This window comes from Mus caroli, unplaced genomic scaffold (genome assembly GCF_978045245.1).
Source record: "Mus caroli unplaced genomic scaffold, Mus_caroli_1 scaffold_6, whole genome shotgun sequence".
Taxonomy (NCBI): domain Eukaryota; kingdom Metazoa; phylum Chordata; class Mammalia; order Rodentia; family Muridae; genus Mus; species Mus caroli.
This window is the reverse complement of record NW_028227261.1, coordinates 120,672,969-120,817,147: the sequence shown is the minus strand read 5'-3', so window position 1 is coordinate 120,817,147 and position 144,179 is coordinate 120,672,969.

The window sequence follows — 144,179 nt, the reverse complement described above, 5'->3', positions numbered from 1 at the left end:
TCACAGTCACACCCAAGCCTGGTTCCCAGTCAGGTAGTAGCTCAGCAGTGTGGAACTAAAACGGAATGCAGCTGAACCCATCTGAACTCTTTCCATGTAGGGAGCTTTGGGGATTCAGGGGCCCCTCGCTGTGATCACTATGGTAATCGGACTCGCAGCCCGGGTTCAGCAGACTCTGGGGAAGCGTGGAGACACCAGATATCACAAAGGCAGAAACATTTTCTCATTCTAAAGCGCACGGGGGAAATCTGGCCCTGTCTGATGCCGAGATTACTGCCGTCGATGGAGTGTATAAGAGTTAGTCGGATTTCGATTTTGAAACTCCTCATTTGAAACTTGCTTATCGTTGTACCCACTGATTTTCATTACAGGCCTGTTAGGCTTGTCAACGGGTGGCCACAGCCCACAGCTGACTTCCTCGGTTATCAGACTCTTCCAGCCCCCAAATGCCGCTTTCCCCTGTGCCCCACGTGTCGAGCCAGAGAGGGAGAGAGGGGCTCTTTGGCTCACACAGCCCCTGACTCAGGAAGCCACAGTTGGGCAGTGCTCCCTGCTGTCTGACCTGCCACCCTTGGATACTGTCAGCTCAGCTACAAGCAGCTAAAAAAAAAATCCATCTGCGGAGGGGAGGGATAGGAGCAGCAGAGGGGGATGCAGTGAGGGAAGACTCATTCCAGCGGGAATTCGGTCATCTCTGTCTGTAGCCCACTGCAAAGATCGGGTTGAATCTTAAGGCACATGGCCTAGGCAGATCCACTGTTGACGTATCAGACAAATAAATGGCTAAGGCCAAATCACGCCATTAAAGTGTGTTCTGTGAAAATACTCAGATCTAAAAGGAAAATGAAGGAAAATCTCATTAGCATTTGGTGTGCTGAGAACAGCCTGGTCCTCAAGTTCTGAAAGGTGGCTTCCCAATTTTGTCTCAGCAGTTCCTTAAGATGCTCAAGCTACAAGCCATGGTTCGTGGTTCGTGGTTCGTGGTTCGTGGACAGTTGCGCCTCCTGCCTTGTGATACACATTGCGAGGCTTTATGGGGGAGGCAGAGGCGTTGAGAGGCAGTAAGTTCAATGGTGTGTCAGGGAAGAGGTTTATTAAGGCAAGGGGTGGTCACTCAGCTGAAGGACAGTTTCATCCGGGAGAGGCAAAGTAAGAGAGTAAGAGCATCCTAAGATGTCTAATAGGAGCAATACAAATCGCTCATCCAGCTGAGGAGCGCAGCTTGGTGGTGAGGTAAGCTGGGAGATAGGAGAGGTTCCATCCACAGTTCTCTCTGTTTAGGACTGCTTACTCTGAGGGCCCGGGGTCTCTAATGCACTCAGTTCCCCATCTGACATTCAGAGCCCCAGGCTACACAGGTCTTCTTTGAATCGGAAGTTGTGTTTTAGTTGTTTTGGGGGTCAAGTGATTCGTACACAATCACAACAAAAGAAAGAGATATTTCAGAGTAACTGAAAGTGGAAACTTTTAACATCATGTGCACAAAAGAATGTGAGCTAGTGAATTGTTAATTATCTTGAGAGCTCCCGGGAACTAAACCACCAACCAAAGAATAGACATGGTAGGACCCATGGCTCCAGCTGCATATGTAGCAGAGGACTGCCTTATCTGGCATCAATGAGAGGGGAGGTCTTTGGTCCTGTGAAGCCTCGATGCCCCAGAATAGGGCAATGCTAGGGAGGTAAGGCAGGAGTGGGTGGGTAGGTAGGGGAGCACTCTCATAGAAGCAGGGGGGAAGAGGGATGGGATAGGGGGTTTGTAGAGGGAAAACTTGGAAAGGGGATAACATTTGAAATGTAAGTAAATGAAATAACTAATAAAAAAAGATAATAATCTATAAAAGATATATCATAGTGTATATACAGCTGTATGAGATATATTATTGTTTGTCAATTAAAAATAAAAAAGTAAAAAGGCATATTGCATAGACCAGACTCTATATGCCTAAAATAGGCATATGAATAACCTAACCTTACCACCCTTATCTTGCCTCTGCTTCACCCAGCAGAGACAAAGGTGGTCTTTCGGTACAATTGTTTCTGACGATATCAAAAATGTCTTGTTTTATAAGTCCTGATTCATTGTTAGGGGGTTCTTTCTATCATACACTGGTCCTATCTTTATTTGGGTCATCCTGAAATAAAACAAATATATATGTTAAAGGCTTCACTTTCAATAATTCTGAACCATCTCATTCTTTTGTTGTGATTGTCTATGAATCACCTTACATATATATATGTATATATGTATATGTATATATGTATATATACATATATATAATTTTTTTCAGTATTTTTATTGTTAAATTCATCTGTTTGAATTTATTTTAAAATTCAGTCAGATTTTTTTATTATTTTTATTAATTTGAGCTTTAATCACTGACATTTTTCGAAACTGAGTTCCTGTTCTTACTCAAGTCATCTTGTTTCATGATTTGTATTCCTGCTACCTGGAGATAGTTTTAAATTTTTTGCTCTTCAGAAAAACTTCTAAAATCACAACAAAAAATTAACAACAATCCTTTATAACAATGGGGGCAGCAGCAGCAGCAGCATTTGATGTGGTAAGACCCATCCCGATAACAGGGAGTAACGTGTCTTGGCATCGCAGGTTAAATGAAGGGCCCAAACCAAAATGAGCATTCATACCTCTTTGCTGCCCAGCTGCAGATGTTATAAGCAGCCACTTCATTCTCCATGACACTTCTGTCATGATGCGCCATCAAACTGTGAGCTTCCCCAGCTGCCCGGGTAAAGTCTTTCCTTTCAGTAGTGAGACAGGTAATTAATAGAACCTTTTCCCATAGAATCTCCACAGTTAGACACATTGTACAATGCTCAGTGAGCCTCCCAAGTGTGCCTTTCTTTTCATTGATCTCACTCTGCCTTGCACTTCATGTTCCTGCACTCCGGTCTGGTTTGACTTTATTGTTTATTCGGTGTCTGTTTTGCTCTGCGCGTCTGGTGAATTCTCAGGAGTACTTGCCATCCAGGTTCGGACTTCATCTGTTGCCTACAGTACCTGGCGGTTTTCTGCACTCACTCCTCCATCCGTTTTCTCTGCCTAAGCCTGTTCAGTGGTGTTGGTTCCTGGACCCAGCTTGGTGAGTCTCCACTTCAATGCTCCTTTCAGAGAAGGCTGCACCTACTCCAGGGTCTGCTCTTGGGAGGGCAAACTTGCTGCATTAAGAAGCTTTTATTCTTTTCCGAAATGGAGTCCTATCAGATTTGTTCAATAGCATCTGAGTTGCTCTGTAGCAACTCTAAAATATTATTAGCAGAAACTGTTGAAATGAAGTCAAGTAAATGAAAAGAATTTACTTCTATGTAATCTTTTCATTTTTTGTACATGCTTCAGAGACAAAACTTACTGTAACACTTTGTAATGGCTTTTTTGGGATCTCTTTTCTTCTTTCTTGCAATCTAATGTGAGCGTCCCAGGAAGGTTTCTTAGTAACGTCCATAATTCTGTTTCATCTGCAATATACCTGCTCAGCTCACAGATGGTCCAACTTGACTTTTTCATGATTGAGATGAAATTTCTCTTAGGTCCCACTATAGTATCTGAGAAAGTATCACAGACTCAAATTGCTATCTTAGGTGGTGACTGCAAGAGTTTCGTTTCTTTCCTCCTTTTTATAGTGGCAGCTTTATGACATAAGTTGATGTTAGTCATCTTACTTACCTCATACTGCCTCCATTGCTTTTCCAAGGGAAGACTTTGTCTCAATTCCACAACAAATTGTTGTGCTGTTTAGAAATTACACTTATTTGACACTGTCAAAATCCTAAGCTAACACTGTGGTCAACTTGAGATAATTACAAAGCACCCACAAACACTGTTCTTCATAGAATCCACAAAAACTGTCATAGCAATACTGAGTAGATTCAAAGAAAGGAGAGATACTATATGGCACCCAAGAAAGACTTTAGGGGAAGAACGGAGAAACAAGAGATTCTAGACATCAAAGGGTCCTCAAAGATTATTCAACTCAACCTCTTACTTTATAGATGACATGGAGGCTGAGAAAGTCATATATATGACCTGTGTGTACATGACCTGTGTGTGTATATGACTTGTGTATATACCTCGCCTGTGTCACATACAATCTGTAAATGTGCATGAACTATGCACGTACATGAAAGTTATACTTTGAGCAGAAGGGAAACTAAACAGATATAGGAAGCCACCTGGTTTTAGGCAAATCATATCTTTCTTCTGGAAATGTTTTCCTAAAAGATTCTTTTAAAGAATTCTTTTTGAGTAGACTTCAGGTTCACCATCCTGGTAAGATCTATAAAGCTACCAATCTGTCCCATGGGCACAGATATATCTATGTCATTCAGTGTCCTTCTATGGGATTTTAAATTTTGACAGAAGGAAAGGCAGAAGAGCCTCTTTGTTGGTGAAGTTGGGAATTTGTTGGTGAAGTTGAGAAGAGCTGAACTGCACAATGTCTTAGAAATTGAATGGATGGAGAAGGAGGGGTGTGTATGGATGGAAATTCCTGGCAAAGAGGTTAAGCCAAGATTCCAAGGTCCCACTGCTTGCAACACCTTAGTAGGTCAAGGATGCCCAAGGCAAAAGGTGCTAAGAGCTCACAGGACAGGTTCCCTAAACTGCAACCTTGTGGTATCTCAACAGGAAGAGCTCTGGGGGAGTGATGGGCCTGTGATCAGGAGGGGGCCTCTGCAACACCATTCACACTGCTCCTGGTGCACACTGTTCCCACTGTGGTAAACTAGACGGTACAGATACCGTGCATTTCTCTTCTAAGTCTTAATCATGAATTTCCTCCTGAAGTTAAAAAGGTGCACTGACTCATCCAGAGAGGATATAAAGCAGAAAGAACATGTTAGCTGTAATTAAGTTTAAAAAGTTGCCTCAGTATCTTCACACCTTTGCTGCTTCAAGTGTTTCTGAATTCTGGGGAGCCTGTGCCAGCTCTGCGCCGTGCCTCTCTTCTGAGCACAGCCTTCCTGGAAGCTTCATCTCGGTGCTATTTCCGTTTCTTATCTGGAGATACCTCAGCTTACCAGGCACACTTCCTCCTGCCTTATTTGATTGCATCGTACCTGTATTTTACCGCACACGTTCACCACATCCAATTTAGTAGACTTGTGTGGACTTTCTGTTAAGAAGAGAAGAAATTGCTGATCCATGAAAGCCAATCGGAATGGTATCCTGTTGTTAGACTCCAAGGGCATGAAAGCTCATCTCAGCTTAGCTGTCAAGACTCAGATAGTTTTAAACAAATTATTCAGCAGGGAGCCCTGGTCACGAGCCACAGGATGGATGGCAAGGCTTGAGAGGCACAGTATGTGAGACCCTTGTCATTCCTGTCCAGTCGCAGACCCACTTGTGTGATGGCTGCCTTAGGGTGGGGATGTTAGTCAGAAATCCATTTTCCCTTTCTGTCGAATAATGACAATGAAACTATCTAGCCTGGCTTCTACGGATTTTAGGAGAATGACTGAGAACAGAGTTCTGAAATGTGAGTTATTTTAGCATGGATAATGGAAGGGAACCAGGAAGTCATTATAAGCTTCCCATGGGCCATCAAGGGCTTTCTCACTGATGCCAGTCACTGGGAAATGATCAGCCTTGTGAGAGCTGCCTGTGTCTTCTCTTCAAGCTGATTCCTGGTGACTTTTTATCCCTCTTCTTTTTTCCTTCCAATTTTCTTTGTTTCTGTGTCTTTGTTCTATGGCCTTCCTTTTAGCCACTTTGCACTACTGTCTTATTACACCCTCTATTACACAAATAGAAAAACAGAACAACAAAGCAAACAAACCAGATCAGGCTAGATATTTAAAAGAACAAGAAAAATAGCATTAATGTCCCAAGCCAGTGACATAGCCTAACTGACAGTTATTAAGTGTTTGCTCAGAATCGTGGCTACACTTAGACCATAAATACTGAGTGGGTATGCTTGCTCATACATTAGACTCTCAGAGTGACAGACTGAAGCATGCCTGGAGAAGAGTGGGTGAATCTACAGTCTGCTGGGCAAGAGAGGTACCAAATTCAGACTGAGAATGCTCTGCTGATTAGCAAGCCTTTGTCCTTTCATTTTAAAGTAATAAGGCTTTTCTCCAGTAAATCAAATCCAGAACAGCTCCTAGTATATGCTGTTAATATACTATATAACATAGCATATTCAGCTAATGGCTGAATGATATTTTCTTATTAAACCAAAGAATAAAGAGACAAATCTCCATCCTTACAGGTCTAGGTCTTGAAAGCCTGTTTGGATTGAGAACAACTTTTGCCTGCAAAGCACCACCCCGTTCCATTTTCTGCCATCTTCATTACCCCAGATTAGCTCCAGCCTCATGGTTTGGAAGCCATCCTTACCTAGTTCAATTAAATAGCCAAACAAATAGGTCAGCTTTACCTGGCCTAGCTCTGGTGATCCAGCTCCTGAATGGGCCCAATCGAAGCCAGGCCAGGTTTCATATCAGATACAACCAAAGAAAGAAGCCCGCATGCCCAAGTCACAACACAAAACAATAGGAAGGGTCAAAACAGCATGTTTCCCATCAAATCTACTAGTCCAATGGACATGTTCTCTAATAAGAATTACCTAGATGAACCCCAGGACACAGATTTTAAAGAAATATTATCAACTTTATCAAAGAATTCAAAGTGTTTAAAGAAGACACAAACCAACATTTTATTGAACTTCAAGAGGATAACAGTACATGCTTGAATGATGGCCAAGAAAATACAAATATACAGTGGAACAATCAGGATCGGAAACTAGAATTCAGTAAAGAGACAGAAATATTAAGGAAGACATACACAAAAATGAAGTCGGAATTTGAAACCTCAATAACCTAAACAAACTGCTCAGGGGAGAGCTTTACAAAGAGAAAGGATCAGGTACAGCATAGATGTCTTAGTTGGGGTTTCTATTTCTGTGGCAAAACAGCATAACCTAAAGCAATCTGAGGAGGAAAGGGTAGAGTTTAGCTTACAATTTTCAGGTCACACTCCATCATTGAGGCAAGTCAGGCAGGAACCCAGAGGCAGGAACCCAGAGGCAAGAACCCAGAGGCAGAAACTGAACTAGAGGCCACAGAGGAATGATGCTTGCCTGCTCATCATGCTTTCTTATAGCACACAAGACCGCCAGCCCTGGAAAGGGGGGCCGACATCCCACAGTGAGCTATCATCAATCAAGAAAATGCACGACAGGCTTGGGCACAGGCCAGTCTGGTGGGAGCATCTTCTCAGTTAAGACTCTCTCTTTCAGCTTATGTCCACTTACCACAAGACTAGACAGCACAATTGATTTCTTGTCAAATAGATATTCAAACACATTACTGTTAATCGTAACCTTTCTTCTCTTTCATCCCTAAGACCTCTTCATGTTAATATTGATATCACGATATAAAACATTCCAATTTTTAAAAGCCCTTCAGTCTTTAAAAATTGAAACACTTTAAAAGTCTAGTTTCTTTAAATGTGAAAGCCTCTTTAAAATACAAAGTCTCACTAAAAAAAATAAAGTCTCTTTAAAACTCCAAATCCGGGCAGTAGAGGCACACGCCTTTAATCCTAGCACTTGGGAGGCAGAGGCAGGCAGATTTCTGAGTTTGAGGCCAGCCTGGTCTACAAAGTGAGTTCCAGGACAGCTAGGGCTACACAGAGAAACCCTGTCTCGGCAAACAAACAAACAAACAAACAAACAACACCTCCAAATCCTTTCTCAAATCCCCAAATTTCTCTAAGAGATGATCAAAGTCATAGCTGTGAGTAACATCCAACTTCTCACTGGAGACTCTAAAAGCCAGAAGGGCCTCTCTAAGAGACCACAGATGCCAGCATAGACTACTATACTCAGCAAAACTATCAATCAAAATCAGTAGAAAAAGAAAATCATTTTATGATAAAGATAAATGTGAGCAGTTTCTGTCTGCTAACCCAGAACTACATAAGGCATTAGAAGGAAAACTTCAGTCTGAAGAGATCATCTCCACCCAAGAGGAATATAGAATGTCAGAACAGTTAGTCGAATGAATGGAAAAAAATCATACCACCAAAAGAGTAACAGGAATTAATCAACAGTGATCATTCATGACTCTTTTTTTTAAATTTTTAATATTTTTATTACATATTTTCCTCAATTACATTTCCAATGCTATCCCAAAAGTCCCCCATAGCGCTCCCCACTTCCCTACCCACCCATTCCCATTCTTTTGGCCCTGGCATTCCCCTATATTGGGGCATATAAAGTTTGCAAGTCCAATGGGCCTCTCTTTCCAGTGATGGCCAACTAGGCCATCTTTCGATACATATGCAGCTAGAGACAAGAGCTCTGGGGTACTGGTTAGTACATCATGTTGTTCCAACAATAGGGTTGCAGATCCCTTTAGCTCCTTGGGTACTTTCTCTAGCTTCTCCATTGGGAGCCCTGTGATACATCCAATAGCTGACTGTGAGCATCCACTCCTGTGTTTGCTAGGCCCCGGCATCGTCTCACAAGAGACAGCTATATTTGGGTCCTTTCAGCAAAATCTTGCTAGTGTATGCAATGGTGTCAGCGTTTAGAAGCTGCTTATGGGATGGATCCCTGGATACGGCAGTCTCTAAATGGTCCATCCTTTCATCACAGCTTCGAACTTTGTCTCTGTAACTCCTTCCCTGGGTGTTTTGTTCCCAATTCTAAGAAGGGGCACAGTGTCCACACTTTGGTCTTCATTCTTCTTGAGTTTCATGCGTTTAGCAAATTGTATCTTATATCTTGGCATTCATGACTCTTAATGTTAATAATATCAATTCCCTAATAAAAAGACTTAGACTCACAGATTAGATTAGAAAACAGGATTGATGTTTCTGTTGTATCCAAGAAACATGCCTCACCATAAATAGACATCACCTTAGGATAAAAGGATGGAAAAAGTATTCAAAGTAAATGGGACCAAGAAATAAGCAGGTGTATAGCTATTTTAATATCTGACAAAATGGACTTCAGATGAAAACTGTCATAAGAGATAAGGAAGAATACTACAAACTCATTACAAAGGAAAAAAAGATCGACTAAAAAAGATATAATTCTAACATTTATGTACCAAACACATTGGCACCCAAGCTCATAAAGAAATTACTACTACAGCTAAAAGTTACTTATTGACCTTAACATAGTGATGGTATTAGGTGGCTTCAGTACTCCACTCTTACCAATAGAGAGGTTATCCAGAAAAAAACTAAATGGGGGAAACACCGGAGTTCAATAACATCATAAATCAAATGGACCTAACAGACATCTATAGACTATTTCACCCAAACATTAACAAATATACTTTCTTCTCAGAAGTTCATGGAACATTTTCCAAAATTGACCACTTATTAGGACACAAATCAAGATACAAAAATATAGAGATAACACTCTGCATCCTATCTGATAACTATGGGCTAAATCTGAACATCAGCAACTACAGAAATGGCAGCATGTGTCTGAAATCCTGGAGTCTGAGCAACTCACTACTGAATGGTAATCGGGTCAAGAAAGATCAATAAGCAAATTAAAACCATTTTTGGGTAGGCTAAAAATAAAAACACAACATACTCAAACATATGGCACACAATAAAGGCATGTCCAAGAGGCTAATTCATAGCACTAAATACGTATATAAAAACAATGGAGAAATCTCATATTAATGGCAGACACTTTCCACATACTTAATGTACACTCTAGAAAAACAAAAATAAGTAATATTCAAAAAGTGTAGAGAGGAAGCAATAATCAAACTCAGGGATAAAATTAATGAAATAGGAACAAAAATACAAAGAATCAATGAAAGAGTTAGTTTTTTGAGAAAATCAAGAAGATTGACAAACCTTCATCTAAATTAACCAAAATGCACACAGAGAAGATACAAGTTAATCAAATTATAGATGAAATGAGAGAGAGTACAACAGATACCAAGAAAATTCTGACAACAGTATAGGACATACTTTAAAATCTATATTCCGAGCTACCCAGGACCCCCTGCCACAGGATTTTGAGACCGCTGGTGAGTGGAACACAGCTTCTGCTCCAGTCCAATCACGCGGGACCTGAGACTGCTTTGGTTGGGGAGGCAGAAATCCGGCCTCAGTAGGGCCACAAGCCTCTCCGGTCAGAAAAGCGCCAGGGTAGCTAGGGCGCAGGGTCGGCTGACACTCGCCAGCTACCCACAACACCCGCCACAGGATCTTAAGACTTCTAGTGAGTGGAACACAGCTTCTGCTCCAATCCAATTGTGCGCAGGACCTGAGACTGCATTAGTTAGGGAAGCAGAAAACCAGCCTGAGTAGGACCACAGACCTCTTCCGGCCGGACCAGCACCGGGGTAGCTAGAGCGCAGGGTCGGCTGACACCCGCCAGCTACCCACGACCCCCGCCACAGGATTTTGAGAAGGCTGGTGAGTGGAACACAGCTTCTGCTCCAATCTTTAAACAGTGACAACGACAACAACTAACCCCAGAGATTACCAGATGGCGAAAGGTAAACGTAATAATCTTACTAACAGAAACCAAGACCACTCACCATCATCAGAACCCAGCACTCCCACTTCGCCCAGTCCAGGGCACCCCAACACACCGGAAAAGCTAGACACGGATCTAAAAGCATATCTCATGATGATGGTAGAGGACTTCAAGAAGGACTTTAATAACACACTTAAAGAAATACAAAGGAACACTGGTAAACAGGTAGAAGACAGTAAAGAGGAAGCACAAAAATCCCTTAAAGAATTGCAGGAGAACACTGCTAAAGAGTTACAAATCCTTAAAGAAAAACACGATAACATAATCAAACGGGTAGAAGTCCTTACAGAAAAACAGGAAAACACATCCAAACAGATGATGGAATTGAACAAAACCATACTAGACCTAAAAAGGGAAGTAGACACAATAAAGAAAACCCAAAATGAGGCAACACTGGAGATAGAAACCCTAGGAAAGAAATCTGGAACCATAGATACAAGGATCAGCAACAGAATACAAGAGATGGAAGAGAGAATCTCAGGTGCAGAAGATTCCATAGAGAACATCGGCACAACAATCAAGGAAAATGTAAAATGCAAAAAGATCCTAACTCAAAACATCCAAGAAATACAGGACACGATGAGAAGACCAAACCTACGGATAATAGGAGTGGATGAGAATGAAGAGTTTCAACTCAAAGGACCAGCAAACATCTTCAACAAAATTATAGAAGAAAACTTCCCAAATCTAAAGAAAGAGATGCCCATGAACATACAAGAAGCCTACAGAACTCCAAATAGACTGGACCAGAAAAGAAATACCTCCCAACACATAATAATCAGAACAATAAATGCTCTAAATAAAGATAGAATACTAAAAGCAGTAAGAGAAAAAGACCAAGTAACATATAAAGGCAAGCCTATCAGAATTACACCAGATTTTCACCAGAGACTATGAAAGCCAGAAGATCCTGGACGGATGTTATACAGACACTAAAAGAACACAAACTCCAGCCCAGGCTACTATACCCAGCCAAACTCTCAATTAACATAGATGGAGAAAACAAAGTATTCCACGACAAAACCAAATTCACACATTATCTCTCCATGAATCCAGCCCTTCAAAGGATAATAACAGAAAAAAACCAATACAAGGACAGGAACCACAGCCTAGAAAAAACAAGAAGGTAATCCCTCAACAAACCTAAAAGAAGACAGCCACAAGAACAGAATGCCAACTTTAACAACAAAAATAACAGGAAACAACAATTACTTTTCCTTAATATCTCTTAATATCAATGGACTCAACTCCCCGATAAAAAGACATAGACTAACAAACTGGCTACACAAACAAGACCCAACATTTTGCTGCTTACAGGAAACTCATCTCAGAGAAAAAGATAGACACTACCTCAGAATGAAAGGCTGGAAAACAATTTTCCAAGCAAATGGTATGAAGAAACAAACTGGAGTAGCCATTCTAATATCTGATAAGATTGACTTCCAACCCAAAGTCATTAAAAAAGACAGGGAGGGACACTTCATACTCATCAAAGGTAAAATCCTCCAAGAGGAACTATCAATCCTGAATATCTATGCTCCAAATACAAAGGCAGCCACATTCATTAAAGAAACTTTAGTAAATCTCAAAGCACACATTGCACCTCATACAATAATAGTGGGAGACTTTAACACACCACTTTCACCAATGGACAGATCGTGGAAACAGAAACTAAACAGGGACACAGTGAAACTAACAGAAGTTATGAATCAAATGGATCTGGCAGATATCTACAGAACATTCTATCCTAAAACAAAAGGATATACCTTCTTCTCAGCACCTCATGGTACCTTCTGCAAAATTGACCACATAATTGGTCACAAAACAGGCCTCAACAGATACAAAAATATTGAAATTGTCCCATGCATCCTATCAGATCACCATGGACTAAGGCTGATCTTCCATAACAAAATAAATAATAGAAAGCCAACCTTCACGTGGAAACTGAACAACACTCTTCTCAATGATACCTTGGTCAAGGAAGGAATAAAGAAAGAAATTAAGGACTTTTTAGAGTTCAATGAAAATGAAGCCACAACATACCCAAACTTATGGGACACAATGAAAGCATTTCTAAGAGGAAAACTCATAGCTCTGAGTGCCTCCAAAAGGAAACTAGAGAGAGCACACATTAGCAGCTTGACAACATACCTAAAAGCACTAGAACAAAAGGAAGCAAATTCACCCAAGAGGAGTAGAAGGCAGGAAATAATCAAACTCAGGGGCGAAATCAACCAAGTGGAAACAAGAAGAACTATTCAAAGAATCAACCAATCAAGGAGCTGGTTCTTTGAGAAAATCAACAAGATAGATAAACCCTTAGCCAGACTCACTAGAGGGCACAGGGAAAGCATCCTAATTAACAAAATCAGAAATGAAAAAGGAGACATAACAACAGATCCTGAAGACATCCAAAACACCATCAGATCCTTCTACCAAAGGCTATACTCAACAAAACTGGAGAACCTGGATGAAATGGAGAAGTTCCTAGACAGATACCAGGTACCAAAGTTGAATCAAGATCAGGTTAATGATCTAAACAGCCCTATATCCCCCAAAGAAATAGAAGCAGTCATTAATAGTCTCCCAACTAAAAAAAGCCCAGGACCAGATGGGTTTAGTGCAGAGTTCTATCAGACCTTCAAAGAAGATCTAATCCCAGTTCTTCACAAACTATTCCACAAAATAGAAACAGAAGGTACTCTACCCAACTCATTCTATGAAGCCACAATTACTCTGATACCTAAACCACAAAAAGACCCAACAAAGATAGAAAACTTCAGACCAATATCCCTTATGAATATTGATGCAAAAATCCTCAATAAAGTTCTTGCTAACCGAATCCAAGAACACATCAAAACAATCATCCATCCTGACCAAGTAGGTTTCATCCCAGGGATGCAGGGATGGTTCAATATACGGAAATCCATCAACGTAATCCAGTATATAAACAAACTCAAAGACAAAAACCACATGGTCATCTCGTTAGATGTGGAAAAAGCATTTGACAAGATCCAACACCCATTCATGTTAAAGTCTTGGAAACTTCTCAGCACCTCATGGTACCTTCTCCAAAATTGACCACATAATTGGTCACAAAACAGGCCTCAACAGATACAAAAATATTGAAATTGTCCCATGCATCCTATCAGATCACCATGGACTAAGGCTGATCTTCCATAACAAAATAAATAATAGAAAGCCAACCTTCACGTGGAAACTGAACAACACTCTTCTCAATGATACCTTGGTCAAGGAAGGAATAAAGAAAGAAATTAAGGACTTTTTAGAGTTCAATGAAAATGAAGCCACAACATACCCAAACTTATGGGACGCAATGAAAGCATTTCTAAGAGGAAAACTCATAGCTCTGAGTGCCTCCAAAAGGAAACTAGAGAGAGCACACATTAGCAGCTTGACAACATACCTAAAAGCACTAGAACAAAAGGAAGCAAATTCACCCAAGAGGGGTAGAAGGCAGGAAATAATCAAACTCAGGGGCGAAATCAACCAAGTGGAAACAAGAAGAACTATTCAAAGAATCAACCAATCAAGGAGCTGGTTCTTTGAGAAAATCATCAAGATAGATAAACCCTTAGCCAGACTCACTAGAGGGCACAGGGAAAGCATCCTAATTAACAAAATCAGAAATGAAAAAGGAGACATAACAACAGATCCTGAAGACATCCAAAACACCATCAGATCCTTCTACCAAAGGCTATACTCAACAAAACTGGAGAACCTGGATGAAATGGAGAAGTTCCTAGACAGATACCAGGTACCAAAGTTGAATCAAGATCAGGTTAATGATCTAAACAGCCCTATATCCCCCAAAGAAATAGAAGCAGTCATTAATAGTCTCCCAACTAAAAAAAGCCCAGGACCAGATGGGTTTAGTGCAGAGTTCTATCAGACCTTCAAAGAAGATCTAATCCCAGTTCTTCACAAACTATTCCACAAAATAGAAACAGAAGGTACTCTACCCAACTCATTCTATGAAGCCACAATTACTCTGATACCTAAACCACAAAAAGACCCAACAAAGATAGAAAACTTCAGACCAATATCCCTTATGAATATTGATGCAAAAATCCTCAATAAAGTTCTTGCTAACCGAATCCAAGAACACATCAAAACAATCATCCATCCTAACCAAGTAGGTTTCATCCCAGGGATGCAGGGATGGTTCAATATACGGAAATCCATCAACATAATCCAGTATATAAACAAACTCAAAGACAAAAACCACATGGTCATCTCGTTAGATGTGGAAAAAGCATTTGACAAGATCCAACACCCATTCATGATAAAAGTCTTGGAAAGATCAGGAATTCAAGGCCCATACCTAAACATGATAAAAGCAATCTACAGCAAACCAGTAGCCAACATCAAAGTAAATGGTCAGAAGCTTGAAGCAATCCCTCTAAAATCAGGGACTAGACAAGGCTGTCCACTTTCTCCATACCTATTCAACATTGTACTTGAAGTCCTAGCCAGAGCAATTCGACAACAAAAGGAGATCAAAGTGATACAAATTGGAAAAGATGAAGTCAAAATATCACTTTTTGCAGATGATATGATAGTATATATAAGTGACCCTAAAAATTCCACCAGAGAACTCCTAAGCCTGATAAACAGCTTCGGTGAAGTAGCTGGATATAAAATTAACTCAAACAAATCAATGGCCTTTCTCTACACAAAGAATAAACAGGCTGAGAAAGAAATTAGGGAAACAACACCCTTCTCAATAGTCACAAATAATATAAAATATCTTGGCGTGACTCTAACTAAGGAAGTGAAAGATCTGTATAATAAAAATTTCAAGTCTCTGAAGAAAGAAATTATAGAAGATCTCAGAAGATGGAAAGATCTCCCATGCTCATGGATTGGCAGGATCAACATTGTAAAAATGGCTATCTTGCCAAAAGCAATCTACAGATTCAATGCAATCCCCATCAAAATTCCAACTCAATTCTTCAACGAATTAGAAAGTGCAATCTGCAAATTCATCTGGAATAACAAAAAACCTAGGATAGCAAAAACTCTTCTCAAGGATAAAAGAACCTCTGGTGGAATCACCATGCCGGACCTAAAGCTTTACTACAGAGCAATTGTGATAAAAACTGCATGGTACTGGTATAGTGACAGACAAATAGACCAATGGAATAGAATTGAAGACCCAGAAATGAACCCAGACACCTATGGTCACTTGATCTTCGACAAGGGAGCTAAAAACATCCAGTGGAAGAAAGACAGCATTTTCAACAAATGGTGCTGGCACAACTGGTTGTTAACATGTAGAAGAATGCGAATCGATCCATTCCTATCTCCTTGTACTAAGGTCACGTCTAAGTGGATCAAGGAACTTTACATAAAACCAGAGACACTGAAACTTATAGAGAAGAAAGTGGGGAAAAGCCTTGAAGATATGGGCACAGGGGAAAAATTCTTGAATAGAACAGTAATGGCTTGTGCTGTAAGATCGAGAATTGACAAGTGGGACCTCATGAAACTGCAAAGCTTCTGTAAGGCTAAAGACACCATCAATAAGACAAAAAAACCACCAACAGATTGGGAAAGGATCTTCACCTATCCTAAATCAGATAAGGGACTAATATCCAATATATATAAAGAACTCAAGAAGGTGGACTCCAGAAAGTCAAATAACCCCATTAAAAAATGGGGCTCAGAACTGAACAAAGAATTCTCACCTGAGGAATACCGAATGGCAGAGAAGCACCTGAAAAAATGTTCAACATCCTTAATCATCAGGGAAATGCAAATCAAAACAACCCTGAGATTCCACCTCACACCAGTCAGAATGGCTAAGATCAAAAATTCAGGTGACAGCAAATGCTGGCGAGGATGTGGAGAAAGAGGAACACTCCTCCATTGTTGGTGGGATTGCAAGCTTGTACAACCACTCTGGAAATCAGTCTGGCGGTTCCTCAGAAAATTGGACATAGTACTACCGGAGGATCCAGCAATACCTCTCCTGGGCATATATTCAGAAGATGTCCCAACCGGTAAAAAGGACACATGTTCCACTATGTTCATAGCAGCCCTATTTATAATAGCCAGAAGCTGGAAAGAACCCAGATGTCCCTCAACAGAGGAATGGATACAGAAATTATGGTACATTTACACAATGGAGTACTACTCAGCTATTAAAAAGAATGAATTTATGAAATTCCTAGCCAAATGGATGGACCTGGAGGGCATCATCTTGAGTGAAGTAACACAATCACAAAAGAACTCACACAATATGTATTCACTGATAAGTGGATATTAGCCCAAAACTTAGGATACCCAAGATATAAGATACAATTTGCTAAACGCATGAAACTCAAGAAGAATGAAGACCAAAGTGTGGACACTGTGGCCCTTCTTAGAATTGGGAACAAAACACCCAGGGAAGGAGTTACAGAGACAAAGTTCGTAGCTGTGATGACAGGATGAACCATTTAGAGACTGCCGTATCCAGGGATCCTTCCCATAAGCAGCTTCTAAACGCTGACAGCATTGTATACACTAGCAAGATTTTGCTGAAAGGACCCAAATATAGCTGTCTCTTGTGAGACGATGCCGGGGCCTAGCAAACACAGGAGTGGATGTTCACAGTCAGCTATTGGATGTATCACAGGGCTCCCAATGGAGAAGCTAGAGAAAGTACCCAAGGAGCTAAAGGGATCTGCAACCCTATTGTCGGAACAACATGATGTACTAACCAGAACCCCGGAGCTCTTGTCTCTAGCTGCATATGTATCGAAAGATGGCCTAGTCGGCCATCATTGGAAAGAGAGGCCCATTGGACTCGCAAACTTTATATGCCCCAATATAGGGGAATGCCAGGGCCAAAAGAATGGGAATGGGTGGGTAGGGAAGTGGGGGGCGCTATGGGGGACTTTTGTGATAGCATTGGAAATGTAACTGAGGAAAATATGTAATAAAAATATTAAAAATTAAAAAAAAATCTATATTCCACCAAACTGGGAACCTAGTGGAAATAGATGCATTTCTTAAATCAAGATGAAATAAATAATTTCACTAACCCTAGTGAAACAAAGCAAGAATTAATATCCCTCCCCTAAAAAATCCAGGGCCAAATGGACTCACTGGAGAATTCTACCAGACTGTCAAAGAATTAACACCAATACTCCTCAAAATATCCTGCAAAATAGATATCAAAGAAATGTTTCCCACAATTTTTTATATGAAACTCATTTTACCCTGATACTAAAACCCCACAAAGTCTCCATTCTTTCCCTTAAAAGCCCAGAAAATTACAAAGCTATATCCTTTATAAATATAGATGCAAAAATCTCAGTAATTGTATTACAAACCAAACTGAAGAACATGTGATCAAGTTGGTTTCATCTCAGAGATGCAGGGATGGTTTGACATGTTTAAGTCAATAAATACAACTTGCCACATAAAAAGACTGAAAGAGGGCTGAAGAGATGGCGAGTAACAGCACTGACTACTCTTCCAAAGGTCCTGAGTTCAAATCCCAGCAACCACATGGTGGCTCACAACTACCTGTAATGAGATCTGATGCCCTCTTCTGGTGTTTCTGAAGACAGCTACAGTGTACTTATGTATAATAATAAATCTTTAAGAAAAAAAAAAGACTGAAAGACAAAACCATCTCAGATTTCAAGTTGTATTACAGAGCTATAATAATAACGACAGAGTGATATTGTCATACAAACAGGTATGTTGATCAATAGAATTGAATAGAAGACCCAGAAATGACATCCAATTTTTTGATAAGAAAGCCAGAAATACACCTTGGAGAAAAGACAGTATCTCCAACAAATGGTTCTGGTCAAACTGGATGGCTGAATGTAGAAAAAATATAAACAGACTTATATTTATCATTCTGCACAAATTTCAGCTCCAGCTGGATCAAGGGCCTTAACACCAGGCCAGAGACACTGACTGTGACAGAAGAGAAAATGGGAATAGTCTTGAAGTCATCGACACAAGAAAAGACTTTCTGAACATAACACTGATAATGCAGGCACTATGACCAACAACTAATAAACGGGACTTCATGAAACTGCAAAGCTTCTGCACAGCTAGAGAAATAATCAACCAGATAAAGAGGCAGTCTACAGAACAAAAGGCTATACACCTGACAGAAGTTTAATATTTAGACTCTACAAACAAAACAAAAGCAAAAAGACAAATGACTGAAGGAAGTGGAGGAGAAGCAAGTGGAAGAGGAGGAGGAAGAGGTAGAGGAGGAGGAGGAGGGAGAAGAGGAGGAGGAGGAGGTAGGGGAGGAGGAGGAGGAGGAGGAGGAGGAGGAGGAGGAAGAGAATGGCTAAGAAATATTTAAAAGAATGTTTATCATCTATAGCAATTATGGAAATGCAAATTAAAAAGAGATTTCATCTTACTCCAGTTACAATGTCAAAGATCCACGGAACAACTAACAATAATGTTGAAGGGGTGGTAAGGAAAAGGAAACTTCATTCACTGTTGGAGGGATTGCAAACTGGTACAGCCACTATGGAAATCAGTGTGGAGAATTCTTAAAAAGTTCAAAATAAATCTACCATATTATCTGGCCATTCCACTTCTTGTCATACGCCCGAGGGACTCAACACCCTACTCCACAAACGCTTGCTCATTTTCATCCTATTCACACTAGCTAGGAAATAGAAACAACATAAACATCTTATAGTGGATGAAGGGATAATGGAAACATGGCATACATACCTGATGGAATCCCACTAGGTAGTAAGAAAAACAAAACCATGAGCTTTTCAGAAAATGGATGGAAGTAGAGAATTACATTGAGGTTGGCTACCCAGCCCCAGAAAGATAAATGCTGTCTGTTCTTTCTTATCATAACTCCTAGCTCTGAATCTTCAAAAGTGAGTACATAGCCTATGGTAACTTTTGAAACTAGGAAGGCGAAACGAGATCATCGCTAGGATCGGGGATAGATAGCGAACAGTAGAAACAGAGATAGGAGTGCAAGTGATCCGATCCAGGAGATGGCAAAAGGGGGGAATCTTTAAAAATTTTATTCTTCTCTCATATATTATATCCTGATGGCAATTTCACCTCCCTCCTCTCCTCCAAGTCCCTCCCAGGCCTCCCAGTGATATCAACCACACATGGCATATCAAGTTACAGTAAAAGTAGGCACCTCTCCTCATGTGAGGCAACCCACTAGGAGGGGAAAGGATTCCAAAAACCTCTGGCAAAAGAATCTGAGAGTCCCTGCTCCCACTGTCAGGAGTCCCAGAAAGCACCACACCACACAACATGTACGCAGAGGGCCTAGGTGAGACCTGAGTAGCTTCCACAATAGGATGATATCTATTTATGTTCCCTTCCCAGGGAGATTCAGCTGTCCCCGCCCCCTTGAACCTTCCTTGTTACTTAGCCTTTCTGGGTCTGTGGATTGTACCATGGTTATCAGGAGGGCGATGTTTAGTGAGGGGCAGGAAGGCAAATGAAGAAGAAGGTGGGAGGAAGGTAAAGGGAATTAGGGCACAATTATTACTGGGGAAATGGGAAAGAAGTGGCTCCTGAGGGAAGGGGAGTGACATAAACAAGGACAAAGGAAGGGAGTATAAAATAACAATACAAATGGCTGAAAACACTGCAATGAATCAATCTTCACTATTTACCTAAACACACACACACACACACACACACACACATACACACACACACAATTTATTATGTAAACATGCATGTATAGTTTTACTAAACTTCTCACCTGGGCTCTTTTCAAGAACCAAACACCATCTAACATAAGCCCCAGTACTAATTATGAGAAGCAGGGCTATCCAAGAGACTCTTAACACATACAGCCTGTTGCTGTTACAGTTTATTACCTCGGAGAGGTGCATGGTAGGTCCCTATTTCTAAACCACCATGTACTCCAGAAACAAGTCCCAGAAACATCTTAGCTAGTGTTGACATGAATGTCCCCTCTCTAAGGACTAGCTTTCATTATACAAGAAGTCCCCATGCAACCTTTCAGAGGAGGTAGGCAACTAACATTAGTCCTGCCCAGCTATGACACTTATGAACCACATTCAGGACCAGCATGGCATGATAATCCTGCAAGTGCAGTTATGGTACACATACTTTGGTAGCAACCAACTGTTCTGTAATTGGACTTAAGATTTATTCAACAGGACAGGAGCCATGCCTGGCACTAGAAACTGCTAGTGAAATCCTAGCTGGAGGAGAATCTACAACTACTAATTTATTAAGCCAGAGCATCCTTAAACATAATCTATGAACATTTGTCCTTATGTCTACAGGTACAATGTATCTGGAAATAGAAAGGGGTAGCCAGTGATAACAGAGAAGAAAGACAACTGGAGGACCTTATACCTGATAATGTCAAACTTACAGTATACCACCACACCTTTAATACTAGCCCTTGGGAGGCAAAGTCAGGAAGATCTCTGTGAGTTCCAGTGCAGCCTGGGCTACATATTGAGTTCCAGGACAGCCAGGGCTACACAGTAAGACTCTGTTTCAAATCAAAAGCAAGGAAACAAACAAAATAGCTGAATACTCCAACAATGAAAACAAAACCCACTTGCAATAGAATCAGAGTAATTAAAGTAATATCCTCCTTAAAAAGGAGAGTTAAAGCCGGGCAGTGGTGGCGCACGTCTTTAATCCCAGCCCTTGGGAGGCAGAGGCAGGTGGATTTCTGAGTTCTAGGACAGCCTGGTCTACAAAGTGAGTTCCAGGACATCCAGGGGAACACAGAGAAACCCTGTCTCAAAAAAAAAAAAAAAAAAAAAAAAAAGGGAGAGTTAAGTAGGACACTCCTACGTGCGCGCAAGCACACACACACACACACACACACACACACACACACACACACACACCCATAAATATATCCTCACAAATGTGCTTTCATGATTTGGTCAAGGAAAAAAAAATGACCTTTTAAGTGAATAGTTCTATATTCACAGTCGGGTTAAAAATACTAAACATCGGCCCATATTCACAGCATAGACTAAAGTTAATTGTGAATGGGCTGTTGACTAAAGTGTAAGAAGTACAACAATGAAGACTTCTGAGGTAGACTGGGATAGGTAGGGATGATTTAGATAGGGCACACAAGCTACCAAATACAAAGAGAATAAAAGGTAGAGTTAACTTCTCATGTGTAAAAAGCAGCAACAGAAAAATAAAAAGCCATGCATAGAACATCTCCAAAATATAACTGAAGTGTCAACCATATACAGAATCTATTTTAAAATTCCAAAAGCAAATAAGGGGTGCACAAGTCAGTAGAAACACAGCCAAACTGAACCAAATCAAAGGAGAACTCCCAAACAACCTCCTCTGAGCAGGTTCTTTATAACAAGGGCATTTAGCCTATAAGGCAATGAGTGGAACTGACTGCAGTACCACACACAGCTGCCTGGTGAATAAAAAGGAAGATGAAGACCGTATCCTGTGCTAAGAAGGATGGACAGCCCTTCCATGTGCATAGTTGAAAGGAGTAGACTCTGACACAGTGCTCTGCAAACTATTCACTAAGGTTGACATGGGCATATTCTGTGACTCCTAGGGTATGACATGAGGGACAGTACTGAAACACATGCATAACATTAGTTGTAATACCCCCACATTGGGATTCAAATGACCTTTAATGGTAGAAAGGATGGAAAATAGCGGTATGTCAATTCAGTGGAATTCTGTACCATGTGAAGTGAATCACCACCGCTTTATCCACATAACTGAGACATTCCATAAGCAGACTCTGGGATGTTTATGAAACGCACAGAGGGATTGTGCTAGGTATAAAAGATGTTCTAAAGTTCAAACATGAGTAGAATGAGGGCTTACAATGCATATCACTGGGAGGGTGCTTGCCTCGTCTGTGACAGGCTCTGGGTTTGATCCTCATCGTCACAAACACATAAAACCAAAATATGTAAAATGAATCAATTGTGGTGGAAGCTGGAAGAGGGGTACCGCAAGAGATATTATGGCTGGGAGTGGGTGTGAGGGTGGAGACTTTTGGAAGGCTTTGCACACATTTGTGTGCCTTTTCTATTTCTTAACTTAGGGTGAGTTCATGGGACATTCATTCTGAAATGCTTTGAGTTGTGCACTTATAAATGTTTTACAATTCCACATGCATGCTTCTAGGGTTTGACAAAATCTTCAAATATTCTGTCTAAGCAGTTTTCTGTATGATTTGTGGGTTCTATAATTGATGATAAAAAGAAGAAGAAGAAGAGGAAGAGGAAGAAGAAGAAGAAGAGGAAGAAGAAGAAGAAGAAGAAGAAGAAGAAGAAGAAGAAGAAGAAGAAGAAGAAGAAGAAGAAGAAGAAGAAAGAAAGAAAGAAAGAAAGAAAGAAAGAAAGAAAGAAAGAAAGAAAGAAAGAAAGAAAGAAAGAAAGAAAAAAAGAAAGAAAGAAAGAAAGAAAGAAAGGAAGGAAGGAAGGAAGGAAGGAAGGAAGGAAGGAAGGAAGGAAGGAAGAAAGGAAGAAAGAGTGTTTTGATTTTATATGCTGTCCAGTGACATTTCAAAGTCTGATAGAGCCTTACAGTTCATTTCATCTGCATTTTTTCCTCTTACCTAAAAAGTTATATATATTAAAAAAAAAATAAACCCAACTACCATACACTATGAAATTTCGATATCTTCAGAAGTTTATTCATGGTGAACCTAAAAGACACTCAAATGCATACATATATCTTTCTTAAAAAGTCTATAATGACATATTCTACTTTGATTATTTACATACTCCCATGCAATTGGATGATATATTTGATTGTTTACTCAAAAGATATAGATGTATTGTGATAAGGGCATGAAATGGCATTTTCTTATTGAGTGCATGTGTATTCTAGTTTATTTTGTTTGTATTTTAAAAATAGAGGACATCAACCTTCCATAAACATAGGTAACATGGACGTAGCCCTCTGCACAGGAACACCAGTATCTTCCTTCATTTAAGGAGCAAATTCTTGAGCCCCTTCTACTTGTACTGTGATGCTTAATCTTGTTAGTCTGACTGAGTTAAGCATACTGAGGAGATTTACAAAGATCTGATGCAACAGATGACTTATTTTCTTGACAGACTCATCGAGGACATCACGATTGGCAGTAGTAGGTCTTCTTGGAGGAGTTGGGTCATTGGGGCATGTCCTTGAGGAACACATCTTGTTCTGAGCCCTTCCTTTGCTCCCTTGCTCCTTGACTTATATCTCTTGAGAGGTGAATAGCTTGATCCTTCCCCACATTCCTGCTTCAACAACATTCTGCACATGGTCCAGAAACAATGGACTATGAAAAACCTTTGGAGGCCATGAGTCAAAATTATTCCCCCTTTTATCATAGCAATGATAGACGTACTGAAAAAGAAAGTCTGTAGTTGGTGATCTCCTAGAGCCTCCAGGAATTTCTGATGGATGTGGAAGCTTGAAAACCACTGAAGAACAGCAGTGCTGTGGCAGAGAAAAAGAATAGCTTCGGAGTTAGTCCAGTTAAAACTGTGCAAGAATAGAAAGATTCTTCAAATGTAATTGATAATATTGATAATATTGTTGTAGTAGTGGTTATAGTAGTCACAACAGTGGCACTTTTATAATCAGCTTTTGTTAAATATTTCATAAATAAGAATTAGAAATACAGACTTTCACCAAATAAGGAAGAGAATTACCATTAAGCCACATGAAATACTTTTGTATACTTCATTTGCTTAGATTTATTTTATATTCACAGGAAGCATTTCCTGTTGGTGAGGTAGCATGTTCCAAATAGAGTTGAGCTGATGAAGGGCAGAAGGCGCTTCCAGAGACTGGGGGGGGGGGGGATACTACTGGGGACAAAAAGCAAATGCAGCTCTTTGAGGACTGTTGTTGATCTGTCATCAGAAACATTTTTATACCTACCTTTGTGTCCCCTTGCAATATTTCAGTAGAGATACAGACTACAGAGTGGGCAAACCTCCCCACTGTCTGCTGCGAACTACTCTTTTTCTGGCAGAATCCTCTGCCCGACCTGGAAACAAAGTCCAGAGGAAGTGCCGGCTCTCCCTCTCTTCTGTTTACAACAACTGCATCCAAGTGCAGTGTCCCCACCATACTATAGAGTGCGTGCTGGCACAGGTGAGGGGCAGAAGGAAGGCTCGGAGCATTGTGGAGGTGATAACAGGAGGTGTCCTGTCATCTGTTTCTGTGGTAATGAGGCAGCATGGAAGCTACTTATATCACAAATGACTTAATTTGGAAGTCCCATGAATAGGCCATGTAACGCTGACTAGGTGTCAGGCTGCTAACAAGCAGCTTTAGACAACAGGATTCCCATTGTCCTCTCTACCCTTGCACAAAGGTTGGAAAAATATCCTTTAGCTGCTGTAGATAGGTTAATGCCAGGGACATTCTTTCCACCCTCAGCCCCTTGCTGCTTTTTCTTTTTCCACTCTCTCTAGCAACTAGGCTTTTACTACCACTGTGGAAATGAGGGGAAAAATTAGCCTCCTGCAGTTTCTGCCTAAGAGATAAAGACAAGCTAATTTCCAGAGACTTTTCACTTGAGAGCGAGTATATAAGGTAGCGAGCACTCAATACACTTTGTTTTATACATTTAATTCATCACATTGCTATGTTTACACACAAGTTAATTCATGGTACTGTGCAAATTAATGAGCTTGTCAAAAAAAACGAAAGCTTTCAAATTAGTCTGGGAGGTACCCATTACTCTTTGAATTAAGGAGCCAGTCACAGAACAATTCAGAACACCTTTTATTTTTTCATCACAATCAGAGGCTACAAGACCTACATTGCATGTAATCCCCATTTGTGGGACATGGAAACCCAATCATTTGCAGGTAAGTGTGACTTACATTACTAGAAGTTCACCTTCTAAGCGTACTGTTGCATTGGTTAACTTTGATATTCAATTGTTTCAGAAGCTTAGAAAGGGCACAAAAGCAGACTTTTTTTTTTGTTTTGTTTTGTTTTTAAATGGGTAGTTGGATGCATGTTGTTACGTACATGGTCATATTTGCACTCAAAAACGATGCATTCCAAGTGGTATAAGGTAAGAGGGTGGCCATTGTAGATAGATCTCCTAAGTGTTGGTCTAAGTAAATGGGAGTTCCAAGAATAGCTGAGTAGATGGGCAGAGCTGGTCATGGTGGCTGACACTTGTAACTCTAACACTCCTGATGCTGAAGCCAGTGAGATGGGAGGGGAGTCAAGTCAGTCAGGCTGCATGGGTCAGCATGAGTCAGGCTTCACCATGGGCAAGCATTTTGGCTTCTCCAGAGAACATACATCCATTGTATGTTTTAGGTAGCTATTCATTTTATCTATATTTGTGTAAATATAACAGTAGTAGAAGGCCGTGCCTATGCTAACACATGGATCCAGACACCAGTCAGCGACTTACATCATATGTGAAAGGTGACACAGTCCCTCCAGGAAACGTCTGAAGCTGTGTTTGGGCACTTCCAGTTGTCCCACTGACTAAAGGATGACAGGTATCACGTAACGCCTAGAATCTGACGATGTTAAGAATTTAGCAATTCAGCTGGGCGTTGGTGACGAACACCTTTAATCCCAGTACTTGGGAGACAGAGGCAGGGGAATTTCTGAGTTCCAGGCCAGCCTGGTCTACAGAGTGAGTTCCAGGACAGCCAGGGCTACACAGAGAAACCCTGTCTCAAAAAACCAAAAAAAAAAAAAAAAAAAAAAGGAATTTAGCAATGCACCTGATACTTCTATGGAAACAAGAATTGTGATACTCAAAGTATACAAGTTATGTCTCTGAGAAAGCAGGTATTTGGGGCTATTCCCACTTGGGTGTTCATGTCTCTAACATTCATTAGTCTGATGAGCTGGAGGAATTTGTAAGCCCCATTTGTTGCTTCTAAACACAGGATCTCTGGTTTTTCTTCTGACTCCTAAAATCATTATCCAACTGCCCACTGCACATCTCCATCTGGATAGCCCACAGAACTTGATTCGACATGTCCACAGTCAAGCTCATTCTCCTCATTTTCAAGCCTTCTTATTAATCTTTGTGTTAGTGAGTGGCACCATCGTGGCAAAGTAAGCCACGCCCCCCCCCCCCCGGGCTAATTCTATGAACATTCTTCTCAGGCTTATTCATCAGTCAGAAAACCCAGTCCTTTGGGAACTTTCAATTTTGTTACTATTTTCTTTGATCCCTTTCCCACTGCCTTGGCTTACTACATTTGACCTCTCACCTGGCCTATTCTAGTAGTTTTCTGATTGGTTCTCCTATCTCACTATACTAGGATTGATTGCAAGTGAAATAACACTCAAACAGACACATGTAATGTAGAAGTTTAAGAACAGTTCAGTCTGGGATGGGCATGGCACATCCTCTGACTGTCTCCTTTTCTGGCAGGCCCTCTCAATGAATAGGGTAATGGTAGTTTAGTTCTAGGCTTAGAGAAAATTCCTATTTTCAGCTAAAAGAGAGTCTATTCTTTAACTGCTTCAAAAATCTCTGGGTAGGCTCTGTTTGTCTATTTACCGTACCCTCTGCCTAAGTGAGTCAGGTCAAGGTGTTCTGACGTAGACATTGTCAGCTGGGAAGGGTTTATTAACAGAATGGAGAAAGTGGATTTGGAAATCCAATTCCATAAAATATTTCTAACACAAGCTCTGCCCATGGACCATGCCACCCTTAGGTAAGCCTTCTCCCTTTCTAATACCTTAAAGTGTAAACAGCATAGGTAGCTCTCTCAACAGTGTCTGCTTCTCACCTTCCTTTGTTTCCACACTGAACTCCAAGGCTCATCTCAGAGTATCCACGAGCTAGCCCTGTCTTGATTGGCTTTCTTTTCTTTCTGGAGGGTCAACTTCTTAAGGCCAGGGACAGACACTTTGTGTTCTTAAATACACAGTTGGTACAAAGGAATATTTGTTGAATGGCTGAATCAAAAAAAAAACCCACAATAAAAGTTAAATGTTTATTAAAGACATGATAGAGAGGACAGATCCAGGCTGGTGATATTCAGAAATTTAAACTACATGGACAAAGAGTCAGAGGAGAACAGTCACTTTGCATGAGGCATATGATTATTATAGTAGTATTCACAGGCTGCTCTGTTAATTCGTTAAGTGATGGTTATTTTAAGGGATAAATCTGACACCATTCTAACTGTTCTTTGAGTTTCTCTTCATTTAGCTGTGGTGGCCTGAGAACATTTCCAGGGCTGAGCTTCCATTTGTTATTAACCAAGTCTGGGCAGTGAGTGGTCACTGGGAAACTGCGAGCATGGAAAGCTCTGCTTCCTGAATCTAAAATGCCCCAGAGTGTGAGGTTGAGACGGAAGCAACCACTAAGCACGCAGGCTAATGGCCAAGGTCATTTTCCCAGGGAGGCTGCAGTGCAGCTGTGTCCAGTGCCCTGGGCAGGACTTGAAAGAGTGCTGGTGCCTCCCTATCGCCAGTGTCTGGGAGTAGGAGCCCCTCCTCCACACTAAGGGTCCGCTTTGAACAAGGTCCAAAGACAGCTCCTCTTGAAGAGTGAATGCTAAACAATTCCACCTTTTCCTCTAGGGGATTATTCAAAGGACATTTTTCGTTAGGACTTTTCTAAGAATTTAAGAAGAGCTAAATTTGCTTTCGATCAGCATGACGGAAGCTGTAGATAACGGGGATTGAGGTTGGATCACTCTATCAGTTTTTGTCCTGAATTGACTGTCTCTAGAGTTCAAATTCTCCTGGAAAATGCCAAGCCTCAGTTTCACTGTGCTGAGCTAAGAATGGAACTTGGGTTTCTTAATTCCTCAGCCAGAACTCCATCTATTAGAACACTGTGCCTCTCAATTGTGTCTTAAATTAGGCATACAAATGAATTCACTCACACTCTCTCTGCCTACCAAGTTCCTGAGAGGAACTTCTCAGCACTTGGTGACACAGTTGGGAAGACTTTCCCCAGTCTCCCTGGTTAAACTTTTCACAGGCTTGGGTCAGAGAAGCTCAGATGGGAAAGCTGAGCTCCGTGAATCTCACAAGCTCTGCAGTCACAACCACATCCCCTCCCCCAGTCACCAGTCAGCCTGCAACAAAGGAAGTGCACCAGGGGCCTTGCTTCATCTGTTATCCCTGTGCAAGCTGCAGAGATTTATACAGGGAGAAAAGAAACTTGGATGAAGCCATGCATGGAGGCTCGGGGCTTGCCATACCCTTCCTGAGTGAGGCTTTAATGATTGCAGCAAATTCCCTGCACTGTTCTGACCTGGTTGCCTAAGGGAGCTTAGAGCAAAGTGCCTTCAGTTTATGATGAGTCTACCTTTGTTTGTTTGTTTGTTTGTTTGTTTGTTTATTCATTCCATTTTGGCCATTTGAAGCTTGCTGGAGAATTGGGGGGAGGGGCACACCACACAACAAATCCAAAAGGAGAATATAAATATATCATTTGGAATCTTGCATAATATCAGCCAATGGCAACAGCAGGTTTTTGACAGGCCTGCGAACTTCCCCAAAACAACATCCTGCCAGCCTGGCTGTGATTCAGGCATGAGTCAATGCTGTGAGATGGGGTGGCTGCCAGCCGCTTCCCCAGCCGAAAAATGGCCTCTCCTCCAGGCCCTGGTAGTCTATTAACATTTAGAATCTTGCCTGGATGGACTTGTGATTAACAGCACGCTCATCCCCCTAAGGTAGCAAATAATCTGGGGACTCTTCTTTCATCATCGGGATAGTATTAGGACAAAGAAAGAAAAATGTCTTCTCCCAACACAGCTTTGATGAGAAGGGAGCAGTAGTAGTTTGCACAGCTGATACTGTTATTAGAGAGTGGAGAGAAGATCCCCCCACCCCCTGGAGTCTTGTTATAATGAGGCCCAAGTACACTATCACCTTTTTGCAATCCAAGCAAGTAATGGAGCCCGCTGAACTGGGAGGGGATGTCATCTGGGTCATTAGAGTCCAAAATGCTGTGGAAATAATTCCCCACTGTTATTAGAAGGCGGCCAGCTAGAGAGACTTTTCTAGAGACCTCCACTTTGAAAAGAGGGGCGTTTTTCTGTACACAGGAAGCAACAACCCCAAACCTTCTGCTCATACCCAATCTTCCACCTTATTGGACCTTCAGTGATACTTTTGATCCTTTGAGCCAAGATATCCCAGTCTATCACTATTGTATTCTGTAGACTGACTCAAAGAACAGCTACAAGACTTAAATCTTTCTCCAGTAACTGTGCAGTCAGTCAGGAGTGAGACATAAAGAGGAGAAAAAAAACAAAAAACAAAAAAACGAGAGTTCCTTCCTTCTCATATCTTTGCTCCAGGGCCAGGAGTGATCTATGCAGCCAGAAAAAGGGACCAGCTCCGAGCGCTGCTGCCATTTAACTCTTTGACTAGCTAGTCAATTGTGCTACTCCAAGAGCACATGTGATCTCATCCCTTCAGAATAGAAAATAGAGAATAACTTCATATATCCTCAGTTTGAGAATCCAGAGCAGGTGCTTCCAATGTCGGTCCAACCTTTCGACTTTGTGACACCATGTGGTCATCTACAGAGCTCATGCCCAAGAGAGTTACCACACAATGTTTTGTGATTTTTGTCTTGGGCAGCATTCACAGAGCTGCAAATTAGATGCGCTGTATTACTCTGTAGCCTTTGTTTTTTTGTTTTTTGTTTTTTGTTTTTGTTTTTGTTTTTTTTAGTGATCCATTTATGCTTATATTCCTGTTCATGTATATACAATCCAAGTCGGGAAAACAAGACACAGCAAGGCTGATTAGCTGGACCCGTCTTTCAATCCGAGGATGGATCATTCACACATAGCCTAGAAGGCTCTGGGCATCTGGTGGAGAATTTCATACAGAAAGAACATTTCAAAGCATGATTCTTGCACCTAATTTATTTTTCAACAGCTTCTCTTAGCTTATGCCTGGAATGCCACTTTTTTTTAATGGGAACACTTGTCCTTGTAGGAAAGAAATGACTGAGGCTTTTTTTTTAAAGTTCTAGAAAAAGTGGTGATCTTGCACCTTGCATGTTGGAAGAAGGGACCTCAAGGCTCTGCAGGGGACACTGTGACGGCCATCAGCGTGCTTTCTCATAGGAAGCTACTTTTCTGCTAGAGATACCCACACCTCCAGTGCCAGCCAGAGTGTGGGTGTGAATGGGCTTTCTCACAAATCCTGGCCCTAGTTGATTATTTTGAAAATTTAGCCTTGGCTGTTTACTCAAATTTCAGACACGATATTTTTCAAAACCAAACTGGGACTCTGTAAGATCTTCCCTTCCCTTCTCAAAAACACACACACACACACAAAACCAACAACAAAAAAACGTGAACGCCACTTTTTACTGTAGGAGTCAGCCTTCTTGTCCCTAGTGATAAGCCACTGAGATGACAAAATCTGAGGTGATGGTGGTGACGCCCAGCAGTGCTTCCCAGCCCGGGTGGGGCATGGGTCGTTACTCGAAGGACACTTATTTACAGTCTGACTCTATCATTTTCAACCTTCTGCCTTGCAGCTGCCGCCTCCTCTACAGCTTCTCATGGCCGCAGATCCCTGCTTATCATCCGTTTCCACTCTGGCTTTGTCTTTGTGTGTGTGTGTGTGTGTGTGTGTGTGTGTGTGTGTGTGTGTGTGTAAGCCTGGCTCTGAGTAGTTTCTGCAGCATGTAGGACATTGTCTTGGATAAGCTGCCTGCCCTGCCTCGGTCATTCTGAGTCGTCTTTGTCTCATTTCTTTTTTGATGGCCTAATTTCACACATATTCTGACTAAAGATTCTTTTCAAACTAAGCAGCCAATGTGGGTGTGTGATTGTTCCATCCGGCTGCTGGATTATTATTATTATTTTAAATGTATTCATTGCAAGGAATTATCACATAAACTCCCATTGAAAACCATTGCCCCCGGGGAAGTATTTGAGCATTTGGGTAATTTCCTGAAATCTGCCCCCCCCCCGACTCTTCAAATGGATGTAGCCTTCTCTGAGCAATCCATAAACAATATTGATTGCACAAAAGCACAAAACTGTCGATCTTGATGCTAACCCCTCGTCTCCTGCTGCACACCCTAATCTCTAAAAGCAACCTTGGGCCCTAAAGAGCCCACTGTTTGTGTTCACTTTTACTAAGACACCCCAATTTTCTTAGTGTCTACATTGTGTCAGTTTGGGATGAAAAGCTGGAGAATTATCCTACCTATGAAAACATTCCTCTTGCTCCCTCGCACACAGCAGAGACATGCAGTAACCACACACTCTAGCAGAGAACACAGTCTTCCACTGCTCTGCCTGATTTGATGACCAAATACACTGTGTTAATAAGTGAAATTATTTGGGAACCTGCTTCACCGCCTAAAATCTGTGTAGGGCAAAAACATCTTTAAGACCCTATTCTCTTTTTTGTTTATGGTCTTATCCATAAACAAAATAATTCTGAGTAAATAATTCTGCCTTGTAACCTTGACAGCCTTCGAGGTTAGTTGACAGCAAAAGAAACTTGCTGCTAATTTAACGGAGTCCATTTTTACAAGGCTTCTACCAAATAATCTGGCATTTCTGGGCTTTTCCCTCTTGAACACTGTATTTCCCAACAGATGCAGGCATTTCCAAAAGCTGCAGCCATACAACGGCGTGCTTTGCATCTTGCTAATATATTTGGAATGCAAGGGTCAAAGTTGTTACCCAAAGTTCATTTTCAAAAGCTATGTTTATGCAATCCTTTGGGGCCTTCTGCCTTATAAACCACACTTGAGCCCCCTCTCACAGTGGTGGATCACTTTAAGTAATTGCGCATTAATGGACAGCAATAAAGAGTCTGTAGTTTAGCCCCGAGACTGGCTGGTGTCCAGGAAGGACCCTTAGTTTTGGGTAGACGAAGGGTGTTACACCAGGCTGGTAATGGAATCTTGGATCAAGAACAACTTAGGACGACTCACACATTTTATTAATTTTTAAGTGTAAATTTCCTTGAAGTCTTAGTGTAAAGCCCAGTGTCCTGACCTACGAAAGTGTGAGGAGAAGGGCCTGACCCTAACGCTCTTCCACGCTGCATCTTCTAGCTTTTCATTTCCTTTGAGTTTCACATGAGGGACTGTGGGAAGCTAAAAATATACATCTGACTACTGGAGGGTTTTATAGCAATACACAATAAACCTTACCTGGACAGCCGGCGGAACAAGGCTGTATAGCAAATTCATTTAGAAAGAGAATCAAATGCCCAAGTAGCCATGTGGGGTTTTAGTGTGGCTGACGAGGAGGGAGCAGTGTGGAATGAACACTTGGAAGATATTCTCAGGCCTCCTGTCCATCATGGCTCATCTTTATGTACACGCCAGACCAGTGGACTTTACTATGATATTGTGGTCACATGTGAAATGGTTTGTCTTAGATGCTTTTTAGTTGATGTGATAAATACCATGACCCACAGCAACTTGGGGTGGAAAGGGTTTATTTCAGCTTACAGCTCTCAGTTATCATCCCATCACTGAGAGAAGACAGGCAGGAACTCAAGGCAGACACCTGGAGTCAGGACCTGAAGCTCCTTATGCCTAGCTTAGCCCACTGTTTTAACAACTCAGAACCACCTGCCTGGGAATGATGCTGCCCACATGATCCGGGGCATGTAGGAATGATCTTACATTGATTATTAATCAAAAAATGCCCCCCCAAGCATTTCCATGGGCTACATGTTCTCAATTGAGGTTTTCTATTCCCAAATGATTCTAACTTGTGTCATGTTGACAAAAAATTAACTAGAACCCATCTGTCCACTGCTAGATGCTAACTTCAGCAGGCAAAAATCCCCCTCCGTTCACTTTTCCTACCTCTGAATTCTGATTTTTTGACTCCTGCATATGAAATGACTTCATTACAAGATTATACTGAAGAAGAAAACACAAAGTTATACTTCTAGAAAATCCCTAAATGGGAAAAATAACTATACTGGAAGAAAATACATCATTTTGTGTATTTGTGTATATTGAGGGTCAGGGTGAGTATTTTGAACCTTATTCTTTTTTAACTAGTTTCCATTTTTAAAAACCATAAACACTTACTATGTTATAAGTAGAATGTGATTTTGTCATGTCGCATACTGTCTATACAATGTAGCTTGAAACACAGCAAAGCTAAATTAAGAAGATGGACTCATTACTTAGAATTTATAATTACTATTTATAGGCTTTTTGATCCCCTTGAAAATACAGTGAGTTAATCATAAAAAGGAAGCAAGGCTTCCTGAGGACTGTTAGGAATGGTCTCAGTAGCTGCTCTTAATAAAGCCATTCCACAGTGGGCTCGGTAGGCACTGCCGTTGCTTTTCTCTGACAAAATATGTGGAGCTGTATCTTTGGCAAAATCCTCACTGCACTTCACAGCAAAGAAGCATCTCAGTGAGTGACCTGGGACTCTCTGATGGGCACACCCACCGGTACCAGTGAGTGGTGACTGGGTGATACCAGCAGGAGGGACGAGAAAGGCGTGGGAGAATAGGGACCCGGATTCTGGCTCTGTTATCTTTTTGGAAAGAGGAAGCTGCCTGTGCAGCCTGCGTGGGATCTCAGAGGCCAGCACACTCCTGGTTTAAGATGCAATGTACTTTGCGGGCTCTGCTCAGCGTTGCGATGCCAGGGAGCATTTCCCACAGGGACCCACTTCTTAGAATATCCCGTCTATTAGCATCAAGCTCATAATGGAATACACATTAGACTAGAGATGTATGTGTATGCATATGTCTCTGTCTATCATGTCAGTTAACATTTATGTCACCTGATGAAATATTATTTTCCATTACCACATAAGGAATCTGACCTTGGAGATGTCTCAAGTTGGTGAAAGCATGCCTTATTCTAATTCTAGGAAAATAAATCTATTCTCCAAGTCCAGGGGATGGCTTCCAAATCACAGATGCATTTATTAGGAAACCACCAGGGTCTGGGAAGCACTTCTACCCTTATACTGATGAGTTGTGCTCCCTGCTCTGCAGGAAGAATGCGCTAGCTTTGTCTTCTTGGTGGCCAGAGTACACTGTTGTCACCATTTTCTGTTAGTTCTGCCTGTTCCTTGCCATGCCTGCCTGCTCTTCATCACCCCTTCATTTCCTGTCACATTTCCTGGGGTTGGATCAGGGACTCCTTCAGTCCCTTCAATGTACTCAAAGGGGTGGGAATAATGTTACTGATGGCCAACCCATGGCCATCACGGGTAGAAGCACATGGGCCAATACTCCCCTATTATCTTTCTACTGAATAATTCTAGGCAGTGGTCTCAATGGATCTGCAGAAAGTCCTTACTGGGGCTGTATATTTAGGGTGAAATAACATTACTTTTTAAAAAAGTAGTATACATTTATGCTAAAAAAATTGAAGAGAAAAACATAAAGTTCAAAATCCAAAGAGTTAGCTCAGTAGTGAGTCTTAGATTAAATTTGTCTTTTCTGCTTCACTTCGCAGTTACTTAGTTGGTTCATAGTTAAATATGTCTCTCTAAAGACCTTCAAATCAATAAGGTCACTTACTTGAAATTACTAGGTTGAGAAATTTCCTTCCAAACACAGCCTAAGACCAGTTCTTACTGTTCATGCTGGAATCAATAGTCTCAAACTTCTCCTCCGATACACCAACTCATTTTGATTTTTTTCATCGATGTCTAACCACCCTTCTTCTCCCTCCATTCCTTAACAAACGAGCCACATCACCAATTCTTCTCGGCCTGATGACTGCAGTGGCTTCAGCAGTGATCTCCCTGTCTTCTCTCTTACTCCCTTCTGAGCTATACCCACACAGTTCTATTCCCTAACACAGAAGCTTCTGCTAAAACCCCTTCTGCTTGCTGGAGAGGCCAGCCCAGTCAGGTTCTGCTTTGACTCTTTCTCCCATGTCTTAAATTGCTTGTTCTATTTGGCCACATTGTCTTCCTTGTTTTTCAAACAAAGAAGAAATGACCCTGGGTTGAGTCTTTGCACACCATTTTATCTGCATTAGGCGCTCTTGGTCATATATTCTCTCCAACCCTTCAGATCACTATTTGAGTGAAGCACATTAATAGGTGTTGACCAATTGGGCTGGCTAGTTTTGTGTCAACTTGACACAAGTTGGAGTTATCTGAAAGGAGGGGCCCTCAACTAAGAAAATGCCCCCACAGGATCCAGTTGTAGGGCTGTGATGGATAGTTGGATAGTCAACTTGACACAAGCGGAAGTTATTTGAGAGGAAGGAATCTCAACTGTGAACATTGCTCCATAAGATCTGTCTGTAGGTAGGCTTGTAGAGCATTTTCATAATTAGTGATTGATGGCGGAGGGCCCAGCCCATTGTGGGTCATGGTACAACCCCTTAGCTGATGGTTCTGGGTGCTATAAGAAAGCAGGTTAAGCAAGCCATGAAGAGCAAACCAGTTAGCAGGACTCCTCCATGGCCTCTGCATCAGTTCCTGTCCCCAGGAACTGTTTGAGTGCCTGTTCCAACTTCCTTCAATGATATGGAAGGAAGTGATGCCCTTCAAGTGATGTGGAAATGTGAGGCAAATAAATCCTTTCCTCCCCAAGTTGCTTTGGTTGTGGTATCTCATCACAATTACACTAACCCTATTTTGTTCCTAGCTCAGTCAACTGGGCAGAGCTTGCTTGGCTTGCGTACATATCCAGCACATATTTGGGTGAGTATGAAATGCATGTGTGAGCTTTGTTTGTTTGTTCTATTCCACTCATACAGATGCCAAAGTGTCAGAGAGACTGAGGGACTCTACTAAGTTCACATCAACCGTGAGTGGCAGAATTATGTCTCAAACTAGTTTTCCTAATTTTCATAACACTGATATGAAAAACTGAAAATAGTCTTTGTAATTAGAAACTCACATTTAAATTATATTTATGTATACAAAACCTCTGTGGGAAAAGCTACTAATGGGTATAGTCAAATGCACAAATGCAAGCACACAAGCTCCTTTTTCATCTCTGTAAGAAAGCTCCAGAAGTTTCCACAGCTGTTCCCCAGGACATGGCAGCCTATGAACCTGGTATCATCTCCAGGGTGTAAAAACCTGACTTCATCTCCATGACGTGGAAGCTTGCAATTGTCTCATTTCTAGACACAGAGGCGTATGTACCCCATTTTATTTTCATTCCCAGCGTCTTTAGTTTTTTTTTTTTTTTTCAGCTTGTTTCCCTCCCTTTGAAAAATCTTATTTAATGAATTTTGCAAGGTCTTCAAGTCCTCTTTTGGATAAAAATTAAGAAATGGAAACCACGTTGTGGAATTATCCAACTACTGAGGGCCAGCAGAGAACAGTAGAAGAACCAGGCAGGCAGTGCCTGATGAGGCCCAGTGGGCTCTGCTAACACAGCTCTTCATGGTGCTGATGGAAACACTCAGTTTAAGGAATTCAGACTTATAGGGTGCTATATAAGAGTTTAGCAGTGGAAAGATGGGATGGCATTGGGATCTGGGAAGGGCCTGAGATTTTATATCTAGCAATCTGCTAGGGAGAAGCATGGACTTCCTGGGTGTGAAGGCTAGAACAGTTTATTGTGGGGAGCGGGTGTGGCAGCAGTCCCAAAGGCACCAGGGACTGCAGCTAAGTCTTATGACTTGCACCTGACTTCCTCATACATCTGAATATAAGCCATAAACATCGTGAGAGCTGCGCAGGTGTACCAGGTTACTGGTGAAGCCATTTTGGTGGAGATATGCCCCTGCTGCCCTGATTAGCTGAAGCTGCGTGCCTGGTGAGGTGGCGTGGCCTGCTGTGCGTGGATGAGAACTGATAGTATATAAGAGTGAGAGGCCCAGGGCTCGGGGTTTTTCACCTACACAGTCAATGTGCAGCCCAATAAACGTGTGCAGAAGGATCCTATTGTGGTGTCTTTCTTGCTGGTGAGTCAGGCGTCCCACAAATGGTGCCGAAACCCGGGAAGTAACATCTTCAGGCATGAGCGAAGACGCCCTGTTACAGGGAGGATTCAGAACTGCATCACGGGGAAGGAGCGGTTAATAAAGTGTTCCCACAACACAGACTGTTGAGAAGGATTCAACTGCGTGGATTCAGAACTCTTCAGCTGGGGAACAGTGGTACCGGTAAGTAAAAAGAAATTAATGTGAGTCTCTGAGAGGTATGCTTTCTTACGCAGTAGGTCCAGTAATTGTCGCTTGCCTTGATAAGGGTAGCATCTTTTGCAGGAGCACCAGGGAAGCATATCAGAAACAGAGAGAAATGAAAAAGAAGGCATGCACAGAAATATAAGTAAAATAAATATAAGAAGAGAAAAATGAAAATAAGCCATTTCAGGGGACAGAAGGAAAACGGGAGACGTCCTGTTTCCTCTCTGGCTCCTATGGAGATATTCTTAGCTCTGGTTAGGATACCTGGGTCCCTTTGAGACACCAAGTTCTATTCCCTGCCTGTCTATTATCTGTTTTTGGTGCACCAAATTATCCATATGTCTGTCAATTCGTGTTTGTTTTTGTTTTGTTGTTTTAGAGGCAAATATAAAGTTGCCAGGAAGCAGGCACAAAGTAATGATAAGGTTCCTGATTTTTGGACAAGTTAAGGTTCATGGTTTTGGAACAAGTTAAGGTTCACGGTTTTGGGACAAGTTGCACCAAGCACCATGGGGAATTGAGGTTTGCAGAGGAACAGAGGGTTTTACCAAAAGGGGTTTTGCTAGTCTGGAAGTTAGTGAGAAATTGCATAGAAGATAGAGAAAGATGTGGCACAGAACTCCAGAGAGGTAATGAGGTGCTGAATCAGGTAAGAGAGGTGCGCTCTCAATTGGTTTGGGAGAGAGGGTCTGTTTGTGTTTCCCCAGGATCACCGACAACAGTTGTGGGTCCCAGAACGGCTGACCAGAACAATTCAAAACAAGCAGAGCTATGAGGACGTGGATGTTCCTGTGGCTGGGAATGCTCCCGCTAGTGAGAACTGAAGAGCTACATTGGGGCTGTGTTCCTGAAACCCATGTCATTGACGCATTCAAGTGTTTGCTCAATTCTTTACATCTAATGCTTCGCTACAATTGCCTTTTTTCTATGCTGCTTCAGCTAAAGGGATTGTATTTTCAGATGATTCAAAATATTTCACAGATGAGTGATTGTGTTCAGCTGTATCTATTAAAACTAATGTTACCTGGATTCGAGGGGTGTGGCCTGCCAGTATATCCAAGGGCAATGGCACTATACCCTCTCAACCTAGATGGGCCCCTCTTTCCTTTTTGTAGGAGTGTTCCTGATTCCCTTCCACCTTGGGCAGTGCCCCTTATATGTATGGTTGTTATGTGGGGTGAATTGTAGTTGCACTGATCTTTCCCCCCTAAGCATGGTGGCGGGAGGGGCCTGGGGTAATGCAAATTTTATTGGAATGGTTCTAATGTGTTTGAAACTTCTGTATTTCAATTTGCTGGAGGAAGGAATGTTTCTTTTCTGGCTATGCCTGTTTGTATATGATCTCCTTTTGTGTTTATTGTTTATAAGAATGTTAATTGTAGTAGTGATATTCGTTATATCATTTGGCTGTTGTGACTAGGATGCCTTGCTTTGTACCTTTGCCTTTTCAAGTTACTTTGTTTACAAACTGTCTATCCCTTGCTTCAGGGCTGATGAGCAGGGATGGGAGCCCTGGGATGTATGCTTGTAATAGTGTGTGTGTGTTGTGTGTTTGGCACATGTGTCAGGTACAGTGTGCAGGCCCGCATTTTCGCCATGGTGGCATAGGCTTTTGCTGCAGTGGAGGCGGGACAATCTCCTCAGATTCAGTTTGCCACTCTAAAAGAAATTATGCTGCATTATGACATGGGTTGCGAGGCTAAGCACTGCACAGAGGATAGCTTGCTGTTGGCATCCTGTGGAAGGCATGTCTGATTGCATGAAGGTTCAGTGTCCTAGTTCCCTTCCCCCAGGAAAAACGACACAGGAGCTGGCCAAGACCTCTCTGGGTGATGAGCCCAAGGGATGGTTTTGTGTAGGGCCCCTATGCTTGCACACTGGGGATCAGACCTCTACCTTCACCCATGAGGCTTGCTTGCAGCAATTAAGATCTGGCCATAGATTAATCAACATCCTGGCCTTTTGATGCACCTGCCGCAAGCAAAACACAATCTCCCCAAGTGTGGCTTGGCATGACAGAGAGGTAGTCAGTGATAAGACTCCCTGGGCATGTCACCAACCTAAGACAGGGATCAAACCAATGCTGTTTGTCTCCCAAGGACGGGTAAGGGACATTGCTGCAGGGGGCAATCTAAGACAGACATTCTCTCTGCCAAAAAAGAAAAAAGGGGGAGATGTGGGGAGCGGGTGTGGCGGCAGTCCCAAAGGCACCAGGGACTGCAGCTAAGTCTTATGACTTGCACCTGACTTCCTCATACATCTGAATATAAGCCATAAACATCGTGAGAGCTGCGCAGGTGTACCAGGTTACTGGTGAAGCCATTTTGGTGGAGATATGCCCCTGCTTCCCTGATTAGCTGAAGCTGCGTGCCTGGTGAGGTGGCGTGGCCTGCTGTGCGTGGATGAGAACTGATAGTATATAAGAGTGAGAGGCCCCCAGACACTCGCCAGCTACCCACAACACCCGCCACAGGATCTTAAGACTTCTGGTGAGTGGAACACAGCTTCTGCTCCAATCCAATTGCGCGAGGGACCTGAGACTGCATTAGTTAGGGAAGCAGAAACCGGCCTGAGTAGGGCCACAGGCCTCATCCGGCCGGATCAGCACCAGGGGAGCTAGAGCGCAGGGTCGGCTGACACCCGCCAGCTACCCACGACCCCCGCCACAGGATTTTGAGACTGCTGGTGAGTGGAACACAGCTTCTGCTCCAGTCCAATCGCGCGGGACCTGAGACTGCTCTGGTTGGGGAGAGAGAAATCCGGCCTACATAGGGCCACAAGCCTCTTCCGGTCAGAAAAGCACCTGGGTAGCTAGGGCGCAGGGTCGGCTGACACTCGCCAGCTACCCACAACACCCGCCACAGGATCTTAAGACTTCTGGAGAGTGGAACACAGCTTCTGCTCCAATCCAATTGCGCGCGGGACCTGAGACTGCATTAGTTAGGGAAGCAGAAAACCGGCCTGAGTAGGACCACAGGCCTCTTCCTGCTGGACCAGCACCGGGGTACCGCCAGCTACCCACGACCCCAGCCACAGGATTTTGAGACCGCTGGTGAGTGGAACACAGCTTCTGCTCCAATCTTTAAACAGTGACAACGACAACAACTAACCCCAGAGATTACCAGATGGCGAAAGGTAAACGTAATAATCTTACTAACAGAAACCAAGACCACTCACCATCATCAGAACCCAGCACTCCCACTTCGCCCAGTCCAGGGCACCCCAACACACCGGAAAAGCTAGACACGGATCTAAAAGCATATCTCCTGATGATGATAGAGGACTTCAAGAAGGACTTTAATAACACACTTAAAGAAATACAAAGGAACGCTGGTAAACAGGTAGAAGACAATAAAGAGGAAGCACAAAAATCCCTTAAAGAATTGCAGGAGAACACTGCTAAAGAGTTACAAATCCTTAAAGAAAAACAGGATAACATAATCAAACAGGTAGAAGTCCTTAATGAAAAACAGGAAAACACATCCAAACAGATGATGGAAATGAACAAAACCATACTAGACCTAAAAAGGGAAGTAGACACAATAAAGAAAACCCAAAATGAGGCAACACTGGAGATAGAAACCCTAGGAAAGAAATCTGGAACCATAGATACCAGCATCAGCAACAGAATACAAGAGATGGAAGAGAGAATTTCAGGTGCAGAAGATTCCATAGAGAACATCGGCACAACAATCAAGGAAAATGTAAAATGCAAAAAGATCCTAACTCAAAACATCCAAGAAATACAGGACACAATGAGAAGACCAAACCTACGGATAATAGGAGTGGATGAGAATGAAGATTTTCAACTCAAAGGACCAGCAAACATCTTCAACAAAATTATAGAAGAAAACTTCCCAAATCTAAAGAAAGAGATGCCCATGAACATACAAGAAGCCTACAGAACTCCAAATAGACTGGACCAGAAAAGAAATACCTCCTGACACATAATAATCAGAACAACAAATGCTCTAAATAAAGATAGAATACTAAAAGCAGTAAGAGAAAAAGGCCATGTAACATATAAAGGCAAGCCTATCAGAATTACACCAGATTTTTCACCAGAGACTATGAGAGCCAGAAGATCCTGGACGGATGTTATACAGACACTAAAAGAACACAAATTCCAGCCCAGGCTACTATACCCAGCCAAACTCTCAATTAACATAGATGGAGAAACCAAAGTATTCCACGACAAAACCAAATTCACGAATTATCTCTCCACGAATCCAGCCCTTCAAAGGATAATAACAGAAAAAAAACAATACAAGGACAGGAACCACGCCCTAGAAACAACAAGAAGGTAATCCCTCAACAAACCTAAAAGAAGACAGCCACAAGAACAGAATGCCAACTTTAACAACAAAAATAACAGGAAACAACAATTACTTTTCCTTAATACCTCTTAATATCAATGGACTCAACTCCCCGATAAAAAGACATAGACTAACAAACTGGCTACACAAACAAGATCCAACATTTTGCTGCTTACAGGAAACTCATCTCAGAGAAAAAGATAGACACTACCTCAGAATGAAAGGCTGGAAAACAATTTTCCAAGCAAATGGTATGAAGAAACAAGCTGGAGTAGCCATTCTAATATCTGATAAGATTGACTTCCAACCCAAAGTCATCAAAAAAGACAGGGAGGGACACTTCATACTCATCAAAGGTAAAATCCTCCAAGAGGAACTATCAATCCTGAATATCTATGCTCCAAATACAAAGGCAGCCACATTCATTAAAGAAACTTTAGTAAATCTCAAAGCACACATTGCACCTCATACAATAATAGTGGGAGACTTCAACACACCACTTTCACCAATGGACAGATCATGGAAACAGAAACTAAACAGGGACACAGTGAAACTAACAGAAATTATGAATCAAATGGATCTGGCAGATATCTACAGAACATTCTATCCTAAAACAAAAGGATATACCTTCTTCTCAGCACCTCATGGTACCTTCTCCAAAATTGACCACATAATTGGTCACAAAACAGGCCTCAACAGATACAAAAATATTGAAATTGTCCCATGCATCCTATCAGATCACCATGGACTAAGGCTGATCTTCAATAACAAAATAAATAATAGAAAGCCAACCTTCACGTGGAAACTGAACAACACTCTTCTCAATGATACCTTGGTCAAGGAAGGAATAAAGAAAGAAATTAAGGACTTTTTAGAGTTCAATGAAAATGAAGCCACAACATACCCAAACTTATGGGACACAATGAAAGCATTTCCAAGAGGAAAACTCATAGCTCTGAGTGCCTCCAAAAGGAAACTAGAGAGAGCACACATCAGCAGCTTGACAACATACCTAAAAGCACTAGAACAAAAGGAAGCAAATTCACCCAAGAGGAGTAGAAGGCAGGAAATAATCAAACTCAGGGGCGAAATCAACCAAGTGGAAACAAGAAGAACTATTCAAAGAATCAACCAATCAAGGAGCTGGTTCTTTGAGAAAATCAACAAGATAGATAAACCCTTAGCCAGACTCACTAGAGGGCACAGGGAAAGCATCCTAATTAACAAAATCAGAAATGAAAAAGGAGACATAACAACAGATCCTGAAGACATCCAAAACACCATCAGATCCTTCTACCAAAGGCTATACTCAACAAAACTGGAGAACCTGGATGAAATGGAGAAGTTCCTAGACAGATACCAGGTACCAAAGTTGAATCAAGATCAGGTTAATGATCTAAACAGCCCTATATCCCCCAAAGAAATAGAAGCAGTCATTAATAGTCTCCCAACTAAAAAAAGCCCAGGACCAGATGGGTTTAGTGCAGAGTTCTATCAGACCTTCAAAGAAGATCTAATCCCAGTTCTTCACAAACTATTCCACAAAATAGAAACAGAAGGTACTCTACCCAACTCATTCTATGAAGCCACAATTACTCTGATACCTAAACCACAAAAAGACCCAACAAAGATAGAAAACTTCAGACCAATATCCCTTATGAATATTGATGCAAAAATACTCAATAAAGTTCTTGCTAACCGAATCCAAGAACACATCAAAACAATCATCCATCCTGACCAAGTAGGTTTCATCCCAGGGATGCAGGGATGGTTCAATATACGGAAATCCATCAACGTAATCCAGTATATAAACAAACTCAAAGACAAAAACCACATGGTCATCTCGTTAGATGCGGAAAAAGCATTTGACAAGATCCAACACCCATTCATGATAAAAGTCTTGGAAAGATCAGGAATTCAAGGCCCATACCTAAACATGATAAAAGCAATCTACAGCAAACCAGTAGCCAACATCAAAGTAAATGGTGAGAAGCTTGAAGCAATCCCTCTAAAATCAGGGACTAGACAAGGCTGTCCACTTTCTCCATACCTATTCAACATTGTACTTGAAGTCCTAGCCAGAGCAATTCGACAACAAAAGGAGATCAAAGGGATACAAATTGGAAAAGATGAAGTCAAAATATCACTCTTTGCAGATGATATGATAGTATATATAAGTGACCCTAAAAATTCCACCACAGAACTCCTAAGCCTGATAAACAGCTTCGGTGAAGTAGCTGGATATAAAATTAACTCAAACAAATCAATGGCCTTTCTCTACACAAAGAATAAACAGGCTGAGAAAGAAATTAGGGAAACAACACCCTTCTCAATAGTTACAAATAATATAAAATATCTTGGCGTGACTCTAACTAAGGAAGTGAAAGATCTGTATAATAAAAACTTCAAGTCTCTGAAGAAAGAAATTCTAGAAGATCTCAGAAGATGGAAAGATCTCCCATGCTCATGGATTGGCAGGATCAACATTGTAAAAATGGCTATCTTGCCAAAAGCAATCTACAGATTCAATGCAATCCCCATCAAAATTCCAAATCAATTCTTCAACGAATTAGAAAGTGCAATCTGCAAATTCATCTGGAATAACAAAAAACCTAGGATAGCAAAAACTCTTCTCAAGGATAAAAGAACCTCTGGTGGAATCACCATGCCGGACCTAAAGCTTTACTACAGAGCAATTGTGATAAAAACTGCATGGTACTGGTATAGTGACAGACAAATAGACCAATGGAATAGAATTGAAGACCCAGAAATGAACCCACACACCTACGGTCACTTGATCTTCGACAAGGGAGCTAAAAACATCCAGTGGAAGAAAGACAGCATTTTCAACAAATGGTGTTGGCACAACTGGTTGTTAACATGAAGAAGAATGCGAATCGATCCATTCCTATCTCCTTGTACTAAGGTCAAGTCTAAGTGGATCAAGGAACTTCACATAAAACCAGAGACACTGAAACTTATAGAGGAGAAAGTGGGGAAAAGCCTTGAAGATATGGGCACAGGGGAAAAATTCCTGAATAGAACAGTAATGGCTTGTGCTGTAAGATCGAGAATTGACAAGTGGGACCTCATGAAACTACAAAGCTTCTGCAAGGCTAAAGACACCATCAATAAGACAAAAAAACCACCAACAGATTGGGAAAGGATCTTCACCTATCCTAAATCAGATAAGGGACTAATATCCAATATATATAAAGAACTCAAGAAGGTGGACTCCAGAAAGTCAAATAACCCCATTAAAAAATGGGGCTCAGAACTGAACAAAGAATTTTCACCTGAGGAATACCGAATGGCAGAGAAGCACCTGAAAAAATGTTCAACATCCTTAATCATCAGGGAAATGCAAATCAAAACAACCCTGAGATTCCACCTCACACCAGTCAGAATGGCTAAGATCAAAAATTCAGGTGACAGCAGATGCTGGCGAGAATGTGGAGAAAGAGGAACACTTCTCCATTGTTGGTGGGATTGCAAGCTTGTACAACCACTCTGGAAATCAGTCTGGCGGTTCCTCAGAAAATTGGACATAGTACTACCGGAGGATCCAGCAATACCTCTCCTGGGCATATATCCAGAAGATGTCCCAACCGGTAAAAAGGACACATGCTCCACTATGTTCATAGCAGCCCTATTTATAATAGCCAGAAGCTGGAAAGAACCCAGATGTCCCTCAACAGAGGAATGGATACAGAAATTATGGTACATTTACACAATGGAGTACTACTCAGCTATTAAAAAGAATGAATTTATGAAATTCCTAGCCAAATGGATGGACCTGGAGGGCATCATCTTGAGTGAAGTAACACAATCACAAAAGAACTCACACAATATGTATTCACTGATAAGTGGATATTAGCCCAAAACTTAGGATACCCAAGATATAAGATACAATTTGCTAAACGCATGAAACTCAAGAAGAATGAAGACCAAAGTGTGGACACTGTGGCCCTTCTTAGAATTGGGAACAAAACACCCAGGGAAGGAGTTACAGAGACAAAGTTCGAAGCTGTGATGAAAGGATGGACCATTTAGAGACTGCCGTATCCAGGGATCCTTCCCATAAGCAGCTTCTAAACGCTGACACCATTGCATACACTAGCAAGATTTTGCTGAAAGGACCCAAATATAGCTGTCTCTTGTGAGACGATGCCGGGGCCTAGCAAACACAGGAGTGGATGTTCACAGTCAGCTATTGGATGTATCACAGGGCTCCCAATGGAGAAGCTAGAGAAAGTACCCAAGGAGCTAAAGGGATCTGCAACCCTATTGTTGGAACAACATGATGTACTAACCAGAACCCCGGAGCTCTTGTCTCTAGCTGCATATGTATCGAAAGATGGCCTAGTCAGACATCATTGGAAAGAGAGGCCCATTGGACTTGCAAACTTTATATGCCCCAATATAGGGGAATGCCAGGGCCAAAAGAATGGGAATGGGTGGGTAGGGAAGTGGGGGGCGCTATGGGGGACTTTTGGGATAGCATTGGAAATGTAATTGAGTAAAATATGTAATAAAAATATTAAAAATTAAAAAAAATAAAAGAAATAATGTAAAAGACGCCAAATGAGTAAAGGTGATGGAAAGGTCTTTTGAAGAGCTGAAAAAAAAAAAAAAGAGTGAGAGGCCCAGGGCTCGGGGTCTTTCGCCTACACAGTCAATGTGCAACCCAATAAACGTGTGCAGAATGATCCTATTGTGGTGTCTTTCTTGCTGGCGAGTCAGACGTCCCACAGTTTATCACTCATAGAGGTAGCCAAGGCCAGAAGAATAGTGTCTTTGCTCCAGTCCCATACCAAGCGATCAAGAGGACCAGATAAAGGTTGTGCACAGCAGATCTGTGCTGCTGGAGTGGAGCCCAAGCTTAGGGATCGGGCATCTTCAGTATCTGGGTTGCATGAGTGTGTCTGTGGAGGCTCCATTTCTGTCTTCCAGAGCTTCAACTAGACAGAATCCTTTGAAGCATCTACAGACAATGCAAAAATGTAGAGCATCTACAGCAGGCATTCCCTGTAAACTCAGAATGAAGCGAAAGTGCTCTCTCGTTGCTTCATTCACACGTGAACACCTTGCACGCCCCTCCCTTACTCTCTTCAGCTTACTCCCAGCTCCCAGATCCCAACCCTCTCTGTTAGACCCAACACATACTTGAGTTTTTTTTTCTTCTTTTCCTTCTTCTATTTTTTTTCCTCAAGAATAAATTTCAACACTCTACCCATCTTCACTCCCAGGCCCACCTCTTCCCACCCGATCTCTTGTACCACAAGCAAGGAACTAGACAGGTCGACCCTCCTCTTAGTGCTTTCAAACAAATGTTAGTTTATTTTGGAGACGTTCTCCTCATGTAGCCCAGAGTGGCCTCACATTTGTGGTCCCTTTTTCTCAGCTTCCTGGGTACTAATATTACAAGTATGTGCCAGCACGCTTGCAAGGACAAGTTTTCTTCAGTGAGCCGGATCTCAGAGCCAAAGATAATGACTTCCTAATTTTTTTCTTTTGGTTGTTGTTCCTGTTGAAGATGTCTTCAGTATCAGGCCATCTTTTCTGTCCTCTTTTCACTCTGCTCCTTCCCTTCTGAGGGTTCAGGACCTGAATATTGCTCCTGATTGCTGTTAGTTAGGGGAAATGGGAGGCAGAAACACTCCTCCAGTCCTAGGTACTTTGTCTGGGAGAGAGCTGGGCTAATGACACTTTTTGAGACTTGAGATTGTGCGCCTGAAATTGAATGTGTGCAGTGTGACATAGCTCACAGGACTCTTTGACCAGTTTCTCAAAATTGCAAGGCCATTTGGGATGTTCTGTGAGTAAGGCACATTTCTGCCTTCCTCGGTAATGTTAATGTCTTCTTCATTTCTTTCAACACTTCCATCTCTGTCCTATGTCCACCCGTGACTTGTTTCATCAAATGTTCCTCTTTTTATCCATTGTACACTTGCCCTTCTATCTTATGTAGAAAGCAGAAGTCCTCACCTCCCAGCTAACAAACCAACAAGCCCTGCCTCATCTACTCCACTTGCTTCATTTTCTTAGCCCGATCTTTTCTTTCCACACGGGCTCTCAGACTTTTCTGTACCTTCTTGACCCAACCAACTCTCCAGCCATTTCTAATCATTCTCTGTTCTTCACCATTCCCCAGAATGGAGCTTTCTAAGTTTCAAGCATCCATCCCAGAAGTGATCCCAGAGAACCTTTGTCACACTCCCCACTGAATCTGTTTGCAGCTTAGGAGACCCCTCTTAAGTCACTCTCAGCATCTGGGAAGTCGTGGGCTCTGGTGACCCACCTGACCCTCTTGCTCAGAGCTTTTCGCCCTCTTTAGATGGCTCTGGGAATTGGTTCAACTTTTAAATGGGCCTAACCTCTGCAGCAGCAAAATGATGGAGAAACTGATCCAGACTGGACTGGCACTCTCTGAGTCAGACCTTCTATACAGTTATAGTCTTTAGAACCCTAAAGTCAGAGCCTAATGGCACTCACAAGAAGCTAAACATTCCTTTTCTCTTCTGGGGAGACATTTTTAGAGCTCCAGAGAATACCTTTGTGACCAGCCGTAGGAAGAGGATCAAATTTTCACATGAGGAAGTCGTTGCCATACTTTAACACTTACCGAAACTGGATTAAGTCGTTGGAAGAGTTTTAAAGTGTACCACTACTGAAAAAGTTTCTAGATTTCTTTGAGCAAAATAGTGGTAGAAAAATAAGCATTGAATACCCAAACACTTTTATTGGAAACTGGGGAAAAGTAAGTAGGTATTTGTTATATGTAGCAGAAATTGACTCAGCTGTTTTCTACAAGAGAGCAGATCTCAGACAGTGAATTTGAATCTCTAGCTAAGGAGACATCAAAGAAAACTGGTCTGTAAGTTCTGTTCCATATAAAGCATAGAAGATGATTTTGTCTATGGCTACAGAGGCAGAAATTTCAGTGTCTGTACAGATGCAGCCAAGGAAGGCCAGCAGCCTCTAGAAGCTGGAAGACGGAAGGGATGGATTTCCCTGCAAGCCTCCAGAGGGATAAGCCTTGCTAATGCTTTGATTTCTGGCCTCTCACACTAGAAGAGAATCAATTCTGTTGCTTTAAACAACACTGTTTCTTTGCTTTCATTTCCAGTGGGCAGCCCCAGGAGAGGAGATGAATCATGGTTTCCCCAGAGCCAGCAAGAAAACTCAGTACTAAGCATTTGTCCTCCAAAGACAAATCCCAAATACTTTCTGCTCCTTCTCCATACCTTTTGTCTGTCAGTGGTGGCCGCCTCTTCCATCTTTGCCCTCAGCACTTTGGATGTAGGTGCTGCATCTATACCCATCACCTAGATATCTGCAGGAAAGAGAAGAATCAACTTAAAGGAAGAGAACTTCCCTCTAGCTCACAGTCTCAGAGGTTTCTATCTATGGTTATGTGGCTCCATTGATTTTAGGCATGTGGCAAAGAAGAAACACCATAACAGAAGGACACAGTAAAGAAGGGCACAGCAAAGGGACAGGAAGGAGGGATGGAGGAGCAGGAAGAGAGGTGTGGGGGAGGGGCTGGGGTAGACCCCTAGTAGCCTTCTTCTAATCATCCTCTGCCTTCGAGTAGACCATTCAGTTGTAAACTCATCAATGGATCAATTCACTGATGAAGTTATCACCTTCATGATCTAATCACCTCTGAATAGGACTGCCAGCTGAGGACCAAGGCTTTAACACACTAGTCTTGGGGGGGGAGCTGTCCTCATTCAAAACCATAATATGTGGTCCTGCACTTTCTGGCCTCCCTTTTATTTTTTCCTTCTCAGTATCCTGGTGTTTTATCCTCCACTAACCAGCTCATTAGCTCTGGGGTCCTGGCAGGGGTTGGCTCCTGTGTCCTCTTCTTATTTTTCCTTCTCTTGCTCTGTAGACTTTGAAATATCTGTCTATTTCCATTGGCTCAGTATAAAACCATGGACTCCCAAATTTATACTGCCAGCTCAGATTTCTTTTTTAAGCCTCAGATCTATATTTACAGCTGCTTGCTTTATATTTTTTACTTGGATGTCTCATACTTGTCAAACTTAGCATGTTCCCTCCCCACTCTCACCCCATGTCCCTCATCTAGTGTCTCTTACCCATGCCTTGTAAATATACTCTTCCTTCCTTAGTTGTTCTTCTATGAGTTTCCCTGAATCATGTCTTCCTTTCATAATCAACTTCAATCCATTTCCAAAGCTCAGCCCTCCCGCCTATCAAATGTATCACACTGGCGCTCTTTTCTCTGGGCTCATAGCCATCATCCTGGTCTGAATTATGATCATCGCTCCCATGGGCTTCAGCAGCAGCTTCCTGTTTCCTCTCCTTCACTCCTTGTTCTATCCTTTTAATCCGAGTTGGGGGTTGGCATTATTAAGTCCTCAGACTCAACCATGAGACTTCTTACTTTCAATTGCAACATTCTAAAATAAAAATCAAAGTCTTTAAAGCCCTGAAACTGTTGTGTGGGTCTCATTGCTGTTCAGTGAGAAAGGACTCAGTTTGTAAACTGTCAGGAACGAACTGTCAGGAACGTGGCTAACTGCCACTGCTCAGTTGGAAGTTCCTTTCAAGGCTTATGTTTCTCAGCATAATAGTTCTCCTTCTGAAGTAGCCTTTATGTAATGACTGACTGATGATTAGGGAGGGCAATATAGAAGCCCAACTTTTCATTCAACTTGATCAACATCAACTGAGTTAACGTGAAAGGTCAACTTATACCATTACAGCATTACAAAGCAACTCATCTCTTTGCTCTCTCCTGCTTCTTCTCTCCAACTCCATGGATGTTTATCTCATTTCTTTATAAACCATTCCCTACACTAGTTTCCTCCTTGACCTGTTTTATGGAAACACAATGGTTGGAATCTATGAATAAGACATCAAGATCGAGGGAGTATAGTGATTCCACTGTCATCTTTGATGCTCAGATTATATGTCAAATACTGTCATACCTGCAGATCTATAGAGTATGACTGAGGGTACTTCTGATGTCAAGGACCAGACAGTCACATCTTAAGATAGTGACAAGTAAGAGATCCACTTAACAGAGTAATGCGCATTCAACAAATGCACACTCACTACCTTCAGACTTAAAAAAACAAAACAAAAACAAAACAACTATCAAGTAGACAATAACTTCATATCACTGTACTCCGGGGATTAGGATTAATATCCATGGGATACAGGTTTGGGCTCAAGGAAAGGGTGAAGCTTCTCACCTTCTGACCATTCATTTTATGAGAGTTGTGTGACCTCATCACAGGGACAAAGTAGCAGGAGGCCCTGACCAGGAGACATCACTGACCAGATGACTAACATCTCTGTGACAGTGCTCTATTGCTTCCTGCCTAGAACAAACAGCTTTATAAAGCACCTGACAACGCTGGTGGTTGTATTCTGACAAATGGATCTCATAGCCAAGTGAATTTGGCAGAAGGAGCAGCTGTGTTAGGGAAATTGTTTATACCACAAGATTTCTTACAGTTTAATGTATCAAAAGTGCATCATGAAGCCACATAGAGGCCACTTAGCACTTAGCATCGTTTAGAACCCACTTTGAGCAAGAGTTAGTCAAATGAATAAGGCAAGGTTCTGCTTTAAATCATTTCCTTTGGTGCTGTTGTTTTCAGTGCTGGGAGTGAACCCAAGGCTGCAGACACACTAAGCACTTTCAAGAAGCTGCATTCCCAGCACTGTTTGTAACACTGCATTCCTGAGTCATAACATAGAAAAATGAAAACGAAGGTTGCTGTGAACTAGTAAGTGGTGTCCCTGAAAGTCTGAACGTTGCCTAAAAAGTTCCATTTCTCTCATTGTTACAGAGGGCCCTCTTCCTTACACTTGTCCTTGGGTAGCCCTCTTGTCAGAGTTTGGCTGGATAACAGACAAAAGCTTTGAATTGCCACTTTCCTTAGCTGCCCTGTCAATTCCCCTTCAGATGTAACAACAATTTGGATGTTCATAAGGTCCTTGGATAAAGAATTCCTTCAAATACATTTATAGATGGATCACACAATTGGGAGAATATTAGCTACTTTAGTGAAAATTCATAACTTCAGAGAAGGAGCAAGCCAGTAATTTTTACTGCTCTTGCATCAGCCAAGGTCACTTACATTTTGTGCTATCCAAACATTATTGTCAGTCCCAATTACCCAGCTGCCTAATCAACACCCATAATTAATTCTTCCCACTCGCTCCCCTTTATTCAGTGCTTACAATGATGATGTACTATCCTGAGAGAGAGAGAGAGAGAGAGAGAGAGAGAGAGAGAGAGAGAGAGAGAGAGAGAGAGAGAGGACCAATGCAGACAGGCTCTTACCTATCTGTATTTTAATGATTTTCTTCACAGTTTCATGCAATCCCCATTAATGGTGACTGATGCTTTCAGTGCAGTGCAGGGTATTCAGAAGACTCCATCAGGAGTGTCAGGGAAGTGTTATGGTGGTGGCAGATGAGCAGCTCTTGCTATTTTGTAACCATGATACTTTTTGAAATAGAGGCCAGTGTATGCTCTCAACAGATCAAGAAGGCAGACAGAGACTATGGGGACTGTTGTAAGATCAGCCTACGTTTACGTAAAATTTAAAATTAGTATCACCACTCTGAAAAAAAAAACTCTGTGTGACTTGACAGTTATTTTAAATGATTTGATTTGCTGTGGAGATGCATCTGATGGAACAAAATCCTAGCAGTTCAAAATTGGTGACCAACTATTAAAGAGAATTCGAGCTATTCAAAGGAATACCTAAATTCTTCCTAAAATCTAAGAAGGGAAAACAGATGATGGCAAGTTAAATAGTTAATTATTTTACATGAAAGCTACTAAGCCACCTCTAAACCAAATAAATTATAAATGACTATCATGTAAGCAAATTGGCTTTATTATTTATAAGATTTTTACATTCTGGTTAACAATTCAACTCTGTTTTCTCTCTCTCTCTCTCTCTCTCTCTCTCTCTCTCTCTCTCTCACACACACACACACACACACACACAGAGTAGCCTTGCTATCAAAAACCAAGGACAGTGTTCCTATGGCAACTTCAGCCTATTTCATTGCACTCATCTTTATACAAAGTCAGTCTAGAAGTCTACCATGATATAATGAGTATCTGCTCACGTTTTCCAGATCAAGCTTTCTGCATATGAGTTTCATGTTCTGGTTATCGACCCCAGCTGTATTACATATAAAGAATAGTAAACATTGGAATCTGATCACTCAATGCACATCTTACTTGAAACAAAGTCCTTAAATAAAAAGGGTCGCAAAAGCCATCTAAAGTTACCCTGTGTCAGCTGAGACATTTCATCTATAGGCTAAAGTAAAGAAATTTTGAGTGGGGACCACAGTACTTCAACACCATGAGAAGCACGAAGCCTGTCTGCCTTTCTACCTTTCTTCTTCTCCTTCTCCATCTCCCTCTCTGTCTCCTCCTCCGTCTCCTTCTTCTTTCTCTTTTCTCCATCATCATCATCATCAATCATCATCATCACCATCATCATCTTTTCCTCCTCCTCTTCTTTCTCCTCCTCCTCCACTTGTTCCTCCTCCTCCTTCTTCTTCATAAGGTTTCACTTTGAAGCACAAATCTAGGCTGGCATTGAATTCACTCTATAGACTGTACTGGGCTTGAATTCACTCTGAAGTTCAGGCAGGCCTTGAACTTGCTGTAGTCATCTTGTCTCAGGTTTGTGAGTTCTGGGATTATAAGCAAAGGTCATCTTACCTGGTTTATAAGACACTCTTACTGGAAGGGTCTCACCATTTCCACATATCTAGGTATTTTTCCAGCTTCCCTATGAAATTTAATTTCCTCTTCAATTAGTAGATCCAATGAATGCCAACAGTTTGTAGGATTTGTTCAGCATATTCTTGTATCTGGTAGAGTAATGATGGGGTTGGGGTCGACAGCCCCCCCCCCCCACTGCTGATTGCTTTCATGATCATGGTGAGGAATTTAATCCTGTTGTATCTCAGTTTCTTAATCTATAAAATGAAGGTTTGTGCTAGGTAACTTTCAAAGTCTGATTTGACTCAAAAAATGAGGCATTATTTCTGGTGGGATCAAACAGCATGGACAAGTAGGGCTATTTTTCAGACTGTAAATAGAAAAGATGATGAAGAACAAAATGTTCTTCATCCTTAAAGAATCAAGGTGAAGTTCACTCATGTATTTATAATTTATTGATTTTTATATTAGAAGGAAGTAAAGTTCCTAGCAAGAGAGAAAAAGCTAGCACACTCTACTGACAGAATGCTCAGAAGGTTCTTGCTTAATTTTCAAATTAAGTGAAAGTCTGAAGAGAGAATGCAATCTTCCAACTGTAGTGCTGGGTGTAGCTGGTGCGAGGCACCTGTGCCAGGTGTAGTGCTGGGTGAGCTGGTGTGAGACACTTGTGTCAGGTGCAGTGCTTGGTGGAGCTGCCGTGAGAGACCTGTGTCAGTCTAATCTTGAGCCGCTGTTCTTTGTTTTCAGTGTCTTATAAGCTGTCTGCAATTTTCTCAAGAAAATGTACTAATACTGCCATTTCTTCTTTAAAGCCATTTCTGTGCTATTGTGTTTCCCATCAAAATCCAATTCAGTTTCAAATAATAATAATAGGGTTCCATTTATTTCAAGTTGCCAAAACTCCAATGTTGTCTCAGTAATTTTATTCTCAGAAAGATCATACTTTGGAGTGAAATTTTATGTTTTTCTAAGTAAAACCTTAAAGTGGCCTTTGCTAACCTGTTTGGAATTTCTAATAGTTTGAACATGAAACTGGGCCCCATTATTACCGTGGAAGAAGATAATCATTAGGCCAACTATTATGATAAAAAGTTAAATTATGTGGAATAGTTTCTAAGCGACCTGAAAAATGTCCAGACACAAATAAATATGCCAAACACACACTTTTCTGTATGATAAAGCAGGTTCCTTGAGAACCAGTGCTAAGCCACATTATTTATCCAATTTAAATGGTACTTACAAGTGTGTGTGCTTTGATGTACAATGTATTAAAAACTGCACGAGATACATTAAACTAGGAAATAAACATTATGCTTTGTGTGCATTACAAGGTCTGTGTTTGGAGTTATAATAAACAATCATTGCAAATGAAGGAAAAGAGTCATTTGTTTCTTAGAGTTCATTGTCTAGGGGTGGGACCTCGTGATGCTTCCACATTCTAAGTTAGCATATCTCTTGGAGTTGTTCTTGTTCAGGTCTTGTTTAGGCAACCATATTGTTGAGGTATCATGGGTGTAGCTTCTCTGTCATTTCTAGGGGATATAATCTCAGAGCAGACTTCTTGGTCCTCTGGATCTTATAATCTCTTTCTCTTCTTCAGCAATGTTCCCTGAGTCTTGGGTGCAGAAGTTGGACTGCAATAGTGGCACTCACGTCCTGGTGGTGACCAATAGCTAGCTAGTTGGCCTTAAAACCAGCTCAACAGGAGGGCAGTTGTGCCTGGTACTAGAAAACTGGGTAACTACCTTGGGCTAATGATGCCATGGATCTTAAAAGACAATTATTGCCACTTTACTGAACCAGCATAATTCCTAAGTGCAGTCTAAAACTTGCCCTTATGCCCACAGAGAAGTATAGCTCTCACACTGTGTCAGAGAAGCTCTTCTTTACAGAAAACCATAACGGTGGTCATAATGTAGTCAGTTGAACATGGGGTGCCCAGTTGGGTAGGAAGTGGAGGAAGCCCTAAGTGAGTGAAGTCCCTGAGTGCATGTGTATTATTGTCATTGGCGAGGCCTTATTGAGGAGTCCACGGCCTTAAAACCATGGGAAATTGGCAAAGCTGTTCCCCATATGAGTTAGGCTCTGTAAAGAAAAGCCTTTCTCTGTCCAAGTATGAGTGCTTATGGATGACTGATTAATTTGTACAAAAACTAGCAACTGCAGCTTCCTTGTCCCAGATGTTTACAGCCAGAGACTGCTCACCTACGTGAGCCTCCTACATAGACTCCTATCATTTCCTTCTGTGTTATAACAAACACAATGTTTCAGGTTGCTGGTGGTCGCAGGTGCTTTCCATTAGAACACACCCCTTACCTGGTCCTAGCTTTTTGCATATGTGTCTGTACTGTCTTCATTCCCTAAATGTCACCAGTCAGGGTTCCAGGACCTACATCATTCCATGGCACAGTCCCAATGCATACATCTACAAGATAACTCCTTTTAGTTTTATCAGTTTCATATTAGAGTAGAAATAACATCACAAAATACATCACTCTTGCCACAACTTAGCAAATAGGCAGGTGAGTATCACTGGAGTTGGCCATGTTTTAATAGTTTCCCTTTTATTTTCCCCTCTCTCCAACCATCTCTCTCTCTCTCTCTCTCTCTCTCTCTCTCTCTCTCTCTCTCTCTCTCTCTCTCTCTCCCTCTCCTCCCTCTCCCTCTCCCTCTCCCTCTCCCTCTCCCTCTCCCTCTCCCTCTCCCTCTCCCTCTCCCTCTCCCTCTCCCTCTCCCTCTCCCTCTCCCTCTCCCTCTCCCTCTCCCTCTCCCTCTCCCTCTCCCTCTATCTATCTCTCTACATCTCAAGTCAGGGTATGTCTGGCCTGTGACACAGGTAGGCAGGGAGGATGAGAGAGAGAGAAAGAGAGAGAGAGAGAGAGAGAGAGAGAGAGAGAGAGAGAGAGAGAGAGAGAGAGAGAGAGTGATATAAAAGAATTGAGAGAACTCATTTTCTTCCACCCCTAGTTCCTAACCTTGTTATTGCTTTGACATTATTATATTGCTTGGAGGTACTATTTCTGAGAAATATACGGATTGTATTTGGAGCTTTGATTTTATATGTCTGGAGAGATTTCTCTTTACAACCCGGTGGCCCACTGGCTGGCTCCTTTGAGGGAAACCTTCACTCATGGCCAGGTTCCACATGCTCTTTCTGTTGATCTTAGGGTTTTGTTATTTCTTAAGCAGCAGATCACTAACTGTCCCTACGCAGTGTTAGTGGTGAGGCTGAGTTACTCTGTGTGACAGATAAAGTCAACTTGGGCACTGATGATCACCTTCTAAGCAGAGCATGGTTAGATTGCTCATGGCATTTTAGCACAGCACAGACATCCCTGCTGGCACTGTTGCCAACCATAGAATTCTGGAAGTGTCTGAGCAGTTCAGTCCCAAGAGCAATCAGGCTGCTGCCGTGTAAGCTCCTGGGAAGTTAGGGTGTGTCGGTCAGGCCTGTGTCACAGTGTGATACACAGAAAGGGTTTAGAGTTAGCCTGACCAGCATTTCAGCTAGTCATATAACAGTGGAGGCTCTGATTCTCCTAATCTCAGTTTCCTCATCTCTAAAATAGCATCTACAGCAGTTTCACAGGATCAAGTGAGATGAGACATGAATACAAGGCATCCGGATCACAGGAGGCTCTTAGTTCACTTGCCAATAAATGAGTTTACAGCATTGGACACGTTGTTCTTTTGTTTAACACCAATAAGTGATAAGCCTTTAGTAATTACTAGTGGTAATTTTTAATTCTTGCTTTTTGGTTACACAACTACAGAACGCCATGGACTTGAAGTTGTTTTTAATTAGTTGAGTTTATATGGATTCCTTTTATAAGTTCAGGTTGAGATGAAGCCAAAAGTTCTGCTCATATGAAGAGTAGTTAGCAGACAACTCAAACCATGGCTGACACAGCGTGTTCATGGAGAAGAGGAAGGCATCCATCTTGGAAGGGCCAGAGCAGAGATAGGCACTGCCTTTTGAAAGGCCTTGAAAGGGAAAGCAGAGAAATGGAGGAGTGTGATTCTGTTGTTTGTGGATGGGAGAGCAAGAAGGCATGTTCAGGGGTGTATGGTCCTGGTGGTAAGTGGGCAGAGGGAAGCAAACATGGGAGACTAACTCTGGACCAGGTTGGAGAGGATTCTTTACGTCCTCAGAAAGAAGCCACGGCTATGGCAAGATTTCAGACAAAATCAAACTCAAAAGACTTCTCTTCTCTATTAGGCCAATCGACTGTGCTGTAGCAATTTTGTAAAGGCTGATAAATCATTCCATGCAAATCTTCACAGATAATGAAAACCAGGCCAGCTGAGGACAAATGAAATAAGAAATTGGAGGCACGAAGCTCACCAGTGAACTCTGAGTCTCACTGAAATTACTAAGCAATACAATCATCATTGGCTTGCAGCGTTCATTCTACAGACACTGGCAAAGGGGCAGAGGTTCCTGTATTCAGTTGCATTTCACAGAAGTCTAAAAGGTAGCAAGAAAACTTAAAGATTAGTTAGCTAATTCCCATCTACTATAAGACTTTACTGTTCTAAGAGAAGCTGCCACCCAGTCTCTCCACAGTTACCTGGGTTATACTTTTAGAATAGTATAGTTCTCCACAGGGCCCCTAATGAAGGAGCTAGAGAAAGTACCCAAGGAGCTAAAGAGGTCTGCAACTCTATAGGAGGAACAAATATATGAACTAACCAGTACCCCCCAGAAGTGTGTCTCTAGTTGCATATGTAGCAGAGGATGGCCTAGTCACCCATCAATGGGAGGAGAGGCCCTTGGTCTTGCAAAGATCATATGCCCCAGTACAGGGAATGCCAGGGCCAGGAAGTGGGAGTGGGTGGGTTGGGGAGCAGGGCAGGGGGAGGGTATAGGGGGCTTTTAGGATAGCATTTGAAAGGTAAATGAAGAAAACATCTAATAAAAATAGAATAGCATTCTCTTTTCTCTAGCAGATGTGAGGCATTCTGAATCCATCTGGGGCAGTACCCTTGCTGCCTAGCTTCTATTGAGTGCTAGTTTCTATGTGCTGTCACTGGCATGAAGACTTTGCTAGCTGTAGCTTATTTAAACCTCCATATGCTACTAATACAGTCCTGGGTGGATGTAGAGGCATACTCTTAGGATCTCGACACTCAGGCTTAGGCAGGAGGATCACAAGTTCCAGCCCCTCCCCGGACACTAAGGAGAAGCCTTGTTTTGTTTTTTGGGTTTTTTGTTTTTTGAAGAACAAAGAAAGAAAACATTCCCCAACTCTTACCCACAGCACTTCTGCCACTATTCTCATTTTACCAGCCAGCATAACAACCGAGACCTTGAAAAGTTAGAATAGTCAGAATTTTAAGTCGGTGGTCAGCACTCAATCTGAGCTCTTTGACTGAGTCATCTTGAGGTCACTAGTGTTTGTCTGGGTCTCTATCAGATCTCCAGATGTGTGCCACTGCCCATTCATAGCAGTGGATCCCTGAAGCTGAAGGGAAGAACAGAGCTGGCATGAAATGCTCTTGAAGCAATATTCTTTAGGTTTCTTCTTGGGATGTATACCTAATATCTACTCCATCAGAAAGTGATAAATGTAAATCCAGATACACGAGGCAGCATTTGGGAACAAAAGTCCAATCTTTTAGTAATAGACAAATTACTAAAATATACAATTATTCTTCAGATGAAAAGAACTTTGTGAGAATGAGTTCATCTATGGGAACAATGTAAAATGACTGGGCAGCTTGCCATTTGGGGTACAAAAGCAAGTGACAGTGTGTCTTATTTCATCCCATTCTATGAGTAGAAGTCCCTGCTTTGGGGAATCATAGAGCGACGTAAGATTTGTCCTTCATCCTAAAGAGTTATCTCCCGAATTCCACCACTAAGAAGTTTCTCTGTCTGCACCCTTCTCCCTCCTCATAGCAATGGATCATTTTATATCAAAGTTTTCTTTGGCCAGAGATTTGAAGACCATCTCCTCCATGTAAGTGATGACCTATAAGAACAAAGGTCAATCAGACAACATTTACTGAGTAGCTCCAAATATTCTGGGTAAATCTGTGGCTGACACCATTCCTGGAGTGGTGGAGGGCAGTGGGGAGCGGTGAGGGGCAGTGGAGAGGCAGAACAGAATATGAGGCCTCCCCACAGAAGGAAAAGAACATTATCCTCATAGAAGAGAGATTGTACGTGGTCATTTTCTCACTTTTTAGAACTTTGCCTCAGGCACTCTGTGTAGCTGAAGTTATGGAGCTAATGATATATAATACTGTTTTCTATCTTTAATCTTTTTTAAAAATTATTATATGTAAGTACACTGTAGCTGTCTTCAGACACTCCAGAAGAGGGCATCAGACTTCGTTACAGATGGTTGTGAGCCACCATGTGGTTGCTGGGATTTGAACTTGGGACCTTTGGAAGAGCAGTCAGCGCTCTTAACCACTGAGCCATCTCACCAGCCCTCTATCTTTAATCTTATTTTGAGTTTGGATCCCATGTAGTTCCAATTGGTTTTAAACTTGCTGTATAGAAGAGATGGCCTTACATTTCTCATTCTTGTACCTCTAGATCTCTAATGCTAGGATTATAGTGAGCTGCAAACTCGGCTTTCTATGCTTGAACTTTAAGGTTGTCAAATACACATTACCTTTTATTAAATGATAGTATAGAGTATTATTACATACACTACTTAATATGTAGCAAAAATATAACATTACTATGATTTAGATAGTATAGTTGGTAGCTTGTATCACATGATCCACTCTTAATTTTGTACTTTACAGTTTCTTTTTAAAAGCAATGATAAATTATTAATCATATAATTTTCCTCAATAAATCTTATTCTGTACAACTGAAATTTCTACATCCAAATATTTTCCCCATGAAATTTTTCATTATTCCTGTTGGAAGTCTATGAATTGACTTCTGGTTTTATATTCTAAATGACAGGCCACTTATTGGTAAATTCAATGAATGTATTAGTTACTCTTCTGTTTCTGTGCTAAAACACCATAACCAAAAAACAACTTATGAAAGAGAGACTTTATTTAGAGTATATTTCTAGAGGGAAAGTTTGTAATGTCTGGGGAAGTATAGCCTCAGGCAGCCAGAGAAGGAAGCCGAGAGACCATATCTTCAACCATGCTCAGGAAGTGGAAATAGCAAACCAGAAGTGCAGCGAGGCTATAAACTCTAAACACCCAATTGCAGAGATGGACATCCTTCAGCAAGACTCACTTCCAAGAGGTCTCAGAATCTCTGCAAACAGCACCATCAACAGGAGGCCAAGCGTTCATACACGTGAACCTATAGGGGGGTATTTCTCATCCAGGCTACTACAGTGAGTAAGACTTGTAGATCATAGCAGCCAAGCGTGAGCATGCAAGACAGCTAGCGGACAAGTATGAGTGCTGTACAGCTTTACTTTATCCTAGAAGACAACTTGGAGGCTTCCTACCCTACTGACAACACAGAGCTTACTTGCTTATCTAGTGTGTAAACCCCTAGAATCAAAGTGAGCATTGTCGCTCCCTCAGAACACTCTGGTGTAATGACTAGGTTGTTTAATTACCTTCTGGTACTAGCCTTTCATTTTCCTATCCCATTTCCGTTGTATTATCTACTTGGCTTTTGATGTGGGAGGCATTAATTGCACTTAGTTTTATCATTAGAATTGATCATTTTCTGTTGCTCAGCATCAGGAAATCTTTTGTTGGCCCTGAATTAGCTAAACCTGGCTTTCCCAAAGACTGATCATGCTTGTCATGACTCCATACCTTTCTTCCTCCCACCCAGCACTGGACCAATAGCCTCCTGCTCAGGGAGATACTCTGCCACACACACACTCCAGTGAAGTCTGCTTGACAGGCTGAGAAGCCTAAAAGCCACTCAGGAGGCAAAGAGTTTCACAGAAACTCACCTCCTGGAGTTTTGGAGTTATCATTTACCCATATACTCATACCCTATTCCCAAGTTAGTCTGGTGTATGGAAAAATTCTGTTATAGTTAAGTCTCCCCAGTGTTCCAAGGTCCCACAAGCCTTCCAGTTTATAATCCTGTAAGAATGCAATAAGGAAGTTACCTATTCAGTAACTAATTAAGCATTACAAAAGACAGAGCCAGTAGCTCAGAGCTGGTCTACTAAGGACAGTAGCAATTCTCACCCAAACAAGGGAATAATAGAGCCAGGGAATCCCACTGAGATAGAAATCTTCAGTACAGGCTACATTGCATATTAGAAGCAAGTTGGTGGATTCTCCTGACAAGTGGAGATTCTCCAGATACTTAAAAGTTACACTCAAATAAGAATTTAGCAAGGCCTAGGAATTAGGGGGGTTGTGATATTGCATTATTCATGAGGCCGGCCAAGAGCAGTACCCCCTGGTGCTAGCCTTCACAAGGTTCAAAGGTATAGCACTAGAGTGTGAAATCCTTGCCTGTCACTAAGCTGACCCTAGGCAGGACTGCTTTATCTTTACTGTAAACATTTACCTGGTTCCTGTAAGTCCCTTTGTAGTCATTCCTTTGTTTTGTATCAGGTAATTTCAATGTACCTTGCCTGCTGTGACTTCCGACCCCTTGTATTTTCTGTGCTATATAAGATTGATATTCACTTTGTGAGAATGCATTCAGATTCTACACAATCTCCTGTGTTGGTCTGTCTGTCACCCCGCCAACGCTTTGCCCACCTGCCCCAGAGACCCATTCCAAGCAGACAAAGGGACCCAGAGGGTCTGAGGCAATACTCCATAGTTTCTGTGGCTGTGTTTGGAAGCAAATCTGCATCTCCCTGGATTGCCTTCAAACAGGAAGCACTTCCCTTCTTCCAAAGAGATATCCTACAACATCTTTTACAAGATAAACATGTTCATACATGAAAAGGGAAGAATCAAAACCTGGAGTCTTTATTTAAAGATTCCAGAGCATTTTTATCTTGATAACAATTTGATTCATGATGAAGAAAAAAAAAAGAATCTAAATGTGATCACAGGAACAAAGAAAATTTTCTGAAAAAGATTTCCATATCATGTCACATTAAAACATGCCACAGTGTTTATTTTCTTTTAAAAATCATAATGGCATACATTTAAAATATATACAGACAAATATCACAATGGTTGTTTTTTTCTAGAACTATAAGATTGTGTGTCTATTGCTACAGAAGCAACCATTTCACAGTATAGTAGTCTACTTCTCAGGCTCTAGAATCTAGTTATCTGTCTTTTCTATCTTCTTCTCTTATGAATAAATATTTTTAAAATCTTTCAAACAATGGACCACTATTGACAAACATTTTTGGAAGTGATACTAACACAAAATATATACAATCTTTAATTGTTAATGTCTACATATCTCTAAAACATTCAAAGTCTAGTCCACAACAATTAAGCACAAATAAGCATTGTTGTTCCCACAGAAGGTTTTAGGTGATAGAATCTTTTTATAGTCATAGAACTGGGTTCCTGCTAAATATCTAGTTTTTGGGAAAACAGTTCCAAAATTAGTTTTATAGGAAACTACTAGAGATGAGAAGTCAGTAAAACATATGTCAGAAACCTACTAAGTGAAAATTCCGAAAGACTCTTGACATTTTCTACACTGCATATTTTTATATAACAAATTATTACAACAGAGCAGACATTTATCATATACTTTCTATGGGCTTAGAATCAGCAGTGCTTAGCTGTGTGTGCTTAGAGGTCAAACTATCAGAGGCCAGGCCAGGCCCCAGAGAATGCAGAGGTCTTGGCCTAGGCTGGCCTTGTATCTTGAACGTTTATTTTCATGCCTCTTCACAGCCTGTGGTCAGGAGGCTTCAGTTTCTTTATGTAGCTTCCCCAAAGGGCATCTGAGGCTGTTCATTTGGTAGTTGTTTTGAGCAGAACGAAAGATCTGAGCAGGAGTGAAGGTATAGCCTCTTGGCTCTGTGCTGATCTTTGGAGCCACTCATTTTGTTCCAGTTTTTCTATGCATGAGAAGCAAGTTATAAAAGGGGAGGAATATTTGGGCTTCACCTTTTGAAATAAGGAATGGTAAAGAGTGTGTGAACAAATTTTAGAAATGTCAAACTTTCTGACATAAACTAGATTTGTTGCTTTTAAGGACACAAGTCCCTCTCAATTTCCCCATGCTAAGCCTGAAACACTATAAGGCAAATCTGCAAACCTTTGATAGTTGTTTGCTTATTTATTTTACTTTTTACTGCAGGTAGACCTTTTTTTCTTACATAACATTACCCTGATTACAGCTCCCCTCCCCAACTCCTCTCAGCACCTCCCCAAGCTCCTTTCTCATCTGGATTGACCCATTTTCTGTCTCTCAAGAAAACAAACTTGGCCTCCAGGTTTTAAGACAGAACACTCAGGTCTGGTGGTTTTAAAATCAGTCCCTTTCTGACTGGAGCATTTATTAGTCATCGCAGAGTAGCATGCATCTCCTGGGAGTTCTGACACATGATCACCAAGATGCACATGGATGTGTATTTGAGGGTAGGATAGGAACTGCCACCAGCTATCCTCACCTTGCCTTGGTACAAGAACCCTCTGCCTGCCCTTCTGTCTGTGGAAACCCTGATGGTTAGGAAGGGGCGGAGTCTTGACCCCTTATTCTTGCATTTGTAACAGTTGAAATGACCGTTACATTGTTTAGGGAAATGAACCTAAATTTTTTGCTAGAGAAATATAAAATCACATTATTCCAATACCATGACTGGCTAACTTAAAGTTGAAGGATTATATTTTGTTTTTATTTTCTGTCTAGCATTATTTTGTAACATCCTTTCTGTATCTCTGGGCTTCATTTTTATCACTTTAATGGCTTCTTAATGGCCCCCAGGACGATATAGCATGGATTACATAACACTATTTAATGTTAGCTATTTGTATTGTTTCTGACTTTTCCTTCCACTTTCACAAGTAATGTTGCTATAAACATCCCAGGACAGATCATTTTCCTTTGCCAATATTTCAATCTTTTCCTTAGGGTAAAGTTTTCAAAATTAGATTATGTAGTCAAAATATGTGCACCACTTTCTTCTTCTTCTTCTTCTTCTTCTTCTTCTTCTTCTTCTTCTTCTTCTTCTTCTTCTTCTTCTTCTTCTTCTTCCTCTTCCTCTTCCTCTTCCTCTTCCTCTTCCTCTTCCTTCTCCTCCTCTTCCACCTCTTATTCTTCTTTTAAAAACCAAATCTTTTTATTAAAACTTTCAAATACACGCAAAAATAGAATAACATAACAAACTCAGTGCACTTATCCTCCTGTCTTCAAAAGTACAAACTCATGGTTGTTTCTGTTAATTTATAACTGTCTAAACTTTCGCCCAACCTTATCTTCCAACCTGGAGTATTTTGAAGCAAACCTTAGACGTCTGTAACCTCAGATGTGAGGATGTAAGGGGTTAGTACTGCATATCTCACTGACCTGCAGAAATTCAAATGAATTTTTAATCTTACGACTGAACACGATGTGATTGCTCAAAGAACGAAACTTATAAACAATTGGACTTCATTGAGTCAAGAATTCTGCTCTGTGATAGACACTCCTAAAATGATTTAAGATTTAAAATGTCTTACTAGGAGAAGTACACAGTTATCTCTATTGTTTGTAAATATGTATGATGTATAAAGAATCATAAGCTCAAAACAAAACCAAAAAAGAAACAATACCTTGAATTTAATTACAAAATGAGACAATGTTATAGGATGCATAGATTGCAAATAAGCCTGCAGAAAGATGCTCAAATTCCCTGCAGAAAGATACTCAAACTCCTTGTCATTCGGGATCAAGCCATATATCATAGAAGGCATACTTGAACAACCGGAAATAAAGGCAACTCTAAATAGGGATGTAGTTTACTGCTAAATAGGTCAGGTGACACCTACTGCTCTGAGAGAAACCTCAGCATCTTTACTGTCTAGTCCAGCAACCCCTGCTGTGTGTTTACAAGATAGAAGCAAAGACTCCACACTATAGAAAAGTCTACTCCCAGTAGCTTTGTTTACAAAAGCCACCAGGTCTCCTTTACTGGGCACAAGGACAGTGGTTCATCCACACCACAGAATACTATTTGACAACAAAAAGAAGCAAACTGTTTGTACTTATAACAACTTAGATGCATTTGCTGTATGAAGAAAACCTAGCTCAAAAGACCAGACATTTTATGGTGCCCTTATAATTTTGGAAACGACATGAACAGCTACATGAAAGAGACTTTTAGTGAATGAGTCATTTCTTGAATGCTATGGTCATGGCCAGGATTACCATGTTTACATGAGATAAATAACAGACCCACACGTGCTTTGACAGTGTTGACCCCTGCCTTAGCGCTGTGTTGTAGTTATGCTGAGACGCACCTTTTAGTGTCAAGGAATTACAGCTCTTTTCTTAATAGTATTTGCAGCATCTAGCGAATCATGATTATTTAAAGATGAAAGGTTAAAATTCAAATATGGCTATTCGGTTCCTATTTTAACAGAACTGTCATATGTGTCTTTCCCTGTCTCTTATCTTTTATTTTGAATCTTTGCCTACTGGGAGAAACTTGAGGGCATTGCTCTTTAGTGAACTAGCTTATGCTGGGTGGGCCCGTCAGAGCTTCTGATAATTCTACTCAGAGCTCCTATTACTCAGGATGTTTTCTGAGTAAACGTGACTGAATAATGAAAACTGGTTCTTCTCTCTTTTGTCGATGCTGTTTTCTTTCGGATGATAACCAGAGTGGAAATAATTCCTTCTGAACATATTTATTAGAGATGAAATGTTGAAAGATTCTACTGATTTAACGTCTAGTGATTCAACATATCAAGCCAGCCATAGATCTTGGAGAAGGCTGGAAGCATGAATGGAAATAAGAAGAGCACAATAGAAAGATATAGCTAGCTTCAAGAAAGCCGCAACTTCTTAAAGCAGAACTTAAGCATGTCTACACATGCGCACTAAAGACAGAATGGTTTGGCTGGAGCCGGAAACTGCCCCGACGAAAATGGGAGAACAGGAAGGATCTTTAGCCTTCAGGCTCAAAAGGCTCCTGTTCACTTCCCAGAGCACTCTGTGGTTTCTCACGTTTATATTTTGGTAATACCACTCTACCTTGCTTCTGCTTCTTTCCTGGGAAGCTCTTTTTGTAGCCTCACCGTCTGGATTCTCATCTCACGCATGCGCTGGATCCTCCGGACTCCGGATCTCAGCATTTCCTCTGGCGTCTTGTCTTGGATCATCACGCATGGGCTGGATCCTCTGGGATCTCAGTACACACCTCTGTGCTTCTGTGGCTTCTTCGAGGAAACTTATAGGTGGTTTCTTCCCCATCAACATGCCGATGGCCTCCCTACAGTTATAACTTCACCGCTTCTTTATATTCCAAAGTCACACTACCCGTCTTCACCAGAGTATCTACTGCTATCTTAAATGCCTTTGTTCAAGGCAGAACTCACCATGCTTTTATATTTGTTTACCCTCTCCATGATACTGAACACATTTTAAACTATCCAAGCCAGCAATGGTGATCGCTAACCTTCTAACCTTTATTTTTATTTTATTTTATTTTATTTTTTACTACCACTGCAACTGATTCTGAAATTCTTTCCATCTTCTGCTTCTAAGCTCTTGTGCTTCTTGTTCCTGTCACAGTCATAGCTCAAACTACTATCATTTCTTGTCTGGTCTGTTTCGACAGTCTGTCTACTCTGACCTCCAGGCACACACCCTCTTTTTGCTTTCCCCATTTGCCACCCCAAGTTTTCTACAGCACACATTTGTTTATACTGCCCTCCTGCTGAAAGTGTGACCATGGCTCTTCAGTGGTGACTACAGTCCTTCAGGCATCTGTCTACCTCAGGCTTTGATCTTCCTCTCACTAGAAAACCCCCTCCTTTACCCTAAGCAAACCATTATTCCAGAACAGAGCTCCCACGACTTTTACTCTCCCCACTAGTTTTTCTGCTTACACCTCCCTTTTATCCTGGACTTTCCAGCCACAGAATTCTATTATACTTCAAGAGTCAGATTGCATCAGCCGTCTCTGCAAGGATCTTTTGTTACTCCCAGACATGCTTGCTTCTCTTCTGTGTCTCCCCTACATCCCGCATAGCCTCATACTCTTATCTATATGTCTTTGCTATATAAGTGTGGCTCCATCTGTCGAATTCTGAGTTTCCTGTGCAAAGGCTAATGTTGCGTGTGCTTTGGAATTTCCAATACCCAGCGTGGGTTTTGTGTCTTGTGAAAATCTCATACTCACAGCTCACATTTGTTGTGTAGTCTATGTACCAGGTAGTGCTCTGCAATGAGTCTAAGCCACCTGCAAATTCATGCTTTTCATCACACAGCTCAGAGACAGGACCTATTTGGCTCCATTTTTCAGATGAAAAATGTTGTTTTAAACTGTGATTAAACACATTTAAAGGGGTCTTAAATATATACTGAATGAAAGCTAAAGATTTGATGAATGCTTGGGTTCTCTCCCTGGGAGTAAGACCTCAAAATGGCCAATAAATGAAAGTTTCTGGAGAGAATTTGGATTATAGTGATTGTAGACAGAGGAGACCACTGTAGATCCAGAGTCTAACTACAGTCTACCTTGAGTCATATTTAGCCCCTTTAACAGTTATTTATTATCTACCTCAGTGTGTATCCTCATGTCTATTAGGGAAATCCTAGGGAGTATACAAACAGACCCCAACTAAACAAACAGACTTACAGCAACCAAAAATCTAAGAATGGTATCATTTACCATCTGAGGTTTCCACCAAAGCATTTAAAAACTCCCTTCATTTATAACCTTCTTTGTTCCATTTCTATAAAACTTCAGGAAATACCACCACGTTTGAACATGGATTTTGGGTGACCCAAATCTGTGATCCTACACTGTGGTCACTCATATTTGCCTCTGAAATAAATCTCTATCTCTTATCCCTTTGAGATGAGAGCTCATGTTTTCCTGTGGATATGCCTTCTGGATTCAGCTCACTGTGAGAAGGCTACAACTCATATGTTATCCATTCTGATCCACACTCAAAGGCACACATTGAGATGAATGCCTATAATACGCTGTTGATGGTTTCAGTATGAGGGGAAACACATGCTTCAGCTAGTCTCATAGCCTTGCTGTGTTTCTTTGCTTTTGCAGGTCATTGTGTGGTTGATGGATTCCAATGCAAAACCCAAGAGGTAAATCAGAGCTTTATCATAAGAAGTCACTTCCTTTCTACTGTGGTAGCCCTGAAAAAGTCTTTCCAAGTGACACTCCTGGATTTTTTGTTTGTTTGGTTGGTTGGTTTTCTTAATTTTTTTTCTGAAGTATATTGTGTTCATGTTTTTACCCTCCTTCAATACTTAACAGATCTTTCCTCTTCCAGATCATTTCTACCTCCTGACTCATTTAACTTCATGTACCCCCCTCCAAAGACAGAACAAAAACAAAAGTCAAAACAAACAAAACACCCCAATAAGACAAATGTACCAAAAGAAAATAAAACTACCCTTCCCCTACCAAAAAAAAAAAAAAAAAAATCCATGAAGTCTGTTTTGCGTTGGCTAACTACTCCTGGGCATAGAACCACGCCCTGGGGTGTGGTTAATGTACCCAGGGACACACCACTGTAGAAAACTGATCCTCCCTTTCCTAGCAGGTATCATTTGCAAATAGCTTCTTGATTAGGGGGTGGGACTTTGCATTTGCTTCCACTTCTCAGTGGGGATTTTTGTCTGGTTTGATTTTTTTTTTCAGGTGTTGTGTGTGTTGTCATAGTGTCTGTGAGTTCATACGTGCGTCAGTCCTGCTGTGTCTGGAAGATGTTTTCTCAGAGTCATCCACCACCTCTGGTTCTTACAGTCTATCACTGCTTCCACATAGGTCCCTGAGCCTCGAGGGGAGAACTTTGGTGAAAACATCTAAGACTGAGTGCTCCAATGCTCTCCAAGCTTCTTAACTCTTTGCCTATTGTAGAATGGTGGATCTTGGAGGTCATTGCCATCTACTGCAAGAAGAAGCTGCTTTGGTGAGGTCGAAGTGATGCTCTTCTCAATGAGTTCATTAATATGCCACCAGGAGCCATCTTATTGCTATGTTCCTTTATCAGAATAATAGAAGTAGGCTTTTCCCTAGGCCCGTTACCTATCTAGTCCCTGGGTTCTTGGTTACTTTAGCAGTGTCAGGTTCCATCTCATGGAGTGGGTCTTAAATCCAATTAAAAAGTGGTTGGTTGTTTCCATAACATCTGCACCACTGTTTCGAAGTGTATCTTGCAGGTAGCTAACTGTTTGTAGGTCACAGGTGTGGTTGGGTGATGTTGCTGATTACATTCCTCCTTTGGGAGCTTGTTTCTGTCATTAGCATTGAATGCTAATCATTAGTAGTGAAGCTTCTGGTTGATTTTTCTGTTTGCTGACATAAATAAATGCTGTCTTCACAATAAGGCTTTGCTATCAGGTCGTAGAGAGTAAATGATACCCTTGGCAATAGACTATGATATTTGAGCGGTGGCCAATGATTCAACAAAATGTAACCCATTCTTTTTTTTTTTTAAATTAGATGTTTTCTTCATTTACATTTCAAATGCTATCCCCTTTCCTAGTTTCCTCTCTGAAAATCCCCTATACCCTCCCCCTCCCCTGCTTCCTAACCTACCCACTTCCACTTCCTGGCCCTGGCGTTCCCCTACACTGTGGCATAGAATCTTCGCAAAACCAAGAGCCTCTCCTCCCTACATATGCAGCTAGAGACACAGCTTTTCGGGGTACTGGATAGTTCATATTGTTGTTCCTCCTATAGGGTTGCAGACCCCATTCAGCTCCTTGGGTGCGTCTGTCATCTTTCAATACATACATACACACATACATATATACATACATATATTCATACATACATTCATGCATACACCTTTGCCAGATTTTTAATGAAGCGCTAACATGTTCCATCTCACCCCTTTGCTTGGACTTTATTTACATAGGTTGGTTTTAATTGCACAGTTTTAAAGTTGTTGCTACTATCACTATTGTTGAAATTGCCTAACATTGCACAGCACAGATGAAAACCTACCAGTTTGTCTAAAGCAACATGTTATAATGTTGTATTAATTCTTATCATAACAGCACTGCTACACCATATAAAAACACTTTTTAAACTGCTCTGATAATGAAGGCGATAGCAAGAATACAATACTCTTAACCTGGCAATTCATCACTCCAAAACCAATTTTCCCAGATGATACATTGCCAAGCTTCATACTGCTGCATGTGCATAAAGAAGAGGCTGCATATTGTTCTGGAACTACAGTCTAGTATTACTAAACAATAAGAAGACAGATGTACAAACAGTCTTTGGGTTTAGGGTAATTATTTAAATTATTTAAAATATCCCCAGATAGCTTCTCTCAAAGCTTATCCATTTTTTTTTAAAGAAGTTTTGAAGCTTCTATCTCTCCACAGACTTTTCTGTGAAAGACTGATTTGAACGGATTCTAATTTTTGGCTCTGTGGTTCTCTGGATGCTGATAAGCATATAGAAATCCTCCTCAGTAGTGTTCAAAGCTGCAAACCAGTCTCCTTTAAAACTCTCAAATCTGCTTTCCCCTGAAATGATGCAGAAGGGCAAACTATGAGAACAGCTACAATCGTGCAGAAGGTGAGGGAAGGTACCAGCAACCTTCCACATGGTTCCTACATGCAGAGGAAGGCGGCTTGTCAGGTCTCCCGGAGTAATGACTGGGTTCTCATATGTAGGATTAAGTAATGCTCATCAATGAAATAAATCTATGTTTGATGTTTTTTTTTTTTCACACACACACATACCCCAAACATAAAAGCTGCAAGCAGCCACAGCCCTTTGAAAATGGAATGACCTTCTGTGACCCTCGGAATGGAATTTAAGAGTTTTCTGCCACAGATTCATTCCCATTCCCATGGAAACAGTGACTGGGAGGGATTCTGCTGTCATTATTTTCAAGCACTGACCCTGGTTCTAATGAACTAATGCTGACCAAGTCTTCGGCTATCTGAGAGGAATGAACTTCAGCCTTGTGGAATGAACCCACAGAGCTATTAGCTGACATGGGGGGAAATTCCCAAGATGCTCCCAACAAATATATATGTATGTGTTTGTATATGCATATGTGTATATGGATATTTATATCTAATTAGAAAAGTATTAAGCTAATAATAATCCTAAGATTAATATACATTAAGATATATGTTTTTCTAATTGTAAAATCATATTGAATAGAAGACAGCTCAAGGATGAATAAGGAACTCCTTGGTTTGTTTTCATCTGGCAGTCATCCTATTAAACCAAGGCCACCTTGAAGCTTGTGATCCTCCTGTCTTGACACTCTCAGTGCTGAGACTGTAGGCTTGAGTTCTACTATTTCCAACACTAGTGCCTCTTATGTTAGATTTTTGTGTAGTTTCAAAGACTGAAACACTGTTCAGTAAGATATCACAAAATGTAAACATTTTTAATACTTGATTTTTTTCTTCTCATAATTCATTCAAGGTCCTAAGTGGTGCTTCATTGATAGTTTATCTTACATTTCTATAAATTTGTATGGAAGAACATAATAATTACACACCTACATCAGGATACCATTCATTGAATTAAAATTGACATGGATGTTCTTCATATATTTTAAGTACATGGTAGAAGAAAGTGTTAAAAAGAGGTTTATGAACAGTTACTTGTATAAAGAATGTGGTCAGCACCATTGCATACACTAGCAAGATTTTGCTGAAAGGACCCAGATAGAGCTGTCTCTTGTGAGACTATGCCGGGGCCTAGCAAACACATAAGTGGATGCTCACAGTCAGCTATTGGATGGATCACAGGGTCCCCAATGGAGAAGCTAGAGAAAGTACCCAAGGAGCTAAAGGGATCTGCAACCCTATAGGTGGATCAACAATATGAACTAACCAGTACCCCCCGGAGCTTGTGTCTCTAGCTGCATATGTATCAAAAGATGTCCTAGTTGGCCATCAGTGGAAAGAGAGGCCCATTGGTCATGGAAACTTTATATGACTCAGTACAGGGGAACGCCTGGGCCAAGAAGTGGGAGTGGGTGGGTAGGAGATGGGGGGGGGAGGGTATGGGGGACTTTTGGGATAGCACTGGAAATGTAAATGAAGAAAATACCTAATTAAAAAAAAAAGAATGTGGTCAGCATCAGGTTCCCCAGAACTGGAGTTAACAGGTATCTGTGAGCCACCTGACATGGTTCTGGGAACTGAACTCAGGTTCTCTGCAAGAACACTAAATGTTCTTAAGTGTTGGGCCATATCTCCAGCACCTCAATACTTTCTTTTTCTAAATATTATAGTGTTTTCACTAAAGGAGGGGATATTATTTTATACTGCTTTATTAAAAGAGTTTTATGGGTGATGGTATGGTAGATAGAACATTTGCCCCACTTTTGTGAGGACAAGAGTCAAGATCCCAGAAGTCCTGGTAAATCTGGACAGGTGTGGTACACTACCTGTAATCCCAGCATTCAGGAGGCAGAGAAAGGAAATGTCTGAGGCAAGCCAGCTACCTAGGCTAGCCAGATCTTGTAAATTCTGGGTTAGTAGGAGACCCTGCTTCAATAGATAGAATGGAGAATGAGCAAGAAATATACCTGTTGTCAACTCCTCATCTCCACATACACAAGAACCAATTCATGCAGGCACCTCTGCACACAAACATGTGGGCCTGTACACACATATACACATATAGTAGAAAACATTTTACTAGCATATCAGCAAGGGAGATTGGTTTGTCATTTTGTGCTGCTTAAGTTTTAGCATCAATGCTATGACAGTTTCCTTTGTGCATCTTTATTGGACTTACATCATATTTACACATTATTTTAGAAAGTTTTCATGTGTTTGGCATGTAGCATAGTGCCCTGGAACATGTTACCACTCTATGAATTCATGTATATGACACCATCATTATAATGTTGTCTAGGATTTTAGCAATGGATTCCCTTTTCTGCTGATTTATAGAATAAATAGTTGATCATATCCTGGCCCACACTCTGGTAGAAACCTTCTACCCTACCTGAGGCCAGGATAGCATCCTGAGCCCCTAGGAAGACTGTTCCCCCTCCCTGCCCATACCACCAATCATAACCGCAACCACTTCTCTTCTCACCCTAATCTTATCTCAGCCTACACCTCCAGTGGAAGCCTCCTACTCTACCAGAAGCCAGGACAGCATCCTAAATACCAGAGAACCCTAGCTAGATCAGAGGCCATACACATAGCCAGAACTTGGGTGGAAACCCACTGCTTAACCTGAGCCATCCAGGCCATCAGAAATCCAGCCCCAATTCAATCATAGACCCTCCACTCAATCACAGGCCACTCTATCAAGAACACCAGAAAGGAAAGAAATCAAGGAAGAAAGACACATCCAACAAAGACAAACGTAGAAATTGGCACCTAGTCCAAGTAACATATAAAGGAAGAACTATTAGAATTATCACTGGCTTCTTAACAGACACACTAAAAGCCAGAAGAGTCTGGAAAGAAGTGCTGCAGACTCTAAGAGACCACATATGCTAGCTCTGATTATTATACTCATCAAAACTTTCAATCATCACAGACAGAGAAAACAAGATATTCCATGATAAAGTCAAACTTGAACAATATCTACCCACAAATCTAGTCCTATAGAAGGTACTAGAAGAAAAGCTACAACCTGAGGAGGTTAACTGGACCCACAAAAACACAGAAAATAAATAATTTCACACCAGAAAACCCAAAGAAGGGAAACACACACACACACGCACACACACTGCCACCTCCACCACCACCATCACCAATAACAACTACAGCAAAATAACAAGAATTAACAGTCATTAGTTATTGATATCTGTCAATATCAATTAACTTAATTACTTAATAAAAAGACACTGATTGGCAGAATGGACGTGAAAACAGGATCTGTCTTTCCTTCGGCATACAAGGAACACACCTCAACATCAAAAATAGATATTACCTTGGAGTAAAAGGTTAGAAAAAGATTTTCCAAGCAAATGTCCCCAAGAAGCAAGCTGACATAGTCATTCTAATAACTAATAAAATAGACTTCAAATCAAAATCAATCAAAGGAGATGGGGAAGAACATATCATCCTCACCAAAGGAAGAAGCTAAATTGACGTCTCTGTTCTGAGTATCTATACCCTAAATGCAAAGGCACCCACTTTGTAAAAGAAACATAACTAAAGCTTAAGTCACACATTGGCCCTCACACACTGATAGTGGGAGACTTCAATATTCCATTCTCTCCAATGGTTGTCCTGATAAAAACTAATGGTGCTAACAGACATTATGTCTCAAAGGGATATTTACAGAACATTTTACCCAAATACAAAAGACTGTGCCTTCTCAGAACTCCATGGAACTTTCCCCAAAATTTACAGCACACACTGTCACAAAGCAAGTCTCAGTAGATACAAGAAAATTGAAACAACACCCTTCCATCCTATAAGACCACTACAGAATAAAAGTTGGATTTTAGCAACAACAGAAGCATCAGAAAGCAACAGAAAGCCTATAAACTCATAGAAAATTAGCAACTCTATACTTAATGGCTTTTGAGTCAAGGTAGAAATAAAGAAATTTAAAACTTCCTAGAATTGAATGAAAACCAAGGCACAACTTACTCAAACTGATGAGACACAATGAGAGCTGTGCTAAGAGGAAAGTGCATTGCACTAAGTACTGTCATGAAGAAATTGAAGAGTTCTCATACTAGCAACTTAACAGTACACTTGAAAGCTCTAGAACAAAAAGAAGCATGCTTACCCAAGAGGAGTAGATGGCAGGAAATAGCTAAACTGTTGGCTGAAATCAATAAAATAGAAACAAAGACAACAATACAAAGAATCAGGGAGACAAAGAGGTATTTCTTTGAGAAAATCAACAAGATAGATGAACCCTTATCCAACTAAAAGTCATATAAAGAATATCCCAAGTCAGGCGTGGTGGCACACTCCTTCAATCCCAGCACTCAGGAGACAGAGACAGGCAAGGCCAGCCTGGTCTACAAAGTGAGTTCCAGGACAGCCAGGGCTATACAGAGAAACCCTGTCTTGAAACCATCCACCCCCCAAAAAGAATATCCCAGTTATCCAAATCAGAAACCAAAAAGAGGACATAACAACAGACACTTAGGAAAATTCAAGAACGAAGACAAAAGTGTGGACACTGCCCCTTCTTAGAATTGGAAACAATCACCCATGGAAGGAGTTACAGAGACAAAGTTTGGAGCTGAGACAAAAGGATGGACCATCTAGAGACTGCCATATCCAGGGATCCATCCCATAATTAGCCTCCAAACGATGACACCATTGCATACACTAGCAAGATTTTGCTGAAAGGACCCTGATATAGCTGTCTCTTGTGAGACTAGGCCAGGGCCTAGCAAACACATAAGTGGATGCTCACAGTCAGCTAGTGGATGGATCACAGGGCCCCCAATGGAGGAGCTAGAGAAAGTATCCAAGGAGCTAAAGAGATCTGCAACCCTGTAGGTGCAACAACATTATGAAGTAACCAGTACCTCGGAGCTCTTGACTCTAGCTGCATATGTATCAAAAGATGGCCTAGTAGGCCATCACTGGAAAGAGAGGCCCATTGGACACGCAAACTTTATATGCCCCAGTACAGGGGAACGCCAGGGCCAAAGAGTGGGAATGGGTGGGGGGAAGGGTATGGGGGACTTTTGGGATAGCATTGGAATTGGAATTGAGGAAAATACATAATAAAAAAAAATAATAATAAAAAAAGGAAAATTCAAAGGTCTTACTTCAAAATCCTGTGCTTCACAAAATTGGAAAATCTAAACAAAATGGACAAGTTTCCTGATAGATATACCCTTACCAAAGTTAAATCAATATCAGATAAACAATTTAAATAGATCTATTATCCCTGAGGAAATTGAAGTAATCATTAAAAGTTTCCCAATCAAAAAAAAAAGTCCAGGGCCAGACAGTTTTAGCACAGAATTCTATCAGACTTTCAAAGAAGAACTAATGCCAATAGTTCTCAAAATATCCCTCCCTCCAAAAAATAGAAACAGAAAGAACATTGCCAAATTCATTGTATGAAGCCAGTGTCACCCTGTTACCTAAATCACACAATGATCCAACAAAGAAAGAGACCAATTTCCCTCATGAACATAGATGCAAAAATACTCAATTAAATCCAAGAGCACATTAAAAACATCATCCACCATGATCAAATAGTGTTCTTCCCAGAGATGCAGAGATGGTTCAACACATAAAAGTAAGTCAATGTAATTCCCCATAAAACAAATTAAAAAAAAAAACACTACATGATCATTTCAATATATGTTGAAAAAAATCTCTGATAAAAACCAATACCCTTTCATGAAAAAAGTCTTGGAAAGATCAGAGATACAAGGGACATACCTAAATATAAGAAAGACAATTTATAGCAAGCCTATAACCAAAATAAAATTAAATGGAGAAATACTCAAAATAATTCAGTAAAATCAGGAACAAGAAAAGGCTGTTCAGTCTCTGCATATCTATTTAATATAGTACTTGATGTTCTAGTTAGAGGAATAAGACAACTGAAGAAGATCAAGGAGATACAAATTAGAAAGGAAGAAATCAAAGTATCATTATTTATAAGATAGTATAGATAAACAATTCCAACAACTCTACCAGATGATAAACACCTCGAGCAACGTGTCTAGATTCAAGATTAATTAATTATAAATAAATAAATAAATAAATGAATAAATCAGCAGTCCTCTTATTTACAAATGACAAAGGAGCTGAGAAAGAAACCAGGGAAACAACACTTTCTTTTAATGTAATAGCTCAAATAATGTCTTAGGGTAACTCTAACCAAGCAAGTGAAAGAGCTATATAATAAAAACTTCAAGCCTTTAAAAGAAAAATTGAAGATTGAAAACACAAGTGACAGCTCATGTTGGCAAGGATGTAGAGCAAGTAGAATGCTCCTCCATTGCTGGTGGGAGTGCAAACCTGTACAAACACTTCAGAAATCAATATGGCAGTTTCTCAGAAAATCGGGAACTGATCTATTTCAAATCCCAAATTTAATTTAATCCCAAATTTCAAATACTATTTCTAGGCATATACTCAAAGGTTTGCTCTATCCTTCCACAAGGATACTTGCTCATCTATATCCATAGAAGTTTTCTTCATAATAGCCCTAAACTGGAAACAACCTAGATATTTCTTAATTGAAGAATGGATTTATAAAACAACTGGCACATTTACACAATGGAATGTTTTAAACTGTTTTAAAAAATGACATCATGAGATTTGCTGGCAAATGGATGGATATACTAGAAAAAAATGTATCCCTATTGAGATAACGCAAACTCAGAAAGTCAAGAAAGACAAACATGGCATGTGCTTACTTATAAGTGGATATTAGTTGTAAAGTAAAGGACAGTCATGCTACAACCCACAGAACCAGAGTAATAAGGAGACCTTAATGAGTGGAACACAAGAAACTCCCTGGGAATGGGGAACTAGAATAGATTTCAAGAATGGACTGGGAATGGGTGTGGATAGGAAGAGGAGGGATCAGATTTGGGGGGTAGAGGGAGAGAGTACCAAGATGGTTGGAGTTGGGGAGCATTTCTGGGGTAAGGTAGAATTCCTTGTGCAATAGAAACCTTATGGAATCTATGAGGGGGACACTAGTGAAGTCTCCTAGTAGTAAGGGACACAGAGCCTGAAATGGCCATCCTCTGTAACCAGACAAGCCTTCCAGTGGAGAAATTAGGACACCAACCCAGTCACAAAACCTCCATCTTATAGTTTGTCATGTTTGCATGATGTGCTGGGTTTGGAGCCTAGCATTAATGTCATCAGAGAGACCAGAGACATTTCATCGAGCACCTGATGGGAGCAGACGCGGAGTCCTATTACCAAATATTAGTCAGAGCTCAGGGAGTCCTGTGGAAGAGGGGGTGGGGTGAAAGGATTGGAGGTGCCAGAGGGGTCAAGGACACCACAAGAACATGGCCCACAGAATCAACTAACTGGGGATCAAGTGGGCTCACAGAGACTAGGGAACCTTTATGGGTCTGTCCTAGGATCAGGGAACCTATATGGGTCTGACCTGGGTCCTCTTCACATGTTAGAGCTGTGTAGCTTGATGTTCATGTGGGATTCCTAACAGTGGGAGTTAGGGTTGTCTCTGACTTGTTTGCCTGTTTTGGGGACCCTTTTTCTTCCTACTAGATAGCCTTTTTCCAGCCTTGATGTGAGAATATGTGCTTGTTATACTATAATTTTTTTTTTGTAGCTTGCAATATACCATATTTTGTTGATGACACTGGAAGGCCTGCTCCTTTATGAAGGGAGGTGGAGGTGGATAGATCTGGGGGAGGGGAGGGAGGAAAACCTACAGTCAAGATGTAATATATGAAAGAAGAATTTTAAAAAGGGAAAAAATTTGGACGTGTTCTCTTTGCACACCTGTATGCATCAATCACATCTTAGCCAAGAACCAGAAGCCATATAGGTTAGACAGAGTTTAACTGCAGAAATTAAGTAAATATGGAAAAATTATGACTAAAAGGAAAACCAATAAAGCAAAATGCAGTTGGTGGCTTCAGAGAGAGGGGCTATATACACAAAGCTTCCAAAGAACAGAAAGAGGCTGGGTCTTTAGAATCTAGAGCCTGCAAGAGGACTCAACAGAGCTAGGAGTGTGACCTCCAGGCCTCTAGGGAGCCCAGGCTACTGCTGGAATCTTAGATGGGGAAGGGAATGGAGATGTATTCAAGAGTGTATAAAAGAGCTGGCAACTGAAAGCAGCCATTGCAGACAGGGTGAGGAATTACTTACTAGCTCTCATAGGGTATGCTGAGATTTAGGGCCTGTCCTGGCACAGCTAAAGGCAAGCAGTTGGAAAGGGACGACAAGAGCAGCTGAGCCCCAGTGTCACAGTGATAAGTGGAGAAAAGTGGCTAGGGAATGAGAAGAGAGCTTTTAACTTTAGTGTATAATGTTAGAAGGCAGGCTGTGGACATGTGGATTTTGGAATCTGTATCCAAGCAGAATTGTCTTGCTTAGAGAATTAAATACTGATGTATCTAATGTTCTGATAGAATATAATGTATGACACCGAGGTAATTAAGATTGCTATTAACCATATAAAAAGAAACTGGGAAATCATCTAAAAGGCTATGTTAAATAAATAAGTGCACAGATGACAAAATTTTAACATACAACCAACATAAATACCATTTGGTGTACTCTTATAAACCTATATTCTTGAAACAGGATCTACTATGTAGGTGACTGACCTGGAATTCATTGTGTAGCTTGGACTGGCTTACAACCTGTGATCCTTCTGTTTTAGCCTTCTGACTGCTTAGATCATAGGAATATGCTACCATGCCTGGCACCTCTCTCCCACGTTTGCAATATTTTTTTTTCTCTTTTACACTTGGTCTATATTCACTTTTCATTGCTGTGATTAAACACTAACCAACGTCAACTGGGGAGAAAAAGATTTATTTGGCTTACACTTTACAGTTTACTATTGAAGGAAGCCAAGGCAGAAACTCGAGGTAGGAACTTGGAGCAGAAACCGAGCCAGAGATCGTGGAGGAATGCTGCTTACATGTTTACTCTCCATGGCTTGTTCAACCACCTTTCTTATACTGTCCAGGCTCGTGTGCCTAGGAATGACACCTCCCACAGTGGACTGGGTCCTCCTACATTAGTTAGCAGTTAAAACTATGCCTCACAGAGACATGCAGGCCAACCTAATGGAACAATTCCTCAATAGAGATTCCCTCTTCCAAAGTGCATTTAGGTTTGTGTCAAATTGACAAAAATGATGACACCACCCTCCTGTAACTAACCAGAACACACTGCATTTCTCAAGTAGAACTGAACAAAAGAAACTCAGACCTTAATGGCGTGTAGAAAACTGGGGAACCGAGGTCACTTACTCTTTGCTTTTGAATCCCTCGACAGCGTTGATGAGGTTATCCAAAGGCAGATTTACTTTCCTCATAGCATTAGGGCAATTCTAACATGCAGACCTACTGAAGGATATATTAGGGACAATGCCCTGTGCTACTCTGAAGGGAGACAGACATAGAGCCAAGTTCTGCAGCAGTTTAAAGTGATAAAGTCAGTCATATAGCATTAGGTTTCCTTTACTCTGCATGGTGGCATTCAGAAGAATAGAGAATTTTGAGTGTAGGGTTAAAAGAACAAACACTGTCTATGTAACAGAATGACTATTGTTCAACCTTTGTCCAACTCTTGCCTGTTATCCTGCCAAAAGTCCTCATCTGATGAGCTTTCATGAAAGAGCCTGAAAATTCTACCATGTTCTTCAACAGACTTTAGAAACAAGAATACAAACAAGTTCCTCTGACACAGGAAACTGGCAGTGTTTCTATCACAGATGAGTCCTGAGGTCCTTCTTGATGTCACCAAAGGAATCTGCTCCCACATAGCCATCATGGCTTGCTTCCACTGAGCTGTCTTTCTTCTGAGGATACAGACGGCTATAATGTAGCTGGGACCATCACAAGAGATAGGCTCTCTTCAAATGCATTCTACAGCTAGATATGAGAAGGTCTTTGGCAAGACCAAAGTATGAAGCAGCAAAAATATTGCTGTTAAATATGTCTCACACAGGTGCAGATTGGTGAGTCATACTGGGATCCAAGAATTATTTTTGCTTGGAAATCAACTGTGTAGTGTGTTCATACTCTAGATTTATTTAGAAGGAGAAGGAGAAGAAGAAGAAGAAGAAGAAGAAGAAGAAGAAGAAGAAGAAGAAGAAGAAGAAGAAGAAGAAGAAGAAGAAGAAGAAGAAGAAAAAGAAGAAGAAGAAGAAGAAGAGGAGGAGGAGGAGGAGAAGAAGGAGGAGGAGGAAGAAGAAGGAAGAAGAAAAAAGAAAGAAGTAGGGGAGAGAGAGAGAGAGAGAGAGAGAGAGAGAGAGAGAGAGAAGAACATGCAGTGACAAAGAAAGCAAATAGAATCTAAAGGGAAAGGACAGGAAGTTTGAGAATGTGTGAAATATTTTAAAATGTATATTTATATATTGATATAATAGAAGCAAATGTTTGCGATGGTGAAAAGCTCAACAGAAAAGAACTCATAATGTGAGGTTTCTAAAAAGTTTGGAAGAGACAGGGCAGGGGTAGGGATACCAGAATTTTGTGGGTACAAAAAACAAGAGAGAGAGAGAGAGAGAAAAGAATAGTGTCATGCAGGGAGAGTGAACAGCTACCTGAGTGGGTAGCTACAGTGGTTGACAGGAGGACCTAGTCACCACAGTAGATCACAAATCACAAAGGCTGTCAAAGAAATGTCAAAGAGCAGCAATTCAGTGTGTTGCTGATAGTTTGCATTTCATTTCCTGACTGACAATTGAGTGCCTGTGCAAGAGCCGTTAATAATAAAGTATAGTTTTTAAAGAACTAGCTGGCTGAGCTCTCATTGATATTGGACAGGATTTCTTTCAGTGTTTGACTTACAACCATGCCAATAAGTGATCAGTCTTCTGTTTTTCATGCTTGGAAATGTTTGCTACTTTTCAACAATATTTTAATTTTTATTTTCTGTTCATGAGTCTTTTGCCTGCACACAGGTATGCGCACCACAGGGATGCCTTGTGCTGTAAGAGGCAGAATAGGGTTACAGATCCTCACAACTGGGAGGCTTGTGAGCTACTCAGCATGACTTCTGGGAACTGAACCCAGAGCCCTTGCAAGAGCAGCAAGTTCTCTCAACTGCTGAGCCAGTTCTTGAGCACATAAGTTCTGTTTTTCTTATTTTATTGTCATGGACTCAAAGAGTGATTTGGCATAATGACATGTATAGTATATACTTTTTGCTTTGCTCTTATTTTAACAGAGATGTCTTTAGTATTTCATACTGAAATGGAATGCTCTTTGATGACTGAAGAATGCTCAGTCTTTAACTTCTAGTTTTCTAATGAAAATAGGGATAATGTTAAGATCCTGCCTCATATCTGTTATTTATTGTGTGATTTCCTTCTTAATGAAGCTAATAGTTCTGTGAACTCTGAAGATCAAGCTTGTTTGGCTGATTTTTAACATGACCTTACATTTTTCTTCCTAGCAATTTAGTTAAGGTTTGGGGGAAATATCAAAAAGGAAATGGCATTTCTTTCTGTTTGTTTACTAGAGTACCAGATTTAGCTTTATAAAATTATGTTGCTATCTATATCTTTCTGGTCTTTGAAGCAATTTATTAACTAAGGTTTGGCCTCCTAGCCAGTGTTGCAGCTGGGGTGATAGTTTCCTTTGACTGTGACCCCTTCTGAAATCAATTTTAGTTAACTCATATCTTAAAAGGCAAGCTTACATCTTGTCAAAATATTTTTAGGACTAAGATCGAACAGTACAACCCACCATTGTCATTTGAAGGGCTGCTGATTGATAGGCCTTCTCCGCCATCTTTGTGGGCTTGCTCTGTTGGCACCTGTACCCCGAGCCACTGTGGCCCTGGTAGCTGTCCTTTTCCTTCTTGCTAACACTGGGACACACCTTACATACCCCAGTCCTTTACTGCTATTCTCCTCTGAAGTACTCACTTGAAGGGTTTAGTTAGAGTCTGTTTTCTAGGCATCGAAACCATTGCATCAACTCTTGCTTATACTGTTGTTCTGATCAACTCATTTCTCAAGGGGGTCAGTTGGAGATGATTGTATTTGCTATTATCAAAAGTTTTAAGTTTTCATTGTTGTGCCAACTCTTGTTATTAATGTATTGTTTTGATATACAGTAGGTATAATGTGTCTAGCTTTTATTAGAACTGGAGAATTTTACTAATAGAATGAGGAAAGTTACAGTGCTTCGGCAGGGATAGAATTTATAATGATGCGATGTTGGACCGACTAAGACACAGCTATACGACATATATAGAATGTATTTGTTATGAGTTTTACCTTTTACCAAAATGAACTACTATTTTCTCTTGTTTTGAATTACTTTTGTGTTATGTTTGTGATTGGTTTTGTTTGTCCAGCATGAACACCTGTTTTTATTCACCTGTTTTCATCTTTAAGTCTTTGCAGCAGACTATCTCTGGCTTTTTTTTTTTTTTAGCATTATTTCCTTTTAGGTGTATATTTTATAAGTGGGTGGAATTGATTACTCCCTCTCTGTGACTTAAGACAGGTACAGTCACAATTAAACAGAACATTACAAACCAACTACTGCTATTCTAACCGGATTGGTCTTTTGAGGACTCTTTTTTGGGGGGGGGGGCTATTATTCCATAAATCCTGTATCTTCTGGGATATGATTGTAGATGCCAGTTTCTTAGGTTATGTTTTTGGGTTGGATTTTCTGGTTTTATTGATAGTTTATTCCTTATTTTAGTCTGTTGTTTTTCCAGTCGTTTCTCCCCTCCTCAGACCTGGACAGCAGACCAACTGTTACTCTGGGGCCTGCCTGTTGGGTTGTGAAATGTGGGCTTCTTGCTAAATCCTGTTCTAGCTTCACTCTTGCCCCAGGCAAGTGCCTAATAGTTGTGGTACAGAGGCAGTCACACCTCCTGTACTTGGCTATTCTTCTGATGTCTGAGAAGAGTGCTCCCTCACAGCTGGTCCTCCCTCACTGCTGGTCCTCCCTCACTGCTGGTCCTGGTGCTAGCTGTTTGGGGCCCATTCTGTTTCTGACCCAGATGCAACTTTTCTTTTCTATTCTGCTGTTTCCTAGCATTTGAGACATTGATATCTTGGTGCAGAGAGCAGTATTGCGACCTCTTCAATAGGAGTGGACTGCTTAGATTGCTAGTTGCTAAAAATTCTAATTCGCAGCCAGAGACAATTAGCTGGGAGGAGACAATGGATCTTTTGCATTCTTCCCAGCACCAGATTTTCTGTTTCTGGCAATGTGACATGCACTAAACAGTAATTATTTTGTTCAATCCTCATTCACACGGCTTGTCTTTAATTGGTGTATTATTTGGTTGCATGTGATAGATTATAATATGTCTATTTGAGTTTTTAAAAAATTGATATGAAGCTTTAGTCTTCTTTTGCTTTATAGATATTTTTGTCACAGGTGAAGAGATGCCAGAAGACACAGTAACTTTAAAAAGAGAATTCTGATGGTTTGATAAAGGTGGGCATTTATTTAGCATGTTTTATATTCTAGGCAAAGCATCTTACTGGTTAATACAAATGCAGCTTCATTTTTTTTCCTCCTCCATTTAAGAGAATGCTGAACATATTTTTGCCTCATTCCCATCTAAGGAATCGATTTGTCTTGTGTTATATGCACTGAATTGATGCTATCATGCTTCCGTTCTTGTTCTGTGCTGGAGATCCAGGAGTGTTCCCACAGCAAGTGAACACAATGGAGCCAAACGACATGAAATTGTACTTTTTGTTAGATCACTAACAAAGACTAAGCTTTGTCCTCTATAAAACTCTGAAAGTTGCCATGCTTGAATTCTTTTTATGTATTTCCTTTGGTGCTCAGTGTCCCTGTGGGTATCCTGGCCAAGCTGAAAGTGGACACTGCAAACCTTCTGTGTCCAGAGAGCCTTCCCTTCCTGGGATCTCACAGACCAGTGGAAGGAACATGAGATGTGTGTGCCAGGCAGCCTTGCTAGGTCCAGCATTGGTTTTATTGGCATCCCAAGGTGGGTACTGGTTCCTGAACCTGACGAGTCCAATTTCTTTCCCCTCTTATAAGACATGATCATATGTACTTACCGAGAGTCTGTTGTGCTATGTGAATTTGAACACACGAAAATCATGTCACATTCCTGACATGAGTATACCAGAGTCTCAATAAAATGTAAACTGTTACTGTTGGAGGAGAATCATCTCCGTTTATTGTCTCCTGACTCTAGGGAAGTTGACCTGGAGCATTCCTTGGCCCCTTCCATTTTAATCTGCTCTTTCTGGACACTGGATCCTCAGCCTAAACTTCCTTTTTCCAAAATACCCGTGCTTCTTCACATTCCCTTAGGATCGCAGTTCCTGCTCAGTTTACAGGACAATCTATTAAGCACAAATTCGTGATTATCTGAATTAGCATTTATGCTTCACAGGAACTCCTGCTTGCTGGTAGATATATACTGGGTACAGAAATACAAGGCATATTTGGGATTCAGGGGAATAGGGCAAATGTTTTGGTCAGGAAGAAGAAAAAACCTTTAAAAGTGCAAGATTTTTGCAGGCTTTATGAGATCAAGATAGCTAGGAGCTAGATGGTAGACACTATAGATTTTTCTACACGTTTGGAACATTCAAGAGTCTTAGTCATGTAACTAACAGCCTCCCCAATCCTGCGGAATGTGAGACAGGTTAAACATTTGGAACAACAAATGAGTTACAGATTTAGACACACAAAATAAAAATATCTTTAGAGACCGATGCTCCAAATCCAATAAAGTTGATAACAGTTTTATAGTTCAAACGGAGCGACACAAGGTTGGATGTTGGCCATCTTATTTTATAGATGAAATGAAACACACCCCAGATCTGACCCACTGAGCTCTGCCCATTTCATAGGACACACAGTGAGAGGCTAGCCCTGTATATATGTTCAAGCTAGTGCTAATGAGGGAGCGAGGTGTTTGCATGGAGTGCTCTACAGATCCCAGGGGTGAAAATTCACAACAGAGACTGACCTCTGAGCCCAGATAATACAAACAACATACATATCTCCTCTGGGGATGCTCCAAAAGTACGTACACACCTTCACTGTTTGGATTCCCTTTAGAACATAAGTATTTCAGCAGTATAATGATATACTTACAATACTTATATACTGATATAATGATATACTTATATACATATACATATAGGGCATGTTACAAGATTCTAAAAAAAAAAATTACACTGTGAATATAAAGTTAAAGTTTAACCACTGTGTGGAAGAGCCAGACGATGTTGCCTTGAGAGAGAAGCTGGAGGCTTAGCTCTTGGTCTACGTTCTTAGAATTTGGTTTGCATTGTTGGCAGAGCCATGCTTAGATTCTCTTTGAAACAACCTGCCACTTGTTTACAGCCTTGTGACAGGGCATGCATTTGATCACAAAGGTAGCTGCCATTCCCATGCTTTGAACTTTATAGACCTTCATGGGATATAGTAATTCAGAGTGGGAAAGTCTTGATGTAGTCTAGAGAGATGCAAAGATGCAAAGCCTGGTAATAGAGCCTCCTGGGAATGCTCTCCAAGGTCCCAACACATGGGTTGATGCCAGCAAAACCACATTGACGTCGTGAAGTGAGTTTTAACTGGTCTGCAACCTTTTAAACACACACACACATACACACACACACAATCTTCCCCCACCCCCACCGAAACAACAGAAACAACAGTATCTGGTAATATTTTTGAGATGTAAGAAAAGGTTAGGTGGTGGGTATATTAGGTGGTGGGAAGAGAAACAGGGAAGGGAGCTAGGACTGCTGAGGGTTGGAAGGGCAGACAGTCTGAAATTCCCTGGTCATAAGGGAATTTTCAACAAAGGGCACTTGAATGTCAAACCCCATTAGTGGCCACAGGTGAGTAAAGAAATAAGTTATTTGTAATCAAAGCAGATACCCAGAGCTCTGCCAAACAGTATAAAAACCAAGCGGCATTTCTGATGCACCTGGCAAGGAACTCAGGTGCAGATCAAATGCAGAGGCAGCCCGAAGAGCCGCAGACACCTTGTGACAGACAGTGCAGACTGGCTGTATTTAGCAAAAGTGCTTGCTAGTTCAGATCTTTTGACCTACTGGAAATTACACTTTATCATGTCCCTTGATAAGACACATACACACACACACACACACACCACATATACAGAAACATACACAAACACACATACACACAAGAGAGGGAAGGGAAGGAGAGCGAGAGGGGAGTGAGAGAAATTCTTCTAGGGGAAGAAGAAAAAGGCCAACAATTTTAGCATTTGATACCAAACGCACTGGTGCTGCATTTACATACACACTCAATCTTTAGATGGCCACATGGCAAATATTGTGTGCATAGGGCCATTCTGTATTAGCTTAAATTTTGCCATTCAACATTTATTACTTCAAATCTTGCACGTCTTAAACCTTCGCTTTAAATATACATGCCTCTGGGAGAGTGAAAACATTGTCCAGTACTATATAGTTTAGCAAGAGTCAGATAGGTGCCAGCTCTCCAGTCACCACTCAACACTCTCAACCCCTCAGTGCTTCCCACTGCTGTCAGTCATTGCCCATTTTACTCCAGATGTGCTGTATCTGAGCTAAAGGCTGGTCCACAGGGCCTCACGCACAAGTTTAACATCATTTGTGACAGTTATAGACAGTTATAGACAGACAACCGTAAATTGATTATCAAAATTCCTCAAGCCTGTTTTTCTCCAGTTATTCTCTAAGTAACTAATTTTTACATTTATAGTTGGCCTTGAAATGCATGCTGGTTTCCTTTAAACAAAGTGTGCCGATTACTTTGCAATCTAAGGATTTTCCTTATGTGCTACACAGAAGTCTCTATTGGGAGAGCAGGGCCATGTCTGTTTCCTAAGCATCTTTTTGTTTGATGTCAACTGGCTCAGATTCTGCCCCATAAGGAAGAGTATATATTGCCTTTCAGATGCACAGAGCTTGGACATCTCTACTCCATATTCCTGGTTGCAGAGCTAGGTGTGGCAGGGAGGACATCAGGAAAAGGATGACAACTCTCTCCCTCTCCCTTCCTCTCTCTCCCTTTCTCTCTCTCTCCTCCTCTCTCTTCCCCTCCCTTTCTCTTTCACAAGGTCAGGATATTCACCCTCTCTGGGAGAAGTAGGGAAAGAAGTTAACTCATCTCTGGGTCTAGTCATTTCCTCGCTTCCACCTAGAGACCAGCAAGGGAGCACAGGGCCAGAGATAATTAAACCTGATGCTTTTCAAGAGCATCAAGACTCCTGAATCCTAGCCTCAGGACTGGGTATTCCAGTGGCTTTTTACTACACATTAAATATGAAAAGGAAATGGCTTGAGCTCCAGCCCACACTAATTATCTGTGGCCCTTTGCCTCTGTGCTCGGTGTTAGGAATTTTGAGGTCTTCAAGCTATAATCTGCCAAAAGAAAAAGAAAAATTCAGCAAGTAGGATAATAGCATTTGTCAGTTTCATTTACAGCTCGTTTAGGTTGGCTGAATTAATGAGTACCTATAAAGTCGCCTTGCAAGGATCTCTTGCGTAGCCTTAAAGTATACCACACAATTAAACATTTCTGGCAGAATCATAAATAGCAGAAGCATGAAAAATGACTTGGTTGGCATTTTTCATAGTACTATTTTTTCCAGTTGAGAGAATTCTTCGTATGGGTCAAAAATAGGCATGCTTGGAACCTTTGTGCCCATCATTGTCTAAGCACTTTAAGTTCCTCTCTGAGACTCATGCTTTCCTGCCACCCACAACCTCCCACAGCGTTTGTCTGTGGCTCTCCTGTCTGCTCTGTTGATGGTTTGGGGCCACATCTAATCCTTCCTTGGGTTACAAGCTTTAGTCAGCAGCCACTGTTTTACAGCTTTGGATTCCCCACAGGACTTGGTTTAATGTTCACACACTTAAGGTAGTCAGTAAATGGTTTTGAATTAATCAACACCAAGGAGAAAGAAAGAGAACATTGCTCCTAAAAGCTTACAGAGGCTAAATTATCATCATTATTTATACTCTTTTCAAAGGCACTTTGTATATGAACCTGGTACCATGCTCCACTTTATATTACTTAATCATGTCCCCATGGTAAGAGGACAAGACTCAGCCCACATAGAAATTATTGGCTTGTATTACACAGTTCAATTGCAAGTTTGGGTGTAGATCTATCATTCTAACTTTTATGCTATGTGTCCCTACAGATTATATGGTTATCAGCATGTTAACATGACTGCATCATAATCACCATGCTACATACTATGCCAAATTAGCTGTAATTTTAGCTGAATGCTCCAAAGACAAAGATCAGACATGGGATGACATAGGCAAAAAGAATGCACCATCCCCTACGGAAGTGCATCATGGATACTTCAAGATAGACTTAGAGGAAATAAAGTGGTGCTCTGCCTTCTTTTGCCTTGATATGGGGGTGATTGGCATAGGGATAGAATTTTGTAACATGAGATTACTAATCAAGAAAGTATCCCATAGCTCTTTTCTTGGGATAGAGAAACAGAAAACTGGAACAGTCGGCATATTGTTACACTGAGAATATCTGATATATGACTGTATTCTAACTTTCCCATCTCACATAACTGTGTGTCTGTGAGGTTCAGAAGTATGGATAGGCTTGGGGCCTAAAATGGAATAAAGCATGTGTCTGCCTTTGACTTGCAGAGAGTTGAGCTGGGGAAGCAGCTGGGTGAACAGTAATGACACAGTTGATTATGTATGACATCAGCTGCTCGTAGAAACATTGCAGAAGAAGGCATAAGAAAAGTTCTGAGTAATGGCCAAGAAAAAAGATCACATTGTCTTTAGCTGTATGCTCTGCTGGTACTGGGCTTAGGACTCAGAATTCTTGATCTTCCTAATGCTATGGCTGTTTAATACAGATTCTCAGGTTGTGGTGACCCCCGACCAAAAAAAAAATATTTTGTTGCTACTTCATCACTGTAATTTCTTTCCCTACAGTGCTTATAAGTCATAAGTATCTGATATGTGATCTCAATGGATCATTACCCACAGGTTGATAACCATTGGGCTATCTGGTAGCAGGTGAGAGGAGAGTTTCTGTGGCCTAGATGTATCTCTCAGAGAAGATGGAGCCTCTGGAGAGGCACAGAAGATGGAGACACAGTTAGCTGACATCAAGAATATGTTGTAGCATAAGGTGGGCCCAAGAAGAAAGTCTCATAGGTAAAATGGATATGGACAACTAACATCAAGACCCTTAACATAAGTGTCTGGGATCAGGTGCAAACACCATGCTTAGGCAGAAGGTTTCGGACCTAGAACTGACCCAAGTCATTCAGTGGTGTAGAACTCTGCCAGAGACCCTTGGGACATAGAGGTGCACATTAACTTGGTCACAAGAAACCATACAAGAGCCAGAATAGTACTGAGGCTTAGGCAGAAGCCTTGATGTTTCTCGTCTAGGCTTCTTCGATCCCCTTGTAGTCAGAGCAAGGGTAGAATTGGCTCTGGAGCCTGAGTGTGGACTTAGGCCAAGGCAGATACTGCAGAAGGAAGTCCTTGCAATGGAGATTTGAACAAAAGGACTCCAGGCATCATGGTAATCCACCAAGCTCATCCTTATCGCACTAGAGCACTAACCACTAAAGGCTTGCTTCCCATTTTATTTTGAGTAATGACATGGCGGGATGATGACATCACCGGAAAGTCACTGGCTGTCTTTTCTTTTGCTGTTGAAATGTGGCTTCATTTTAGAGAAAAAAATTCTCTGTAGTTTCTAATTAAGGTAACTGATTCCAGCACCTGGAAAATAGCACTGTACTATTTAATTAATGTATATTTTTAGATAATTTGACAGAGGCTAGCCTGAAATTTATTTTGATGGATTTGCATTAACTATAATTTACCAAGCTAATTAAGTTGGGCAAAATTGAAAAGAGAATGCTTAACTTTTGAAACTGGCTTTCAAATATTCTTAAATACTTTAAAAGGTTCCACATACATGACGTTGTTAGTTGATTATAATAACGATCATCATTATTTATTTTAATAAAAACAGCTTTTCAAGTGACATTTAGTTCATAGTTTACTGATAATCCTTTTTGAGTCACTAGGAGTGTTTGTGATCACAGACATTTTCTTTCAAGTGACAGAAAGCCAGCTTGAACAGACTTAGGCAAAGAGAATACCCCTTGTCACTTTCCCAGCTGCTAGAAGAACAAATGTCTTGACTCTTTTAAGTTACCATTGAAAAAATACCATAAACCTGGTAGATTATAAACAACATAAATTTGCTTCCCAGAGGTCTTGAGGTATTCTGTAATTAAGGTGTTGCACATTTAGTGTCTGTGAGGCCCTGATTTTTGGTTTACAGAGGGCCTCATGTCATGGAAAGGATAAGGCAGCTCTCTGTATCTTTTTATAAAGTCATTGATCCCATTCATGAGAGTTCTTCTCTGACAACCCAATCACCATCCAAAAGCTCAACGAGGGTTATGAATATGGATGAGATGCAAATAAGAACAAGAAATTACCCAACCAAGAATCAAGGACCCAGAACTAAGAAACTCATGGGTCTCTGAGTCTCTGCTCCTTTGACTCTCACACTGTAAGCAGCCTCTTCCTCTGGGGCAATGCCATCTAATGTCTGTCTTAGAGGAAGAGACAGGAGAATGGTGAGTTTGATATCAGCCTGCTCTGCATAGCTGAGACCCTGCCTTAAGCAAGCAATTAGCTAACAAACACATAATGGAAAAGTGATCAAATTGAGACATATCACAATTCTTAGTATGTGTGCGTCTGGTACTAGTGCTTCAATATGGATGGTACAAAAGTTGACATAAAAGAGAAACAATTCCATAATTCAATAAGTTCAAATACTTTTCTCAGTAAATAATGCAACTATTAGCATTAGTGTTGCTATTCAGAACTGAGTCAAACAACGGAACCAACTGAAGTGTAATAGACCACTCAACAACAGCAAATGAAAATGTCTTCTTGAGGAGTCATGGGCCACTGCAAGAACTTAAAGGCTAGTGTCCCAAAGAGAAAGAACTCTCAGAATATTTGGATCAAGGAAAACACATATAAATAATCTCAGAGCCAAAGAGAGGATTTTAAGGAGAATCAGGAAACATTTCAATGAACAAAAGTAAAAACACAGAGTCTGGGTAAGACTCAGCTGAGCAGGGAATCTGTAAAGGAAATGTTTGAACAGCAAAGGCACAGGTCTTAAATCAAGCTGAGTTTATCTTGATAAGAACCAACACAAGCAGAAAGAAAGATAGACTAAGAGACGAGAAGACAGCAATGAAATTAGAAACAGAACATAGAGAAAATCAATGAAACCAAAACTGGCTCTGTGGAAAAAAAAATCAATTACACTGATACTTTTCTAGCAACAATGACAAAAAGAGAAAAGTACTATTTATTAATACCAGAAATGAGGTGGTTACACTGACGTCCTAGCTGTTAAAAGGGCAATGAACAAACATCTATCACCAACTACACAACCATATTTTTTTCAGTTCATGTTTCTCAAGAGTCACAAACTACTCAAACCTATTCAAGAAGAAATAGATAATACACAGAGTCCTATAGCTAAAAAACAATGGAACCTGTAATAAAAATCCATTGGAAAAGTCTCCAGGTACAGGTGGCTTTACTGGAAAATTCTACCAAACAATGACACCAGTTATACATATGGCATTGGGACTTATTTATGAGGTCATCATATTTGTTACTAAACCAAGCAAGTATTTTAAAATCAGGAAAACTACAGGCCTTTGTGAACATAGGCGAGAAATCCTTACTAAGTAAGCTGGCTAATGAATACATATGAGGTCTATCTGACAGCACGAGACCAATTCCATACTTGAGAAGCATGAAACAATCCAGACATTATCAGTCAGTGGTAAAAGACTTACTATATTATTTTAACAGTTCTCCTCAAATAAAACACTGAAGTATAAATCTAACAAAACATGCATAGGCTCTCTGTAATGAAAACTGCAGAAACTTGTGAATGAAGTAGAAAATCAAAAGACTGACAGATGGTGAGCCATGTTGTGTTCATGTCTGAAGGCTCTTCAGAGTGAAGACACTGCATCTCAAATTTATCTAGAGCAGCATTTTGGGGGGAGGAGAGGTGATAAAAATATCCATACATAAAGTCAAGGATTTGGAGTTATCAAACTATTTGGAAAACAAAATAAACCTCAGGAAAGCTCACCACCCAGCTTTAAGATTTGCTACAAAGCCATAAAAGAGGGTGGGTAGGGGTGCTGTGAGAATTCATCTTGTAGATTAGTAAACTGGAGCTCACAATCAGGGTCACCACAGTACAAGGATGGACTCAGACTACATCAGCCTGTTAGTTCACGGTACTTCCCAGCCCCGTGGTGAGACTGCCTAACACTTTGGTGGGATATGTTCCTGGCACTAAGTGCGGTGCAGCTGTATAATGGAAAAGACAAAACTAGAGTGATGAGGAGCAGGCCAGAGAACCCCAGGGGTTCAGTGGAAGGGTCTGCTCTGGGATGGGTCTACATGGGGTGCTGGGAATGACAGCTGGGATCTTCATAGAGAAATAGGGTAAAACTCATATGTCTGTGCCCCCATGTAAATTGTTACGTCCACATTGTGCAACTTTAAGAATGAAAATAAAGTCCAGGCATGCTGGCATAGGCCCGCAGTCTCAGAACTCAGAAGGCTGAGACAGGAGGATCACAAGTTCAAGGACACTCTGGGATATACAGGTAGACCTTGTTATAAACAAACAAACAAACAACCAAAAGTAGGACCCTTCCACTCAACGGTTCCACCTGTAGCAGTCTTTCCCATAAAACTTTTAGTGTCCCATAAACCTTTATATATAAATAAAAGGATGCATGGGTGAGAATACTGTGATATTGTTTGTGTTAATGAAAACATGTAAATGAACTAAATGTTTACTACTGAATTATGACAATCTGCATTAAGGAACATTATGCAGCTACTAAAAAGAATGACATAAGTCAATATTCGTAGACAGGAGAATAACCCCTAATAAATCATGGGGTGAAGGGACCAGTGACAGGACAATGTATGTGACATCATGACTATTAGAGACACAGTAGTTATAGGTGTATGTGTTTACTTGCATATGTACATATGTGTTACATGTATACATGTGTGCTGTATAAATGCAGGAATCCTGCTCCTCTTGTTGATCACAGCAGCTTCAGTTGTGATCTGTGGCTGAAGGTGCAGTATGAGCTTTCTAAAAAAGAAATCAATTACACTGGTTAAATGTCCTTAAGTTGGCATCATCCAAGGGAAGCTTAATAATTTACAAAGCTGTGTGGAAGCAGAGAGCATAGGGGCCCACAAGGCTGCTCATAGCCACGGATATGGAGAGTATAGGGGCCTGCAAGACTGCTCATAGCCACAGATACGGAGAGTGTAGAGGCCCGCAAGGATGCTCATAGCCACAGATCTAAGGAAACCACAGGGTAAGAACTTGAGAGGATCTGTGGCATTTACCCAAGGGACACATCAGGTTAGAAAATATCATTTTCTTTCCTCCATTCTCCTGAGTTCTTCACTGGCGGATCCTGCAGGCTTTGAGCAGCCACTGATCTGTGTCTGAGCAGAGGCTGGGTGGGGACAGGCAGAGAGGCATGGGAGGCAGGCAAGCAAGACCCACTGTGTGAATATATGCCTTGTTCTTCTATCCTCTGTAAATTACTACTAGTAAAATATGTTTGTAATTTTTATATATAAAAATGATAGTTTCCCATCTTATTTTTCGAGCAGGACCCCTAATCACACCCTCTCACAGAGGCTAAAGAAAATTGAGTTCCTACCCTCATAAGTACTGAGGTTGAGCAGGAAGTCAGCCAAAATCAAGTCTTCCTCCCTTTTCTAAGGACCTTCAGTTTTGTTCAGGTCCTCTTTAATCCCCCACACTTCAAGATCATGTTGGTCTTGAGGTCTGCTCTCCAGTGATTGGCAGCAAGCATGCCCATATCCATGCAGCCAGGACAGAGAGAAACCTTGCTTGGGGCTGTTTCAGCTTCTATTCTGAAGGCCGTGACAAAAATACCCAAAGTTAACAATGTAAGGGAGGAAAGTTTGTTTTGACTCAGTTTCTGTCCACCAAAACTCAGAACATAAGGTGGGTGGCCACTGTGAAGCCATAGACAGGAAGCAGAGACTGACACTACTGTGCCACCACAGGCAAGAAGCAGAGACGAACATGTAAAAGATCCCAGATAATATACCCAGTCATCTTGCTTCTGGTGACTTGCGCCCTCCATCTGTGGTTTTCTGGAGGTTCCACAAACTCCCCAACATGGTGCCACCAGTGGAGGAGAGTCAGATGCTCCAGGACATTAGCCTGTGGGGACATTTCAGACAGGAAAACATAACAGAGGTCTCTAAGAAGGACCACAGGGTCAGACAGAGGCTGCACGCTGTGCCAACAGAGGCATCTGAAGCCGGTGCCCCTGGATCACTTCTCTCACAGAGGAAGCCTGAGCACTGAGGTGGGAGGACCCTGGATTCTTGGCTGATTCAAGCAGCCATACAGGGCCTGCCATTCTGCATTTGTTTCCATGGTGTCTTCTTTTTCTTGGAGCACAGAGAGCATTTTATTTGCGTGCCCCATGGCATCTCGCTGTTTTCCTTCTGGTGGCTTTCAGGGAAGATGGCCATTAGACATATCCATAAAACACGCCACACCCACTGACATGCTGGCTTCCCTTGGCCTACTGTGCATATGTCATATCCACTGCTTGACAGATGCACTCTCAGCAGGCCCAGACCTCACCTTCAGAAGCATGGTGTTCCATCTCAGTGTGTTACAGCGTACTGAAATCCCGCTTTGCTGCTCGACATGAGGTGCTACCATCGCTCTTCTTCTCTTCCTTCCTCTCCTTCTTGATTCTTTCATAACAGAAGTGAGATGGAAGTCAAAGGAAGGAAAGAGACTGATAATTTAGTAACCTGATACTGAATCTGAATACTCCTAAATTTGAATAGTACCTTGGGATTATTCTTCATAGAGAAGAACCTAAGACCCAACACCTTTTTCTTTCTGCTGGTGGTACTCCTCCATCTGAGTGTCTTGGCTTTTCCTCTAGGCCCAACAGGGAGGACTCACAGGCATGTTCCTGGACCACAGAGCTCTGACTTTACATGTCAAGGCTTATGTCAGTATCCATGTCAGTGTGGGAAGATGGGCTTGCCAGGAAGCACATAGCTTAGCGTTCCTGCAAGTGAGAGGAGGTACCAAACCGACTTCAAGCCATACTTCTGCTAGAGTGGTTTGCTGAGAACACTCATCAGCCAGTCTCATCTCTAGTAACCACAGCAAACCTCAAACTCTACCATTCGGGTGTATGGGGAGTCAGTCAGTCCTTCACACCTGAACTGCATAATTTCATCAGTGCCTGGTGGACAGGCTTTCCTCTGTGTAGCTATTCCTCCTCCGTCTCTCTCGCCAGCAGACCTCCCCATTGTGGTTCCTTCTTGCTGTGACAAAGTCAGGGATTAAAGCTGCCCCCAGTCCTATTCCAGGAGCAAAGCCTCCCAGAAATGGTGCTCGCCTCCTTGTTGAACCGTGAGGAAGACAAAAGGCAGTTCCAGAGCAAGCATGTTAAAGAACCCTGACTCCAGAGCACCTCCCTTGGATGCTCCCTTGACACCCTGGTTCTATAGCTTCTCCTTTGGATGTTACCCAGTTGCTTCTTAGCTTTTATTTCCTGTGTAACTTATTTCTACTTCATTTATCACTTGGAAAGGGCATGTTTTTGTATTCTCTGAATGTATCCTAAGTACTATGGAAATAGATAACCAGCAAGCATTGACTAGACTCAGCTCTCAACCTTCTGCTATTCAACTTAGAAATGGCTTCCCTCTATGGGTTTAAATTACTTTCTAGCTGACATAAGGAAGCATTCTTTATATCCATCTAGAGAGTGACCCATCCTCCCCAAGTGACAGTGTAACCTGGCACTTCTTGTTTACTTTTGATTTGCTTGACAAACCTCAAGCATTTCTTTTGCTTTTGCAAGTGGTCATGGCCTTGCATTTATAATGAAAATGAAACACACGTGTTACAACATGAGTCAAAAAGTCAGAGCTGAACATGCTTCTTTGCTTGGCAACATTTTCCTTCACTGCACACACAAGCATATATTTTAAAAATTCACACGATACAGCCATCTGACTCATCAAATATTAATAAAAATAGAAAATTATCTTTTTTCTCAAGAAATATCTTCTTTCTACCACAATTGTAAGGAAGACCATTTGATTATTTCTAAGCTTTCCACACCACTGACGATGTCCCTGCAGAGAGACTTTAGTGTCACCAGCATGGATGATTCTTGTCACATGTTACTGTGAACAAAGGTAAGCAGGTATCTTAAGTTAGATAGTATATCTATTTCCAATGTGATTTTCTTTTGCTTGAATCCTTGAGCTGTTGAACTGAAGTTGGTAGCAATGTTTCACTGTGGCTGAGGCTTCATGAAGAGAGCGATAAGAGGAAACTATAATTCCTGGCCTTGGGACCTGTATGGAAAATGTGTTAGTCATCTCAGGCTCACTCACGGAAGCCAAATTTGTTATGCTTGTTTCAAATGCATTTTAATTCTGGTTTCTGAGTTGGCCCCAGTGTGGGAGGTTTATGTGTGACCGGAAAGGATGACTAACTGCCTGCTATCAAAATGGCCATCTGTAGTAGAAAACTCAAGGATTTAAGCAAAGAAAGCTGGAAATAGACTACTAGAGAGATGAGCTGTGGGGCTTGTTCTGAGGTCTGCTTACCTTTGCTTGGCAGTAACCTCATGGACAAGGTAAGCAAGGACAGGAGCAGGTTTTCTTCCTACTGTCACATACTTGTCCTTGGGACCCCATGATGTTGCCTTCTGTCTTGGAAGTCCAAGGCTCCTAGAGGTGGTGTGTCTTTCAGTTGCACCGGGTGCATCTCAGCTTCCTGATGGGAACTGCATCACTTTTATAATGGGAATTGAGAAGAGGCACTGCATATTGTCCTAGACCATCCCCATACCCAACCTTGGGGTAAATTCCAGCATTCTCAGTGGGAAGGATTGCAACTAAAGGAAATGGGGTCATCTTTTACAACCTTCCAAAAAGATATGGAGCCGCCTCCCTCAACTCTGAAATCCCCTTCAACCTTGAGAAAAAGGGCAGTGGGCAGCCTGGAGCAGAGATGGGATAGTTGTGGAGAAGCATTCAGGAGGCAGCATGCCATCCATCTTGATCACCAATGAAAACAAGTCTGTAGAAGGGAATGTAGAGTCTCTAGGGGGCATGGATTTGAGTACCACTGTAATGGTTACCCCTGCTTCTTAGGCCCCAAGGGGGACTAGCTCTATTCTTGGGAGATCTAGTACCTACAATTGGAGAAGGCAATGCTATTTCAAGACAGTGAACACTATCATTTTCAGGGACAAAATTCTTATTTAAGAATAGTTAAAACAAACAAGCAAACTAGCTGAAATCTATAACTAACTTAGTATCAGAGTATTGAATGTGTCCTTCCAAAAAGATATGTTGAAGCTCTAACCCCAACTATCCAGGATATGACTGTATTTTGGAACTAATGTCTTTCCAGTGTGATCATTAAGGCAGGCCTTGATCTAGTAGGACTGGTGTACTGTTGAAAGGAGAAATTTGAACACAGGTATGAGAAGTCTCCATGAGCTGAAAGTAGAGATTGAAAGAACGCATCTAGCCAGCCAAGAATTGGCAGAGCTCTCCCCCAAACCACTGGAAGCTTGAAGTGAACCCTAGACTAGATCCTCTCTGCTTCTTTAATCAACCCTGGGTGGCACCATTACCTCAGACCACAGCCTTCAGAGCAGGAAGACAATGTAGTCTTTTGTAACTATTGCAGAAGTCCCAGACATTAACACAGGTGGTAAAATAAACCAGAGAAATAATTCAACACTGAATGAAGTGTTCCTGGTGAAGTTTCTGTTGTGTGGAATTGTGCACTTGAGGGATGGGTGAGGAAGACCATATCTGACATCATTCTCGAGGTCATAATCACAGTGATTGCTTGTCCTAACATAGGACAACACTGAAAAGGAGCTGGCGAGTGCAGGCATCCTCAAGTGTGACCACAATATGCAGGATTTCCACCATGCAAGACTCAACTCTGGTTGTGTGCCTCCTATAGGTTTGGTTTTTTTTTTTTTTTTTTGGTTTTTTGAGACAGGATTTCTCTGTGAAGCCCTGGCTGTCCTGTCCTGGAACTCACTCTGTAGACCAGGCTGGCCTCGAACTCAGAAATCTGCCTGCCTCTGTCTCTGAGTGCTGGGATTAAAGGCGGGCACCACCATGCCCGGCTCTCCTCCCATAGTTTACCTCCTTCCTCATCATGCAGCTTGTGTCTTTCCAGATGTTACACCTGCTTTACAGGTGGCTCGATTATCTTAGCTGGCTTCCTAGGTCAGAGCAATGGAGGAAAAAGAGAGAAATTAGTGTAATTTTCAGTCTCAAGCTAAGTCTTGATATTATTGCTGTAACCTTAGCCATCAGTTTCCCTGAGGTATGAAAATTTTCACCATCAGGCGAGCACCACAATTGCCTCCTCAGCCTCATTATCTTTATTTCTTTCGGTTGGGAGTTTCACTTCTGGTGAGCAACAGATCATTCGGATGGATGACAAGTACTACGGTGTGGCTTGCTTTTAGTGGATCAGTTTTAAGGTAATCTGTTTTCATCACACCGAGAGGTCAGCCAGTCAGTTAACATGAAGAAAATATTAAGGGTAATGTTCTTTCATTTAGGTAAGGCAGGAGATAACTCACACGTTATTTTTTTTTTCCCACTTAAACACTAAAGGAAAGCTGTGAATGAAGCTTTGCTGAAGAAGAACTAGGAAGGAAATTGATTTAAAAACAAACAGATGCTGGTGAGATGATCTCCAGGAGACTGGGAATCTGGACCACTTAACTCTCATCTTTTTCACCTTCCAGTGAAGTGCCACCCACTTTTTTTTTCCTCCCATTTCATTTCAGCCTGTCTTCCAATACACCATCTGTCTGCTTCATCTGAAAGAGCTCACAGACAGAGTAGGAAATAGGGTAAGATAAAGGAGGCCAAATTGTGCTAGAGGGATTTGGTGAAGGTCAGCTGTCCCCTGCCCTTTTGCTTTCTCCACTGCTTCAGATTTGGTTTGCGCATATAACTGGTGCTCCTGCAGCCACAGAAACACAGTTCTAGATTCACAGTCACCACAGTCCTGGGGACACAGACTTCAGCTAGAATCTCCTTCCAACATGACTGAAGTTTCTCACTGCTGCAGAAAGTAGGAAGTTCTGTGCACACAAAGGTGAGAACATGGTGGGCTTGTGAAAGCATCTTGGTTGCAGGTGAGGGAGTGGAGCTCACTGACAGCATGCTATAGCATCCTACAAATGTGGCTGTTCTGCGGTGATGATGGACATCTGTGGGGCTTCTCATTCCTACACAATAACCTTAGGACCTTCTTCAGGTCACCCATTTCTATCGTTATTCACCCACTGTCTCTGTATACAGTCACTCATGGTTTCCCATCATCTCATCATGGCACATTAACCCATCCTAATCTGGAGGCTTGTTTTTGTGTATTCCCAGCGTGGAAGAATCCACCCTGTTTGTTCTTTATCCACGATGGATCTCACCAGTCACATCCATCCTCTCCAGAAGATCATCTGTCTGTGGATCCAGCCATAAATAAGTAAAGACTCCCTTCTTAAATGTCTGACGCCTGGAGTTATGCCTCTTCGAGCTACATTTACATTTCCAATCAGGACATCACATTGAATATTCATCATGAGCCTCTCATCAACTATCAATACAGTCTTTTGATGCTCTGCTGGGGACCAGCCCCTGGTTCCTTCCACCCAGCAGTCATTGGGACTTTCATGTTCTCCTTAAATTGCTACACTCACTTTTACAAATTGTATTATTTTTCTTTTATGTGTAACCATTAATTTATGCTGGCCTGATTGCCTTCTCACAAACACCTTTTAAAGATATTACCTAGTTACTGGGTTTTGTTATTATTATACTTACCACGTTCAAATAATGCTTTATTATTATTTTTTAAAGTCTCTCTTTCTTATTTTTAAGATGCATTGGCCTTGGAGATGAGGGAACTTCTCTATCTCTATGATTTATTTGAAATGTCCCGAGTAGAGGAATCTGTAATGATACTGAAATGCACATTGAAGTAAAGATAGAGGGAGACACTTAGCAAACAATAGCAGCGATTACAGAAACAAAGAGAGAGGCAGGGCATGGCATCCCTGCAGGCGGGAAATTAATTGAACAGGGAAAGCCACAGAAGGACAGGTGAACACTTCCCACTCCCCAGCGGCTGTCAAGTCCACAGCATGGCTTTGCTTCCTGGCTTTAAAGCAAGGCTTGGAAAGTCAGAGAGAAAAGAAGAAAAGGCAAAGGGAAAAGGGAGGGAGGAAGCTTGGGAGGGCACGGAGGAAAAGCCAACCATTAACTCATTTGTTGTTGCTCATTCCTAAGCAAAGTGCCTGTGTAACACTTCGGTATCTTTTGAAACCTGCACACGCACTTCCTACCTGCTGTGCTCAATTTCAGAACCAGAGCTGTCATTAAGGGGAAATAGCAACCTTTGTTCCCTCCCCAAGGCACAACATGCTGTACCAGTTTGTTTTTTCCAAGAAGAAAACAAATCTCTCTCTGTCTCTCTATCTCTCTGTCTCTCTCTGTCTCTGTCTCTGTCTTTCTGTCTCTCTGTCTCTCTTTCTCTCTGTCTCTCTCTGTCTCTGTCTCTCTGTCTGTCTCTCTGTCTCTCTTTCTCTCTGTCTCTCTCTGTCTCTCTGTCTCTCTCTCTCTCCTTTAAAAACTGGTGACCCAGACCCAAGCCACCCAAGCCTCCTAAGTCCTTTCTTTCCTTGTGTGCAGCAGTGATGGACACACTATGACTGTGGTTCACGAAACAGGATTTTCTTTCCTATATTCTCAAGTCCCCCATGATGACATCAGACCACTTTCTGTAATGGATGGTTTTCATTCCTGATGTGACAGAGGCCCCTTTGAAGCTGGATGAAGCAGGCATTTCCTTCAGAGACGGGGAGTCAGCATGGGCAATTCTGGAGCCTTAGTTCAGACATAGAGCCAAGTCTGCAAAGACTAGCCAAGTCTTTAGGCATTTAAAAACTTGATTGGGATGATACATTTCATTCTGCTTGACTTAGTCTAAATTTTATACATTCAAAATTTATATAAATTTTAAACTTTGAGTAATTTATTATTCTAACAAAAGTATAAAATATGGAAAAATTAATGTATCTGAAAATTTATATCATTTAATATATATAAGACAGGTCAGAGTTATGACCAAAAAAAATTGCACTAATAGGATATAGAAAGCTGTCTACTGAGTTTATTGAGATACAGTATTTTAGTTGCAGAATATAAAACTTGGTTCTTTTTGTGGTTGCTTCACAATATGGAGAGGTACCTTTCTGGTCTGCTTCAAAGATTAGAACATTATATACTATTGTCTCCTCCCTTAATCTACCTGGTCCTATCAGTCACCTGCCCAGAAGACCATTCCACATATAAGCTGATTCTTGTGAAGACATACTACCGAGATGGGAGGAATAATTATGCCTTTAGTGAGATAAGGTACTTATCTTCCCAGAAACCCCTCCTTCGGTGTAGTCATTTACAGACACTTCCACATGGAGGCAGTGTTAAATTTGTCTGCCTTTTGAGTTCTAACAGCAGCAGCAGCAACAACAACAACAACAACAACAACAACAACAATAACAAGCAGCTTACCTTTCCTTTGTCTTTTGCTCTACTTTTTTCTCTTTCAGGCAGTGTCCAGATGCCCAAGGAAGCTTTTCACAACACCCTGGACTTTCTCACTCTTTCTCTGAAGCTCCTTTCCCCTCTGCCATGACAATGTTTGCAGACCTCCATTGCTGAGCGTGGCAGCTTTCTCTGACCCCAACTAAAAAGGTCGTGGTTTCTTTCCTTCTTTTTCTCTATCTCTCTCCTTCTGAAAGTTGCTGAGATTACAGCTTTGCTACCCTCCTGTTTGTTTGGTTTTTTTTTTCTCCCAGACTCCAACAAAATTATCTTTGAGCTTCCTGCTAAGTCCATTTTAAAATTTTTATTAGTGAGACTAACACAAAGGGGAGCCATGATTTCTCAGATAACAGCAACACATCGATTCTTCTCTGTGTCTTTAAATCTCAAGTTCAGATGTTTAAGAGGGCGATTTAAGTGGCAACTTTAGGGTTCTTTGGAGAGTCAGTTGTGTTGGATGGTGTTTTGCTGGGGCAGACACATGAAGGAATGTTTCAGTAGACTTGTGAAGGAACATTTTGTTTCACTGAAGCAGACACAGGTGAAGCAAGGCTCTGCTAAAGCAAGCACATGAAAGGACACGTGGTGAAGATTTCTTAGATAATGACATGCATATATCGGTCTGCTTTACATTGTGTAGCTGAGTTCCATTTGTCAGGACTCCATAGAGAGAAATTCACCAAAAAACTTCTGGTAATAGGCTGCGGCTTCCTGTCCCTTCTGTGGTCTCGGGCTGATTGGCAGAGTGATGTCAGCTGAGACAGACTCACGAGCTGAGGCAAGACACCTGCTGAGGCAAGAGCCATGGAGGTCACGTGATGTTTCCAGGGCATACAAAAAGGACTCCATGGACAGTGTTGGAGACTGAGCTTGGCTTGCTTGCATAGCTAAATGCTTGTTGGTCTTGTTTCTTCACTGATCTTCTTTTCGATGAGAGATGCACAGTGCAGAACTGCTCCTGAAATCCCTGCCGGTCTGAATCCCTCCCGCCTGGCTGTACCTGCTAGGTCATGCCACTTGCTGCTAATCCTGACACTGTTGAACTGGGACGGGACTGCTTGTATAACTATGAAGTGTTTGCAAGTGGATCGAGCTGCTGCGATATCCTAACAACACTGATGGGAGTTTCTCCAAAGAACCTTTCTAAACAACTCCACTCCCTCCATTCTTTCTTTCCCACTACTTCTGGTGGGTGGTGGGCTAAAAGGGAGGTTAAAGCATTAAAGCATTGAAAATAGGATTTGAAAAAAAATTAAAGTAACAGACTATCCTGATATAACAAAGGATTTCACCACCTAATCTGCAAGCATAGTTGCACATGGCTTATCTCTCCTTCTCCTGGGGCCATGTTAGCTTTCATCCCATGTCCTAAGCTCTGTCAACAACTTCTTCTTCTTCTCCTTCTCCTTCTCCTTCTCCTTCTTCTTCTTCTTCCTCTTCTTCTATAACCACTCCATTCATTTACATCTCAAATGATATCCCACTTCCCGGTTACCACCCTCCCCCAAACACACAAAGCCCCCCCATCCCACAACTTCCCTTTTCTCCTGCCCCTTTGCCTCTATGAGGGTGCTCCCCCATCCACCAACCCTCTCCTGCCTCACTACTCCAGCATCCCCTATGCTGGGGTATCAAACTTCCACAGGACCAAGGACCTCCCCTCCCACTGATGTTAGACAAGACCATCTTCTGCTACCTATGTATCTGGAGTCATGGATCCCTCTCTGTATACTCCTTGGTTGGTGGTCTAGTCCCTGGGAGCACTGGGTGGTCCAGCCAACTGATGCTGTTCTTCCTATGGGGCTGCAATCCCCCTCAGCTTTTACAGTCCTTCCTCCAGCTCCCTACCAGGGTCCCTGAGCTCAGTCTGATGGTTAGCTCCAAGCATCCACATCTGCTGGTCAGTTGCTGGCTGAACCTCCCAAGGAGCAGCCACACCAGGCTCTGTCAACTTCTTAAGGGCCTTGTATTTGTGTAGATCAAGCATGCTCTGCACAGTCCCATTCCCTCTCCACCCACTATTCGGTCACTTTCTTTTATAGCTAGATCTTATATCCATATTTCCTGTCTAGATTGTTTCACTTTCCCATAGTGTGTTATATGTTTTACAATGGGACGTTTCTTCATTCTTTGATTTAAATTTTTGAGTTTTATTTGTTACATACTAAAGTTACTGTCTTTCATAATTACTGTGTGAAATATCTTTCCAGGAGAGAAGTTTTTCTTCTGGTTTGTAGCAGGCTTCAGGCTTTTCCTTCTCTCAGCATGAGATTCCTAAAGAATCTCCAATGTCTTGGGGGTACATTGCATCAATACTCTGATGGCCAGAGAGAAGGACACACTCCACAACATGGAGAGTACACAAAACAAAGCAAAACAAAACGAAGCTAAACCCAAAAAACCTAACCAAAATAAGCAAGTCAAACAAATAAACAAACTAAATTTTAAAAATACAGCTTGCCTAGAATTGATTTTCTCTATCCATAAGGGTATTTTTCTGCCTTAGGTGGGCATTTCCTTGTAAAACTGTTCTGTTCGAAGTGTCTTTTAGTCTTGAGGCATTTCTTAGGTCCCTTTCCCCTCTGTTGTGTTCATATCATTTGTTCTTTGTCTTTAGGGACATTGCCTCACCAGGAAGACAAGGTAGCTACATTATAAATTTGTAGATAACAAATGAAAAGTAAAGCCTGTTTATGGCTACTAGGAGAGATGGGTATTGCTTGGGGTGGGGCTTTATTGCTAATCTAGTCTAAGTCATAACTGCGGGCACTGTTATGCTTACAAGGAGGTGGAAGTCGTGTTAAGATTCTTGTGGCCAGCGAAGACATTGTAATTTATTACTGCTGTGCTGCTCTCTAATAATAAGAAAATGAATACATTATGCATTCATATCCTACATGTGCTTCCCCCACTCCCCGCTTTCTCAGACTCTGATGCTGATACACAATTAAGGTGCTCAGCCTTCATCTTATAAATGTTCTATTCCTCCTTCCTAATTTCCTTTATTCTGAGGCTGCATTCATCTGATGTTAGCATAGCCACTCCTGCCTCTTTAGTCCTATGGTTTGCATGAACACTCTTCAGTATCTTATTGATTTTCTCTTGTTTCTCAGCTGCCAGATCTCCTGAATAAAAGTGATTGCTTTCCCAGAGTTCCATTCTCTCTCCTTGCCTATATTTTTGGATGAGTGATTTTAAAGTTTCATTTTTATCATGGGTTATTGTTGCAGACTTTTAAATTTTATTATTCATGTTCTACTGGATAAAAAGTCAAAATATTCAAGGAAAAAAGTAACTCTATTGCCTTAAGTCCCCTCTTCCTCCAATGATGACCAGATATCTGATTTTTCTTTTTATAAAGCAGCTTGGTTTTGTTGCCAAGTGATTATTAGAAATTGAAACTTTTCTTTTAAACTGTGTGCTTCTTGAAATTGTCTTAGAAATCCACATCTGAAGACAAGGATATTGCTTGAAGAGTCAGAAAAACTCGTTTCGGATGAGGCTTCTGTCTATAACATTGCCTGGAGAAGGTCCTTCAAACAGGATGGAAAAGAAGGAAGGTGGGGCTGTGGAGTTGGCCCACATGGAAGAGCACAGGATGAAGATGCACAGGGCCTGGGTTCATTTCCCTGCTGCCCATGGAAAAGGCCGAACGCATTTGTAATTCTAGTCAGAGAAAGGCAAATCCTCAGCGCTCACAGGTCTGCCAACCTAGTCAAAGTGGTGAGTTGTAGGTTCAGTGGGAGGCTCTGTCTCCAAGAATAAGATGCAGAGGGGTCAAGGGAGACATCCAATGTTGATGTCTGGCCTAGATGCACACACGTTTGTGCTCCTGCACTCACATGTTTCTATACTACATGCATATGAACAGAAACATTGATGTATACCACACATACATGCAAAGGAGGTAGGGGCCAGAGAGATGGCTTAGTCAGTGAATTGCATGCATCGCAAACATGAGGAACTGATGTGCAGAAGCCACTTAAAAAACAATCTGGTTGTAGTGGTTTATACTTATAATCCCATCATTGGGATGTTTGGACCTCGCTGGTCCCTAGCTTACTTGGAAAGTTCCAGGATGATGAGAGACCCTGCCTCAAAAAGTAATTGTGACAGCTTCTGAGAAATGCCATTTTAATTTGTCTCCCAGCCTTCACAGGCACGAATACATAAGAAATATATCTTGAGAAATGAGAGGTCCTTTATTACTACAGTGTACTGTAGTGTGATTACATATCACAGATGATAAACTATAAAAGTCTAGTTTTCTAATTTTCCAATTTTACTTAGCTCAAAAGTTATGGGATTCAGCTTTTAACAACAACAACAACACACACACACACACACACACGGGCATGCACAGGCACGCGTGTGCTCACTTGCCTGTGTATACATATATCTATATATGTATACATATATACCATATGTACCACACCCCTCCGCCATATATATACACACATATACGTGTGTTGTGTTTGTGTGTGTGTGTGTGTGTGTGTGTGTGAGAGAGAGAGAGAGAGAGAGAGAGAGAGAGAGAGAGAGAGAGAGAGAGAGTGCAAAGACCAAAAGCCTAGGAAGGAGACTGAGAGAATAATGTGCCACGAAGGCAAGAAAGTCAACCAGGGTCACTGAGGGGAAGGTGAAGGCGGGATAGAGGAGGGAGGAGAAGCTACCAAAACACATGTTCATAATGGCTAGAATAGTATACAACACTGCTGCTCAGTGTCAGTATGACCCAAATCTTGATATTCCTGGGAAGAGAACTTCAGTCAAGGAAACACCTCCATCGTATTGGCTTGTATTGGTCTGTGGAGCATTTTCTTGATCGTTGGTTAATGTAGGAGGGCCCAGATCACTGTAGGCAGGGCCATCCCTGGACAGGTGGGCTTAGACTGTATAAGAGAGGTAGCTGAGCAAGCCCTCAGTAAGCCAGTAAATGACTTCCCTCCATGGCTCGTTCTTTAGTTCCTACTCCAGTCCTGCCTCATCTTCCTTCAATAATGGACTGTAAGCTGTCAGTTAAAATTTTCTTCCCAAGTTGTTCTTGGTAGTATTATTTATCCCAGCAATGGGAAACAAAGTAGAACAGGTATCTTATATACTTATTTTAAAAAGTACACACAAACAACAAAAAAGGACTGGATTCAGCAGGTTATATTTGTATATTTGCAAACGCACATATCTACACACAAGTATATTTAATAGTGATAATCAGGGAAGAAAAGGCTGACAATTTGAGAGTGGAAGAGATATGGGAAAAGATGGAGGGAGGGAACCTAGGAGGGGCTTGGAGAAGAAGCAGGAAGGGGGAAGTGATGTATTAATTACAATGTATGAAAGCTAATAGAGAAAAATAAAAAATAAAGAAGACCTGGATGAATCTGTAAAAAAAAAAAAAAGTGAGAATTATGAGAAAAAACTTAGTCAAAGTTAAACAGACAACCAAACATAAAAGCAAATCTGCCACACCCCTCCCCAGAGCTCTCCTTGGTCGGTTTATCAGTGGTTATTTTAGTGCATGCTCCACAGGCAGGATTTGACATGTAACTTTTTTCTATACTCCCTCTAAAACTTTATTTCTTTTTAGTTATGATAATAATTTTAATTGTGCTATATATTTGAATACCAACAAACTTATGTTTTAATTTCTGCATCAGTTCTCTCACAGGATAGCCAAAGGCAAGATGAAGTATTTCTATAAAAATTGGTTATTAACAGCTGTGTATTTTGAATCGTAGCTATAAAACTGGCTTTTGTTTACAGTTTAATAAGGGTATATTTTGTGCTTATGAACATTTATACATCTATTTCAAACATTAATCACATGTTCAGTGATTTTATTTTGTTTTGTTTTTAAGAAAAAAGACACAGACAATATCAGCTTTTTGACACAGAAGGCCCTTCTACTTGTGCATATTTCTGTAACAAACAAGTATATATAGCCCTCCTATCTGCAAATTCACAAACTAACAAGTCTCTTTCACAAGCCATCAGTCAGTGGAACTGGGTTTGGAAATCCCAGGCTCCCTCGGCTGACAAGATCAGGTTTGTGGAATTCCTCATTTCTGTAAAAATACGGGTTACTGATAACATTAAGAAATTAAGGTGGGCTCTTGGTTCCTGAGGAAAGAATAATTTTAATTTGGAGAGAGGACATTGGCTTAGAAAGTCATTGACCCTAAAAAGCAAATATCCAAATACCAGAGACTAGGGGACATTTACAACTCAAACCACCAGTCAGGCATTTTTGTCTCAGCAGCAAGAAATGAGTCACTACAGGTGACAAGTCTGAATGAACAGCATTTCTCTTGTATGTGTAAGGATGCCTCTTCTACCAGAGCAGCTAATGGGGAAGAGGACACACTGTAATTCCTGGAAGCACTGTGGGATGGGATGGTAAGCAAGATGTGGTGGCTGTGGACTGGTCTTTGCTGTGGGCATGCAGCTGAAGCAAAGCTGTCTTCCCAGAAAGAACTTACCTGCATGAGAGAGGGATTACAACTGGGAAAGATGCCCTGTCTGCTCAAAGGTAGAAAGAGGGCAGGATGAGACATGTGTTGTCTTAACAGTATTTTATAAATATAGTTGGAAAGACATAGGGGAAACAAGTGCAGTAATATCTAAGCTAAAGAGAACTTCCCTTGACCCCAAAACTTGGAACCTGTGCTGGTTAGACTTTTTTGTCAACTTGACACAAGCAAAGGCCATCTGGGGAGAAGGACTATTAATTGAGGAACTGCTTCCATCGGACAAGTCTGTGGATGGCATTTCCTTGGTTGATGTTTGATGTGAGGGAGCAGGCCATTGAGGGCGATGCCATGCCTGGGTAGGTGGTTCTGGGATGTATAAAAAGCAAACCAATGAGCATTATTCCTTCATGGCTGCTGCTTCAGTCCCTGTCCCAGATTTCTGCCTTGACTTCTCTAAATGGACCCTGAGCTGAGGTATGTAAGTCAACCTGACCGATACAGATGCAGAAACTCACAGCTAACCGTCAGACTGAGCCTGGGAACCCCAGTGGAAGAGCTAGAAGGACTGAAGGAACTAAAGGGGATTGCAACCCCATAAGAAAAGCAATATCAACGAACCTGACCACTCAGAGCTCCCAGGGAATATACCGACAACTAAAGAGTACACATAGAGTGACCCATGGCTCCAGCTACATATGTAATAGACAGTTACCTTATCTAATATTAATTTGGAGGGGAGACCCCTGGTCCTGTGGAGGCTTAATGCCCCAGTGTAGGGGAATGCTAGATCAGTGAGGTGGGGGTAAGTGGGTGGGTGGAGGAGCACACTCATAGAGGCAAAGGGGAGGGGCGAGAGGAGGGATGGAATGGGGGTTTCTGGAGGAGTAACCAGGGAGGGAGATATCATTTAAAATGTAAACTAATAACATGATTAATAAAACAACAACAATGAAAACATTCCCCTTTACGTGGCTTTTGGTCATAGTATTTTATTATAGCACTAGAAAGCTAAGCAAGACGGAACCCATGGGCAGAAATGGACAATGAGGAGGGGATAATGAGTTTGAAATGACAGAAGATATCCCTCAGCTCTGACTTAATAGAGGAATAAACAATAAGTCCCCTGACCCAGCATGTCCACAAGGCTTAAATAATGGCTCATATAGCAAAGTATAATTAGGAAACATTCTACATTTGAACTGCTTGAGATGAGAAGACTCTAACTTCACTTACTTATTTATTTTGGTCTTGTTTTCAGCTTTGCTGGCACTTAATTAGCTTTACCAGTACTGGTGGTTGAACCTAGGGCCTTGCATATCCTAAATAAGTCCTCTACGGTTGAGCTACTCCCCAGTCCTTGATGCTCATTTAATATACAGTCCAGAATAAGTGGCTTTATTGCTTAATGGGTTTCCTCAAGAACGATGAAGAGTGCTTCATCAGCTCTTCCATGCCTCTCAGTTCAGATCACACAATTCCAAAGCACACAGGTGTGTCAGAAGACTCTGAGCATGCCATGGGAGACCTGTGTGTCTCCTGTATCTCAGCCTTCTTATTCCAGGCTAATTTGATTGATTCTACCAGTGTCCATATTTATGGTGGTTGGTGAAAAGTGTATAACACATTTGTAACACATTCTTTAATGCTTTCCTGGCTTCTTTTCTTTTTTGTTTGTTTTATATTTATTTTTTCACAACTAATCTTTGATCACTGGCTCCCAATTATACTCTCTTATCCTCTTCCCTCCTACTGGATCCCTTCTTCTTACAAACAAGAATTGAAGAAGAGTTTTGAACAGAAATGACAGCCTCTCTCACAATCTCCTGTGGCATGGAGAAGCAATGAGAAGCAATCAACCTTGTCAGAAAGGTTGATACAAGTGATAGGATCATTTATTGGACCCTGATAACATTTCTCTTTTAGTATCTCTGTAGCTATCTAGAACCAATTTGTACTCACTTAGAGTAGAGAGCACTGCATCTTCCAAAAATATTTTCCACCCTTTCTAAAAGAGATTGATTTATGGAATGCTAACCCTTGAGCATCTTTGCAGACTTGTAAATTCTCAAGCACAGTAAGATTATTAGCTAAGGAGTTTGAATGAAGGCATTTTGTGTGAGTAGAAAGGTACTTGCAGGAGCCATAGGAGGAAAATACTAGAGCCAGGTTTAGGTTGCTTCCATGTGGGTTGCTGGACAAGGGAGGTCCTGAGGTTCCTCCAAATCTATTGTCACTGCTGTTGGTTGCATGTCAGAACTAGATTGTAAGTCTTTATTGCTAAAGGCACTACTGCAGTTTGGCTGCCCAACAGCAAGAAATCAGCTCAGCTGTGATGGGAATGAATATCCTCTGCTGCCTATCTTCAAAGTATTTGAAGGTGGATGTGGTAGTTTGAATGAAAATAGCCCCATAGGCTCACAGGGACTGCCACTGTTGAGAGATGTTGCCATATTGTGGTGGGTGTGGTCTTGTTGGAGAAAGTGTATTACCAGGAGTGGATTTTTTTTTACTCAAGTTAGGCCCAGTGTGGCAATGTCTCTTCCCACTGTCTGTCAACCCAGATGTAGAACTCTAAATGCCTTCTCCAGCACCATGTCTGCCTTCATGCCTCCATGCTTCCAGCCATGATGCTAATGGATGAAACCTCTGAAACTGTAAGCCAGACCCAGTCAAATGTTTTCCTCTATCAGAGTTGTGGTAGTCATGGTGTCTCTTCACAATAGAAACCCTAACAGAGACAGTGGGTTCATGGAGAATAATTGGCACTAGCAAACTTTCTTTGCCATGGATTCTACATACTACCGTGACAACATATCTGGCAAGGTGTATCAACTGGTGCAATAGTGACATGAATAGTATGGGTGCAACCAATTGCCTTCTAATTGTATTTAAGATCCAGTCCATAGAAAACGATATATGTCAAGTATTTTAATCCAGGGCAAACATCCATGGCTTAGGAGGTTGCAGGCCCCAGTGGAGAAGCAGCTATTATTGTTTTGTTAAGTGACTGTAATATATCCATCAAATTACCTTCTAGACATTTCTGTTTATGCCCATAAATTATGCTGTTGCCAGCCAGGTTGAACATGGAGGGAATTTTTTTGTGCAATGAGGAGTGTACTGTACAGACTCATGACTGGTCAAGCTCCCCAAAAGAAATGGTGTTTGTTGTGGTATAAAGGCCCAATACTCAGCCACAGCTGAGGGGGTGGAGGAGGGGTGGAAGAAAGGCAGAGCTGGAGGGGGGAGTTGAGTGCTGAGTAGCTATTCCTCTGAAATGAAACATTCTTTAAGGAGAAAGTCCATCACAACCAGAAAACTCATGAAACCTCTAATCCCAGGAAGCACATAAAATTTATAAGGCACAGAAGCTAAGAAGTTACAATATCCTCAAGGCCACTCTTCAAGATGATAAAAACAGTAAACAGTTGTTGGGCAGAGTAGGCTCTTAGCCAGCTGAACTGCCTGAAAGTTGTGCTGGGAGACTGAGATATGACTCTTTTCTGACTCATCGCCTATGCTAAGACAAACTTTTCAGCCACAAAACTATCTTTGGGTCACCCACGTTCGTGTAAGCAGCCACGCACCATCCTCCTCTAAGTAACCCGGTAACTCACGAGTTCACTAAGCTAACTTGGGTGCAATTAGTTTTTGTTTACTTATCATGTATGCCCTGCCAGGAGTGAACAGACATTTGTTCATGTGTTCCCAACACACACACACACACACACACACACACACACACACACACACACACACACTGCTGCATAGTAAAGTATCCATAAGCAATGGGATTGTGAGAATCTAGCTGCATGTTTTTGTCTTCTAAGTTTTCTGCGTTATTTAAATCTCTCTCTCTCTCTCTCTCTCTCTTTCTCACATGTGGTAAACACATGCCCTGCCACTGTGTTATGTTCCCAGCCATATATTTCTTTTCTACAATGAATGGGTGTTACTTTAATAATTTTAACACATTACTCTTTTTTTTTAAACAACGACAACAAAAACCAACTAAATGAATAAATATGGATATCAGTTATGATTCTTCTTTTTTCCTATACATCTTATCCAATCTATCAGTAAATATTGTTGATTTATCTTTCAAAATATACAACCCACCACCACTACTCTCTGCCTATACACTAGTACAAGCAGGACCCATTCTTTTGTCCCTGAAGGCTATACTCTAGTCCAGGCCCTTGGTGATGTGGCCCTTTCCTTTTCCATTGGTTTTGTCCCCTGCTACTTGCTTCCTCATTCCCGCCATGCTAAGATACCTCTTATCCGCAATCAGGTAGCTCCTGTCCCTAAGCATTAGAATTTAGTGGTTATGCCTGTTGTGTGCACTTTCCCAGATAGGCAGTTACTTTCCCCTGTCCATCTCTACTTTCTTACCCATCCTTAGTTTTCTTCCTAGTAGGTGAGGAAGCAACAGATCACATTTATCTGCCTCTGATTATTTTCTGTCTCTCTTAAGCTTTTGCTTGTTCATCTCTGGTACTCAGACCTGTGTCTGACACACAAGTGATTCATAAGTGTGTATGGAATCAACACGCCTGTCTCCCGTCCAGTGTGTGATTTCTACAGTCTGGCTGAGCCCAGGGTTAAAGAGAGAAGTTAGATTTTAATTTCTCATGGTTGCCACCGGCCTCTCCTTTGCACCAATCAACCTTTGCCTATTCTACAGCTGTTTCTGTTCCCTCAGGAATTATACTTTAAAACCACTAGTAGCAAATATTTGTGGGGTTAGCTGATTTTAATGGTAATTTTCTGGAGTAGGTGTGGAAGAAAAGAAAATAACATTAGTGCAGCAGCGATTTCATAATTTTTAATACTGGATCTCTTTGCCTCTAAGGAACCCCTTGTTCCCTGTTCTCTTTTTCCTCTTTCCCTTGTATGCCTGTCTGTCACATTTTCTTTTAGTTTTGGAGAAGTTCAAAAAGTTTCTTCCCTTCAGGCAGTAGTAGTGCATGCCTTTAACCCCAACACTGAGAAGTCAGAGACAGGCCAATCTTTGTGAAGTCAAGGCCAGCCTGGTCTACAAAGTGAGTTCTAGGGCAGCCATGACTACACAGAGAGACCCTGTCTTGAAAAAAAAAAATCTCTTCCCTTAGAGAGATCATTCCCTTTTCTTCAAAGCCATGGTCCCAGGCAACACCCAGCTCTGGGATAAGAGGGGAATGTCTGCAGTCACAAACAACCCTGTGACACCATTTTCCCCCTGAGAATCCTGGTCTCATTGCTAATATTATCTACACCCCATTACCTCTATTATTCTGTATTCATTATTAGAGGAGAAAAATTAAGGTCAAAAAAATTATTCTGTCAGGTACCCAAGCACAAAAGAAAGTCTGAAAGGCTTCAGAGCTGACTGCCATAAAAATTAATACTCACGGCACAAGGAAATGTCTACTTTTCTTTCCACCAAATTTAATATTTTTCATTTACTTTCTTTATTATTTAGCATGTGCATGTATGCGAACTATATATATTCAGGTACCAATGAAGGTCAGAAAAGGTATGAGGTCCCCTGTAGCTGGAGTTGCATGTGGCTGTGAGCTACCTAATGTGTGTGCTGAGAACTAGACTCAGGTTATTTGGAAGAGCTGTGAGAACTCAGTCACTGAGCCATCTCTCTAGCACTCTTTCTCACATTCTGATTGTTTTAGAGAAATTGATATATTTTTAAAAAGTAGATTATTGCACCTTGGGTGTGAACTTGGTGGACAGTCCCATGGCCCCCAGAGAACTCTCTACTCTGCAGGTGCCCTAGCATGCCCAGGATCCTAGGATCACTGGTAAGTCAAACACAACATCTGTTCCAAAACAACCATGAGGGGCCTGTGCCAGCAGAATCAGGGACACAGGAAACCCACCCAACCAGTGATTCAGGTTCATTCCAGTCGGTGCTGATCTACCTTGGTTTTGAACACAGCAGACAGCCCCACAGTCCCCCAGAGGAGGTACTACTTCCAGGTGCTGTAACACACCCAGGATCTTAGGATTTTAGGATTCTAGGATCCCAGGATCTCAGGAGCTTGGTCACCAGGGTCTCAAAGGAAACTTGACTGCCAAGAACTCTGACACACCCAGAATCCCGGGTTCACAGGATGACAAAGAAAGCTGGACTCTGAGGAGTTCTGAAACAACCGGGATTACAGGAAGGACAAGCCCCAATCGCATATATTGAGGGCAGCAAGCCCTTGAGATAATCAGATGGCAGGAGGCAAGCATAAGAACAGAAGCAACAGAAACCAAGATTACTTGGCATCATCAGACCCAAACTCTCCCACCATAGCAGGTCCTGGATACACCATCACACCAGAAAAGCAAGACATGGATCTAAAGTCACTTCTCATGATGATGATAGAGGACTTTAAGAAGGAAATACAGGAAAACACAGGTAAACAGCTAGAAGCCCTTAAAGAGGACACACAAAAATCCCTTAGAGAGTTACAGGAAAACACTACCAAACAGGTGAAAGAATTGAAAAAAAACTATCCAGGATCTAAAAATGGAAGTAGAAACAATAAAGAAATCACAAAAGGAGACAACTCTGGAAATAGAAATACTGGGAAAGAAATCAGAAAACATAGATTCGAGCATCAGCAACAGAATACAAGAGATGGCACAGAGAATCTCAGGTGCAGAAGATTCCATAGAAAACATGGACACAACAATCAAAGAAAATGCAAAATGCAAAAAGATCCTAACTCAAAACATCCAGGAAATCCAGGACACAATGAAAAGACCAAACCTAAGGATAATAGGTATAGATGAGAAGGAAAATTTCCAACTTAAAGGACCAGTAAATATCTTCAACAAAATTATAGAAGAAAACTTCCCTAACCTAAAGAAAGAGATGACCATGAACATACAAGAAGCCTACAGAGGAGAGGGAGTGCCTAGCCTGAGCATCGGCAGCAGGCATCCTGGTTCTGGGACCCCGCCGAGTGTATTCTGCACAGGTGAGAGTACAGAATACAGAAGCTAAAAGCATCTGGGATGGGGGGGAGCCACAGAGCTTCTAAGGCAGCCCCCTTTTCGGGCCCCAGACAGCTGGCCACTTTTCTGGCCACTGGTTAGGGATCCGACCGGCCCAGGAACGCTTTGCCTGTGCATCAGAAGCAGACATCTTGGTTCTGGGACCCCGCCTAGTGTATTCTGCACAGGCCCCTGATATCCGGCCACCTTCCGGCCACTGGAAAGGGGTCTGAGCAGAGAGGGAGCGCTTTGCCTGAGCATCGGCAACAGACATCTTGGTTCCGGGACCCTGCCCAGTGTATTCTGCACAGCCCCAGACATTACCAGATGGCAAAAGGCAAACGCAAGAATCCTACTAACAGAAATCAAGACCACTCACCATCATCAGAACACAGCACTCCTACCCCACCTAGTCCTGGGCACCCCAACACAACCGAAAAGCTAGACCCGGATTTAAAAGCATATCTCATGATGATGGTAGAGGACATCAAGAAGGACTTTAATAACTCACTTAAAGAAATACAGGAGAACATTGCTAAAGAGTTACAAGTCCTTAAAGAAAAACAGGAAAACACAACCAAAGAGGTAGAAGTCCTCAAAGAAAAACAGGAAAACACATCCAAACAGGTGATGGAAATGAATAAAACTATACTAGACCTAAAAAGGGACGTAGACACAATAAAGAAAACCCAAAGTGAGGCAACGCTGGAGATAGAAACCCTAGGAAAGAAATCTGGAACCATAGATGCGAGGATCAGCAACAGAATACAAGAGATGGAAGAGAGAATCTCAGGTGCATAGGTTCCATAGAGAACATCGGCACAACAATCAAAGAAAATACAAAACGCAAAAGGATCCTAACTCAAAACATCCAGGAAATACAGGACACAATGAGAAGACCAAACCTACGGATAATAGGAGTTGATGAGAATGAAGATTTTCAACTTAAAGGACCAGCAAATATCTTCAACAAAATTTTAGAAGAAAACTTCCCAAACCTAAAGAAAGAGATGCCCATGATCATACAAGAAGCCTACAGAACTCCAAATAGACTGGACCAGAAAAGAAATTCCTCCCGACACATAATAATCAGAACAACAAATGCACTAAAAAAAGATAGAATATTAAAAGCAGCAAGGGAGAAAGGTCAAGTAACATATAATGGCAGGCCTATCAGAATTACACCAGACTTTTCACCAGAGACTATGAAAGCCAGAAGAGCCTGGACAGATGTTCTACAGACACTAAGAGAACACAAATGCCAGCCCAGGCTACTATACCCGGCCAAACTCTCAATTACCATAGATGGAGAAACCAAAGTATTCCACGACAAAACCAAATTCACACAATATCTTTCCACAAATCCAGCCCTTTAAAGGATGATAACAGAAAAAAACCAATACAAGGAAGGAAATCATGCCCTAGAAAAAGCAAGAAAGTAATCCCTCAACAAACCAAAAGGAAGACAGCCAGAAGAACAGAATGCCAACTCTAACAACAAAAATAAAAGGAAGCAACAACAGACTGGCTACACAAACAGGACCCAACATTCTGCTGCTTACAGGAAACCCATCTCAGGGAAAAAGACAGACACCACCTCAGAGTAAAAGGCTGGAAAACAATTTTCCAAGCAAATGGCCTGAAGAAACAAGTTGGAGTAGCCATTCTAATATCGAATAAAATCGACTTCCAACCCAAAGTTATCAAAAAAGACAAAGAGGGACTTCATACTCATCAAAGGTAAAATCCTCCAAGAGGAACTCTCAATTCTGAATATCTATGCTCCAAATGCAAGGGCAGCCACATTCATTAAAGACACTTTAGTAAAGCTCAAAGCACACATTGCACCTCACACAATAATAGTGGGCAACTTCAATACACCACTTTCATCAATGGACAGATCGTGGAAACAGAAACTAAACAGGGACACAGTGAAACTAACAGAAGTTATGAGACAAATGGACTTAACAGATATCTACAGAACATTTTATCCTGAAACAAAAGGATATACCTTCTTTTCAGCACCTCACGGGACCTTCTCCAAAACTGACCATATAATTGGTCACAAAACAGGCCTCAACAGATACAAAAATATTGAAATTGTCCCATGCATCCTATCAGACCACCATGGACTAAGAATAATCTTCAATAACTACATAAATAGTGGAAAGCCAACATTTGCATGGAAAATGAACAACACTCTTCTCAATGATACCTTGGTCAAGGAAGGAATAAAGAAAGAAATTAAAGACTTTTTAGAGTTTAATGAAAATGAAGCCACAACATACCCAAACCTATGGGACACAATGAAAGCATTTCTAAGAGGGAAACTCATAGCTCTGAGTGCCTACAAAAAGAAACTGAAGAAAGCACACACTAGCAGCTTGACAACACATCTAAAAGCTCTAGAAAAAAAAGAAGAAAATTCACCCAAGAGGAGTAGACAGCAGGAAATAATCAAACTCAGGGGTGAAATCAACCAAGTGGAAACAAGAAGAACTATTCAAAGATTTAACCAAATGTGGAGTTGGTTCTTTGAGAAAATCAACACAAATGCCAGCCCAGGCTACTATACCCACCTAAACTCTCAAATACTATAGATGAAGAAACCAAAGTATTCCATGACAAAACCAAATTCACACAATATCTTCCCACGAATCCAGCCCTTCAAAGGATAAAATGGAAAAACACCAACACAAGGACAGGAATTACAGCCTAGAAAAAGCAAAAAAGTAATCCTTCAGCAAACCTAAAAGAAAACAGCCACAAGAACAGAATCACTACTCTAACAACAAAAATAACAGGAAGCAACAATTACTTTTCCTTAATAACTCTTAATATCAATGGACTCAATTCCCCAATAAAAAGACATAGACTAACAGACTGGCTACACAAACAGGACCCAACATTTTTTGCTTACAGAAAATCCACCTCAGGGAAAAAGACAGACACTACCTCAGAATGAAAGGCTGGAAAACAATTTTCCAAGCAAATGGTCTGAAGAAACAAGCTGGAGCAGCCATTCTAATATCAAATAAAATCAACTTCCAACCCAAAGTTATCAAAAAAGACAAGGAGGGGCACTTCTTACTCAACAAAGGTAAAATCTTCCAAGATGAACTCCCAATTCTGAATATCTATGCTCCAAATGCAAGGGCAGCCACATTCATTAAAGAAACTTTAAAGTTCAAAGCACACATTGCACCTCACACAATAATAGTAGGAGACTTTAACAACCCATGTTCATCAATGGACAGATCCTGGAAACAGAAACTAAACAGAGACACATTGAGACTAACAGAGGTTATGAAACAAATGGATTTAACAGTTATCTACAGAACATTTTATCCTAAAACAAAAGGATGTACCTTCTTCTCAGCACCTCATGGTTCCTTCTCCAAAACTGACCATATAATTGGTCAAAAAACAGGCCTCCACAAATACAAAAATAGTGAAATTGTCCCATGCATCCTATCAGATCAACACAGACTAAGGCTGATCTTCAATAACAACATAAATAATAGAAAGCCAATACTCACGTGGAAGCTGAACAACACTCTACTCATAATGATACCTTGGTCAAGGAACAAAGAAAGAAAGAAAGAAATTAAAGACTTTTTAGAGTTTAGTGAAAATGAAGCCACAACATACCCAAACTTGTGGGAAACAATGAAAGCATTCCTAAGAGGAAAACTCATAGCTCTGAGTGCCTCCAAAAAGAAACTAGAGAGAGCATACACTAGCAGCTTGACAGAACACCTAAAAGCTCTAGAACAAAAGGAAGCAAATTCACCAAATAGGAGTAGAGGGCAGGAAATTATCAAAGTCAAGGCTGAAATCAACCAAGTTGAAATAAAAGAACTATTCAAAGAATCATCCAAACCAGGAGCTGGTTCTTTGAGAAAATCAACAAGATAGATAAACACTTAGTCAGACTAACTAGAGGGCACAGGGACAGTATCCCAATTAACAAAATCAGAAATGAAAAGGAGACATAAAAACAGAACATGAAAAACCCAAAGCATCTTCAGATCCTACTACAAAGGGCTATACTCAACAAAACTGGAAAACCTGTGTGAAATGGACAAATTCCTAAACAGATGCCAGGTACCAAAATTAAATCAGGATCAGATTAATGATCTAAACAGTACCATATCCCCTAAAGAAATAGAAGCACTCATTAATAGTCTCACAACCAAAAAAAGCCCAGGACCAGATGGATTTAGTGTAGAGTTCTATCAGACCTTCAAAGAAGACCTAATTCTAATTCTCCTCAAGCTATTCCACAAAATAGAAACAGAAGGTTCTCTACCCATTTCATTCTATGAAGCCAAAATTGTTCTGATGCCTAAACCACATAAAGACCCAACAAAGAAAGAGAACCAATTTCCCTTATGAATATCAATGAAAAACACTCAATAAAATTCTCTCAAACCAAATCTAAGAACATATCAAAAACGATCATCCATCATGATTAAGTAGGCTTCATTCCAGGGATACAGGGATGGTTTTATATACAGAAATCCATCAACAAAATCCACTATATAAACAAACTCAAAGACAAAAACCACATGATCATCTCATTAGATGCTGAGAAAGCATTTGACAAAATCCAACACCCATTTATGATAAAAGTCTTGGAAAGATCAGGAATTCAAGGCCCGTACCTAAATATAATAAAAGCTATATACAGCAAACCAGTAGCCAACATCAAACAAAATGGTAAGAAACTTGAAACAATCCCACTAAAATCAAAGACTAGACAAGGCTGACCACTCTCTCCCTACCTATTCGATATAGTACTTGAAGTCCTAAACAGAGCAATTAGACAACAAAAGAAGATCAAAGGAATACAAATTGGAAAGGAAGAAGTCAAAATATCACTATTTGCAGATGTTATAATAGTATATATAAGTGACTCAAAAATTCTACCAAAGAACTCCTAAACCTGATAAACAGTTTCAGTGCAGTAGCTAGACATAAAATTAACTCAAACAAATCAGTGGCCTTTCTCTACACAAAGGATAAACAGGATGAGAAAAAAATTAGGGAAACAACACCCTTCACAATAGTCACAAATAATATAAAATACCTTGGTGTGACTCTAACTAAGGATGTGAAAGATTTGTATCATAAGAACTCCAAGTCTCTGGAGAAAGAAATCAAAGAAGATCTCAGAAGATGGAAAGATGTCCCATGCTCATGGATTGGCAGGATTAATATAGTAAAAATGGCCATCTTGCCGAAAGCAATCTACAGATTCAATGCAATCCTCATCAAAATTCCAACTCAATTCTTCACTGAGTTAGAAAGGGCAATTTGCAAATTCATCTGGAATAACAAAAAACCTAGAATAGCAAAAACTCCTCTCAACAATAAAAGAACCAATGGGAGAATCACCATGCCTGACCTAAAGCTGTACTACAGATCAATTGTGATAAATCTGCATGGTATTGGTACAGCAACAGACAGGTAGATCAATGGAACAGAATTAAAGACCCAGAAATGAACCCACATACCTATGATCACTTGATCTTTGACAAAGGAGCGAAAACCATCCAGTTGAAAAAAGACAGCATTTTCAGTGAGTGGTGCTGGCACAACTGGCGGTTATCATGTAGAAGAATGGGAATTGATCCATTATAATTGCTTTTTATAAAGCTAAAGTCTTAAGTGGGTCAAGGAACTCCACATAAAACCAGAGACACTAAACTTATAGAGGAGAAAGTGGGGGAAAACCCCAAAGATATGGGTACAGGGGGAAAATTCCTGAACAGAACACCAGTGGCTTGTGATGTAAGATCAAGAATCGACAAATGGGACCTTATGAATTTGCAAAGCTTCTGTAGGGCAAAAAGACACTGTCAATAAGATAAAAAGGTCACCAACAGATTGGGAAAGGATTTTTACCAATCCTAAATCAGATAGGGGACTAATATTCAATATATACAAAAAACTCAAGAGGCTGGACTCCAGAATATCAAATAATCCCATTAAATAATGGGGTACAGAGCTAAACAAACAATTCTCAACTGAGGAATACCAAATGGCTGAGAAGCACCTGAAAAAATGTTCAACATCCTTAATCTTCAGGGAAATTCAAATCAAAATAACCCTGAGATTCCACCTCACACCAGTCAGAATGGCTAAGATCTAAAATTCATGTGGCAGCAGATGCTGGTGAGGATGTGGAGAAAGAGGAACACTTTTTGATTGCTGTTGGGATTGCAAGTTTGTACAACCACTCTGGAAATCAGTTTGGCAGTTCCTCAGAAAATTGGACAGAGTCGTGCTGGAAGATCGAGCAATACCCAGAAGATGTCCCAACTTGTAATAAGGACACATGGTCCACTATGTTCATAGTGGCCTTGTTTATAATAGCCAGAAGCTGGAAAGAACCCAGATGACCCTCAACAGGGGAATGGATACAGAAAATGTGGTACATTTACACAATGGAGTACTACTTAGCTATTTAAAACAATGAATTTATGAAATTCTTAGGCAAATGGATGGGTCTGGAGGATGTCATCTTGTTTGAGGTAACCCAATCACAAAAGAACTCACATGATAGGCACTCACTAATAAGTGGGTATTAGCCCAGAAACTTAGAACACCCAAGATACAATTTGTAAATCACATGAAACTCATCAAGTAAAAAGACCAAAGTGTGGATACTTCGTTCCTCCTTAGAATGGGGAACAAAATACCCATGGAAGGAGTTACAGAGACAAAGTTCGGAGCTGAGACAGAAGGAAGGACCATCCAGAGACTGCCCCACCGGGAGTTCCATGCCATAATCAGCCACCAAACGCAGGCACTATTGCATACAGGACCCTGATATAGCTATCTCTTTTGAGGCTATGCCAGTGTCTGGCAAATACAGAAATGGATGCTCACAGTCAGCTATTGGATGGAACACAGGGCCCTCAGTGGAGGAGCTAGAGAAAGTACCCAAGGATCTGAATGGGTCTGCAACCCTATAGGAGGAACAACAATATGAACTAACCAGTACCCCTGAAGAAGTATAGCAAAATTCGAGGCTTTTAGGCCCAGGCTTGAGAGTGTGGTCTTTGTGGCTTAGTGCTCCAGGTGCTGGTCATAAAACAGATAGCGACATTCCTCCACCCACCCGCTTCCTGGGTTCAATTCAAAGAATGGCACCCTGACCATTACTGGAACCTGCAATGCTAATGTGCTATCGTTAGGGGCTCTTAGAACCTGTCTTGAGAAATAACCCTCACAATTACCAGGTATTCCTTGTGACATTTGTGACTTTACACTTCCTTGTGACTCTTAACTGGTATTTTTGGTATTTTCCAACAACGCCCTCCCCACCTCCTTGAGTTGTGGTTTCTTCCTTTAAATACCCCCTTATCCAGCTACTCGGGGCGCCACGGTCCTCTACCCCTGCTTGGTGTATGACCGTGGGCCCCAGAGCGCTCTTGAATAAAAATCCTCTTGCAGTTGCAGCAATACAGTTTCTTGTGGGTGATTTTGGGGTGTCGCCTCTCCTGAGTCAGAACGTGGGGGAGTCCTCACGTTGTGGGTCTTTCACCCCCAGAGCTCATGTCTCTAGCTGCATATGTAACAGAAGTTGGCCTAGTCAGTCATCATTGGGAGGAGAGGCCCTTGGTCTTGCAAAGATTATATGCCCCAGTACAGGGGAATGCCATGGCCAGGAAGCAGGAATGGGCGTGTTGGGGAGCAGGGTGGGAGGCAGGTATAGGGGACTGTAGTGATAGCATATGAAATGTAAGTGAAGAAAATATCTAATAAAATTGTTTATGATTAAAAATAAGAAAAAAATCATAAAAACAAAACAAAACAAAAAACAAAACCAAAATAATAAAAGAGAGAGGGAGATGTGGATATAAGCAGATTACTGTAGCTAGCTGGGCAGCCAGTCTTGTCAAATGGTTAACACTGGGTTATTTGAGAGATATTTCAAAAGATAAGGTATAAAGAGTAACTAAGGAAGATATCAGAAGTCAGTCTTTAGCCTTTACTTGCATACACATACACTCATACACACATACACATGTGTACACAAACACCCCACATGCATACTTACAATATACTATGTTATCCATGATTATGTAATATAAAGCCGTATGTAAATTATAATGATATCCATAATCTATATTGCAATTGAAAATTTGAAGCTTAGAGACTACTAAGTTGAGCAAGTTCACAGTCTGTAAGTCACAGAGTTGAATCTTGGAATCTTATCTCGAAAAAAATATGAGGATGCCATCTATCTATAAAATTTCCAATGTGCCAGAATTAACATATGATCTCTTCTTACCCTAAGAGAAAAAGAGTACATAGGCTTTTCAACAGACTAATTCTTTATCCCTCTGGTCCAGTGTGAAAAACAGTCGTTTAGTTAGGTGCTTTGAGTTGTAAAAAAGCACCCAAAGGGCTCCCAGCAGGAAAGCAGATGCAAGCCAGGTATCAGATAAAAGGGTTTAATGACTCAGGGAGATCTTAAACTCAGGTTCCTTCCACATCTTCATCGTGCTGTTCTTAGCATAAGGTTCATTCTTAAATGGCATTGAACCAGTTATAGCTATAACATGCGAGAGTCCAAATGGGAGCAGGGCAGAAATCCTTCTAGAAGTCTAGTTGCAAAGGCTTCCATTTTTCTTGCTAGAACCAGGATGCAAGCTCATTCCTGAGTTGTTATGAAGAAAAAGTGAATTACCATTCTAAGTGTATGCAGCCTTTTACATTGCAACCTGATTTTGGTTTGCACACACAAAATTTGTACCTGAGAACCATTTGCAAAGGGGTTATACACACACGCACACACACACAATTTCACACTATTGTATGTTTACTTTAATTTTTCAAAATCTAGTTTATAAGGGTATTTAAATGTTTTAACTTCCCTTCTAGCCCACCACCCACCAGAAGTAGTGAAAAAAGGAACAGTCATAGGGCAGAGAGGATGTGGACCTGTTTAGAAATAGTTTTTTGGGGTGATCCCAGTATTTGTTGCCAGGATAGCAGCAGTTCAGTTCACATGAATGAGCAGTGGTAGCTTGAGATATTCTCAAACACCATTCACAAATCAGCAATGACAGTTTGATCCAGAAGAAACTGAGAGCCTCTGCCAATTAGCTTGAGTACACAGAAACGGCAAGAAGCCACCAGAACATCCCCAGAAGTTCTTTGGTGAGTTTCTCTCTATGAAGTCATGACAAATGATGATCAGGAAAGAAGGCAAGGCAAATCACTGTCACAGCATCATCAATGAAGACCAGCAAAGAGTAGCAGGGTAAACCAATGCCACACAGCATCATCCACTGTCTGTTGGGTTATATCTATACACTTTCCAAACATCGCATGTTCTCTCAAGCATCCACTCTAACAAAACAAACACCACATGCCCTTTTTTCCAGGCAGCTTCCAGAAAAACACATGTCTCTTCTGAGCAAGGCATCCTCCCACGTGTCTGCTTCAGCAAAAACATCCCCTCATGAGACAGTGTCCAGAGAAACATCACATGACACAACTGAGTCTCCAATAAATCAGAAATTCCCCCTTCAGATACAATTTTGCATTGGGCTGCATTCATAGTGGGTCACAGATTAGACATGCTTGCAAATAAAGTGGTATTTATAATCGGGGTTCAGGTCACCTCCTGAGTCAGGAGCAATTTCTGTAAGCCAAGAAAATAAACTATTCAGAGATGCTGCCTTCATTTAAAAGGCTTACCTCAAGGTGTGTCATTGGGAATATACTTATTTTTTAATTGATATCTACATAATTGTTCACTATGATATTTTCTTCAAACCTCTGTACCAGATATACCTTATATCAATCCTGTAACTGAACGTCTGACATTTCACTGTGGCTCCACCTCCAAGAAACTCTGCAACATTTCTGCAATTAGTGTGAGATACTCAAAACTCCAATCACTGGAACAGTAGAAGAAAACGAAAATCAGTTGTATTGAACAAGGGATAAAACCAAGAAGACCTTGGCTGGTTGATACTGGGTGACAGGATTGTATGTGGCAGCTGCACTATTTGATCCATCGTGAGATCATGAGCAGGTTACAGGAAAGACCTTGTGTTCTTTCAGAAGCCATTTAGCAAGAAGTAGAGAGGAATGGAATTGGACTATGACAAGATAATAGATTTCTCTGTCAGGAGGGGAAAAAAAAGCATATGCAGTCATTACTTCAAGGAACAAAGAATGAAAAGAAGACCTTTGTTCTGGAAAGCATTTGTAAGAACTGTGTTAATCCTTAAGCAAAAAGCCATGTGTGAGACTATCTGAAATATGGTCTGACTCCAACTCTAAAGTAACTCGGCTATGTGATATGTATACGATCTGCCACTCCCACAGTTCCCACTAACTGCTAGAAACTGGTCAGTTGGAAAACAGCAAAGCTGTATTTTAGAGAAAATAAAACACTTAACAAGGAGAGTTCTCACAACGCGCCATAAAAGCATGAACCTCACAGAGACATCTTTGTGTTGGAAACAAAAAAAAAAAAAAAAACAAAAAAAAACAAAAAACACGGCCTTGAGGAACAGCCGGATAGAAAGATGGTAAGGAAGGTGGCAGACAGTTCACAGGAGACAACAATGTGCAGACATCTGCAACTGTATTCAACCCTGACAATGCATATATGCACAACAAAAGAAACAACAGTTACTCCGCAGATGCTCTGCTGGAACAAGAAGGCAGCAGCCTCTGGAACAATAGCTGCAAGTGTGACTGGTCAGTTTCCTGTGACAGGTTGTTAATTTGCCACCTGAGAACTCCTCATAGCCTCTGCATCTTGTTCCCTTCTTGGCAGTGGAGAGTCTAAGTCAATTCAGGGTGGTTCACCAGAGAGAGGTGATTTAGTGTCAAGACACACGTGGGGTCAGGGCTCCTGCTTCAGAGTTTGCCACTCTTCCCATTGTGTGGTGACAGGAGAAAGCAGTTATCTTATAGTAAAAGCAGATGCTATGAAAGCAATTGATTTGACCCCTGCAGGAAGGAGAATTCCTCCTTCTCCTTAAAAAGTACATATTTTTAAGGGGGACATTGAAGGAGCAAATCTTAGGGCAGAAGACAGGTAAGAGAAAAATTGGAGGAGAGGTCTGATGCTACATCACATCACCTCTCATGCAAGCCCCATTGTCCCTGTACACATAGTATTTAATTTTCAAAGAGAACTATTACAACATACAGTGACATACAAGGGCTGGATGATGTCCGATATCTTTGTGTGATTCTAAAATTTCATTTCTGCTATTTGGTAAATATTTCAGCTATTATAGTCACCAGAACAGAGCAACATATGTTACGCCTTAATATCCAAATGCACACGATTCAGGAAGATTGGTACCAGGTTCCCTCTGATCACTTTTCTTTGATTTGATAACCTTTCTTGATGCATTTTTAAAAAAATGTTTTCCCCTTTGGGTGCTGCCTTTCTAAATATCCATGTTATAACCGCTTCCAGAACTCACTGATTGTGCGTGACAGAAAGGACCTTAAAGAAGATTATGCATAGCTCTGATCTAGCCCAGGGCACACAAATCAAAGTTCCCTCTGTAGACAAGACACAGTGAAATTGAAAGTAACTACACTTTATATGGAAATTAACTGCTTCTAGAATGCACAATAGCTAAGCATATATCAAACCAAAGACAACGAACATATGAAATATATTTCTACATTTAGGCTGCTCTCCTCACTTTTTCTTCATATGTGTGTCTATACATATATGTATGCTTGTATACATGTATATATATACATATGTATGTATATATTTTTCAGTGTTTTCTACTACATAAAAAATTAAGCTTATTTTCAAAGCATTATTTTGTGTATAGTTGGTATAGTTAAAAGAATTCAGAAAATTTCCTTTAAAAATAGTTCATTGAAACATTAAAAATAATTAGGTCCTGAAGCACTGATTCAAAACACATTGTGTTCCAAATGTCTTTTGCTGAAATAATTTTTTTTGAGACATGGTTTCTATAGCCCAAGTTGGTCTCCATCTCACGATGGGTGATCTTTCTGCCTAAGTCTCTCAAATGCTGGGATTGCAAGCATGAGCTGCCATGCCCAGTTCTTTTTAATACCATGGCTCTTCTTTCTTTACTCAGGCTTGAAAGACTATTCCCATCTACTGTGCAATTATATACGGCTATCGCTTTGCTCATTTTCACAGGGTTTCAACATTTCTCTTTAAGCACCAGATCCCTTGATCTGTGCCTCATTTTTAACTCCTTTGTTAGATGGGTCCCCAAGATTGTGGCCACGTTCATGGACATCTTTATTTTGGTTGAGAGCAACAACAGGGAAAGACTCCAAACACCCAAGGGACCAGCAAGGACAACATGCTTGGACTTCGAGGAGGGGAGTTGGAGGGTAAGTCTTCGTTTGAAGTGCACACACTTGCACAGTGGGAGTTGGTAAGTTTGCGGACCTCCATTGTAATACTTCATCAGAAGTCTGACTTAAGCACACCTCGGTTTAATTCTCTAGATCTGGTTTTTGGTTTTTTGTTGTTGTTTTTTTTTTCATTGCCTGAGAAAGAATATGAGTCTTTACATTCCTATGATTTTCCTGCTTGTCCCTGACCATGCACTTGGACACATTATCATTCACTTTGTCTCTCATCTCTTTCTTATTCTTCCCCCTTCCCATCTCCAGCTAACATATCACGACCTTAGCATGTGTAACCTGAGCCCTCCGATGGTATCAGTCTGAAAGATGTACAGGACTGCTTTGTGTAGGTCTCCTTTTAAGCTCTGGGTTAATTATGCTGTAACTCTATTTCTTTGTCTACTCAACACTGCTTTAAATTTCCTGTCTCTCACACTTACTTCTGCCCACTGCTGCAAACCTCCTTAATGAGTTTTAATGAATAATCAAAGTGAGAGGTAGCTGGGCTGCCTTCAATGTCCTGTTTTGAAAGCAATGCTCCAGTAAACAGACTCACATATGTTCATTTATTGGCCAGTGCTTTTCACCTCCTGTTTCATGTGTGTAGGAATGGGTCTACTGGATATATATATATATATATATATATATATATATTCCTAATTTTCTAAACATTATCAAGTTTCTAAAGTGGCTTGGATGTATATTCTGACTATAGTGACTAGGGGCCTCCATTTCTATCTCTATTAATACTGGATACTTTGCCAATGTAGACTCTCAGTACAGATCATAGTTTCAAAGTCTCTTTGTGCAGGTCAAGTTAGACTAGGTATTTATATCTGGCCCAGGCCTGTGTAGATAGTAATCTACCTGGAATATTCTGTCACCTAGAATATGTTTCCCACTTGCTTTCAGTAGAGGCAGTGAAAGGGGCAGTTTCTTTTCAATAGGGTTTGTTGATAATGTATGACCAACACTTTAAATTCTCCCTGTAAGTCTCCTTCTCTCTTCTTCTTCTTTGTGATTCATTGGTAATTGTTCTGGTTTATGACTTTCAATTGCTTTGCTAAAGTGATGATATAAATCTATTGTGCTGGCTTACTTTGGAAGGTTCCACTCATTGTCTAAAAGCCCCAGTTTAGCCTACATCAGACACCTTGATGTATTCACCTTTAGATCCCCAACTCCTCTCTCTGTACAAGGACCCTATGCTTTCCCCTTTAGGCAAGGTGTTTTCAGCCTGTGTGCCTTCATTGGTTGTTTCTGAAACAGGGAATTCTTCTTGTAGCATCCAGATGACTTGGCAGCCACCTCCTCCTGAAATCTCCTATGCCATGAAAGCTTTGATTTTCTAGAAATCGTTCCATGGTGGCCCAGGTGATATGCCCCTTGAGGATGCTCCTGTCCTCTCTCCTGTGAGCCTCTCTCCTGTTTCCTGTACCTGGTCAGAGTTTTGTCACTTCCTACATGGCCGTCTCTCATTTAATACAATGAAACCACATCATTTGGCATTTTAGTCCCAGAGCCTATGACAATTCCTCAAACAAGTAAATACTTAACAAATGGTTTCCAAATGAGCGATTTAATGAGTGCTTTATTTTCTAGAGTAACAAATAAGTGTCTGGAGAGACTGATATGACTTTCCTGAATGTCAGACTATAGGCAACAGAGGAGTTAGAGACCCATGGACTTCTTGATTTCTACCAGCTTTCTGCACACAGAAGAGTCTCCTCTGTTTATCCAAATCACTTCCTTTCTTCAGTGTGAAAAATGGAGACATTGAGAAAGTCATCTTTTTTAGTGCCTGCCAGGGAACATTGTGCCATACGTTGCTGTGTATGTGGGTTCTAAAGCTTTACTTTGCATTTCCCCCCCCTAAATTTCTGACCATATACAGGGGGACCACTGGCACTTGAGTATAAATTCCATGAAGAGAGCCATTATGGATCCTCAGGCTAGGAGCAGATGTTTCTTAAATCAAAGATTATATGTATCTGTTTTCTAAAGCCAACAAAAATGACTGTCTTTTTATGTTATTCTTTTCCCTTCCATTTCTTGCCTATCAGAGATACAACAATCAAAATCATTATTTCTATCAAGAACCTCTGCAGAGGCTTCTACAATACTGAGCACGCTATTATGAAAGTCTGTCCTTCTCGGTTTCAACAGGCCTTGGAGTGTTTTGCAGAAATTCTCCACCTACTTCGGTTCTCTCCTTGACCTTGAGAGAGCATCACAGAGTTCCCACTACTGCTGAAAAGGGAAGAATCGGGCTCTTTACTTCTCCATCCACTTCCAGAGTAGTCCTGTTGTAGCTGATGATCTTATGGCCATTAGCTCCAGGCAGTTTCCTTGACACTTTGGAACTAGGACAGGCACATTTCAGAGATGGGTGTAGATATGTACTAGGCTTCACCAGCCAAATCTAGGGACTGTTCTGTCATTTGCTGTTGGCACTTTCTTGGTTTACACAGGTCTATGTAGCTCCCCACTGGCCCAAGAATGGAACTCATTTATACTAGCAGAGATAATCATTATCTATGGAAATTGAGGACACTCGTATGCACAGAGAAGCTATGTACCTGAGTATACAAATCTAGCAATACAAGTGGAAACTTCTGATCTTTAGCTAGGATCTTGTCGTCAGGAACACAATTTCCCACATGCCAAGAATGACATACAGGCTGGGAACATTTTTATAAACCATCAGAGAATCATAATGTCTGTGCACATCAGAAGCAGACTAGGAAATGATTTATGATCTAATTCCTGTGTTTCAGTTTAGAACAAAGCATGGCTCTTTCTAAGGATGTTTTGGAAGCTTGGTGGGAAGAGCCAAAAGCTTAGGAAGCAGGGAATACGGGCAGTAATGGGACAGAGCCATTGTTGTGTTTCTAACCATTCTGGCTACTTTCATGTCCACCTGACACAAGTTAGAATCATTTTGGAAGACGGACTCTTAATTGAGAAAATACCCCAACCAGATTGGTCTGTAGGCAAGCCTGTGGACATTTTCTTGATTGATGATTGATGTGGGAGGACCCAGCACACTGTAGGAAGTATGACCACCAGATAGGAAGTACGGGGTGATATAAGAAAGGCTGAACAATTGATGGGTAACAAGTTAGTAAGCAACATCCTCGATGGTCTCTGCATTAGCTCCTGTCTCTAGATTCCTGCCCTAAGTTCCTACCCTGACTTCCTTCAATGATGGACGGTGTTATGAACTGTAAGCCTGAAACAAGCCCCTTTCTCCCCAGGTTGCTTTTGGTCATGGCGTTTGTTTTTGTTTTTGTTTTTCAAGACAGGGTTTCTCTGTATAGCCCTGGCTGTCCTGAAACTCACTTTGTAGACCAGGCTGGCCTCGAACTCAGAAATCTGCCTGCCTCTGCCTCCCAAGTGCTGGGATTAAAGGTGTGTGCCACCACGCCCAGCTCGGTCTCGGTGTTTTATCCCAGAAATAGAAACCCTAACTAAGACTGAAATTGGTGTATTGTGACAGTCCTGACCATGTTTGGGGGAGGATAAGTGGAAGGTTTCATAATTTTGGCTGGAGAAGGCATTGAGTATTCAGAGCTTAATGAGTTGCTGTGGGAACTTTGAAGATAATGCAGAGAAGAGTATAGATAATGGAGACCTATTTCGTGAAGTTCCAGGGAAAGTTCAAGAGTGCCTTAAGGAGACTGTTGTGTATGTTGATATTTTGAAGAGTCTGGAAGTAGTGGCACATACCTTTAATCCCAGTACTTAGGAGATAGAGGCATGTTGTCTTAGGGTTTTATTGTTGTTAGGAGACACCATGACCATGGTGACTCTTATAAAGGAAAACATTTACTTGGGGCTGGTTTACAGTTTCAGAGGTTTAGTTCATTATCATCACAGTGGGAAGCATGCCAGTGTTCAGGCAGACTTGGTGCTGGAGGAGGTGAGAGTTTGACATCTTGATCAAAAGTCAGTTGGGAGAAGACTAATTTCTCACTAGGCTGAGCCTGAGTGTAGGAGACCTCAAAGTCCACTTCCACAGTGACACACTTCCTCCAATGAGCCCACCTCTCCTCTAATAAGGCCACACCTCCTAATAGTGCCACTCCCTATGGCCAAGCATTCAAACATGAATCTTTCGAGGCCAAACCTATTCAAACCACTACACAGGTAGATCTCTGTGTTGGAAGTCAACCTGGTCTACAGAGTTCCAGAGTTTCAGTTCAGCCAGGGTTCCACAGAAAATCCCTGTCTCAAAAAAAAACAAAACAAAAACAAAAACAAAAAAGAAACAAAACAAAAACAAGCAAATAAAGAACCCTCTGTTTTACTAGGACAATTGGTACTGGTAAGTTAGGGCTGAATAATCACCTCAGATTAATAAGAGATCAGCATCGTTGAGGCAAATGGCGAAGTGTTTCCTCAGGCTCAGCACAAAATGCTGTGGCTGAGATAGGGCCAAGGCTGAGGGCCTCATGCTGCCAGCTGAATTTGGTAATGTGTCCGAGTGTTCTTGGTGGTATTTATTTTAAACGGATGAAGGGATAATGAGGAACAACTGAGGAGGCTTGGCACAGGAGAGGCCATTAGTGACTGCATAGCCTTTGTTGAAGTGGAAACATTGAAGAGAGGATGAAGCTGACACCATTTGCAGGGATAGTGTTCTTGAATCTCGTCAAGAGAGGCTATTGGAGAAAGTACAGCCATGTTACCGAGGAGAGCCCAGTTTCATGGAACAGTCACCAAGGACAACAGTGGATGTGGAGTGGAGCCAGCCTAAGCCTGCTCTTGCTTCTCTTGAAGCTATGCAGAGGCAGAAAAGTGGGACTTCAAATCCTTTGGAGCTCAGAAGACCGTGAGTGAATCCCAGACATTGGACAATGGGTTATTTCAACCACTGGAGTTTGGTTTTTCTTGGTTCAGATTGGTTCACATTGATCATCCTTACTGGAATAATATAATAATATAAAATAATTTAAATATAATATTTAATTTATTTCTGATTTTACAGGAATCCACAGCTAAGAGACATTGAAATTTTAGAGATACTTTGGGTAACTTCAGAGAGAATTTGAATATTTTCTTTTACTTTTAATGTTTTTAATTACTATAGAATTAAATTTCAACATTCCTTCCAGCCACTCCCATCTATCCTCCCTGAAACCCTTCCCATACCCACACTCACAAGTTGATAGTCTCTTTTGCTTTGATTTTATCACACACAGAGATGTATGTATGTATATGTATATGCACATGCACACACACAGGAACATTCTACTGAGAATATTTTTGCTGTTCATGTGTATATGGTTTCAAGATTGACTACTCTTTATTGGACAACTAATAAGAAGGCTCATCCCCAGAAGTTAATTTTTCTCCCAGAAGTTAACATTGCTTGTAATACTTTGCTGAGAAATGGAATCTTGAAAAAATTTCCTCTTCCATTAACATTGCTTTGGCCCCAGTCTTGTTTATGCAGCCAATTTTAGGATAGAGTGTTTCACAGCAGACTTTTTGGTATTCTGGGTCTTCCCACTCCCTCGTCTGCAATATTTTAGAGACACTGGATGTTTTAGAAAGGCTGTGGACTTTGAAACATATTTTGGATATTTTAAAGAGACTGGATTTTTAAAATATTGAAAAACTAAAGACTGTGGTACTTTTAAAGTTACAGTATATTTATGTTGTGATATTAATATGCGATCTTAGGGATGAACAAAAGAATATAAGGGGCCATTATAGTCTTTTGTAAATTTGACACAAACTAGAGTGGTTTTGGAAGGGGGATTCTCAACTGAGAAAATGGTTCTACCAGACTGGACGGTGGGAGAATTTATGTGAGAATGCTCAGTACAATGTGGGAGGTGTCATCCTTGGGCAGGTGGCTGGCTGAGCAAGCCATGTGGAGAAAGCCAGTAAGCAGCACCTCTCCATGGCCTTCCTTTGATGATGGACTGTGGTGTATAATGGTAAGCTTGAAATAAACTCATTCTTCTCCAAGTTACTTTTGGTTATAATGTTTTCTCAGAGCAATAGAAATCTAAACTGAGACACTAACTCTTGGTAAAACAGTATAAAGCAAGCCATCTGAAAGTGAATATATTAGAAGCAAGGCATTTCCATCAGCAAAGCACTGTGTTGCTTCATTGTGAAGCAACAGTCATGATTATCTCAAGATGGAAAGACACAGCTTGGAATCATACCCTTTAAACATGGCATCCTTGCAATAAAACCAAGTGCTTCTAAAAACCACATTGACAGATAATGTTATTTAAGTAGTTATATGGTTTATAGATAGCATATCTATAAACTACTGTGTATGAATTAACTGTAATATAGAAATAACATATTTTAAAAAACTTTTCTCTCAACCCTAATGTAGGATAATTTGAGAAATATGTTAAGACTCATTTTGGAAAAATTCTATTTGTAAAATTTTAGGTTTATTTATGGGCACAATTAGCTTTACCTAAATAAAATATTAAGAGCTATTCAAAATTAACAAAATATTTTCTCAATTTTATAAAAAGCTGTTTTGTTCACAGAAATATTTGGTAACCATTTACTATGTGCAATCAACATAATTGTTAATTTATTTTATAATTTCCTTTCTGTCATTCAAGATCCAAGTCTTACAAAGGAAAGAAATGTTGGGGAAAGTGTTCCTTATCTAACCAGGCATTTGTTTCTTCTGTTTAATTGCAGTTCGCATCAATAAATCTAATATGTAACCTTCATTTTGATTTAAATACAGCTAGTTTGCCTGAAAGCAAATTGATACATGCATGCATCATGTATATGATGCCTCATATATATGAGTTTTTATATATGTATATAGATGATAGACAGATATATAATAGATAGATGATGGATAAATAGATAGATAGATAGATAGATAGATAGATAGATAGATAGATGATAGATAAGTAGCTCTATGATAAGTGATAGATCAATGATAGATAAACAGATGACAGATAGATGTTAGATAGATAGATAGATAGATAGATAGATGGATGGATGGATGGATGGATGGATAGATAGATAGATAGATAGATAGATAGATAGAGGTAGAGATGATGTAGACATATACCAGAAACTTTAAGACAAAGTTAAAGAGAATTATTTATTTCAAATCTCATTTATTCCATTAGTTTTTGTATCTAGATCACATAAAAGTAAATCTTTGGTTATCTAATGATGCTGGTCTGGCATCATAAAATGGCTGCTCTAAATTGAAACACATTTTAAAAGAGGATGTTCAGCCTCCTTTTCTTGGCTAAGGAAAAACAAGCAGATCTCTGGTGTAGTAATCACAGGTCACTCACTCCTCAGATGAAACAGGTTTTGAAAGGACATTTTGTCCAGAGGCCCATATATTGTGGACAGCTCACCACTGAAACCAGTACCACATCGTAACTCTCCTTTTCAGTCCTTAAAACAAAGAACTTCAGTGTTTTCTTGGTAATATCTCCCTGAAAAAGAGTAAGTCAGAGTGTACTGTGTACTACGCAGAAAGTAGCTGTGTCAGTTCCGCCATGCCAGCCCACATACACTGGAGGGCTGCTAGATTCTGGTATCTTCATCAGAACAGATACCCTCAGCAGGTAGGACAGAACAGGCTTAGTTCGCAGTGTCTCCTCACAGGGAACTATGGTTCTAGCGTGAACCATGTGGAATCTTTTAGTCTGCAGTCTGTCAGAATGTTCTACTTTTTCTTTCTCCTCCTCCTTGGATGTTGACTGTGGGCCCCAGGTGCCAAGCTGTGGAACATAATTGTCGACTGATGGTGACATCTGGCTTGTTGGCAAGCATCTTCCAGAGTTTTTTTTTCCCAGTGAATAAATGATAGCTTAGAGCTGAGAGATAATAAAGCTTTGTCCACTAACATGTTTCACCAGGTTTATTGCAAATTCATAAGCTTATGCTAAACATGAGCCATGAACTAATGACCACCACTTCACAAGTTACCCTTCAGAAAATCTTGTTGCCACAATTAGCTTGGAATTAATTATACCGCTAACTGAAAAAAAACAAAAACAAAAACAATCTTCCCCTCTATTTCCAAGGGTGCATGAGTAAGGACAATTTATTAAAAAAAAAAAAAAACTCTTTACAAGTTAAAACCTTATAATATCAACATTTACAACAGTTAACTGTAAATTTAAAGTAGGCAGAGGGTGGGTTTGTGAAATTTTTCCTAGAGAGAAATGTTACCCAAAAAATGTGAACTTATACCTAACTCTTCTTTTATTTGAATTATTTTTGCATTTCCTATCTAAAACATATTGATGGCATGCCTATTAATTATTACCCAGGTCTTGGCCTAAAACTACGAAAATCTGAAGAAAACTAATGAGTGCTTATAAAGGAGAAGTAAACCAAATTATTAAAAAAATAAAATTCAAGAACTTCTTTCTTTAAGGGAGAGAAAGTTCAAAGTGGTAATTACTCCAGTTGTCAAAGGTTGACCCAGTCTGCCACAGTTAAGGATGCAAAACTGCAGTAACAAATTCAATACTCACTGATATTCTCTATTTGCTGAAATGATATGTTCATTATTCTTTATTAAAGAATGAATACATTATATAAAATTCAATCATATTATGATGAGTTATTATTTGCCAACAAATAACTTTTTAAAAAGTTAAATTCAGAGAGCTAAAACAGGCAATGTCCCAAGGTTTGCCATTAATTCATCTCTATTCATGCATTTAGCTAAACCTTGGTACATATGTACATTGCACTTGCCCTGGAAAGCCCAGAAAGAAAATGAGATGGTTAGAAAGCTCTTTCTTTATAAAAAGAAAACTACTTTATAAAAAGTAGTTATCATTACTTTTCTAGAGCTTTTCGGCTAAACTATATAGGTTCAAGGATCAGTTTTAGCATCCAAACCAAGCAGAGACCTATACTGATGTGCAGTTGTAAGTACAATCTGACCCCAAGAGCTAAGCGGGTTTTCATGGGAAGAAGTCTAGGGGAAAAGGAGAGAGCAGATGGGAGATTGGAAGGAAAGAAATGAAGATGCAGCAGACAGCCTTGGTCACAAGGCTGGGGAAGAAGAACATAAATGCACAGTGTCACAAGAAAAGAAGTGTCCAACCTGGCAGTTCTCTGGGGGCAATGGAAAAGAGCAAAATTTAAAGGGATTGCAAGAGGAAGCTTTTGTCAGAAAGCTAAGAGGGATGAGGTAGCAGCATTTCTGAATAGTGGTGCTGACTCCGGGGTAGCCTGGCCTGGCTTCTCAGAGCTTCTCTGTGACCTGAAGTCTTTGGCCCTGGCATGTTTGATTCTCCCACTCTGGCATGTTACCTCTGGAGACTGCTGTGCAGAAGCCCAGCAGCTCTTCCTTTGGTAACTGTTTCTCTTGCATTCCTGTTGGGTGTCTAGCCTCTCCTGGGCATGGCTGCCTCCTTTGGGTTCTGTGACTTCTCCTCCTATCTCTCAATCACTCCTTTTCTGCCCCTGGGCCTCCTTTTGCCCCAAGACCACCCTGTCTCTTCTCTTCTTTCTATTTTCTATCATGAAGCCATCATATAATCTCAAAAGTGCAGATGCTTCAGAGAAGACAGGCCCATACTCCACTTCTACACAGGCCTGCTAGAATGCCTCACCTGGTATCCCACTGGCCTGAAGCTTAACCGTCTGACAAATAATTCTGTTCCCATCACATTGTGTTCTCATCTTGCATTCCTTGACTCTTCTGTTAGTCTTATGCTGCCTTCCCTATCAGGTCGCCAGGCTCAAAATGACTGATCGTCTTGGATTTCTCCCAAAATTGTCAAATCAATTCTGCCTTTGCACTGACTATCATTGTCACCAACTCTGCGTTTTGTGATAACAGTGTTCATCCTGTTCTCCCTGACTCCAGCCTCTCCCCAAAATGCATGAGAGCAGATATTGACATACTAAATAGTAAGTTCTAATTTATGAAGGTAACATCCACTTTCACTTAGCCAACAACTACTTATCTAGTGCCTGAAATAGACAGACAGACTGATAAACAGGATGAAGAGACAGAATAAAAAGTCTTTCCCTTACCCAATACCAGATCAAGTTCTTCTCTCCCCCCCCTTCTGTCACTCCCCCATCCACTTTCCCTCCCAGGTCCCTCCCTACTTGTGATTGCTTTCTTCTCTCTCCCAAGTGGGACTGAGGCGTCCTCACTTGGGCACTTCAGCTTGTTGACCTTTTTGAGTTCTGTGGGCTGTATCTTGGGTATTCTGTACTTTTTTTTTTTTTTAGCTAATATCCACTCATTAGTGCATACACACCATGCATGTCCTGGGTCTGAGTTACCTCACTCAGGATGATATTTTCTAGCTCCATCCATTTGCCTGCAAAACCCAGGATGTCCTCATTTTTAATAGCTGAGTAGTATTCCATTGTGCAAATGAACCACATTTTCTGTATCCATTCTTCTGTCGTGGGACATCTAGATTGTTTCCAGCTTCTGGCCATCACAAATAAGGCTGTTATGAACATAGTGGAACACATGCCCTACAGGGCACCTTTTGGGTGTATTCCCAAGAGTGGTATAGCTGGGTCTTCACGTAGATCTATTTCTATTTTTGAGGAACTTCCAGATTGATTTCCAGAGTGGTTATACCAGTTTGCAGTCCCACCAGCAATGGAGGAGTCTTCCTCTTTCTCCACATCCTCTCCAACATATGTTGTCACCTGAGGTTTTGATCTTAGCCATTCTGATTGGTGTAAGATGGAATCTCAGGGTCGTTTTGATTTGCATTTCTCTGGTCACTAAGTTCTTTGAACATTTCCTTAGGTGTTTCTCAGTCATTTGAGATTCCTCAGTTGTGAATTCTCTGTTTGGTGCTACATCCAATTTTTTGATTGGGTTGTTTGGTGTTTTGGTGATTAACTTCTTGAATTCTTTATATATTTGGATATTAGCCCTTTATCAGATGTGGGGTTAGTGAAGATTTTTTCCTAATTAGTAGGTTGCCGATTTGTCTAATTGACTATGTCCTTTGCCTTACAGAAGCTTTCTAGTTTCATGAGGTCCCATTTAACAATTCTTGATCTTGGAGCATGAGCCATAGACAGAAGCAGCTGACCCCTGTTGTAGTTCAGTTAGGGAAGGCTGAAAGAAGCTGAGGAGAAGGGCGACCCTGAAAGAGGACCAGCAGTCTCCATTAATCTGGACCCCTGAGATCGCTCAAACACTGGACCACCAAACAGGCAGCATACACTAGCTGATATGAGGTCCCCAACACATACAGTAGAGGACTTCCGGGTCTGTGTTCATTCAGAGGTGATGCACCTAATCCTCAAGAGAATGGAGGCCCCAGGGAGTTTAGAGGTCAGGTGGGCATCCATGTGGAGACAGGAGTTTGGGGAGGAGGTATGGGATGTGGAACTATTGGAGGTGGATGGGGTGTGGGGAATAAAATATGGAATGTAAAAAAATAAATTAATTAATAAAAAGGTCTTTAAAATTTATAGGGTCTCCTGCTCAGGCTATAGTGTATGTACCCGTGAACATAGATCGACCATCAGGAAGGGAAAAGCTTGCAGTGGGACCCTATTCCTGCTGTGCCAATGGTCACTCTTTTGTTTCATAAGAAGATGTAGTCCTTTAGGGAATGTATCCAAGAAACTCTGGGTCCTGTGGGGAAGGTACAATGGAAAGCCAAGGGAGGGTACAAAATATCTCTTGTCTTCATAAACAGCAGAATAGACTGGACAGACACCCACACTGGAGTTTCTGATGGAAACGTGGGAATTAGAAGTACCCACTAAGCGTCCCTCATTGCAAATTTAGGAACATCTTGGCTTTTTGATAGGACAATCAAATGAAAGGGGCATTTGTTCATCTGAGTTATTCTGGCTCAATTCTAAAGTACCATTGTGGTGGCTATAGCAGGATAAGATGACGTTCTATGATGTAATAAATGGGTTTCTCTCCCAAAGAAAACTTTGTGAATCTTCTGATCTCGAGTAAACAGAGGCACAGAAGAGTCCATGAAGAACCCGTGTGGTTAGGTCCATCTGGATCAATGTTTTGAGCTTGAATTATGTTCTAGCAATAGGTAAATGGGACAGCCTTTAACTCTCCACGTTCCAAAGTTGTTACTGGGCAGCTGTCTGCATTTGAGTAGTTTGTGTCCCGAACAAAAGGTTCTCCCTGGCTGTTGCTGACATTGACATACAGTAAGCGCCTTTGTTAAAGGCTGGTTTAGTGGGACATATACCTTGATATTCGTGCTACAGTATTTGAGCTACCTCCCTGTTACTAAGCTCCATATTTATTCACCACTAGCCAGGATTAAAAAAAAATAGTTGTAGGTAGGGAATAGTCTAAGGAAGTTAGTGCAACTGCTCTACTAGTCTTTGTTTATTCTACATAAAATTGGCATTTTAATTCTTTTTTTTTTTTTTCAGGAGAATGTGGGCATGAGTACTTGTTTGAGTATTAAGGACTGCCGAATCATCTTCATCAGACCTGGTAAAGGCAATGGAAAGGGATGCCACCCGCTCTGAGTACTACAGAAGCTCTTATGGTAGCGTATTGCTTCTCATAGCCCAGAACGCACTTCATTTTATTTAGCCTCATAGCTCTGTGAAGATATGGCTATTTCTACATCTGATGCGTGAGTTGGGGAGGTGGATGACTCATAGCGTTTGCCAGGAGATTTCCTGCTAGATTCCAGCCGTGCTTCCAGCCCTGTAAGTCCAGGCTTGTTCCTCGTAACTCATAAATGGAAGAACAAAGCCAGTGGAAAGCAGGACCCTCAGCAACTTGTAAAAACTCGGTGTGAACTTAGTCTGCCAAAGACAGGCTCACTTTTAACATACAGCATTTGATGAAGTTTGAATGGAATGTCTCAATGAGATTACTCAAAAACTTGTTACCACCTTCAGTTTCCACATGCTCCTTTGTCCTGCCCCTTGACACACTTTGCCACTAAGTATTTGATGACTTGATTGGTGTTCCTCCCACTAGAACTAAACAATCCCGGCAAATAATAATCCTGTATCTTTGATACCATTTTTTTGTGGCCTGGCACAGAGCGGAGACCCAATGTTTGCTGATTAAGAAGAACAAATAAAGAAGTTAATGGATCGCTAAGCTAAAGAAATTAAAATGCTGATTTAGAATGTTCTACAAAGATATGTCAATGAGTTACATACAGAGGACTAAAGGAAAAATCAAGGAAAGAGAAATTGAAATGTTGAATTTAAAGGAACCTCTAGCAAACTTGTGACTTGCTTTGGTTGAACTAGTTGTCTATACCGGTTTTGTTAGATTTAATTTATATTTATTTGTGTGTGTGTGTGTGTGTGTGTGTGTGTGTGTGTGTGTGTCAGCGAGAGAGAGACAGAGAAACAGAGAGACAGAGAGAGAGAGAGGTGTAGGGGTACCCCTGGTAGCTAGAAGACATTCATGTCCTGGAGCTGTCGTCAAGGGCAGTTGTGACCCGTTCAACATGGGTGCTGGGATCTGAACTTTGGTCTTATGAAAGAGTAGCAAGCATTCCAAACTGCTGAGCCATCTTTGCAGCATCCCATTCATCTAATTTTACGACTATGAAACTGTCTGTTTAAGAACGGTACTCTCTTCTAACTACACTTTGCTATGGGAAGGGCTCTCCACTGTACTGCTGTAGGTCAGACCTAGCTGCTTCCTATCCTGCTGACCCCCGCTCTTTTCACCCATTCCCTCTCTATTCCTTTTTTCCTTTTCCCTTAGTCACCCTTTCATCCTCCTGGTCATTTTCTCGGCTGTCTCTTCAGCCCTCCTTCCTCCCTTCCATGCCTTTATCCACCTACCTCATCATTCTGTTTTTCTTCTTCTGTAGTAAGGGTTAATTGATTGTTGGTAAGCGGTGGGTATGTGTAAAAGAGCCCAGGATAGCAAACCAGCATTTAAATGTGTCACTTCAGGAAAATTAGAGAGTGATTATGTCACTTATTATGAACCTAGCAGCCACCTAGTTAACAGAGCACACTGCAGTTCAGAAGCAGAAACAACAGCTGTAATAATTGAGCTTCGTTTAATCAAACTTTCTGTTTACCCTTCTTACTGGTAGTATAAATTATGGAAACGGTCACTTCAGTTTCTGAAAGTACAGGAAATCCACCCTGGTTGTCCTCATAAAAGCCTTCCATTATTAATTTTAGAGATTCTATCGCAGAGATTCTATCCCGCCGCCGCAATGTCTGGGAAGCACGCTGGTTTTCATTACTAAGTTCATATACAGAAGTAATTCCTTCGTTTTGTATTGTGCTTTGTAGTTTCCCAGTCGCTTTTTAAAAATCAACCACTCTTAGTTCTCAATTAATGGCTAAGCGTTGTATTTTGTGTATGTCCCTCAGCAGTTCTTAGACGCAGGTAAGCCTTCCTCCCCCGGGATGCGCCCGAGTGCTGCTTTCATTAACTTCCCCTGGTGTTTGTTTGGATATTCAGATGATGATGAAGTGGATGCTGTTCTCATTATTCTTGCCTCGGGATGTGGTAGATCACCATCTGCAGATGCCGTGTAAGCGATCATCTTGGCACTGACCCATGTACCACCTTTGTAGTCACGGGTATTCCATCTGAGAGGTGCCATCTGGTTTTCACGCAAGTCAGGGGAAGAGCGGGGGGTCTGCCCCTCACTGGGGAGACACATGTACAGAGAAAACAAAAACCTGAACATCATTTTCTCTCCCACTAAAGACAAAGCATCAGCTGTCATGTTCTTTATATCAGGTTCACTCCTACCTCACACCTTCATCGAGGCAGCTCTGTTTCGCGAGACATCTTAGAGAACCCTCTGTACACGGCTGTGGAGCCCAGCCAGGAGTGGGCATGAGGGAATAAGGTGCTCTAACTGCTAAAATCTCCTGTGATTTAGCCCACTGTAAGGATCCCAACTATTAGGTTTCCAGGTGCAGAGACTTTCTAAGTTACTGTCTTTATTTGCTGCAGGTTTTATCCAGAAATCTTTACAAAACAGTGCAAGGAACTCCGCCCCTATACCGGCCACTTGTAGGTCCATTTGTCTTTCGTATTTTCATCCTGAACAATTTGGGAGAGAAAATTTTGTTTTGTTTGTTTGTTTTCTAAAACTGTGCATCATATAAGTGCAAGTGTGTGTTTCCTAAGTTCAAAGCATTCACTTGCCAGCATAATTATCCAGTTCAGAAGGTGGAACATTGACATAATACTGTGATCTTAGATAATTTATGACTTAAATTCAGTGGTTCTCAACCTGCGGGTCGCAGCCCCTTTGGGGGTGTTGAATGACCTT